This window comes from Rattus rattus, chromosome 1, assembly GCF_011064425.1.
Source record: "Rattus rattus isolate New Zealand chromosome 1, Rrattus_CSIRO_v1, whole genome shotgun sequence".
Classification (NCBI taxonomy): domain Eukaryota; kingdom Metazoa; phylum Chordata; class Mammalia; order Rodentia; family Muridae; genus Rattus; species Rattus rattus.
The window spans coordinates 181049428-181193606 of NC_046154.1; positions in this window are offsets into that span (position 1 = coordinate 181049428).

The window sequence follows — 144179 nt, forward strand, 5'->3', positions numbered from 1 at the left end:
AGGAAGGGATGTTGTGATTGTCAAGATTATGTGACAGCCATAAATGGTGTCAGCAAGAAAGGACTTCTACACACCAAATAAGTTTGACTTAATATGTCAGCCATCAGTTTTTATTCTCCAGAGATAGCTGATAATAGTACACCTGCACCTCATGTTGAAAATGAGAAAAAAAATATCAGGATGAAGGTGGCATTAAATGTGTTAAATGATTTCACTAATGGATATGAAATCTCTTCTTCTTGCCTCATTCATTATAAATCATTGATTTTAGATATTCTTCTTAGTACTCAGTTATTTAATACCCAAAAATATGAAGTCTAAAACTACTTTTATAAATTTTATAATAAAAACTCTCAGAGATCCAATAGAAAATAAATGTGTCATTCCCTGCTGTTCTGTTACGTACCCCTCCTCGATCTTGTTACTATGATACACACACACACACATACACACACGTGTTGTGTGCGTATGTGTTTGTATATGCATGTACATATGTCTATACACACAAATGCATATGTCTGATTATTACTAAGTAATGGCTGTGTTTTAAATGCTTGTGTTCTCTTTACAATTCATATATTAATCTTAACCCCCTGTGGCAGTGGTTTTTGGTGGTCAGATCTTTGAAGAAAATTTAAAAAACAAAACAACCTTTTAAGAAAATTTAAAAAGCAAAACAAAACTAGAATCAGTGATCCATAAAGGAAATAAATTGGTCCACTATGTCATGAGAAGATATAGCTAGTTATCATCATACAGACAGCAAACCTACTGTGTATTGATCTTGTACTTGTTGACTCTAGACCTGTGGGCCATGGTCCCTTTGTTGGTCATATTTATTTATATTACTATCTGTAATAGTAGCAAAATTACAGTTATGAAGCAGCAATGAAATAACTTCGTGTTCGGGGGAACACAACAGGAGGAACTCCAATAAAGGATCACAGCCTTAGGAAGGTTGAGAACTACTACTTTACACTGAGAGTTACAAATCTGTTCCTCATGAATGACCCCATGTTATGACATTCTACTTTAGCATCATGAACTGTGACAATGATTTAGTTCATTATGTCCTGTTGTGAAATGCCAAAGCATGCATCATTTCTAGAGAACAAAACTGCGCATTCACTGTCCTAAAGGATGGAAATTCCAACAGAAATAGTGATGGGTAAATCAGAGCCTTCCGAGGTCGATGAATATTTACAGGAAGATTCCAGTCCTAAAAGCTCCATTTTATAGGTTTAGCATAACTTGCAAACAGGAGCCCTGATCTCTACACTGTTACATTGTGACTGTATTCCAACGTGGAATTTAGAAGGACCAAACACATAAAATCCAGCCAAGGCTAACAGAATACAGACAGTTGCTGAGACTTATTTCCCAGGGAGACAAGCATTCTTTCACTCTAGATACTCTTGTCTTGTCTTGGCATCCTTCATGTTTTTTGGTAGATTGACTGTAGTCTACTAATGGGAACTACGTATAAAATACATTGTTTCAAAGGTTATTGACTATGTTACTTAAAGGTCATTTATGAATTAAGAAAAATAATTTATTGAATAAAATGAAGAATTTTTTCAGAACTCTTAAGTTACTGAGTTTAGATTAGTTTTTTTATTGCCTTTGGAAATATAAATATCTCACTTCTTGGTAAAATAAATTCGATTCTCTCAAGAAGCAATCATTTAACTGGTAGACTTGTACAGATAACCTTACCAAGTAGCAATGAAATACTTCCTAAATTTATTTTTAAATAATCAATACTAACTTAAATAATCAGATACTAACTAATGACAGTGCCAAAGTCTTAAAATAGAGTCAATTGGTTTAAAAATCATTGCCATTCCTGTTATGAAAATTGGGTATCAAAAGACTGGAAACATGGCTTGCAGGTTAAAAGCACTGGATGCTCTTCCAGAGAATTCTGCTTCAATTACTAGCATACACATTATAGCTCACACCTTTCTGAACCTGCATTTCTAGGGCATTCAATACCCTTACACAAACATACACTGATGCAAAACACATAAAAAGTTAAAAAATTGGAAATCCCGTCATTTTCTAGACTAAAGCCTTATTTTTATTAGTTGTGAATATTTCGCTGTATATGTACAACACTTCTTTATTGCAGTAGGGTCTCTCTTTGCTGCCCAGGCTGGCATAGAGATTGTGTAGTGTCAAAGACTGACCTCTAGTTAAATAATATTTATACAAATGTGCCCTAAGATAATATTTTATATGAAGAGATAAAAACATTTAAAGGAGATAATTTTCATGGAAATTAATAGGCATATTGATCTTAGATCATTAATAAACAAAGATGGCAAGTAAAAGATGAAATTCTATGTTGTACTTATGGTCTCCAATAAATCTTTAATTAGTTGATTAATGTCTTTCAAACTGTATGTGTGTGTGGGGGTATCTGAATACATACATTATATAATGGCATATGTGTGGAGTTATTTTTCTCCTGCCATTTTGGGATATACAGCTTTTATGCTAATGTATCAGTGAGTAAATGAATTCCTAATGATAACATTGGATACTCAGGTAATTGACCTATTAACTTTATTTCCCCTTTCTGTCCATCTTTCTGCTGTCCTGAGCTTACTACATGAACTCATAACCAGTTACTCTTTAGACTTCCTCTTGTCTCTGTTCATTCACGACCACAATTTGTGGTCACAGGACATCTTGCCACAGACACTGTGGTTCATTTTCTCTTTATTCATCTTAACTTCTACCTATTTTCCACATTCATTCTCAAACTTTTGTCTGTAAGGGCGAAGTCTCATTATTATTTTCCCATAACCCCTTCTCCAGTCAGCCCCGTTCTTGCTTCCTCCTTGGTCAGCTTATTCACGAGTTTTTAATCTGGTGTCAGGGATCTATTAATAATACTATTCCTTGCTAATAAACTTTGGAGGTGGGAAGTAGACAGATGCAATTTTCAATCTGAGCTTCTGATATTTGCTTTGAAGGCTATACTTTTACAGTAGTAAAAATATTGGCAGATGTATAAACTCAACCGAGTGTTTTGGAGTACTACCCACTGTAGGATAATTTAGAACACAAGTCCTTGGCACATTTTCAAAATTAAAAACAATATTCCACTCTAAAATATGAATTAGTTTGTACTTTTAGCTATGATCCCATAAAGAAAAGGCAATCAAATGTATACTTCTCACAATCAATGCAACAGAGGTCCTGTCTCCTACATGCTGAGAGAGATTGTGTTCTCTGATTTCTTCCCCAGAGTCCAGTAGTCTCTTGACAACATTTTTCTTCCTTTTAAACACATACAACCATAGATGCAATTCTTCGCATGATGATTCAGATGTTTCCTGTTACTTTTTCCACATATCCTCTCCATGAAATTGAAGAGGTCATCAACAAAACCTGGCTATAAAATGACGCAACTAAAAACTTACCACCACCACCACCACCACCACCACCACCACCACCATCAACAACAACAACAACAACAAAACAACAACAACAACAACAACAACAGCAACAATCCCCTTCATGGTAGATAGTAGGAATTAACATTGTTAATGGTAGTAACGATTTGGGTTCCCAAATTTCAACTAAGAAAAGTAAAAAGAAAAAAAAAATACAAAAACAAAACACTACCATCACCACCACCACCACCAACAAAAAACATGACAGTCCAAAATCCACTTACATTTAATAATTATCATTGGTATGAAGGCATGGAACACTGTCTGATAGACCAGAAATATGCACGATCTTTTTGTAGCCTCATCAAGAGCTGTCTCTATGAAATGCTCACTTGGCCTTATTTCAAATAAGTCACTCGAACTCAATTCAGATCCTGGAGGAAGATAACTTTCATAATCGGGAGATCAAGGTCATGACTACACGGTGAGTTGGAGGTCACCCTGAGATTTATGGGACCATTTCTCAAAGGCAACATGAAGTAAAGAAGAAACAACAAAGGAGAGAAGTGATAAGACTTCACAAAAAAGTATGCACAAAAAGCTCTGCAAAAACATACAGGGTGCATAAAATTAGGAAAATATTGCATTTTTACTCATAGTATATGCACCGAAAAGCTCATTTAGTACACATATATAGCACTTCTACAAACCCACAGTGAAATAATATTTAAAACACAGAAGTTAAAACTGCTTATCAAAAGTCATAATTTTTTACTTAAAAAAAAAATCAGCACACAGGTCTGAGCCTCATTCATACAAAATAATGCCAAATAAGAGATGCAATCTATGTACTGTCTTTCAGAAGGAGCTGTTTGAAAAGTTAGTGATTATTCACGGAAAGCAGCACTGCCATTTATAATTGGTGCAGATGTACAGAGACACATATTTTAGTAGCATTTGGCCATCTGTATTCAAATATGAAATGTGTGTGCTCTGCATTAGTGGTTCCCATCCATCTTGTGATCTTGGATTGGCTCATGAGAACATATTGAAACATGTAAATCAAGAATATTCATTTTAGCATTAAAACTTAAAGTAGAAAGAGAGTTGATAGTAGAGAAATAAAAAAAGTCAGTTAAGTGATTGATAAAGGCCCAATATATCAAAATGAAATGTTCAGCACTTACGTGGACAATGAGATAAAAATTTGTTAGTAACACAGAACTTTGTCTGGTATTCTTTCTCCTGTGAATAATACATATATTCATGTCCTTGTAAAAATAGGAATTGAATATATAAATTGGATTCATTTAAATTCTAATACAAATAATCATTTTATTATCATATACATCACAGGAGGAAGAACTTAATATTGTAGGAAACATGGGTATGTTAATAGATGAATATATGAAGTGAATAAAAACAGCATTTTAGAATTTCTGATTATAGAGTATAAAATGGACCACAACACACACACAGAGACCCACAGAGCTTTGTGAAAGAAGAGATGGACAAACTCTAATTTATAGTTAAGTGACATATTTTCAACTTCATGATTGTTTGAAAGTGATACACGTTTTACATTAGCACACCTCAAATTGTTGATGAAAGCAGGGAGACACCATGCAGTATCACAGCCTGATACTAGGTAGAGGGACTCTCTGTCCCAGTCACCCAAGTTCTCCAGATGGTAAGTAATTCTGTATTGTGTTGGTAGGTACAGTACACTATCAATTGTGTAAAATAAATGCTTTTATAACTGATATTTCCAAACTTTCAATGAGCTTATCAAAACATTAATGATACTGTAACTTAACAATAGATTATGTTATAATTTAGAATTTCAAATACAATAAATATAAAAAGAATTGATGATAAAAATCTAGACTGAATATATTTGATGAAGAAATGATCAAGTGATGAAACTGAATATAATGGTCTTGGTATGTTCTGTTTATAAGTAAAATAAAATTAATTGAAGACACAGCTACTGTGATCATTTTAGATACAAATTTAAAAATGATAGGACTGACATTTTTCCTCTTGTGAGAATTTTCCCATATTGAATTTTCCATGAATCACATCAACACAGCCACTGCTATAGTTCCATTTATTCTGTATAAAAGCATTTATATAATATATTATATATACATATATATTATTTTTAATGTGCATTTCATGACACATGGACACATTTGGACTCAATTTGCAAGACCCGAACACAAAATGACCCAAATTAAGTACAGTACCATGCTTGTAATCAGAATGTGTGTGTGTGTATGTGTGTGTGTGTGTGTGTGTGTGTGTGTGTGTGTATTTCTTAATTCTACTCATGTTTGTTTCTAATGGAATTGAATATCTTCTTTCCCTTCCTGACTCCCAATTCTTTTTGTTTCATAAAGGCTGAGTGTGTCTGTGTAGTAATGTTCTTCATCCAGCTGAATAAATATTTTTAACAGTAAGTGCTATTTTTGCAAATGTAAATATACTTTGTAGTTACATTTAAAAAATAATCAGAGGAACACCCTACTGCTAGTTTTCCTAGCTGCAGTTAACTTCTAACCCAGTTCTGTTTGCTTCATGACTGCCCTGAAAGAAAAGTCCCCATGCAATGTCCCCGTAAACTCCTAGTACATGAACACTGCCAAAGTGTATTAAAATGTCACAAGCAGATTCATTGTGTGAAAATAAGGAGACAAAGTAAATAATTTTTATGAGAGCCCTAAGTAAGATCCAGGAAGGTGGGGTCATGCAGAAGTTTTACAAGTCGCAGCCATTTTAATGATGTTTGTGAATGTGAGTAGCAGGAATCACTTTTTAATCTGCAGGTCTGCTCGCATTCCAGTAAGGGATACAACACCTTTTCTCATTTGAAAAATAAACTGAACACTCAGAGTGGATAAGAACTATAATTTGGCCGGACATCACATTTAGTAAATCTCTAAAAAAAAAAATGGCTTACAAAGAATTTTCACTAGAGTGCTTCCTTCACTTTAACTCTGCTTGTCACTTCTACCCATGTACCACTCAAATTAAAAATGGACTCCCTTTCATTCTCAGTCAGTTCTGTAAGTTTGAGGATACCCCAGCCTTTTAGCTCATCTGTATTTGAACTGATTTTGATGGTCAACAGTCATACTCATGACACGGAATTGCTCAAAGCCTACTACTTGAATCACCTAACAGAGATATGGTATAACTAATATAAAAATAAGATTTTTTTCCCATTTTGCGATATCATTATTTGCAAAAAACAACTCAAGTTTCCACTGGTTCTTTTCAGTATTGGCAGCTCACAGTGAAATTCTAAGACTTACCAGGCTTGAATCAGAAGGATTGCTGCAAATTTGAGGCTAGTCTATACTATATAGTTAGTTATTAACTGGACTGGAGATTATGATTCTGTCTCAAAAAGAATAAATACCACCACTCCCAAAAACAACAGCATTCTATTTGAGAACACAGCCATGACAGTTAAGACCCAAGTTGTGTGTTACTTTAGCACTTGTTTAGACTAAGGAATAAATATCTTATTTGTAAAATAAGACATGTTTAAGAAGAAAAAAAAAGAAGAGAAAAGAAAACAGAAAACAATATTGAGGGTAAGCAAGAGGAGTCATGACTCAGAGTGGCAGCATTTGAGTGCCTTAAACAGATTTTGCCTACCCTAAATATGTTTTAAACTAATTGTTTAAAAAGCTTTTCACTTTAAAGAAATGTTTATTGTAGCTGTTTATTGTAGTCTTTATATATCATAATATGAAAAAAATGTCCAAACCTTTCTAGAGACTGCCAACATTTTTTCCAGAGTTTCCCATAGGGGAGGGGAGAGAATTTTCAAGATTTAACAACATGTTCATGAGACGTATGAGGTGCTCTCCAGGTTTGTCAATATTGAAAAATACCAGTGGAAGCTCGCGTTGCTTGCTACAGGTAATGATATCCCAAGATGAGAAATAAATTCTTATTTTTATGTTAGTTATGCCACATCTCTGTTAGGTGATTCAAGTCTTAGGCTTTGAACAATTATATATCATGAATATGATGTTTGGCCATCGAAGTCAGTCCAAATACAGATGAACTAAAGGGCTGGGATTGCCCTCAAGCCCACAGAACGGACTGAGGTGAAAAGGAGTCCATTTTTAATTTGAGTGGTACTCGGGTGGAGGTGACAAGCAGAGCTGAAGTGAACCGAGCACTCTAGTGAAAATTCTATGTAAGTCAAGCTTTAGAGATTTAGTTAAAAAAGAACAAAAGGGCTCATTTAAAGGAAAGGCTATGCCACAGATGGGAGCAACTTGGCCTCTAAAACTAATCTCTTCTATAGGAAAGAGTCAAATAGAAATAATTTCCAGGAAAATTCTTGCTGGGAAAGGTGGCTTGGACTGGGTGAGTGATACAATCAGACATCTCAGCTTTTGGAATTCCCATGGAGCCTGTCCTGATACGAGTGAAACAGTTTCAACTGGATGGAAACACAAACAAAAGGATGTAATCCCTGGTGTCTAGGCAATTCTATTTATTCAAAAGCTCTTTAAATTTTATTGACATTATAAAACACCAAAGGCAAACTCACTTAGTTCATTTTTAACTTAAAAAGAAACTGGCAGGGAGGGGGGGACGTGGATAATTCCAGTACCTTCATTTCAATAAGAAGTTGTAAATCAATTTAGTACTTAAGACATAAAAGGAGCTTATTTCGTTATAGAAAATCTTTTCATTTTGTAGTTCTGTAGATGAAAGGCCTTTATAGAAACTGGGGAGAATGTGACGATCTAGCCTCTGACATAAAAATATGTACATTTAATTCTTTCATAGGGTATTAAAATGTACCAATAAAATTTGCGTGGCTTTTTGACTACCTTACAAGCAGGAGGGTTGTATGTGGGAGTAATTTAAACATTTTCCCTAAACAGCTATCATGAAACTTAAAAGTAATAAAAGACTAGGTTTCTTTCAGTAGCACAAAATATATTTAATAAGCAAGAATGAATATTGCACTAATAGATGGCAAAGGACGATTAGCAAGATGCTGGGGCAATTATTTAGTACTATACTCATTTTACTTAGATAATTTATGGGCTTAATAATTTGCAAGCAAATTCAATCATAGGGCAATGTCCTTGATAGTTAGACTTAGTAACACCGGTCATAGTTAGACTTAGTAACAGCGGTCATGCTCAGTGGATGGGAACTTTACACATAACTTCATTTGCCGTTTTTGATTCGTTTTGTTTTTTTGTTTTTTTTTTTTTATTTTCTTATTTGTTCATCTTCATGAAAGGATAAAGATCCGGCTTTTGAAAATAAGCTTCCCTTTGAAAAGGAGCCATAGATAGGTGTAAGCAGGTCAGAGCCTGTTTCCTCAACCACGGAGCTGTGGGTTGATTTGATTTTTTTCCTTTGATCTGAACAATGTACGTGGAGTAATGGACCCCAGGATCCGCGGAAGTAGAGACTGAACTGTATTGTTGAACCACATTCTGAGTCATGCGGAGGAATGTTCCGAGTATACATCGCTGAGCCGAAGTATGCACGCACAAAGTATAAACACGAAGAAGCTAATGAATGCAGATGTGGGTGGCAGTTTCATGCCAGTGGGCTAGGACAGGAGTGATAAAGTGCTTGCTTCAAAACATAGTGTTCTTTATAATGAAGAGAGTTGTACAAAACGCTACATCAATCTTTAGCTAGATAATGATTGTGTTAGAAACCACGACTGTTTTAAGACCAAGTTCTCCAGCAGGCGCAGTTTGGAGTACCTCTGTATCTCATTCAGCTTCACGAACATCTCTTACCGAGTAGTACTGTCTATTCAAACATTTCTGCATTAGTGAAAGATTGAAAGGCAAGTACTGTCCTATGTATTTTCATCTTTCAATATCTACCCAAAGCTGTTTGTATAAAATATATTATTTGACCATAAAGATCGTTTGTGTTAGTAGCACACGAATCAGCTTTCAGAGTTCATGACTTGATTGTTGAGTTATTTAAGTACATAAAGCTATGTTAAGGCAACTTGCCAGTGAGGTAATGTTTGATAAGGGTCTCCAAAATATTCCAGAGCTTCGTCATTCAGAAATATTCAAGTGCCTGATTAAGAAAAATATTTGTACTAGAACAAAGATTCAATGTGAAAGGTGTTGTAGAGAAATGGAAAAATATGGAGACAGCCTTCAGAAAATTGTTTAGTAAGAACCATGTTCCATACAACATAGGAAAACACGGTAAAGAATACGCATTGCAGTAAATGAGTTATGTGCAACACTTTTCATATTATTGCTGTCTGTCTGTGTAGAATTGGAAATGTGTCAATGGCATTAAATGATTAATAAGTGAATCCAGTTGACACAGAGTAGTTGGCAACTGCAAAAGGGGAATCTCTCACTAACCTTCTATCTACTTTATTATATATTTGTGATTAATGGGAGTGATTCACACTTAGGAAAATTCTTTGAAAACCCAAAGAAAGGAGAGTCAATGCAATAAACTGATGATATCAAATTCAATCAGCAATCTGATCAAATGCCTATTGTACGTATAGCAGGGAGTTTTTTTTTTTCTTTTTCTTCAAGCAACTTGCTCATTGACAAAAAGAAAAAAGAGCACTACTGAGATTTATTTAGGAGGTTGTTAAGTATGCAAAGGGAGTAATATCTAATAAAGTGAAACATCATCCCCCTACCTTGACTAGTCATTGCAGATACCTTTGTCCTCTTCTTAATTTAGGAAAAATATATAGAGCACCTAATTAATTTCCTAGCATAGTACCGTTAAGCCATTTACAAAAGCACAATTCATTTCAGTAAGAAAAATCTAAGCTAAAAGGAAACCTATTGGGTGGAACAAGGAACAGCAAGAATTTGATTGTGCAACAAGTGCAACACTCTAGACCAAGAAGCAACAGATGCCCCCACACTAACCAAAAAAGTCTTAGAAATCACCATGAGATCTTAATTAGGGAGAGACCAGAAGGCCTCGTACCTAGTTTTGTGTCAAAAATTCAAACTCTATGGACATATAATTATAATATGCTTAAAATAGCTCTTGCGCAGCATAGGGGATTCATATTCTAAACTTACTTCTTTGTTCATGTGCTGTCCATCCCACATGATCTCCCTCAGAACTGCACTTCCTCTCACTGTCTGTCCTATCCCTCTCAAATGAATCTTCTGAACTTCTATTATATTGTTTTCCCATGTAGCCAAACTGGATATTCTGGTATTTGCTTTCCTACCAGAAATTTGGAGACAGTAAAAGGAAGATAACAAATTTGAGGCCAGCATGTACTGTATATTTCACTCAGGACTAGTGTAATCTGTAGAGCAAGAACTTGATGATGATAAACAAGGTCTGAGAGTATGGCACAGTGGTGCTATATACTTTGAGTCCACACGAGATCCTGAGTTTGACACTTACTTCCATAAATAGAGTGAATAAGACAATACATAGGTAGTAGAAAATAGGTAGATGATGATGATAGATAAATTGGTAGATAGATAGATAGATAGATAGATAGATAGATAGATAGATAGATAGAGAATAGACTATATATCCTATCCTAGCCTATTTTCTTCAACAATGTTCCATATTTTCTTTTACTTCCCCTTTCTCTGAAGTCAAGAAACCCTTATCTCATTCAAAGGAAAATCATGTCTTGATTTCCAAATATTTAACTATGACTTTCTATTTTTGTAACATTTCAATTTTATTTCATTACATGAGTGTGTGTGTGTGTGTGTGTGTGTGTGTGTGTGTGTGTGTGTGTAACTGTATTCACTAGTAGGCACATGCTGAGGAAGATCAGGAGTTGGGAGATAGCCTGAGCTATTCCTTGCAGATGGAAGATTGGTCCATTAAGGGAAGACTGTCTTGCAAAAACAAGGACATAAAGTTGATCCCTATTGCCAATGTAAAAACAATGAAACAAAAATCTAAAACAAAGCACAGTAGTTTGTGCACTCTGGAGGTAGAGAATGGAGGAACTCAATGGTTATCTGGTCTTTCAGTCTAGTCTAATTGGAGATAATAAGGTCAAAAGACCATGTCTTGAAAGCAGTTAAGTTCCTGAGGATAACCCCCAAAGTTGTCCTCTAACCTCCACATAAGTACCTGTGGACACATTCTCAAATAAGCAAACACGCATATTAAAATTAAAATATAAAGATAATTATTTAGAAAGGAAAGTATCTGTCTCTGTATTTGAATTGCATGTGAACCTAAGTAGATATTCTCACACTCCCACCTACTCAATCAAGTAGAATTATTGGAGATTTGGTAAGAATATGTGGGATCCATTGGCCCTGTGTCAATGAAAATGTGTGAAGCTTCTCCCATTACCTTTTCTTTATCAGTTCCATTTGACACCTAAGTAAAAATCTAAGAATTCATCAGAACAACAATGACCACAAAATGAATTTGGATCTAGAAGGTTGAACAGAGATATTATGAGTTTCTACGCTTGAATTATGCAGTAATTTTGAGTTTTGTTGAAAATTGAGTTTGGTTTTTAAATCAAGACTTGTGCTCTTAGTACTCAGAAAAACATGAAAGGACAAGTCAGCTGCACTGAGCTCAGAAAAACAATTGAATTGTAAAGTCCTAAAGTCCTTTTCTAAATGGAGGAACTATAATATACTACTAACATCCAAATCAATGTATGATAAATAAAAAGTTTAGACCTTGAAAGCATAATCACACTGCTAAAACAATCTTGTACTTAATAAATTGAGGTTGGTTCCTAATAAAACTGGGAAAAAATGAAATGTTAAGATCTCATTGTCAAATTAGATGCCCTGTCTGGAAACAGTGACCAAGGTGGGGAAATGTTCAGTTGCTCTTTTAGTAAAAGGACCCTTCAGAGCTTTGCTGATCCTGAATAGTTCTATGACTTCAGCTTTCTGTACATGAAATCACCTTACATCTCTGTAAGAGCAGAAGAGAACGTAAATGTCTGAGAGTTGTTCAAATCCAGATACTCTACTCATGTAGGATATAAACGTAAATTCAAGATAAAGTTAATCTCAACGTTTTGAAAACTTAGTTTCCATATATGCTTTTTTTTTAATTAATAAAAACATCTTATTGGCTTTCTCATTAACCAGTGAAATACAACTTTTGATACATACCTATTACATGAATGATAACTTTACTATTTTTAAAATGTCTCTACAGTGTGAAGGGGGCACGGAATGAGCTCTTCAGAAGAGAGTATAAGAAGTTTTGTCACATAGCCAATGTATAAGGATTGGTTGGATAATTCACACAGATATCTGTATATCAAAAAGATAAATTTGGCACACTTGACAAACAAAATGATTTTATACTTCTGCTCTCTAGATATACTGGGTTTTTAATTTCTATTGAAAGCTTGCCTAAAGGCAGCAGGTGCTGGGTAGTTCTTATCATTTGGTTTATACATGAACATTTTTTAAAGCACTGAGACTTGCCATTTTTGACCAGACATGTGTAATTTTAATAGAGAACTTTTTGCGGAGATTAATGTTGAGTGGAATGATATTCCTGAATCTAAATTGATCAAAAATTTTAATGAATATCACCATAAACAATGATAACATAGTAAAAAAAACTTTCGTTCTCCTCAAAACAATTGTTCTATCACCAGACTTCATTAAACACAGTTTAGTGCAATAAACTTTTATGCAATGTAATAAGTTCTGTGTATATTGCAAGAACTGCTTAAGGCAGGATTTTTACATCAGAGAGAGCTCCAAATCACGTAGGGAAGAATGAAAAGCAAACCCATAATACACTGCAAGATAGAACCATGATAATCTGAATAGATGTACTTCTCATTGCTGGATGATTAATATTTATGTTTTGTGAAAATAATTACATAATAGGATTTATTATTTTCTCTTGAATATACATTCAAATCACAGGGTAAAACCCACTAGAACCATAAGTACCAAGTGTCAAGGTATCTAGAATAGTGCTTCAAGTTGGTGACATAAACAAAATAATGACTCATACCAAGATGCCATGTAATTTACTGATGGCAACAGCGATTGCAGACGACAGTAGAGTCTTCCTATTCAGATCTGTGGTTGTGTATACTGTGAATTAAAAATAACATCAAGTAATGTTATTTCAACTTCTTTCTCTAGTTAAATGAAAATTAAAATACTAAATTAACTATTCTTTTCATTTCTAAAAAGGATTCCTGAAGTTAAGAATTATATAGCTATAGCTGCAAAGAGAAAGGGGGGTGAGATTCATCTGTCCCCTGTTAGTTGAGACTGGATTACAAGATCCAACTCCACGTTAGAAACATAAACCATTATGGGAGCAAGCTTATGTGTTTGAGTTAAACTTGAAAAATCCTTGTACATAAAAGAGACATAGACATGCATATGGTCACCTGTGAAAATGTGTTATAGTTATTGTTTCCATGCTTAAAACTGAATGTCCTCAGGTATGATTCCCAACTTGAGTCTGATGGCTGGAGGATGGCATTTTCTCTTCAAGGGGATGGGATTGGAACCTGGAAAGCATTCAGAAGCTTAATTTGTTTTCTACAGTGAGATGTTTTTGGGCATTTTAAAATACTGCGAAATAATAAACACTATTTTGTCACCTAAATTTGAGTAAGTTTGGTATAGGGAGCTACATACTGAACATCTTCATGCTTTAGAGAACAAACATGAAAAACAAGATCAGAAATGGTTCATAAGAAAGCATTCTGGAAGATGATTGTTTAGAATCTGGGTTTAATTTGTAAAATGTGGACAGATTAAAAAAGTACAAATGCACATTTCATACACAGAATAAGAAGTAAGAAAGAAGGAGCAAGTTACAATGAAGATAGAAGTGGGGGTTGATAACTATGACTTGGGATATGACAGTTAATGGTGGGATTATATTTTAGGAGAGTTCATCTGTGATTGATGAAGAAAACTATTGCCTTGTTCAATAAAAAACAACGATGGTTTCAGAAAAGGAATAGTAGATATTAAAATAAAACAATGAGGTTATATGCTCTTAGGTAGAACCTATTGTCATTATTTTCTAAATAGTTGTGTTGTGAACTGTCTTCCAAATATGTAGGTAATAGCCATAGACCTTGTATACTATCAACCTTGGTCAGAGAGCTTTCCTTTGGCAGGGAAAAGCAGTAAATACAGGAACTTATAACTGATGAAAGTGCTAAAATAAGTGACTGAGTGATCAGCCTAAAATGGGGCATCTTTATCAAGACCTTGACCAAAGATCATGGATCATCACCGAAAAAGAGTTAGAAAGAAAGTAAGAGGGTTGGGGATTTAGCTCAGTGGTTAGAGCGCTTTGCCTAGGAAGCGCAAGGCCCTGATTCGGGTCCCCAGCTCAAAAAAAAAAAAAGAACTGAAAGTAAGAGTGTTACAATATTGGAAGGAGTGAGTTGGCAGATCTGAGTTCTAGACATAACTCCTGAAATCAGAGCAGGTGTAACTGTCTGTACAAGACCAGCACAGGATCGAGCCAACTAAAATGCTACATGAAGAAAGAAGGAGTTCATGAGTACATCCATCCCTGACTTCCCCAACTGAGGAGCTACTGGAAGTTGAACGCTGCAGAAGGGAGAGCCATTCTTTTGTAGTGTGGCAACTGAAAGGTTGGCTATACTACAGTGGGTGTACCTTAACCCATGCCTATGTTGGATTAGAAGACATGAAGTTTGGAGGGAAAATATTTGGAGGAGACCCAAAAAGACTTAGAAAGCATAAAAAGGGGTGGATGTGATCATGTTTTACTATATGTTCATATAAAATCCTTGAAGAATGATTTTTGATCCATTATACCAGTTATCACATAAATTATCTTATGCTTTCAATATATACGCAGACAGATCCACAGAAACTAGTTAAGCAATTTCAATACGTAGAGTGATCCAAAACATCTAAGCTGATCTTAATCTCTTTAGAAGCAACTACAGAAAATAAGCCTATCAGACATCAATAACGTGTGAGAAAAAGGGGCTGCTAGGGAACCACGTCTACATTAACATTCAGAGAATAAAAAACGAAGGCAGACATTGAGAAAGGGGTGTTGTTCCCACGAGAAAACAGTGTACAGCGAGCTCCAGTGGTTTTTCCACTGACGCGTAGAGTTAGTTATGTAAACATTCCTCAAAGCTAAATGTACCATCTTCCAAAAAATTCTTATCAGAGTTAAGGAAGAGTCTGCCAGAATCTATAAAAAGCAAAAGCTGCTTCCCTTTTCCCTGATTCATGAGAAAATGAACGATTACTGAGTAAGGAAGCTGGATGGTATCTTCATCCCCTTTGAAACTTTACACTGGGGTCTGAAGAATCAGCAGCAGAGGAACTGGGTGGTCCAGGTGCAGTTGTCCTCTCTTGGTTTAATTACAAATGCATGTTGGAGGACAAAGGAGCATTTGGAATTGAGTCACTGCAGATGATGCCAAAAAAAAAAATGTGTTTTCTGAGCTGTACTTTCAGGTCATGCAGACTGAGGAATACATAAGGGGAAAATAATGTTTCATAAAAAATAATATTTTTTCAAAGTTATAATGTTCAGGCTTTTGATACCTTCTACTCCTGATAAAGCTTTTCATTTATTCTTGTTATTTACTTTTTAAAGATGATTTTCCTGTACTAGTTTGGAATGTTTCAAATTGACTTAAAAAGTAAGTTCTTGTGCCATTTGCTCACAGTTTTGGTTCACCTCAGGCTGTGTCCTGTTCTAAAATATAAGACATTCTTTCATACCTCAAAATATCACAGAAAAACAATGACAAGAGTTGGAAATCTATAGTTTCAATTCTATATGCTGTTTTAGATGACTTTAATTAATGGGATGAAATGCATGCTATTATTAAATTCAATACATTTAAATTCTGAGATTAATTTGACAAGTATAGGGTGGTGGAAAATAAACTTGCCTGAATTTTTATACTGGAAAAAAAATAACTGGGTGGATAAAGTTGTCTTTACAATTCCTTACATGCCACCTTTGTGATGTGACAGCCAAAAAAATATCTAATGAAGCCTCAAATTGCATTAGCAAAATTATGGTGGCCAGGGAAAGAAAGAAATAATGCCCTGGCACTACTTTCTGTCCAAACCACATCTGGAGCCAGGTGTTAATTCCTGGCCTCCTTTGACTGTTAATTACCATATACCCTGAGGAATAAACACTTGCAAATAAAACTGTAGAAACTATTCATAGCATCCTAAAAGACACTAGCAATAATTGTAAAACATTATTGTGCTCAACCTAAAGGTAAAGAAGATTCATAATAGTCATCTCAATGTCTTCTCATAATAGATAGCAGAGAATTTCTCTATGCTTTTGAATTATGAATAATCACCCTTTGGGATAAACTAAAGAGACAAAGTATTAGGTTGAACCGGGGGGGTACTTTGTATAACTGAACAGTTCATCAATGGATAGTTTATGGAACAATGGCAAAGCTTGGAAGATGTGGAACATGGGGACTTAGGAAAACCTGCAGAGTAGACTTGGTTCAGCATTCACTACCTCATGAAATCTCTCTGCTGCAGATTTGAGAAGAGTGAAGGCTTGTTAGATGGCTTGAAATTAGCACCCTTCACCTCAGAATCTATTCTTCATCTTGAGAGGCATTTGACTCCTGGGAATTTTTATACATGCCGTCGTGAGAGAATTTTGTCTTTCTAAATCCAGAAGCTGAGAGTTGTGTAACAGGATACAAAGTGGATTTACAAACAGAATCTTAAAGAGATGACATATGTAGTGTTTCTTAGTGACTGTAGAAGTAGATTAGCAGTGACATGGTAAGAGCAAAGGTAGAACGAGAATTAGGAAAGAGTCTCACAGAAAGGGAAGAGGTGCTAAGGATAAATATCTCAACGCTGTTAAAGTATTATGGGATCTGTTACCGCTAAGAGAAGGAAAAGCTCAAGAATGGAGAGATTTTTGTGCTCCCAAGGATAGACAAATTAGAAGCGAGTCAAATTCAAATCCAGAGTTGCTGCATGGCCTGATTACAGTTAGACCATCTTTCCAAATGTAATCTTTGCACTATTCTTTTCATAGCTGCAAAGACTACCTGAGATCACTGGTTCTGTAAACTTAACATGCTCTACTCTATAATGTAGCAGTAGGCTAATGATTCCTAATTTAATCATAAACGCAAATTATGTTAATTCCTGGGGCACTTAAGATTCTTTTCAGGTCAGTGACCCTTTTGATATCCATTTCATTAACCCTTGAGTTTGATGTTTCTGCTGAAATAATACCATGAAAATATTCTGTAATAGCATGTCTCTGATAATCATCTCATAAGAATTTAACCATCCAGCATTTCAAAGAATAATGGCTCTGAAATTTATACTACTTCAAAATATCTATAATTGCTCTGAAAATTTTTAACAGGCTTTCATAGATACTTCAGCTCAGAGGAAGAATTTTTCCTATTAGAAAAACTCCTTTAAAAGGTTTCTATTTCAATGGTTCAATAAAGAATAAAATAAGGCTCTGTACTTTTATCTCCTTTGAGTCCTGGAATGCTGTGTGTGTGTTCCTGGTGTGGTAAGGATCTCCTTATGACTTCCATGTTATTTTACATTAAATAAAATGTGTTTCCTGTTTGGCAACTATTTAAGAGGAAAGTCTGTGTGTCATTCATTTCTGCATGCTGATAACTGTACACATTAACCTCTGGGCAGTTACACAGAGTACATAATAAAAAGCCTTGGAATATAAAAGCCTTCATTAATGATCATTTCCCATTAAATCTTACTAGTAACATGCTATTTCTCTGTAGATTTGCTCATCAATGATAAAGAGCCTATTCGTCTATTGATTTAGCAATAGTCTGAGTGTGGCAGTACTTTTATATCATCTTGGCTAAAAGTGTTGATGTAAAGTTTTAAGATACATTAGGTATTAGTTATAGAATAACTTTTGGGAAAAAATAAAAAATGTATGATCATTGAACCAAAAATGAATGTATATGTTAATAACCCCCATATATTATACACACACATGTATGTTTTTACTGAAACATGTATATACAAATGTATATAAAAATTATGCACATGTGGAAAATCAAGGCCATATATTTATATATTTAAATATTTTCATAAATTTTAAAAAGGAATGAATATTTGGCATCCTACATTTATTTATGTATACATATACCAGTTACATATAAAATATCACATTTATGCTTGCATGTATTACTGTCAAATTTCACTGTGTATATATGTGTAAGTGTTTATGCCTATACCTTACAGAGAAAGTCCCTGTCTCAGTGACATCTAATAGAAAAAATACCTACTTAATACTAAATATAGTTGCAACAGTGAATAATATTTTCTGCAATAAAATGCATGGTGAAAAACTAGAAAATTTGTAAGACAGAAATTAGGATATCAAATTTAGGACTCTCTGATATGTTACTTTGGATGAAGGAAGAGTGTCAGTCTCTCTCCTTTTGTTGTCATTCAGAAGACTCGCTTACATATGAACTTGATATACAAGAAAGAGAACAAAAACAAAGAAGGTGGTAAGAAGCTGGCCCAGAATAACAATGGTGCACTAGTATCTCTCTCAACTTGCACATAAAAAGCTACACACAACAAGGCAGAGAAAGAAGTGTACCAAGAGCATGAACTACAGAAATCAAAATAGTTATAGGCAAGAGTAAAGCCCTATTATACAGTGAAAGGGGTCACAGATTTCAGAACTACAATGACTGTATCAACTAACAGAGTCAGTTGGATGGCACCAGAAAAAAGACTTACCTGCTTATTTATCACAACAGGAAAGTACTTGATTATATTTTTCATGTTAATATGGATAAATTACAGGAAGTTGGACGGGATTTCTCTGGCTATCTAAAGTGGTTTAAGTATGCTTGGCCCATGGGAATGGTACTGTTAGAGTTGAAGCCTTGTTAGAGGGAATGTGTCACTGGGTAGGTTGGGATTTGCTCAAGTCTGACCAGTGTTATCCTGACCTTTCTCCTGGCTGCTTGCAGGAAACAGTCTCTCTTAGTCTGCCTTTTGATCAAGATGTAAAATTCTCCGCTCCTCCAGCACCAAGTCTACTTGCATGGTGCCAGCTTCTTACTATGATGATAATGGGACTAAACCTTTAAAACTGTAAGCCATCACAATGAAATGTTTCCATTTATAAGAGTTGCCTTGGTCAGAGTGTCTTTTCACAGAGATAAAACCTTAACTAAGCTAGAGTTACAATCGGTTTAAAGCCATTTGATGTAGGATTTGGGAACTAACCTTTGTTCTACAAGAGGAGAGGCTCTGAAGCACTGAATTGTTTCTGGGAACCAGCTCTATATTTGTCTCTTTATTGGATATCTTATGAATTTACATTTCAAATGCAATCCCCTTTCCCAGTTCCCCACTCTGGGATCTCCCCTCCCCTTGTTTCTATGAGGATGCTCCCCTCCAACTCACCCACTCCCACCTCACCATGCTGGCGTTCCCTTACACAGGGGAAAAGAGCACTCACAGGACCAAGGGCATCTCCTCCAATTAATGACAATGGCATCCTCTGCAACACATGCAGCTGGAGCCCTGGGTCCACCCATATGTACTCATTGGTTGGTGATTTGGTCTCTAGAAGTTCTGGAGGGTCTGGCTGCAGAATATGGTTGTTCTTCCTATGGGGTTCCAAACACCTTTAGATCCTTCAATCCTTTCTCTAACTTCTCTATTGGGGTTCCCGTGTTCATTCCAATGTTTAGTTGCAAGCATCTAAACAGTATAGGCTGAAGAGCCTCTCAGGAGACATCCATTATCAGGCTCCTGTCAGCAAGCACTTCTTGTCATAAGCAATACTGACTGGGTTCAGTGTCTGTGTATGGGATAGATCTCCAGGTGGTGCAGGCTCTGGATGGCCTTTCCTTGAGTCTCTGCTCCATTCTTTGTACCTGTATTTCCATTATACATAAGTAATTCTGAGTTAAAAATTTGAGAAGGGTGGGTGGCCTCATCCCCCAAGGGGAGCCTTGCCTAACCTGTAGATGTGTTCTCTACAGGTTTTCTCTCCCATTTGTTGGACATTTCAGCTTATCTTGTCCCTGCTGAGTCCTGGGAGCCTCCTGACTTCCTGGATTCTAGGACTTGCTGCTGGCTACTGCCAGTTCCCCATCCCACATTGCTACACACCTCTGTTCAAATTCGTGACCCTTTATATATCATCCCTGTCTCCTTCCATACTGATCCTGCCCCCCTTTCCTCCTGCCCATCCTCAATTTCTCCCAAGTCTCGGCCACCTTCTACCTCCCAAGAGAATTTTACTCCTCCTTCTAAGGATTGAAGCATCAACATTTTCATTTTCCTTCTTGAGCTTCATATGGTCAATGAAATGTATCTTGGGTGTTCCAACCTTTTGGGCTAATAACCACTTCTCAGCGAGTGCATACCAAGTGTGTTCTTTTGAGACTTGGTACCTCACTTAGGATGATAATTTCTAGTTTAAGCCATTTGCCTGTGAATTTCTTGAAGTCATTGTTTTTAATAGCTGAGTAGTACTCCATGGTATAAATGTACCACATTTTCTGTATCCATTCCTCTATTGAAGGGCATCTGGGTTCTTTCCAGCTTCAAGCTATAAATAAGGCTGCTATGAACATAGTGGAGCATTGTGTCCTTATTATATATTGCAGCATCTTTTGTGTAGCTGCCAAGGAATGATATAACTGGGTCCTCAGGTAGTGCTATGTCCAATATTCTGAGGAAGCACCAGACTGATCTCCAGAGTAGATGTACCAACTTGCAATCCCACCCAAAATGGAGGAGTGTTCCTCTTTCTCCACATCCTTGCCAGCATCTGTTGTCACCTAAGTTTTTGAACTTATCCATTCTGACTGGTGTGAGGTGAATTCTCTGGATTGTTTTGATTTGCATTTCCCTGATGACTAAGGATGTTGAACATTTCTTTGGGTGCTTCTCAGCCCTTCAATATTCCTCGGTTAGAATTCTTTGTCTTGCTCTGTACCCCATTTTTAATTGGGTTATTTGGTGCTCTGCGGTCTACCCTCTTGAGTTTTTTGTCTATATTAGATATTAGCCCTCTATCATATGTAGGATTGGTAAAGATCTTTTCCCAATCTGTTGTTTACTGTTTTCTCCTATTGACAGTGTTCTTTGCCTTAGAGAAACTTTGCAATTTTATTGAGGTCCCATTTGTAGATTTTGATCTTAGAGCATAAGCCATTGGTGTTTTGTCCAGGAAACTTTCCCTGGTGCCCATGTGATTGAAACTCTTTCCCACTTTCTCTTCTATTAGTTTCAGTGTATCTGGTTTGATGTAGAGGTCCTAGATCCACTTGGACAAGCTTTGTACAGGGCAATAAGAATGGATGAATTTGCATTCTTCTACATGCTGACCTCCAGTTAAATCATTGCCACTTGTTGAAAATTCTGTCTTTTTTCCACTCGATGGTTATAGTGCCTTTTTCAAATATAAAGTGACCATAGGTATGTGGGTTCATTTCTGGGTCTTCAATTCTATTCCACTGATCTACCTGCCTGTTTTTGTACCAATGCCATACAGGTTTTTAATCACTATTGCTCTCTAATACAGCTTGAGGTCAGGGATGGTAATTCCCCCAGAAGTTCTTTTATTGTTGACAGCAGTTTTTACTATCCTGGGTTTTCTGTTATTCCAAATGAATTTGCAAATTGCTCTTTCTAATTCTATGAAGAATTGAATTGGAATTTTGATGGTGATTGTAATGAATCTATAGATTGATTTTTGGCAAGGTGGCCATTTTTACAATATAAATCTTGCCAATCCATGAACATGGGAGGTCTTTCCATCTTCTGAGACCTTCTATTTTTTCTTGTCATATAGAATTTTCACTTGTTTAATTAGAGTCACATCAAGGTATGTTATGTTATGTTATTTGTGACTATTGTGAATGGTGTCATTTCCCTCATTTCTTTCTTGGCCTGTTCACCCTTTGAGTAGGGGAAGCCTATGTATTTGGAAATTTCAATATATGGAAATCCATCAATGTAATCCACTATATAAACAAACTAAAAGAAAAAACCCACGATCATCTCATTAGATGCTGAGAGAGCATTTGACAAAATTTCATACCCCTTCATGGTAAAAGTCTTGGAAGGATCAGGAATTCAAGCCCTATACCCTACACATAGTAAAAGCAATGTACAGCAAGCCAGTAGCCAACATGAAACTGAATGAAGAGAAATTTGAAGCAATTCCACTAGAATTAGCTACGAGATAATACTGCCCACTGTCTCCCTACCTATTCAATATAGTACTCCAAGACCTAGACAGAGCAGTAAGACAACAAGAGGAGATGAATGGGGGATACAAATCAGAAAAGAAGTCAAAATATCACTGTTTGCAGATGATAGGATAGTATACTTAAATGGCCCCAAGATTCCACCAGATAAACAACTTTAGCAAAGTGGCTGGATATAAAATCAGCATTATATTCTTGAGCCTCATTTGTGGTCATTATAATGTAAGACCTAGAGCTTCCTTGGAGTCTAGAAGTGGAAGGATGGTAAAAATTATCTTATGGTCATTTGGACTTTAATATTGCAGCTTTATGTTGGATGGTAGGTGATTTTTCTGTGATACATTTGAAGTTTCCTCTGATACTGTCTACTTCTCATACAATAAGTATAAAGGCAATAATTGTTGCATATATAGGAGCTATTTTCATTGTTCATAACTCCTGAAAGGACCTAACTACATGTTAAATAGCACATGAAATCATTTGTCACTGAGGCAGAAACTAACATCATGAGTTACTACCTGATTGTTTTACATGTGGCTGAAATGAGCAAAACAGTTTAGATTTTATCACTCACCCCCACTTTGCATTTCACTACTTCTTAGAGCTTGCAAAAAAAAAGTGTTTATTGGTCATACTCTTTCAACTTTGAGAACATATATAAATATTCAAATAACTCTCTTAAAGAGTCCCTTCACTTTGAAGGAAACAAAGGGAGAGAGAATATTTTAAAATGACAGCAAACCTCCACAAAATTTGTCATCCCTGACATCCAATATCTGGCCACATTTTCTAAGATGGTTTAAAAGAAAAAGGTGAATGATTGGCTGGGTTTACAGGAAAGATGTCTTGGCTGTTCATCACGGTGTTCTCCAGGCTGTCTCAATCAGTGCTTTCTAGGAGAACTTTCTCGAATGAAGGCAATGTGCAAAATTCACACTGTTAACTATGAAAAATAGTCATATTAGATTGTAAAATATTTTCAGAAATGGATCAATCAACAGGAATAATAATAATTGTTTTAAATTAGATTATTTTAAATTATATAGATACATAAAACCAGGGATAACTGTATTAAGTTGTGCATATCTAGAAGACCTCTTAGTTTTCCTCACATTTCCCAGCAACTGTCTTTAATCTGCAATGAAAATTTATATCTATTGTGTTATGTAGTCATTTGGAGAATAATTTATTATGGTGGCAATAGAATACACAGTGAACTGTGTATTTGAAAACAAAATTCTAATATATATATATATATATATATATAATATCAAATATAGTCATTATACAGTGCTTCCATTTAGTTAGAATAAATTAACTTTAACAATAATACATAATTGAAATACATTTAACATAAAATTATTGAATTATGCATGTACAGTGTGCTCTGCACTAGATTCAGTATAATAATAAACCAAACAAAAGCTACATCCTGCTTTCAGAGCACAGAAGCTTTTTTTAACTATCTATGACAATTTTTCTATGATGTTGTGAATTTACATAGTATTTTCGCACAATCTAGAAAAAATAAAAATATAGCCACAAAATGAGACAGGAGTTTCAAAGTGGTCATGAAGTATGACAAGCAGGAAAAATTTGAGATAATATAGAATGTAAATGTAACTATTATTTAACAGATGTAATTTTTGTCTCTGAGGCTTATTACAGAAAAAATTAACCCTTTCTAGCCTTTCTTGACTTATTGATGGATGGTTCAACTCTGCTGTTCTGGACCAAAATATTCTCCAAGATGACTGATTTGAACTTGCTTTTTTGGGTTTCTGACTGAATTGCTGTGCTTAGCCTTGAACTAAGTCTGGCAATCTGTTCTAATCTGACACCTTCTCAGTTTCTCTGTCTCTTTCTGTCTTCAACTGCAATCTGTCTCTGTAAACTGTCATCTGTCTGTCTCTCTCTCTCTCTCTCTCTCTCTCTCTCTTTCTCTCCCTGGATTTCTTAAGCCATTTTCTTTCATGCCTGCTCATGAGAATTGGACTTATCCTACTTCTTACTCATTCTGTCAAATCTTTCTTTAATTCATCACTTTTTCAGTCCTTCAGTTAGATGTCACTTTCAACTACCACTGCTTCCTTCTACAAAATAACTTTACTTTCATTGTTAGGGATTAAAGGTGTGAACTAAGGACATGTCTTTATTCCCTCCAGATCATACTGACCTAGAAGATATTTGGAGGTGATCCTTTGCTAGAGCAGCCATGTTGCTGGATTATAATCCCTCTACATCAGAGTTTGGTTTGACTCCTAATTTTTATGTACTAACTCTGGAATTACAGACAAATTACTAACCTCTCTGAAGTTTCTCTGAAAAACAATCATAGTGAAAACAACCTTAAAGGACCATATTAAACATTTACTATAAATCTTCGTTCAAAGTCCATTGCCAACCTTTTAGAGCTCTTAGCAATTTAGTAATCTCATAACTACTTTCCCTCTATATCTTTTAAAATTAGCTTATCATGCATCCTGAAAAATAAGTTAGTAGATCCATTTCATTTTAAGTCTAGTAATTTGAACAAATCATAGTAATTAAAACGAATATAAAGCATGAGCCTAGGACTTCATGCTTACAGAAATCCAGGCTTTAGTTTGAATTGTCTTTTGCTACAGCACTTTGGATGGTTTCCAATTCCTGGCTTCTTGATCATTCTTTGTCTTCCTATCATCATAGAAAGTAACTTTTCATTATTTTATTCTCTCATATATTACCTCCCAACTGCATTTCCCCTCCCTCTCCCTATCCCTTCTCTCCTCCATCCCCCACCTTACCCTTTAATGCTATTCACATTACCCTAAGCAAATCTGCAATTTGAACTGTTTAGACATTTAATGGTATGTCTAATTGAATATAATTTATAACCAAAGGCTACTTAACTAATTTCTCCCTACTGGCTCATAAATTTATAGATCAGAAATTATTCTGTTATTTCCTTTAATCTTGGACTGTTTTTTTACATACATCTAAAAATGTAGATCAACAGTATAAAATAATGTTTTGTTATAATATTTTTATATTTGAAGGTAATTTGTTATATTTTCCTAATGTTATGACCTACATAGCCTGTCTGCCCATTCCTTTTCCCAAATATTTCTTATATTCTTTACAAAAATCATTCTGATTATTTTAGTTGATATTGTTAACTCTGATAATGGAAATAAAACTCACAAGGTGAAACGAATTCATCATATTTAGTAACCAGACCAATGGAGGTCCATGAATAAACTGGCATTAAACAAGCCTAAAACAAGTATTTAAAATATCACAAATCTCTCGGTTCATCACTTTATATCCCCTACTTTTTTCATATAGTGAAACACATAAGCTCTTAGCAATCCAGGGTTTTATTTTATCAGTTGAAAAGTCTCAGAAGAAAGGGTCACGTGTTCAGCTACAAATACCAGAGTCATGCCTGATTGATCTTTGTTTATGTCTATTGTCATTTTTCTTCAAGCAGTCAGAGAATAAAATTGACTGGGATCAGCTCATCCTGAGCCACAGCAGCAGGAAAATGGGGTCATCGCTGAAGAAAAAAGAGGACATGAAGGGTACGGGCAAAGTGTACCAGAGACAATGTAGACACCATACCATGTAGACACATTCATCTTAATACAACTATTTTCAAATACTGGACAACAGGTGGTCCTTTTACCAAATGCTATTGTCTGCCAGCCATTCAATTCATCATTTGGAAATCAAGCAAAAATTTGCAAGTAAACATTTTATGATATTGCTTCCATTTATATTATACATTTTCTACATTAATAAGTGCATTGGTGCATTTTTATTGGATGTAAAAACTAAAATGTCTAAGAAAGTTCCATTAGAAATTAATTTCGGAAGTGGATATAGTGGGATATAGATGAATTGAAAGTAGAGTGAACTGTGGTGCCAGAAATACTTGAGTGAATAGAAGAGTGATGACAATCAGGAAATGTTTGGGGGAGGGGAGGGGTGGCAGTGTCAAAAGAAGGCCTCACTAAAACACTAAATCAAACTGCATATGATTTGCAATCCAACTTAATATATATGGACTTCCAGATATAAGTTAATATGTATGTCAAAGAGGCTCAAGGTGCATTAAAAACAAAACAAAATGCAAGCTGAAGACACCACACCCTTTGACTATAGGGCACAGAAATGTCACATTTGAACTGGCCAAGAAATTCTCCTTCTAGTTAGCTTTCAAAGTACTGGAAGGTGCTGTGTGAACTGCTAGGGAAGCATACACATCAGTAGACTTACCTAACACTGCACCCTGTATGCTGTAATACCAACTTTCCAGGCAAGATGTGCAAGAGTGGTAATACTGTTCTTGTTTGTTTTGTTTTGTTTTGATTTGATTTTGTTTGGAAACCAGTCAATCACAGGCAGAAATTCATACCTGGTACTGGAAATGTGGTTAAAGCCCGTGGCTCAGTAAATCATGGCATTAATTGACTTTCAAACTTCTCTGAGTCAGTTAATACATCACTCAGTGACTATTTGAGATGAAAGGAATCACAAAAGTTATTTCAACAAAAGAAAATGTAATCTAAAGCACTTATACAGAAGCATGTCATCACCATAATTTCTAGGACTTAAGGAAAATAAGTCTGAGGCACTCAAAATCTAGATTACCGAGGAGAGTGTTCAGAGGACCAAAGCTCATAGTTTCTGAACAAGGTAGGTACAGATGCCTTCATGGAAGAATGAGTCAGTGGTTCCAGGCACTTGAAAGAAGCTATATTTCCTTCAATATTCCAGATGGAAGGTAAGAGACTGTCAAAAAAAAGACCTAGAAAGAAGTTAAAACCAGTAAAGATAGACTTGATGTTGGTATAATAGGGGGAAAATTTGAACTGACTTGACTCTTGTTACAAACTGTTAAAGACATAATTTACGGACAAGCAGAGGTTAGACAATGGGAGATCATTAAGAAGAATCATAAAGGATGGAGAAAATCTGGCAGAACTTGAGTGACAAATTCTGAGGAGGTCACTCTTTGTTGAGACATACTTCCTGGGAGTTTGAGGGAGACAGAAGTTTGGATTGGGAGATGAAAATGATCAGACCAGAAGAGACGACATTGTCTGCAACAATCCAGAAGGGCACTTGCTGCAGGAGGTGGACTTGGGGGCCTGGAAGTTGAGATCCCATGGGGAAGAGGATTTGAAGTAGTTAAGAAATTCAGCAGAGGAAAGAATTTGTTGGAACATGTAAAGATTTCTGTCTCTTCTCCTTTCTCCCTAGTGCCTAATATGGAAGACAGAATATAAGAAGATTTCCATGCAACATGGAGTTTGCCGAGATCTATTCTCAGCATCATCAAGGAGAAGGGAATATGGGGGTGTCATCTCAGAAGTAAAATAAATGCCATGCAAAAGTAACTATATTTCCACCAAAATTTAATTTTCAAAATAAGCCTTCCAACACTGTAGGAGTTCACCTCACATTTATTATCACTGTATTGAATATTTTATAATATGCCTTCATTTGCTATGGGTTTTAAGAAGATAAACTATATTATTAAATAGACATGCTAAGTCTATAAACCTCAGTATTCTTACCTAAAAATAACGGTAATAATCAAGTCAGCTTTTTGAGCTATTTATTTTGATTGAAAGCTATGATATGTACAAAGAACTTTCTACCATGCCTAGAACTACAGTAAGATTGGTCTTAAGAAATGTTATGCAATAAGAAACTCGGGACTTCAGTTCTTCTGAAATACTGCAGTAGGAATTGTTACGTTTGTTATTACTGTCTAGGTAAATAGCTCTCCCTGGTGCCAGTGCTAATCTAGGTATTCTATCCCCAGTGTGGAGTTGGGAGGTTCAAGCCACTCATTCCTCACAGCTTGCATGTCAGATGGGAGCTATTATAGTATCTGCCATCAAAATGAAGAAACCAACATACACAGAGGCCGAGGCTGTTCCCTGGCTCGGTCAGGAAAGTGATAAAACCAGACTGAGTCTAAGCCATTTGGCTCCACTGTCTGGACTCCACCACTTGAGTCACAGATAAACTTTACTCATTTGTAACATAGCAACAGTAGTTATAACTACTAGGGCTTTTTTTTATAAGAATTATGTGAAAAACTACATTTTAGAAAACCAGCATTAGTAGGAACATGTAACCAGCAGAGGTCCAAATACAGTTAATATTTTTCAAGTATTAAATTTGAAATCCTCCAAACCCGCAAATATTGCTCCAGAGAATTGTTCTTATAATCGTCTATTTCACTGAAAAGTTTTCAAAGCTATTTTTTAATTTTAACTAATTGAAATAAAAGTGAATGGCAGATAAATTTCTTTACATGTACTCTTACTATTTATAATCCATATAGTACAGTAAGTAGCTAGAATTGAAGTATTTTCCAATAAAATATCAATTATTATGATGAACCTTTTTTCTTATGTTGTCTTTACATATGCAGAATCATCCAAAAAATTCATCATGTATTTGTGTCCACATATTAATATCTGAGTTTACCTATTTATCTTGAATTGCTGTTTCCAGACCTTGGTAGAAATAAAGATAATAATTATTCTCATAATATTGTTCCATTATGCTTGAAATTGCACATGTAATATTTACTCGAGCCTCACAGTTGAGACCCCTACATGTGGGGAGATTTAATGAACATCTCAGTAGTTCAGAGTTTAGTCCCATATGTGAACTACCTACTGATGGTGACCACAATTAATAATGTCTTATCTTCAGGAATTGATTTAAAACATTTATAATCTTTATAGCATTCCCTCACATATTGAGTTTTAAGTATTTAAAAAATTGAAATATTGAGAATTTGTATAATACATAAAAGGAGAATTTACAAATAAAACACATAATTATAACTTGTGCTCGGTTCATTCCCATTACTGTGATAAAATACGCTGCCCAAAAGCAACTTAGGGGTGGAAAGTATGACTTTCCTTATTTGGCTTACAGTTCTGGGTTGCCATTGTCCAGTGAATCATAAAGTCATGTAGCTGGTACCAACACAACCACACTTTTGAACAGAAGGGAACAAATATCTGCTACTGAATCCTAGTTTTCTGCCTGCTTCTCTCAACCTTTACCCTGTGTGTTGTAGATCAAGACCCCTGATAAAGAATGATGCTGACCACAGTGTCACAATGGAATGGGTCTTCCCACATCAAATAACAATGATGACAAGCCCCCATACATGATCCACAAGCCAACCTGAAGTAGGCAATCATTCTATGGAAGATCTCACATTCTGACTATAGGTTGCAGCAAGTTGATATTTACATGTAACCAGCACATGTTGTATCATTGTGACAAGGATTTAACCAACAAAGGGGCATCCATCTCACAGAGTGTCTCTGTGAATCCACTACCCAATGCAGTCACAGTAGTAATTGGGTCCTCCATCTACATCTTTGATCTCCATGGAGACATAGATGACTGGCTCATCAAAGTTGAGTTCACAGTGGTCTCCAAGGAATGCAGATGCCTGATCACAGAAGTAATTCCCAAGAGCATCCTGACATGAGGTACCAAGAAGATATGACTGGGATCCACTGTTGACATCTATTTGTCACTGCTGGCCTGGATACACAAGTGATCTATGTGAGACGGACATCAATGAATGCTGGAGCAACCCCTGCCAATTTGTTGGGTGGGGTGGTCTGTGCTAAGCCTCCTCCTTCAACTACCTTGGATCCTTAGGCTTTTGTGTGTGTGTGTGTGTTTGTCAGCTTGGATTCACAGGCAGGAAGCTAGTATAACTGACCTCTCAGAGGCTCTACCTAGAAACTGACCAAAACAGATGAACAAGCCACAGTCAAATCTTAGTCCAACCTTGGGAAGTCTTGTAGAAGTGTAAGTGTAAGGATTGAGGGACCTGGAGGGGATAAGAACTCTACAAAAAGGCCAACAGGTTCAAGTAAACTGGACTGTTGGGGGCTCCCAGAGTCTGGACCACCAACCTAAGAGCATACAAGGACTGAACCTAGGCTCCCTGAACATATGTAGCAGATATGTGGCTTGGTCTTCATGAGTGTCCCCCAACAACTGGAGCTGTTCCAGATACAGTTACCCTGTATCTGTTGCCTGCCTGTGGATCCTGTTCCCCTAACTGGGCTGCCTTATCTGGCCTCAAGGGAGGAGCTTGTACCTAGTCCTTCAGTGACTTGATGTGCCAGGGTGAGTTGGTACCTTGGGGGACTTCCCCCTTCTTAAAGGTGAAGGGGAGATGTTATCGGGAGGAGCTATGTGAGGAGGAAGAAGAGGAGGGGCTACTATTGGGATATGAAGTGAATGAATGAATGAATGAATGAATCAATCAATCAATCAGTAAATTAGTAGAAAAAACTAATTAGCACATACACATACATCCTATATGCAATTATTAATACATACCCAGGTGTTATATACTTATTTATACATAGTCATACAGTGTTCAAACATTATACTTATACTAATTGAATAAAATATAACTCTGTAAGTTATTATGTTTATACAATATAATCATATACCTCCTCATTCACATAGCTTACTCTGAAAGCATTTAACTCTTACCTTGACTTTACCAGGGGATACCTGGATATTTCCTCACATATTTTCCTGTGTGTTTCTCTTAAGAATTTCCTGGAGAGAGATTAACATTTACACCTAAAAACATTGCTGCTTTATCTAAAAATTGCATATCCACAATTCCTAACATCTGGCTATGTCAGATGTTTATATAATTTATCCGATCACTGAACTCAAACTGAAACTTTTTTCTTCTATGTCTTGAGGCTTATTGTCTAGAAGTCGAAATATATTACGAAGTCCTCTTGGTCCTTGACTTAGTAATTTACTAATTTTTAGCTCTTGGAATATGAACCATATACATGTATATGTTGTAAAATGTATTATATAAATATGTAATCTACTGTAGCTTCTGGCACAACTCAGATTCAGTTAGCATTTAGGCTTTGCATTATGACTCTATTACTGTTACCACACCACCCTCAAGCCAGGCTGCCATCTTTGAACTGGCTAACAGAAGTACAGATTGCTTCTTTTCTACATTCCTTGTACTCCTCCTTTTTAAAATTTCTATCTTTAGAATGCTACATCTTTACCTCTGTGCAGTTCTTAAATGAGCATGGGACCCAGAGGGAAAAGACGCTATGAACTTACCCCGAGTCTTCCTCTTCCCCACTGGTAGTCATACAGTCACTGAAGAGACAATAACTGTGCCTTCGTTCTATGTTAGGCTTAGTGAGTAGTGTGTAGCACCTGCAAAGATGCTTTGAAATGTTGAGCACTAAGGCCAGCCAGGAAGCAGCACTGGGCAGGTCAAATCACTCAGAAAGATGCTGTTCTCGATGTTGATTTATCTCATGGCCTATGGCATTAAGGGCTTTAAGCAGTCATATATTTTTTAAAACTATATAGTACCAAAGCACAAATAATCTTAAATTAGCATTTACCTCAAAAGTCCATATGTAATTATTGCAGTTTAATCACAACCTGTCCTACCAGTTCTTAAATGTCAACCACTTTTCAAAAAATGAGGGTCATGAACATTGTCATGCTAATTAGCCACTTCATTTGAAAGAAAATTTTTTCCTAAAATCGTTCAGAGCAAAACGTACAGTGCTAATAAAATGTCAAGAGAAGAAAAAAATCGTCATCAAAACTAGATAGCTAAATGGTTATTAAAGGATAGTAATAAAAATTTATATTAAAAACTGAGACGTATAACTCAGGTAATCAAGACCCAGGTAACCCAAGAGACAAATAGAAGTAAAAGAAAACCACTAAATTTTATTCCATTAAAATCATTTATTGTTTTCCATATGTCATCCTAAATACTAGTTTTCTACAAACTATCCTAATACAGTCTTTGCAAGAAATAACTGATTTCATGATCTCCGTTTAGGAAGACCCATTAATCAGAGATCTTTACACTTGCCAGGTTCACGGTAAGCCCCTATGAACAGTCCCGGTGGGTGGAGGGATCAAAGTTGATAAAAAAGAACAAACTGAGGACAAAGTAGATGCTGAGGCTAGCATGGAGCCTGTCTTCTTGAAGCATTATTGTGGGTGGGGGTGGGGAACGAGGAGGATAAGATACAAGCAGGCACTCGCTCATCTCAGAAGCAATAAACAGTTGGTTGTTTGGAAACCAGCTGAAAAGCCAATGAAATGTGACAAATTGCAGATACTCAAAGAGAGAGAGAGAGAATTGCCAGGCGAGAGGTCATGGGAAGTACACTAGTCCAAAGGATTGGGAAGCTGCACTGATCTAGGCTTTGGCTGGGATGAAACCGGTGAAGCTCAGAGATAGGCTAATGTCAGAACAAACACAGGAAGCCATGTAGAGAAGAGGTAAGGGTGTGGACCCTGGAGCCAGACAGCCTGGGACTAAAGCTGCCTTCCTCTAGCCACTCATTACTTGGCTGTAGGTCAATCTTCCTCCCCGTTGATCTCTCTCCATTTCTACACAGCTAAGGCAGGAGTAATGCTGAACGCGTTCACCACAGCATAGGAAACAAGACTGTAAAACACTTAAGCGCCATGTTTGGCATGTGGCAAACACCGAATGCCAGCTATTTACCATTTATTAATTTTAAAAGCCATCTGCTAGAAGAGGAGAGAACTTGAACTATTAAAGTGAAGTGAATCTGAAGGAACTGCTCTGATCTGTTATCTGTTCACAATAAATCACGTTAAGCTGTCAGTAAAAGAACACAGAGTAACCAACAGGGCTTGCTGCTACGGTTGCCCTCACAGCCAACCTGTGAGGCAGGTCCTGTTATTACCCCCAGTCACAGTAGAGAGAACATAAAGATTATACAAAGTCAGCATGGAAATCACAGGAGATACAGGCGTTTACACGAAACCACCTTGAAGCATAATAGACCTCCACAGCCTCTATAATGAAGTCCCAGGTTTTATTCATGTATTAGGACTCTGTCCCAAGCATATCAGGATAATAGTTCTGTATGTTGAAGAAGTTCTTTTTAATTAAAATACGTTTAACTGATATAGATCCATGATGGAAATGGAAAAAGCTCAGCAGAGCATGAGGGAAGGAAACAAACCTAGGCTGGTTGTGAACGGCACTGTGTGCAGAGGTGAACCATCTTCAAATGCAGTGCTAATGTATTCCCAGTTGTGAACTTGCTGAGAACTCCATGTCCACGGTGCACTGTTCCGAAGTCGTAAACATTATGCAGCAACAAAATTATCAAATGCACTTACTCTTTCCTCGGGGAAGAGTAACAGGCCCACACCTTCTGCCACATTAACCTTTCCCTTTTTGTACTGAGGTTTCTGCCTCCTGTTCGCTCTCCTGTTCCTTATTGCCTATAAACATTCAAGTCTCTGTAGCTTTTGCTGAAATGTGCAAGTTTTCCCAGGGCTGTGATCCCAGTTGATGTGTCACTTGCTTCTTCTCCCCCCTTCCTATGATATGCAAGTAACCATCTGCTGTTTTAAACTGCTTTGTCGCCAGCGCAAACTGTCAGAGGTAAGCTAGGAAGACGCAAATCTGTTACCACCCTGCAGAGGAGAAAACCTGTTTTAATTTTCCCTAAAGGTTACCTATATGGAAAGCCTATCATGTTTCCATTTGAGGAGGTTCAAACGAAAAGGGGGTAGAATTGAACATTGTTGATAACAAAACTATAGCCAACCTACTTAGTGATAAATGCTTCAAGAGAAGACTTGGTCTTCATTTGATGTGGTTTCAAATGTCACCAGATAAACAGCAGTCCTGGAATTTTATTGAGATTTTTATGTAAGTCATTTGGACCTAGCCAAGAGTTGAGAAGTAACTTAAACTTACACTTACAGCCAGGGCAGTTCTTGTTGTTTAGTGCGGAACCTTATTGGATTGTGCTCATTCCCATTGCTCTAGACCAGATTACACTTTAGATCTTTCTAAATAACCAGTGCCAGCCCTATGGCCTGATTAAATGGTTTAATCTGGATTCTTTTAGTTTTTAATTTTATTTTTCTTAGATATTTTATGTATTTATGTTTCAAATGTCATGCCATTTCCCCCTCTCCCAAACCCCTTCTCTCCTCCCCTGCTTCTAATTCCACCCATCCACTCCAACCTCAACACCCTGGGATTACCCTACATTGGGGAAATAAGCCTTCGCAGGACCAAGGGTTTTTCTTCCTATTAATGTTGGGCAAAGTCATCCTCTGCTACATATGTGGCTGGAGTCATGAACACTCCTCCATTGTTGGTGTGATTGTAAGCTGATACAACCACTCTGGAAATCAGTCTGGAAGTTCCTCAGAAAATTGGATATAGTACTACTTGTGGACCCAGCTATACCACTACAGGGCATACACCCAAAAGATGCTCCAACCTATAACAAGGACACACGGTCCACTACGTTCATAATTGCCTTATAATAGCCAGAAACTGGAAAGAACCCAGATGTCCTTCAACAGTGGAATGGATACAGAAAATGTGGTACATCTACATAATGGAGTACTACTCAGCTATCAAAAACAATGACTTCATGAAATTCTTAGGCAAATGGGTAGAACTAGAAAATATTATCCTGAACGAAGTAACTCAATCACAAAAAAACATACTTGCTATGTACTCACTGATTAGTAGATATTAATCTTGGATCTTAAAAAGCAAAACTAGCAGATGCCAAGGAGCCTACTTTCAATTAAGGTGAGTCTCCCTGACTCTTTGGCCTACTTGTGGGATCCCTTTCCTCCTACTGGGTTTCCTTGTCCAGCCTTAATGTGATGGTATGTGTGTGCCCAGTCTTATTATAGCTTGTTACTCAGGGTTTGCTTTTCCCAGGAGGCATTCTGCTCTCTGAGAGGAGGAGTGGGGTGAGTTTAGAGGAGAAGAGGGGCAGGCTGGGGTGAGGGTTGTAGAGAGAGGAGAAACTACAGTTGGAGGGTAATATATAAGAGAACAAAAACTATTTAAAAAGAAAAGAAAATGTATTTCTAGCTGTTAAAGCCACTGAACCATTCCAGCAATAGTGGAGATGCTGCAAAGATACTTACAGTCCTCCCTTTAGTCATCAGACTATTGAAACAATGGGCTTCAAGAAATTAGAATCTCTCCTGCAATTTCATGCTGGAGAAAAAAAACTAAGGCCTGGTACCAGCCAGGATAGCCCCATACAAGATGAAGTTGGTCAACACAAAATGGTCTGTGTGTGTGTGTGTGTGTGTGTTTGTATTTTTGTTATTTTGATTATGATTTTTAAGAAAGAAATCACATGCAGTTGGGTAGGTAAGGAGCTAGGCAGGATCTCTGAGGGGTTGGGAAGGGAAAAGAATATGATCCAATATATTATTTAAAATATTTAAATAAAAAACATCATAGAGATGATCCTTAAAACAGGAAAACTAAGCTTGTCATAGAATTGCCTAGACTTCATGGGATCAATTATTTAAATGCGTAAAAGTAATGTTCTGTAATATACAATATTAATGCTCAGAAGTCATTTAATATCAGACATCTGTCTTGATAATAGCTCAATTTTAAAATCTTGATACCAGGAAAAAACAATTACAGAAATTATTTGCTTTTACTAACCCCTTAGGTATAGTCATGTTTTCTTTTTTCCCTTTTTTATTGAATATTTTATGTATTTACATTTCAAATGTTATCCTTCCTCTCCTCGGCTCCCTCCCCATCCCCCTGCTTCCATGAAGATGCTTCCACTCCCATCCATCAACTCCCACCTCACTGCCCTGGCATTCCCCTACATTGGGGAAAGGAGCCTTCACAGGACCCAGGGTTTCTCCTTTTATTGATGTCAGACAATGCCATCCTCTGCTACATATGTGGCTGGATTCATGAGTGGCTCCATGTATACTCTTTGATTGGTAGTTTACTCACTGGTAGCTCTGGGGTGTCTGGCTGGTTGATATTGTTGTTCTTCCTATGGGACTGAAAACCCCTTCAACTCCATCAGTTCCTTCTCTAACTCCTCCATTGTGGTCCCCATGCTCAGTCCAATGGCTAGCTACAACCATCGTCAGCTGTATCAGTAGGACTCTGGCCGAGCCTCTCAGGAGATACCCATATCTGGCTCCTGTCAGCAAGCACTTCTTGTCATCAGCAACAGTGGCTGGGTTTGGTGTCTGCATATGGAGTGGATCCTCAGGTGGGGCAGTCTCTGGATGGCCTTTCTTCCTTCAGTCTCTGCTCCACTCTTTGTCCCTGTGTTTCCTCTCTTGAGTATTTTGTTCTCCTTCTAAGAAGGACTGAAGCATCCACATTTTGGTCTTCCTTCTTTTTGTGCTTCATGTGGTCTGTGATTTGTATCTTGTTTATGCCAAGTTTTGGGGCTAATATTCACTTATTAGTCATGCTTTCTTTTGAGGCATTTTAGAAAAGACCTTCAACCTTTGCATGCCGAGATTGTCCTGTGAAGACCTTTGAAAATCAGGGCTTTGGAACAGCTTGGCATATGTCAGGTAGAAAAATGATAGGCTGCCATGATTTAAGCATAAAATGAACTCCTTCTTTTCTGTTCATAGTTTCAGGGAGTGACTGGAGGCTGGCACATTCAGTATCATTGTCTTTGAATACTATGTATCTTTGCTCCCTGGCAGGAATAGTACAGCTCTAATGAGGGAGTTTCCACTGATAACATTCACATGCAAGTAAGAGCCAAGGTGGTTGTTTTTTTAAGTTAGTAGGAATCCTGGAGCATCAGGGCTCATGCCCACAGAAGGAAGTCTGAAAGGAAAGGTCATAGAAGCTTCAAGTGGTTTGCTGCAGAAAATAGCTACAAAGTTAAATGAAAAATCAGATGAAATAATATCCAGATTGCCTATGAAGTAGAGTGAGAATACAACAGAGACAGAGGAGAATATGCACACATTAAATATGCAAGTAGGGAGTCATAGCAGAAGAGGAAACTCCCTGTAGAATTACTTCATTTGATCAAATTAATAAGGTGTTAGGCTAGGGAAATATGAGGGTAAGCATTCGAATGCATTCCAGTTCGCTGACTTGGATATGGTTAATGGTGCTTGATTTATGACACATGTCGATTAAGGTCGAATAATCATATGACATGTGATTATTGATGATAACCTAGTTACCTGGTTCCAGTGTAAACATGTCTGCCCCTGTGCAAAGTTCAGAAGTATTTAGTTTATGCTGTATCTGATGATCTTTGAAGATCATTTTCTGAGAAATTTTTCCTACAGACAGACAGAAGCAATAACCCCAAGTGTGGATTATTATCTGGGTTACTGGCCAAAGGTCCAGCCACTGAAGCTGTATTATATCAGCATTCAGAGGAAAGACTTTTAAAGAGGTAAATTTAAAATGAGCTTTGGTGTCAACCTGGTGTCATTCAATTTCTTTCAAAAACAAATTGGGCCACATACAGATCAGACAGAAAGGACTCTCCCATGGCAATGCAGAAGGTGGCCATCTGTGCAGAAAGGATGGAAAACTCTGTGTAAACCAATCCTGTTGGTTTTCACCTTGTACTTTTAAGATAGAGGACTACGAGAACATGTGTGTTCTCATTTAAACCCATGTGTAGTGCATTATGTCAGCTTTAGCAAACTTATAAATTCACCCACCAACAGTGGTCCTTTGTACTGCTAAATTGGATTTTAGCAAAAAATAGTCTGGGAACAAAATAAAGAAGATAATTTTTAGTATTACATGCAACTAAATTATCCTGAAGGGAATTATGCTGGCTTCATCGAAGAAGCACCCATCAAATTCTCTGAATATTATGCTTTCCCTATAACAAGAAAATAAAAACCCCGGGAACTTCTATAATGTAGAAACAATATACAAAAATATACTGGGGAAAAGGATACCAAGAAGGTTCACTAGTTAAAAGCAACTTGCCACCAGACTGATTATTTGAATTAGATCCCTCCCACACCCCTTACCCTCATGTTGGGAGTAAACCAACTTCTGCAAGTTGTTCTCTGATTGTCACACAAATGCTATGGTTCATGCAAGTTCCATGTATGTATAGATAGATAAGCAAATGTAACAAAATGTACACATGACCTATTTCATATATATATGCGTATGTATATATGTATAAATATATATGTATGTGCGTGTGTGTGTAACAAACAGGCATGCACATACGCACATGCACACACACTTACTCTATTAATGTGGAAACTTACTACATCTTCTTGGAGCACCAATCTCACACCAAGGAGCACATATTAGTTAGAACTTACTGGGCACTAGACAAATCTCAAGCAATAATATTTTTGAAAGTTACAGATTTACCAAATGTGCTCATTCAATAAATAATAGGTTACTGTACAGAACACATGACAATCACAGAAATGGATACATTTTAAACATGTCTCATGCCCAAGTGTGTTGACTTCAGCTTTGATGTTCTTTTCTTCTGAATGACTGACAATGTTCCTGACTTAGCTTAAGTTCAATTTTTCCAAGCAATGGAAGATATGGCCTGCAATTGCTTAGGTAAAATTTAGGTAGAAAAAAATGCAGATATTAAAAGGCTTCACTATTTTGTGTTTGATAGTTTTGTGGACATTTTTAGATTTAGTTTGAAGCTATTAAAATTAAACTATTTTAAAAATAATTTTCCATATGTACTACATTAAGGTTTATTCAATAATGCTATAGTAAGTCTCAACCTTCATCTTTTTTAAATATTTAAATCTTTTTAAAATCCTGGCTAATAAGTCTTCATAGAGACTGAAACAGCAAGCATAGGGCTTACATGTGGCTCTGCATGTATAGTATAGCTTTCAGCATATTATTTTTATGATACTCTGCATGCATGGATGAGTGGGTATGTGGTTCCTGTGTCCTCTCATGCTACCCTTCATTCCTGAGGTTTGTCTTGTCCAATTTCATTGCGATAGTTTTTGTTTCATCTTATTATACTTTATTTTATTATGTTTCATGATTATCTATTAGAAACCTATTCTTTTCTAATAAGAGTCAGAAAGGAAGTGGGTAAGGATAGAAGGAGAAGAGATGAGGACATACTGGGAGGAAGAGAGGGGAGGAATATTGTAATCAGGATGTAATGTATGAGAAAAATCTATTTTTAATAAAAGAGATTAGTTTTTAAAATAAACCCGTTCGCTAATACAAAGGCTTGTCTCAGAACTAAATCTTGGATATATTTTCCTAGTATATGAAGGGAGACTCTGATGTAATATGAATTGTAACACGACTACTGAATAAGTAAAAATGCAAATGCAATCTCTATTTCCCCAAGGCCTAGATCATTTTATAAAACTATTGTATTAGTATTTGGTAATAATTCTATTATATAATATCAGCCAAATTTAACACTGGATTTGAAACCTAAATGAGAAAAATAATATGGAGTGAGTACAGAGTTATAACTTTGTTGTGAATGTATTAAGGTATGCCCCACTTATAAATTTAAATTATAATTCTGTGTTGTGTGTATGTGTTGCTGATTAAATCAAATATCTTTTTTAATTTAATTTTATTTTTTGTTTATTCACTTCACATCCTGCTCACTGCCTGCATCCCAGTCACTCTCTTCCATAATCCTTCCCCCACCCCCACCCATTTTCTGAACAGGTAGCTGCCCCCCTCCCAATATCCCCCACCCTGGCATTTCAAGTCTCTGTGAAGCTAGGTGGTTCTTTGACCACTAAGGTCAGACAAGGCAGCCCAGTTTGAAGATTATATCCCACATACAGGCAGCAGCTTTTGGGATAGCCCCTATTCCAGTTGTTTGGGACCCACATGAAGACCAAGCTGAATATCTGCTGCATATATGTGGGAAGGCCTAGGTCTAGCATGTGTATGTTCTTTGGTTGATGGTCCAGACTCTAAGAGCTCCAAGATCCAGGTTAGTTGACTTTGTTGTTCTTCCTAAATGAATATTCTTAACATCTCTTGGTTCAAGGTCTAATGTGAAACCCAGGGTGCCTTAGAACTCAAATATTACTGCCCCTGCCTCTTGACTGCTGGGATTACAAACATAAACCTTCAAGCTAGGCCTATGAAATTCTTTAGTGTGTGTGTGTGTGTGTGTGTGTGTGTGTGTGTGTGTGTGTGTGTGTGATGAATGAATGACTGCCATTTCTTGAACGAAATCAAGTGAAAAGTATAAATATAAGTTTGCATATTTCACATTTCAGAGAGTTTTATTCCAGCAAATCACATGCATGCCTGGAATTTAAAATTTACAATTACATTTGTACCTTGTGCGTGTGGAAATAAATATTGCAGGGAACTTTCTGTCTTTATGAGGAATGATAGATACACCTTCATTCTGTGGCAAGCTGAACATGTCCGCACACCTCGCTAGTTGCTAGTTTTGGAATACATCATTTGCTATCTCTATGATCTCCACAAATGCATGAACATTATATAAGATGAAAGTTGCAGTGTAAAAAAAAAATCAGCTGTTGCATAGCTGAACCTACAGTCAGTTATTTGAAACAAAATTAGAAACAGTTTTTTGTCTTAGGGAGTTTATGCACTACGTGGCTATTTTGCCTGGCAAGTTTATTTTAAAACAGGCAAAGATGGTTGACTTAGATTATACCATAGAAATAGAAACAGTCACTATTGCTAGCATTTTGGCAGAGACTGCAATACAGGCAGAGGGATGGGAACCCTTTAGAGAGGCAAAAAGAGAAAGTTGTGGTGAGATGTCATTAGGTCAATGACATAAGCAAACTGCAGGTTGATGATAGGTTAGGGGTTGATTTCTGCCTTTCTCTCAAAGGGTAATAAGTTGAAAACAGGGACAAAAATTCAGACTCTGGACATAGAAGTCCTTTACTGTTACCAGAAATATCTTGACATCGCATAAATCAGATTTGCCAATAGTAGACTGGCTTTCTGGGCTGGTAATGATAGAAGATGGGTTGAGTTACAGGGTATAGTGTGGATTGTGTTCAGAATTCTATTTTTATACATAGTCTGCATTATCTTTTTACATGTACATTATTTTTGACATTTGAGTAATAACTATTCACCATAAAACTATCGGCAGTTAACCAATTGGAGAATTATAAAACTGAGCAAAATGTTGCTATAAACCAGAGGGCCAGGACATCTACAATGCAGTAGTCTCTTCTTAAAAAACAAAAGGGGGCTGGATCTAGGAAGAGGTGGGAGGAAAAAGAGGGAGTAAATGTGATCAGTGTATACTGTATGAAATTCTCAAAGAAATAATGAAATTATTGTTATTAAAAATGTCAGTAGTAGTCAGAAATTTCTTAGCATTTTATATTGTTAGAGAAGACTAAAAGAAATTAAAAACTAGCATAAACTGTTTGACTAGAAAGGCAAATGATGTTTTTAAAATTTAGTTTTGTCATTATAAACTATGAAATATTAATATAAAAATCTAATTTACTTTCTTATTTAAAAATCTCATTAAATTAAAGGGCATAACTCCTAAAGGCTGAAAAATCGTAGCAACATTGGAAATGTAAGTACAATGTTCTTCCGTTTTTTTAATTATCTGCACAAGGTTGGACAAAGAAAGTACACTAATATAGTGGACTCAGGAGTTAACACCAATGGGTATGAGTTTTGCTATTTTTATACTATTTCAGTTGAATATTTCAGTTTTGTAGGAATATACATTTTATATATAGACAAATATATTTAGCATGTGTATTTGTGTGTGTGTGTGTGTGTGTGTGTGTGTGTGACTTTATGTACACCACATTTAGGTATCTCAAGAGGCCAGAAAAGAATGTCAGAACTCCTAGAACTGAACGTATATGAATTGTTTGATGTGAATACTGGGAACCAAACTCAAGACCACTGTAATAGCGGTAATCACTTTAACTAACAAGCCATCTCTCCAACACCAAGACTAAATCTTTATTTATTCATTTTAAAAACAGATTTTAAGTTATTAATTTAAGTATTACAAGCATAGTTAAATAGTGATGTAGTTAGAGCTGTAATAATCCAAAAATTTTAGAATTCTCAAGAATATATTGATTGAGGTGGACCATTTTCTTCCTCATAAGAAAAAAAGCAAGTCAATAGTTTTCCATATTTAAATCTTTTAAAATTTATGATTACTTATAAAGAGGTCTTAGCATGCCATAACTACGAGCCATGCATCTTGTGTCTTAAAACAACACAATTTTGTTTTTTATATTATGAGATTTGAAAGTCTGCAATCATAGTATACTCAGGCCTACACTGCTTCAAAAGATCCCAAGCAGGATCTTTTCCAGTCTATTCCAGCTACCTCTTACTTGCAGAAATTCTTAGACTTCCTTGGTTCATGGTAGCCTAATTCCATTTGACAATGATGTCACATGGTCTTCATCTCTAAAAACCTAAGTACCTCTCTATATTATTTCATATGTTTTAAGGACTAAGGTCTCTTGATTAAGGAGTTAGCCTACATAATCAAGATGTGCCCATTATACCTTTATTTTATGCATCAAGTCCTTGTTTATAAAATTTATAGAATGTGAACATGAAAATTAGCACATATCACCTAGGATAGCATGATCCAACACATAGCATTTCCTTTCTTTGCATCCATTAAGATTATGTAACTCAAGAAAACCTTCTTTTAGTGTAAGGCTTTCACCTGGGTTAATTTCCCATCCAATCTACAAAATCTTAATTCCAGAGAAGACCTAAGAGATACATAGCTACTCTTATGGCTTGTGTCTAGAGTGTCCAACAGAGCCTCACATATTCAGAGTTTGAGTGCCAACCTGTAATCCTTTGGGTAGTATGAGGACATTTGGAAGTGGAGCTGGCAGAACAAACTTAAATAGCCGAGGAGTGTGTTCTTCAAAGAGTATTGGAAGTCTGACCTTTTCCACTTTCTCTTTCCTTCCTGTTTCTGATTAATGTAAACACACTTTTCCAACCAAATATGATATCTCACTACCTTCTGAAAATCCTCTCTACTGTCTGAAAACCCATTCAAACATGTGAACATAGACTGAAATCTCTTAAATCATGAACCCAAATAACTATTTCCCCTGTAAGTTAATTTATTTCTATTATTGTTGTACACACACATACACACACTCACACATACACACACAAAAACAACTAACAGAGACATTTCATGTTCATATAACTTATTTTAATACTTAAAAGATGCTAGATATATATATCATTTCACTTGATCTTCACAAATATTCTTTCAATGACAAATATTCTTTTCATTTCACATGAAAAATAAGTGGTTATAAACTACATAAAAGTTAAATTTATTAGCTACAATTATTTGGTTGATTCAAGTCACTTTGATTAGCTATCACTGAGAATCAATCTTTCTACAAGAGGCATAATTTATAATGAACTCGAGTCCACAAAATAGTTTTCCTCTTGGATGACACCAATGGTATAAAGATATTCATGTAACTTCTGTGTGATTCTTTAAATCTCATCTCATCTTTTCAAGCCAAGTAAAGTCACATATTACTAGAGCTTTATTCAAGACAAAATGGTATGCCATATCTAGAGCAGTAGAAATCAAATAAACTTACACTTGAGAGTTAAGGGAAACAAATCTATCTGTGGGATATTTTCACCTAATCCACTGTGAGTGATGACACACATGGAAAGGTGATCATGGGTAGTGTAAGAACAAAAGTGAGCATGCGTGACAGCATCCTGGTCTCTGCTTCATTTATTGCTTCCAGGATCCTGCTTTCCTCCCCTTCCCTTACTTTTCCCAGTGATGGACACTTTCCCACAGATGAACCCCTTCCCTTCCCAGGTTGCTTTGGCTATGATGTTTTAGCACAGCAATATCTGTAGAGTAAAACCTTACTTCTTTTACCCAGTGAATTATGATGAATGCATAAATTAATAAATGCATGTATGAGTTAATGGTGGGGATTTTACATTTATTAAAGCATGATGTTTATTTGTGATTCCAATTTTAGTCTTCCTGAGTTCAGTTGCTTTAATTCTCATTTAGTAAAAAAGAAAACAAAAAATATAGAAGATCAAGATGAAGGAGTCCCAAACTAGTGATTTATTATTCTATTGAGTATGGTCTGTCTGAGTCAGAAGGTCTCTTTTAGTAATTAGTGTTGTATTTATTTGCACATAACATTTAGAAGCATTTTTGGCTAAAAAGCAAAGTCATTTAAATGCAGTTCAGAGTTCAGGTAAGGAAGGAGGCTGGTTAAAATTCATCATTATAACATTAGTGGTTTCGATTTTTACCTCCCTTTTAATAGTCAACCCTCTGAATGAAGCAATTGTGTGTTTATGTGTGAGTGTGTCTGGGGGGGGGAGGTGTTGGGGACAGGGGGTAAAGGAAAGAGAAAAAGAGAGGGTCTTTTAAGCTTTTCATTGATTCCAAAGAAAATAAATGCCATGAAATAAACTAGTCAGAAACTGCAGTGCGGTATGGTTGTTTCTCTGTGTAATTGGAACTCGATTCTGTATTTAATTCAATAATTACTTACTGAATGGCACCTGTGTACGCCAGTAGCCTATGACAAGATACATGCAAACAGCTCTCACGCATGAGGTCGGAGTTCAGTGACAAGGGTTTTTTAGTATGTATTTGAGGGACTTACAAAGGCAGCAATAAGTGTTCATGTGAAGCATTTTGTTCTACAAGATAGAAAAAATGAGGCTAAATTTCTGATGTCAAGAATTGTAATATCTCCTCTTGTGGGCTAACATTAGAAGAACCAAAGGGGAGGGGTCAAATCCCTTCTCTCTCCGGTCTCCTGATGGTCCTTTAGGGAAAGATTGTATGGAGTGAAATAATTTCAGCCACCCCACACAACACTCAGACTCTAGAAAGAGAAGACCTAGAGAGTCAATAAAGTAAGTCCACCGCCAAGAGTCAGTAGACTGTTCTCCACATTAACAACTATGTACCTCAAGAAGACTGGGTAGACTTTCTGTCCCGCTTAGGGTTGACTGAGGATGAACGTGTTACTATTGAACTAGAAAAATGAAGACATACATCCTAAAGATAACCCATGGCTGAGAAGAAAATTTGTATCACCACAGTCTGGTACTGAAGCTGACACTCAGCTTCGATATGGACTGCTAATAATGTTCCATTCTAAGTAACTTACTTCGGCCACTTGGAAATGTCTTTATAACATGTTGGGAGCACAGAGGTTCTTGGCCTTATCAATAAGAACTAAAACCAAGAACACTAAATGTGTGGAATTGTCTTTTCAACAATGGGAGAAGTGTATAACCTGTTTTTCCGTCTAGGTGTCTGGGAATGAAGGTGATTAAATAACTTGGTGATTTAGGGAAATATGTGGGATTGTAAGCCTTTAATCTCAGCACTTAGGAAGCAGTGGTCAGGAAGTAGAGACTGTTGGATATCTGAGGTCCAGGCCACCTGGTCTACAGAGTAAATTCCAGGACTACTACACATAGAAACCTTGTCCTGAAAAACAAACAAATAACAAACAAAAACAACAAACAAAACAAAACAAAACAAAAGAAAAACCACCTGGTGATTTATAATATCTGTAGGGTAAATCCTTCCAAGGTCTTACAGAAAGAACCAGAGGTGGATAATTTAGGTGACTTTTCATTGTCTGTATGGCCTGGGGTTCCTCCAAGCCCTGACAGCCAGAATCAGAGATACTTAATAGACTCTGTGACCTTTGTATTATCCATATAATCAGAAGTTCTCCCAGGCTCTCATATCCAGGATTGGAGGAGGCTAATAGCCCAAATGACCTCTGTGCTATCTGTATGAAAAATTCCTCTATAGGCCCTTAGTATGACAAATGTAGTCTATCTTTAAAACCTATATTTTTAAAAGAGGTTACATGTACTTTGAGTTGAGTTTCAATGTAATTATGCCTCCTTCTACACATTGGGATTGTATTACATCAGGAAACTTTTTTTCCCCCAAATTTTACCTTGCTTATATATGCTTACCATAAACTGCTCATGGTCAGACTCTAGACATTTAACCCAGCATGGCTCAGTATGTTATGCAGAAGCAAGCTTCATTTTTGCCTCATGTGGATCAGACCCTGCCAGCCCGGATGCTCACTGAAACCCCACAGCAACTCTCAGGCTTTTCTCAAGCTAGCAACAGAGAGTCAATGTCAGACACAGCAAGAACCGAGACTCATGGCTCAATCTCGACATTTTAAGAGGCATCTGGTGATTGGTTCGTTCTTACATTCTCCAGTTGTTAATGATAGGATCATCTGCCCTGTGTAGAAACTATTAAATTTGCCAATAGTTTTGTAAAGAACAACTGTCCAACCTTGCACTGGTGAAACAACGTAGATCATTCCCCTCAGACTCCTGTCATTTGATCATTAACTCACCTTGTATGTGTTACACTTTTACTGAGGCTTATGGAAGAGTTAGATACGAAAGAAAAATATAGCTAAGTAACATTAAAAAAATAATTTAAAGGATAGGTAATAATAACCACAGCTGATCCAGTGTTTTATTTTTACATGGAGTTTGGTTGGGTATTGTTTTGCTATGTCAGTTCATAAACTTTCCCAGTGCAGCTAGTGCAAACTTGTTTTCAGTACAGTAACCAAATTTCCTTGATGTCCTTCTTTTCCCTTCTTGTGTCCTTCCCTTCAGTCGCAAGAACTAAAACCTGAGAGCATAACTTGTAGATTTCCTGTGTGATGAGTATGTGCAGAATATTCAAACTATGACTCTAGGTGCTAAATTAGGCTCTTAAAATACAGTAGAGGCAATTTTCCTGAGAGTAGTTTTGTCATTTGTAAGAACTGTGTGTTTTAGAACGCAGGGGCTCAGTCTTGATGGAAGCAGAAGATAATCCCGTTCTTACAACACATCACAAAGAAGCAAATAAGCCAAATCAATCAATAAATAAAAAGCTTGAAAAACTGTCAGATCTCCATGTGAAACACATCAAACTTTCATGTAAAGTAAGCCTGAATCAGGATATAATGCTATCAAATAAGTCGCTTTCGATTCTTCTCTGGACTAAGAAATGTCATCTTCTAAGAGCAACTGAGAGCCTACTGAGCAACTCAGTGACACTAATTTCTAAGCCTATACAAAATATCTGTGTCTTTTTCTATCTTCAATTCCGTGGTATTTTTAAATACCTCTACATCTGTGCCTCCCAGAATTCAGAGAACAGAGACTTGATCCCTAGCAAAGCGGTCCTAATAGACACACAAGCATTTTGTATGTCTAGATGTCTACAACAAAAATATTCTAATACTGAGATGAAATCACTCAGCACCTTTGGTTAAGGAGAATGGGACTATTATGGGAAACTGACCAGTCTTCAAGTTCTCATGTCTTTAAATGTATATGCTTATTTTTCTTGGATCTGTATGAGAGTTTTGCCTGCATCTATATAAGTATTCGTGAACAGAAGAAGAGAGTCTTACCAACACTGGAGTCACAGACAATTATGAGCTGCATTAAAGATATTGGGAATTGAGCCATGGTCCTCATCAAGAAGAGCAAATGTTCTTATTCCTGAGACATGAATTCATCCCAGTTATTAGCACGTTAAAAGACAGAATTCAGTCAAGAGACTTTTTAAACAGTTTACTTAAGCCAAGAGAAAGCAAAGGGAGGTGGTATCAAAACCACATAGAAGTGGCTTTATTCTATTAGGTCTTTGGAAGATGAAACACTTTATTAGCATGCATACCTGAGAAAATGCGGTAGTGCCCAAGTTTCTGATATAGAGATCATTGAATTTAACAGCATCTTCAAGGGCGCTTGACCACTGGAATCGTCATGAAATACAGCTACTTGGTTATAGCTAGTTCTCCTATTACCTCACGTCTACTAACTCTTTGCCTACCTGGTATCATTTAGTTCAAAATTTAGCCACCCTAAATTGAAGACAGATCAATAAAGTTTTCTGCTTTAATGTCATCAACATGAAAGTAACGAAGCCTCTGGAAAAAAACATCCTTTACTGCCAAGCTTTCTTTATTAATGTAAAAGTGTCTAAAACAGAAGATTAAAAAGAAGTCCATCAGCATTTAATTCTTACTCGTCATAAATAGACCTTACCAATTTTCCTACTTTTAAAGTTCTAACTTAAGTTTTAAATTGTATTGAAATATGTAAGGGAATCTATTCATTTTTTCTCATATGTCTTACCTACCGGGGAATATCCCATCATATAAAAAGTATATATAAATTTAATCTTTATTCAGAAAGATAATATTAAAAATGCATATCCTGGCTTAGATTTTCATTTGATTATTTCTTGACTCTTTTATTTATTGTCAAAGGTGTATTCTCAACTCCCAGAAGAACTGAAAAGGACACAGATATTTCCTATCATGTGTTTCCTCTGAATTAGCTGTTCTTTTTTTGAGAGGCTGACATTGGAGCATTTCTCACTGTTGGTGTTGTGTTTAGTAATAACTATCTGTCAATCTCACAAAAGTACCACTTAAAGAATTCTAGCATCCTCAAGACTGAAGTTATATCTCTCAACTCTCTCACAGTTTCCACTGAGAAGCTCAGTCAAGTAGACATACAGAATGAACTTCCATTGTCCACAACATATTCATATTTATGTATGTTGCAACATATTTGAACACCATGTTCAAAGGAGCTTCTCAAATTTAAATTTGCAACATGATCTTTTATGACAGGAAGCATTCATGTGGTTGTGTGTTATAGATTGAAGCTATTTTCTAAAATAAATGTAAATATGAAGTGGAAAGCATGCAACACAATTAGAATTATTATCGTGATAAAAGAAATGATTGTATTTATACATTACATTTTAACATGTTTTGTGTTTCATAAAACGTCATCGTATCATCCTTTATATCATATCCTTTGCAAAATCCTGAAGCATTGGACAGAATGCTCGTATTTTATCAAAGCAGAACAGGCAAAGGAGGATTTAAAAGACCATCCTAGGTTCATATAAAAATGCATAATAGTTGACTTGCTAATTTATTAAAATAGTGATATTCATCTATATAGACACAAATAACATTTCCATACGTGCTATAGAGGAAGGCACACAGATAAGAAAGTATCTCGTGAGAAGACCAGGTAAAGAGGCACTTTCAGTAAACTCATCTAGTGTCTGGCTCTTCAGGCATTCTAACTAGGCCAACTGGGTTCCAGATGATGTATTTCTGCATTTCTCACTATCTGATTAACCATTATATTATTTTTAGCAGGAATTCAGCTGGGAAATTAGACGTGAAAATTATGCTGAAGTTTTCCATGACAAACTCTGTGTGTGTGTGTGTGTGTGTGTGTGTGTGTGTGTGTGTGTGTGAAACCAATGATCTCTTTCACTATATTTAATTGCAATTACCAGGTCCTATAGGTTTTGGGAATATTTTTGTTTGTTAGTTTGCTGTTTACTTTTATCAACAAGAATTCCTTGTGCTATAGAGATATAGAGATTCAAGGAGATGTGCACGTATCTCTGGGTGACTGTAAAGAGTTGTTTTGTACAAATTAGTCTTGTAATAGGAACTGATGAAAATTCAGTGCTAATCCACTGAAATAATTTCCTTATATTTTTGGTTGTGAGCCTAGCCTTTAACAGCTGAGCCATCTCTCCAGCCCTGAAATAATTTCCTTAATCCTGCGAAACATTCCAGAGCTTCTTGCTTCATCCTTTTCTCTCTTTTATTCCATAAAGTGAGGAAACTTATATATCAACTGGTTACTTAGTGTCTGCAACAGTTCTTCCTATATGGAGTATCTATTGAATAAAAATAGGAGGAAATAAAACATGAAATGTGTTTGATAGCAAAATTATGTATTATCCACTTATCTCTAGATTCTGATATAATGAAAGAGGAAATAGGAAATCTAAAAAGGTGTAATGAAAAAGAAAATATGCTAGAGTGGGTTCTCCAAGTTACATTTTGTGGATCGCTATACACAGGTATATTTCTTATGATAGAGGGAATGACTGAGGGCAGGAAGATCATGTATAAGGATAAGAGGAGACAAAAAGTCTTCTGAAATAAAAAGGAAATGGCCCGCGGGGGGGCTGACTGACACATGGAGCACGCATCAGAGATTCAGTTGGAGAACTGGAAAAGTGAAAGGTGAAGGAACATTGTGCGCTAATCATGATGCTGAGATCCTTTCTTATCTCCCTATACTGAGAAATTTAACGTAACTAAAACCACAGAGACTTGAGGATGATTTGTGAAGCAGACAACAATTTTAAAAAGATAGATGAATTATTGACTGATTGTGTCTTGATAGGAGTTATTCATCAGAGAATGCTGAATTAAGGATGTAGAAGGAAGACCTAAGCACGAAGGAAGTCCTCACCAAAATGAATGATGGGACATTGTTTACACTTGTCTCTCGTTTTTGTGGATGAACTGTAACATGCTACGCTTATTTTGTATTAAATTATATTATATGATAGTATGATTTAGGCATGGTATTATGTTTCTAGGTTTAAGACTTATTAAAGACATCATCATTATTTATTCAGTGAATCCATTCGAAGGGATATGTTCAGCTGAGAGGAGAGTGATAGAAAATGTGAGGGGTCCTGGAATAGATACGAAGCAGTTGCTCATGACCAATGCTTATGTTTGCAACATTTAAAGTATTACCACGCCGGCTCACCCTTTAGAACTGAGAAGACTTGCAGGACCCCAAAAATGTTCTTCTTCCTCATGGAGGCCTCTGGGGCCCCAAGAGTGACAAGCTTGGAAACCTGTCCCATGAATCCCTTCTCAGTCAGGTTTGTCTGGGTCATAGTCAACAGAGTTGAGTTTCACACACTTCCTTCATCTCCATTGTCTGCCTCTGGGATTGCCTGTTGATCCTGAGGAGTTTGAAGGAATCTCAAGAGTATCCTGCTACTGTTGGAGGTCTCCAGGGCCCCAAGAGTAACCAACCTGGAAATATCCCCACCAACTCATTTTCAGTTGTGTCTGCCTGAGACACAGCCTGCGTAGTCCAGTCCTCTAACTTCCATTGTCTAGCACACCACTACTCCAGCCTTCCCTAGAAGTACTGCTGTTATCAGGATCATGCAGCCACCTCCTGGGGAAACCATAGGGCTAAAGGTCAGTGCAAGAACCTACCACCAGAGCACAGATACCATGGTACAACAAACCCTGAATATCCTAATGAAACTTAAGCACAAGAAGATGATTTTAAATCCAATCTTATAAATATGATAAAGATCTTTGAAAAGGAAATGAATAAATCCCTTAAAGAAATACAGTAAATTATATCCGAGGAATTAGAGGCATTAAAAGAGGAAGCAAAGAGATATAAAGAAATGCAAAGAAGTACAGGAAAATATGATTAAATAGGTGAAGGATATGAATAAAATTGTCCAAAAACTGAAAATGGAAATAGAAGCAAGAAAGAAAACACTAAGTGAGGCAATCCTGGAGATAGAAAACAACCTAGGGAAGAGAACAGTAATACAGACATAGGCATCACCATCAGCATACAAGAAATGAAAACCAGGATTTCAGGCATAGAAAATATGATAGAAGAAATCATAGCTCAGTCTAAGAAAATTCAAAATCTAAAAGCTTCAAGACAAAAAACATGAAGGAAACTTGGGATGTTATGAAAAGACCAAACCTAAGAATAACAGGAGAAGATGTCCAGCTCAAAGGCCCATAAAACATCTTCAACAAAATCATAGAAGAAAATTTCCCTTACCTAAAGGAAAAAATGCCTAAGAAGATAAAGAAGCTTACAGAACACCAAACAGATTGGACTGGAAAAGAAAATCCTCCTAACACATAATAATCAAAACACTAAATATACAAAAATAAGAAAGAATATTAAAAGCTGCAAGGGGACAAGGCCAAGTAATATATAAAGGTAGACCTATGAGAATTATAACCAATTTCTCTGGGACAATAAAAGCTAGAAAGCCCTGGCCAGAGGGCTTACAGACTCTGACACCACAGATGTTAGCCCAGACAACTACACCCAGCAAAACTTTCAATCATTATGGTTGTAGAAACCAAGATATATTGTGACAAAATCAAGTTTAAACAATATATTTTACTAACTGATCCCTACAGAGGATACTAGAAGAAAATCTCCAGCCCAATAAGGGTAACTACACTCAGGAAAAACAAGAAATAAATAATCTTGCACCACTAAAACTAATAGAAGAGTTAACACATATACATACATACACCACCACCACCACCACCACTACTATTACTACCACAATCATCAACACAACAGGAATTAATAATTATTGATCATTGATATCTGTCAACATCAATGGGCTTAACTCCCCAGTAAAAACTCAGATGCTAACAAAATAGTTGCATAAACAGAATCCACTATTCTGCTAGATAAAAGAACCACATCTCTGCAAGAAAGATAGAGTAAAGGTTTGAAAAGGCTTATCCAAGCAAATGGACCAAAGAAATAGGCTAGTTTAGCCATTCTAATATTTAATAAAATAAGACCTTCAATAAAAAGTTATCAAAAGACACTCCATAAATATCAAAGTAAATACACAAAAAGGATATCTCAATGCTTGAACACTATGCTCCAAATGCAAGGGCACCTGTAACTGTAATTTTTTTAAAACAAAATCTCCTTTTTTTTCATTTACTTTATAGGATATTTCCTTTATTTACATTTCAAATGTTATCCCCCTTCCGGTTTCCCCCCAGAAACCCCCATCCTGTCACCCAACTTTTGCTTCCATGAGGGTGCTCCCCCATCTACCCACACACTCCCTCCTGCCTCCCTGCCCTGGCATTCCCCTACACTGGGGCATTGAGCCTTCACAGGATCAAGGACCTCTCCTCCCATTGATGCCTGACAAAACCTATCCTCAGCTACATATTCAGTTGGACACATGGGTCACTCCATGTGTACTCTTTGGTTGGTGGTTTAGTCTCTGGAAGCTTTGGGATGTCTGGTTGGTTGATGTTGTTCTTCCTATGGGGTTGCAAACCTTTTCAGCTACTTCAGTCCTTTCTCTAACTCCTCTATTGGGGACTTCATTCTCAGTCCAATGGTTGACTGTAGGCATACCCCTCTGTATTTGTCATGTTCTGGCAGAGCCTCTTAGGAGACAGCTATATCAGACTCCTGTCAGCATGCACTTCTTGGAATCTGCAAGAGTGTCTGGGTGTGGTGACTGCATGTGGGATGGATCCCCTTGTGTGGCAGCCTCTGGATGGCCTTTCCTTCAGGCTCTGCTTCACACTTTGTCTCTGTATTTTCTCCTGTGAATATTTTGTTCCCCCTTCTAAGAGGGACTGAAGCATAAGTATTGGTCTTTCTTCTTCTTGAGCTTCACGAACTTTTGAGCTAATATTCAATAATCAGTGATGGAATATCATGTGTGTTCCTTACCTTGTGTTGCTCCCCGATACCTGCACAGGGAAACCAAGATTTATTTAAAATGGCACCTCAATAGGTGAGCAATTAAATGATCTATCCTTACCTTCTATACTAACCTGGCTACCTCCAATATACTTACATATTATTATTGATCTGGCTCTTCAGACCCCCTCTTCAGGCCCTTCTTCTCTGTCTTCTCAGTCCATCTCCCTCCTTCTTTCCTATCCTCTATTATTATTTTTTTTTCCTGAGTCACTCTTCATATTTTAAATATTAGGCATATACAATAGTTTTATAATACATAATTACATAATACAATTCATGAAAGCACTAATTAGTAATTCTTTCTTTTTTCCCATCTTATTAACTTATTTCTTATTTACATTTTCGATTGTTATTTCCTTTCCCGGTTTCCTGGCAAACATCCCCCTAGCCCCTCAACCTCCACTTCTCTATGGGTGTTCCCCTCCCCATCCTCCCCCCCATTACCACCCTCCTCCCAACAATCCCATTCACTGGGCTTTCAGTCTTGATGGGACCAAGGGCTTCCCCTTCCACTGCTGCTCTTACTAGGCTATTCATTGCTACCTATGAGGTTGGAGCCCAGGGACAGTCCATGTATAGTCTTTGGGTAGTGGCTTAGTCCTGGAAACTCTGGTTGGTTGGCATTGTTGTTCATGTGGGGTCTCAAGGCCCTTCAGCTCTTTCAGCCCTTTCTCTGATTCCTTCAATGAGGGTCCTGTTCTCAGTTCAGTGGTTTAATGATGGCATTTGCCTATGTATTTGCTATATTCTGGCTATGTCTCTCAGGACAGATCTACATCCGGTTCCTGTCAGCCTGCACTTCTTTGCTTCATCCATCTTATCTAGTTTGGTGGCTGTATATGTATGAGCCACATGTGGGGCAGGCTCTGAATGGGTGTTCCTTCAGCCTCTGTTCTAAACTTTGCCTCCCTATTCCCTCTCTTTTAAAGAAGGAGTGAAGCATTCGCATTTTGGTCATCCTTCTTGAGTTTCCTGTGTTCTGTGCATCTAGGGCAATTCGAGTATTTGGGCTAATATCCACTTATCAATAAGTACATACCATGTTTGTTTTTTTGTGATTGGGTTACCTCACTCAGGATGATATTTTCAAGTTCCATCCATTTGCCTATGAATTTCATAAAGTCATTGTTTTTGATAGCTGAGTAATATTCCATTGTGTAGATATACCACATTTTCTGTATCCATTCCTCCGTTGAAGGGCATCTGGGTTCTTTCCAGCTTCTGGCCATTATAAATTAGGCTGCTATGAACATAGTGGAGCATGTGTCTTTGTTATATGTTGGGGAGTCTTTTGGGTATATGCCCAAGAGAGGTATAGCTGGGTCCTCAGGTAGTCCAATTTTCTGAGGAACCTCCAGACTGATTTCCAGAGTGGTTGTACCAGTCTGCAATCCCACCAACAATGGAGGAGTGTTCCTCTTTCTCCACATCCTCTCCAGCATCTTCTGTCAGCTGAGTTTTTGATCTTCGACATTCTGATTGTGTGAGGTGGAATCTCAGGGTTGGTTTGATTTGCATTTCCCTGATGACTAAATATGTTGAACATTTCTTTAGGAGCTTTTTGCCCATTCGATAATCCTCAGCTGAGAATGTTTGTTTAGCTCTGTACCCCATTTTTAATAGGGTGATTTGGCTCTCTGGAGTCTAACTTCTTGAGTTCTTTCTATACTTTGGATATTAGCCCTCTGTCAGATGTAGGATTGGTAAAGATCTTTTCCCAATCTGTTAGTTGATGTTTTGTCCTAATGACAATGTCTTTTGCTTTACAAAAGCTTTGCAGTTTTATGAGGTCCCATTTGTCGATTCTTGATCTTAGAGCATAAGCCATTGGTGTTTTGTTCAGGAAATTTCCCCCAGTGCCCATGTGTTTGAGACTCTTCCTCACTTTCTCTTCTATTAGTTTGAGTGTATCTGGTTTGATGTGGAGGTCCTTGATCCACTTGGACTTAAGCTTTGTACATGGTGATAAGAATGGATAGATTTGCATTCTTCTACATGCTGACCTCCAGTTGAACCAGCACCATTTGTTGAAAATGCTATCCTTTTTCCATTGGATGGTTTTTGCTCCTTTGTCAAAGATCAAGTGGTTATAGGTATGTGCGTTCATTTCTGGGTTTTCAATTCTGTTCCACTGATCTACCTGTCTGTCTGTGTACCAGTACTACACAAACAGAAAAAACATTTTCAAACATTCTATGACATCATTATGCCATTGTTGTTCTTTCTATGAGGTTGCAAGCCCCTTCAGCTCCTTCATTCCTACCCCTAACTCTTTCATTGGAGACCCTGTGTTTAGTCAAATGATTGGGTGCAAGCATCCATATCTGTATTGGTCAGGCTCTGGCAGAGCCTCTCAGGGGATAGCTGTTAATGTTTAAATCTCGACCCACTTTCCATGGTGTACACATGGTCTCTGGAGAGCATTCATGAGCTTGGAGCTACCTGTGCTGCCCCTAGGATGAATCCTTTCACTGACCCTCAAACTAGGACCTTTCCCCTGGAGTGATACTTTTCCTCCCTCTCTTTTTGAAACAGTTTAAAATGCCAGGCCGGGCCTGGATAAACTGCTTTCTGACTCAGGAGCACTGGTTCTAAATCTAGCCCAAGCCCTGGTAGGGGCAATCAATCTCTAGTCTCACCAACAGGTCTATCGGTCTTCAATGCCTGTCCCCATTTCCTGGGATATTTTGATCTAATTTACACTAACCAGAAAACAATATCTCTGTCTGGCCCCACCCCCAGGCCTCCCCCTTCTCCCCTCCTCTGCTGTAGCTCCTGGTTGGTGCCTGTGAAAAGCAGATCTGGTCCCAGATCGGGCCCCATTCCAGGGGAACTCTGTCTGGGAGGCCTGCTTTCCCACAAGCATGTGACCCCTAAGATCCTCCTACAAGATAACTCTCTCTCTTTCTGTCCCTAACAATAGCTATACTGAGCTTCTGTCAACAATAGTGTCTGGGTTTGGTCTTTGCAGATGGGATGGATCCCTAGGTGTGCCAGTCTCCGAATGGCCTTTCCTTCAGTCTCTGCTCCACTCTTTGCCCCTACATTTCCTTTAGATAGGAGCAATTCTTGTTAATATATTTGAGATAGGTGGGTGGCCCTATCTCTCAAGTGGGGACTATGCCTATCCTCTAGATACGCTCTACGGTTCCCTCTTCCCTTTAGCGGATATTTCAGCTGTTATCCCTGTTGGGTCCTGGGACCCTCTTCCTTTCCTGGCATCTGGGACTTTCTAGTGGCTAGTCCCAGTTCTCCACCCCTTACTGCTAAACAACTGTTCAATTTATTGACCCTCTACAGCTGAGAAGCACTTAAAGAAATCCTTTGTCATCTGGGAATATAAATCATAAGGACTCTGAGATTCATTTTACACCCATCAGAATGACTAAATTCAGTAGACAGCACATACTGGAGAGGAAGTAGAGCAAGAAGAAGCTTCCTCCATTGCAGGTAAGAGTACAAACTGTACAGCCACTCTGGAAATTTAATTGGCAAATTTTCAGGAAATTTGGAATAGTTCTACTTCTCGATCCAGCTATTAGATCCTGGGCATAAACCCAAAGATTCTCCACCATCCCATAAGGACACTTGCTAAACTATGTTCATATAAGGTTTATTGATAATCAAAAGAAACTGGAAACAACCTAGATATCCCTTAACTGAATTATAGATTAAGAAATTGTGGTACATTTAAATGGTGAAGTACTACTTAGGTATTAAAAACAAGGACATCATGAATTTTGCAGGTAAATGGATGAAACTGTAAAATATCATCCTGATAAAGGTAACCTAGACACAAACGGACATGCATGGTGTGTAGTCGCTTATAAAAAACCCAGGATATTGAAAACTTTCCTCAACAATAAAAGAACTTCTGGGGGAATCACTATTCCTGACCTCAAGCAGTATTACAGAGCAATAGTGGTTAAAAAAACTGTATGTTATTAGTACAGAGACGGGCAGGTAGATCAGTGGAATAGATTTTAAGACTCAGAAATGAACCCACACACCCATAGTCACTTGATCTTTGAAAAAGGAGCTAAAACATCAAGTAGAAAAAAAAGATAGCATTTTCAACAAATGGTGCTGGCTCAACTGGAGGTCAGCATGTAGAAGAATGCAAATAGATCCATTCTTATACCCCTGTACAAGCTTGAAGTCCAAGTGGATCAAGGGCCTCCACATCAAACCAGATACACTCAAACTAATAGAAGAAAAAGTAGGGAAGAACCTCAAACACATGGCCACTGGGGAAAATTCCTGAACCAAATAACAATGGCTTATGCTCTAAGATCAAGAATTGAAAAATGGGATCTCATAAAACTGCAAAGCTTCTGTAAGGCACAGGACACTGTCATTAGAACAAAATGATAACCAACAGATTGGGAAAAGATCATTACCTACATCCAATGGAGGGCTTATATCCAAAACATACAAAGAACTTAAGAAGTTTGACTCCAGAGAATCAGATAACCCTATTAAAAAACAGGGTACAGTGCTAAACAAATAATTCTCAGCTGAGGAATATCGAATGGCTGAGAAGTACCTAAAGAAATGTTCAACATCCTTAGTCATCAGGGAAATGCAAATCAAAACAACCCTGAGATTCTATCTCATACCAGTCAGAATGGCTAATATCAAAAACTCAGGTGACAGCAGATGCTGGCAAGGATGTGAAGAAAGAGGAACACTCCTCCATTGTTGGTGAAATTGTAAACTGGTACAACCACTCTGGAAATCAGTCTGGAGATTTACTGGACACAGCACTACCTGAGAACCCAGTTAAACCACTCCTGGGCTTATACTCAAATGATGCTCCAACTTACAACAAAGACACATGCTCCACTATGTTCATAGCAGCCTTATTTATAATAGCCATAAACTAGAAAGAATCCAGATGCCCTTCAACTGAGGAATGGATACAGAAAATATGGTGCATCTACATAATGGAGTACTACTCAGCTATGAAAAACAATGACTTCATGAAAAAAAAAAAAGCATGGTATGCACTCGCTGACAAGTGGATATTAGCCCAAAAGCTCAAATTCCCCAAGTTACAGTTCACAGACCACATGAAGTTCAAGAAGGACAACAAAGTGCCAAAGTGAGGATGCTTCAGTCCTTCTTAGAAGGAGGAACAAAAATATTTATAGGAGGGTTATGGAGACAAAGTTTGGAGCAGACACTAAAGGAATGACCATTCAGAGCCTGCCTTACCTGGGGATACAGCCCATATACATACAGCCACAACCTAGAGAATATCTATGAAGCCAAGTACATGGTGACAGGAGCCTGATCTCACTGTCTCCTGAGAGGCTCAGGCAAAGAATGACAAACACAGAGGTGAATGCTAACAGCAAACCATTGAACTGAGAACATGATCCCCATTGGAGGAATTACAGAAAAGATTGAAGGAGGCTTGCAACCCCATAAGAACAACAATACCAACCAACCGGAGTTCCCAGGGACTAAACCACTACCCAAAGACTACATATGGACAGACCCATGGCTCCTGTTGCATATGTAGCAGAGGATGGCCTTGTTGGACACCAACAGGAGGAGAAGCCCTTGGTCCTGCCAAGGCTCGATGCACCCCTGTGCAGGGCTAAGTTGGGGTGGGGTGGGAATAGGGTTGGTTGGGGAGGTGGAACATTCTTATAGAAGAAGGGGATGGGGATGGGGTAGGGGATTTATGGATGGGAAACTGGGAAAGGGAATAACATTTGAAATGTAAATAAAAAAATCCAATAAAAAAAAGAATTATCACTTATTTTCCTATATTGTCTTGTTACACTAGCAGAGGCATAGTATAGTGACTTGATGTTTATGACTTAGAACAAAATGCATGTATTTATTGAATGTGTGAATGAATATCCTGGATACACAGATTTTAGGAATTTACCTTGCTGAATATGCCTGTTACAGGATTAATCCTGCAGTATTTTAAAGCATCAATATAGGAAATGTAAATCTACTTACTCTAGTTACAATTCTCTGTTCCTGAGAACAAAGTACATTAGTGTCTCCATCCCATTTGTATATGACTATAAAAATTGATTTCTCTTTCTGAGGAGGTAAATTGCTGGAATGAACATCTGTTCCCAAGGAACATCAAATGCAGACCTCCTGCTGTCTGAACAAACGTGAAAAATGAAAGGCCTCTGCTAGAGGCCTAGGACCTAGACCTGGACTCCAGTTCCGTTTGAAGCAAGCTTTGAAATTTGGATATTTTAGTGTTCTGTTTTGCCCTCATTTTGTTTCGTTTTCTGTATTTTTAAAACCAGAGAAAAAACAATGTTGTAAAAGCAAACATGGATTGCAGATAGCAAATAGTTATCCACTTTCGTAAGTACTTATTGTTGTATTCAAACAATGTGGCAGGGTGCTGAACCCCACACAATACAGGACGAAGCAAACGTATTCTTGGTTAACTACTGTACGGTGTCATTGCAAAGTAAGGATTGCTTTTTTATTAACAACGAAGTCATAGCCCATTCACATTGCTTCTTATACCACTTTCTTGTTCCTGCAGAAATCAACCTTTAGTTTTAAGGTATTTTTTTGAAGATTGCTATCTTTAAATATCTGCTCATCATATCAACCTGAGGTGAAGAAACAAAGGAATCTTCAGGAATATTTATTGAAATGTGTTAGGATTGAGTGAGCTATTGATACTCAGTGAGTGTTGGCCCTAACATTATACAAAGCACAGACTGTGTATAAACAGAGAATCTAAACTAATAAAGATCTTCCACTACTAACCTGAAATGTTCTTTAACTAAGTCTGTCACAGAGTTAGGCCATTTAAAATGTGCTATTTGTCATGCTGATGAAAGACTCCAGAGATCCTGAACTTATTCCAGAAACGCCTGAGAATCCACACCCAGCCATTGTGTGAGTTCCAGGCGAGGAAGTGCTGCAGAATTGTAATGGGAGGTGCGTATCAGTTGCTGAGGGACCCTGAGTAGTGTTTATATGTTTTACAGTTCGTCCAAGCACTTTCCATCCACGTTTCACTGGAAGATTCTGCTACACAGTTATGTTTCAAGCTGAGTTCACACATAACTGAAGCAGATTCTGTGATTTGTGCCGTCTTAACTGCCACTTGAAATTTTGTATTTTATATACAAAGTTTTTATAACCAGAAGTTTTATAAAGATGTGCACCCCAAAACTTGGCCTTATCCTATTTTTCTTTTATTTCTTTTTATTTAGTTGGAAATAGTTTTTTTATATGCTATATTCTGATCATTGTTTCCCTTCCCTCATCTCCTCTCAAAACATTCCCACCTACCCACCCATCCAAATCTATGTCTTCTTTCTGTTTTTCTTTAGAAAATAAACAGATAAATAGACAAAAAAAAAAGAAAAGAAAAAAAAAGGACACACATAAGAAGGACACACACACACAACACAACACAACACACAAAGATCGAGGAAACCATAAACACACACACACACACACACACACACACACACACACACACACACACACATACACACAATGTAATATGTAAACAAAAAACAGGACGGAAGAAAAAATCCAAAGTAAAGCATCCTGGGGCAAATAACAACAAGGAAATTTCCAAAAAACCACAGAATTTATTCCGAGTTGGCTGTCTATTGCTGGGTGCCCTTAAATACGGTTTGTGTATTTAGGGAGACTCTGCTGAAGAGAACTACTTTTTCCTTTGAAAACAACCATCAGTTAGAGATAGTTCCGTCTTAAGGAAGCTCTCTCCTCTCAGTGCTGGGACCCCATTGGCTTAGCCCTGGGCAGGCCTTTGTGCATGCTGTCACGTGAGTTCACATGTAGGTGAGTGTTGTTTAGTGTGGGGAGCATTGTTTCTGTAGTGTCTTCCAGCCCCTCAGGCTCTTACACTCATGCTGCTTCCACATCTTCAAAGTGTCTGAGCCCTGAGGGTGGGGATTTGATGGAGACTCCCCATTTTGTACTGATTGTTCCAAGATCTCTTACTCACTCCATGTTGTAGAGCTGTGGTTCTCTGTATGCGTTCCCATCTGCTGCAGGAGGAAGCTTCTTGGATGATGGATGAGAAAAGCACGGATCTACCAGTATAGCATGCTGTGACTAGGAGCCATTTATTGCTACGTTCCTTTAGCAGAACGTAATATTTTGTTTTCCCCTAGTTTCATTGGAGTTAAAACGTATGAGCATTGAAGCTAACAATGGAACCAATTTAGAGTAAAACACAAAGAACATTTTTAAATATGAAATAGCACTTATAAAATCTAGAACATCTGAAAATATCCTGTTGAACCTGGAGATAGAACTATGAAGGACAGGAGAGGAAAGGAATGGGTAAAAGTGAAAAAAATTAATGTCTATCTTCTCCAGATTTGATGAAGAATACAAATCTGGATATATCAGAGGGCCAATGAAATTCAAATACGAAGTTCACAAAGTAACCACTCCTAGGCATATAATAATCAGTTTTCTTAAAGCCAAGTGATAAATTGATCTTTTTCAAAGCTAGAGAGTCAGAATACACACTAAAGAGAGTTATAAAGGCAGAAAACAAAACAAAAAGTAAAGAGTTATTAAAGCAAGATCTTTAAAGTTTGACTTAAATCTTTAGGAAATTTCTGACCTAAACTTCTACTACTAGAAAAAAGCTTTTAAATGTAAAAGTAAATTATAGTCATTTCAAAATGTATAAAACATAAAAGATGTACCACCCACAAAGCTATTTAAGAGCAGTTAACAGCAGGTTTTCAGGAGCAGGTAAGATATTAACAGGTAGAATATGAATCCAGGGCCGATGAGAATCTGGAGGATGATAAATATGTTTAGTTACTTCTTAAGAAAGCGAGGGGTGGGAGAGTTATCCTTCTCAATGTGAAGAAAGAGCACACAAGTTTCCCAGTGCCAAATGATCAGCTTTGAAAGCATCTACACGGGTAGCATTAAATGGACTGAACAGGTTTTATTTTGAAATGCACATGTGAGCGAACATCCCCATTACTCAGCTTCAAGCTTCTACAGTGCTCCTTACAATTCCTATGTCTTCCAAGCTTCCCAATCTGGTTGATGAGGAAAGAAAATATCTTCAGTCCTAAGAGAGCATCAGTAATGTTTCCTGCAATATTTCCAAATTCTTTCTTCTCTAACGGTGATGGGTAGATGAGTGTGTTGGTAGACTAGCAACTTTTTGGAGCCTACAGTTCCTTTATTGTACAGATCTCTCCTCTCTGCTGCTCTATCTTCTGAATGCTAATTACTTTAGTTTTGAGACACTCCTCTTAAGTCAGGAGGTCTCATCTCCCTAATTTTCTCCCTTCCTGCATTACCTGGGAATGTGTGGCAAGGAAATGAACTGTATAAATACCAGGACAGAAAAATGCAATATTAAAATTGATGCCTCTGATTGATAAAAGAGAAGGTGTTTGTCTTAATCCAGAAACCATTTTCTGCTAATAGTTTTATTTTAGAACTCATAATTGCTAAAATCGTCTGAAGACTCTCTGCTCATCAAATCTGATGACATTTTTACTTCCAAAATTATTCCTGATGGCGTTTATTTTAATTAGTGTCTCAAAGTCAGTTCACAAATCGTTTAATGGTCTTTCAATGTAGTTTGATTAGAGGACATAGGTAAAATTAAAGTTGACTCACTATTCCTGATGTTATTACAATTATCATCAAGAAATCCTTTTTGGGTCAGTTTTGTAATGTTTAGAATTGTAGATACTAGAATGATATATGCTATTGTTGATTAATGAGTAGGAAAGTTAAAATTTCTCGCTCTTCATTGTGGGGAATAAATTTTCTTCTGCAATAGTTTCGTCAATGGGCATTTCCTACAATGATCTGCCACATCCCCTTAATTGTCATTCGGAAAATATATATTCAAGATCTCCCAAAACTTGTTTCCATTGGCAACCATTCCTGCATATCATCTACTTTTTCAGTGTTATTAACTTTAAAACAGCCATTTACCTGAATTTGATAGCTACTTGAAAAGACTATTCTCAGTAAATATTTCCTAACCATGGTAACTGCAAAGTGCAAGCAAACATAGATATTTTTACAGTGGAGTGTTATACTCAAATAGTGTTGGCAGTAGTAAGAATAGATTGTTTCAGAGGATTTGGGGAAAATGTCTTAACTCATATACAAGATTCGTGGAAGTTTTTATATGCCGTTTATGAAGAACAAAGTAGAAAAGATACAGTTTTTTTTTTTTCTGTACCCTACAAGTAACAGGCATCATTCTGGACGGCTTTCATTTAATTCAAGCCATGGGAGGGCACTGTGTCTTCCTCTGTGTGCTTGTTTTTTTTCTATCCTCATGCACACACATTCCTTTATATATGATTTATTTATTTTTGTGACAGGGTCTCACTGTGCTATCTTGGCTGACTTGGAACTTATGTGGACTAAGCTGCCATTGAACTTTCAGACATCTACCTGACTCTGCCTTCAAAGAGCTGAGATTAAAGGCACGCATCCCCACACCGAGATAAGCCACTTTAGTGTATGTTGTACAATATAGATGCCCTCATAAAATTACCTCTGAACTGTACAGAGAAGTTAAATACCCTTTCACATTGAGGCATTATTATTCCCTAATCCCCCCCCCTTTTCTTACAAAACATATTGAGATGCATTTGTTCATTTATTCATTCAGAAAGTATTTATTTTGTGCCTACTGTATGCCAGGCAGTGAACATGCTGACAAACACCAATATTGGCCGTGTTAGCTTTATTGATATCTCTCTCAAGATGATTTTATGCTGATCAAATAATTACACAAACAGTTGGCCAGGTTCAAATGGAGAGAAAGGAACCAGTGTGATGCTAAGTAATCTTCAACATTAGGAGATAATGAACAAGAGAGTAGTCAAGGAAAAGTGAGGCTGGACCCCTAAGTGTGAGTGATAGATATGAAGATACAAGACGATGAGAAAGACATATTCAATAAACGTAACAGGTGTGTTCTGCAGCCTATAGTTAAATAAGTGTACAGCCAGCTTGAGGGAAGAGAATATAGACCAAAGGCATAGCGGGGAGACAAGCTATCTCCCAGGAAGGGTTTGGTTTCACCTTGGAAATGTTTATTGGGTTATAGGGATTATATAATAGTGAGATGATATGGAATGTGGTCCCAGATAGGAACAAACTCCTCCTAAATCAAAGAGATCGTACAACATTGAGCTACTATGAAAAGTGCAGAATGTCTAGGCTCAGGAACTTTTTTAGAAATTAATCACCTGGGCACATTGCGAGGCTGTGCATGAAGGAGGAGAAAGGCAGATGTACCAGGCATACCTCTTAGCTTTCTAAATGGTGTTCTTGATATGAACTGACACTTTTTTTTTTTTTTGGTGTAGCCTTTCCTAAGTGTCTCTTTCATTGCTTGTCTTTTTTTCCCCATCTTTATTAACTTGAGTATTTCTTATTTACATTTCGATTGTTATTCCCCTTCCCAGTTTCCAGGCCAACATCCTCCTAACCCCTCCCCATCCCCTTCCTCCCCCCATTACCGCCCTCCCCTCAACAATCATGTTCACTGGAGGTTCAGTCTTGGCAGGACCATTTTATTAGCACAGGATACAGGGACTATGCACTTTTGGGGGTAGGAGTAAGAATGTTTTATTTTTTTAAATCATTTATTTACTTTATTTATATGAGTACTTTGCCACTGTCTTCAGACACACCAGAAGAGGGCATCAGATTCCATTACAGATGGTTGTAAGCCAACATGTGGTTGCTGGGAATTGAACTCAGGACCTTCAGAAGAATAGTCAGTGCTCTTTTTATTTTTATTTTTTTTAATCTTTATTAACTTGAGTGTTTCTTATTTACATTTTGATTGTTATTCCACTTCCCGGTTTCCAGGCAAACATCCCCCTAACCCCTCCCCCTCTCCTTCTATATGGGTATTCCCCTCCCCATCCTCCCCCCATTACAGCCCTCCCCACAACAATCAGGTTCACTATGTGTTCAGTCTTGTCAGGACCAAGGGCTTCCCCTTCCACTGGTGCTCTTACTAGGATATTCATTGCTACCTATGAGATTGAAGCCCAGGGTCAGTCCAAGTATAGTCTTTGGGTAGTAGCTTAGTCCCTGGAAGGTCTGGTTGGTTGGCATTGTTGTTCATATGGGGTCTCGAGCCCCTTCAAGCTCTTCCAGTCCTTTCTCTGATTCCTTCAACTGGGGTCCCATTCTCAGTTCAGTGGTTTGCTGCTGGCATTCGCCTATGTATTTGCTGTATTTTGGGTGTGTCTCTCAGGAGAGATCTACATCCGGTTCCTGTGGGCCTGCACTTCTTTGCTTCATCCATCTTATCTAGTTTAGTGGCTGTATATGTATGGGCCCCACTGAGCCATCTCTCTAGCCCCAAGAATGGTTTTTTGATATGAGACTTACCTGCATACAGCTTTTAGCCCAAAGAAACAGACACCAACAATTGAACAAACAGCAATGAGTAACAAAAAATGATGTACGTTTCAGGAGTGACTATGGTAACCTAAAAAAAAAATAAAATAAAAATGATAATTGGACAATGAGGGCAACACACTCAAATCTACGAGGAAAATGGAGAATGAATAATGTCACTCTGCTCTTGGCCTCAACTCTTTAACTGACATGGGCCTTTCATTTAAAAAAATGCTTGTCTATTTCTCCCATTGTTTTATTTGAATACTTCACATTTTAAATAACACTCTGCAAGTGTCTTGCTGTCCTTGCTCAAAACTAATCATGGTTTTTCTGTAACTTTGAAAAATATGAAAATGTGCTTGAAAATATGCTTTACACTTCAAAAAAATCTTTAAAATTTGAGCTTTTGTTGTTAGCTTAGTCCTTTAGTTTCTTTCGAGACTCTATTCATTGTTCTGCTTTTTAAATATTTAGCTCTAGTCTCTCTGCTAGTATTCTTCCTCTTCACGCATATGTCTGTATACATGCACGTGCATGCATTACTGCATGCAGTCACACAAATACACATCTATACACACATGCACACACTCATATGCAAAATTGGACACACACACAAATACACACCTATAACCGCACACACATACATACACACACACACACCCCAAGAACATAATGACACTAATTATATCTGAGATTTTGCCTCTAGATAAGAACTTAAAACTTTTCTTTGTTCCTTGCAGAAAATCCATTTTAAAAGTTTAAGCCTTTTGTAAATAAAAAGCTTTGTGAATAAGAGAGGACAAATTGGAATTTTTGAGATATATCCTAGAACTCAGCTTTTTACCTTGAAGTTGCGTTTATATTCTCTTACAGTTTCTCTCAATCTGCGCCTGTCTCTTTTCTCACTCCCCCCTTTCCCCTCCCTTCTTCATGCATCTTTCTACCAAGTGCTCTCCAGCTCCGTGCCTTTCAGATGGACCGTCACACAGAGCCAGTTTCATCTCTGCACTTGTGTCTGTCGGTGACGCTCAAACTAAATACTTCTTCCTAAATTTTAAATAAAATTTCCTCACAGCTGCACACATTGCACTTCTCTGGATGATAAAAAAAATCATGAAGTTTTACTATAAATTTTATGTCTGCACATGAACGAGCACATAACGTTTGCTAATAATACAAACTTTTAATATTCCAGTAAAGCAAATTTAACCTGCATAATCATGAAATTATTTAAATAGATACACAGAATTGTGGCATATTTATAGATCCCCTTTCTGGAATTACACTTATTTGAATGTTTGGTTTAGTGGAAGGAAGGTTGGCGTCCCTACTGTCATGCTCATCCCTCTCTACCTTCCTTTAGCTTATTCCGTGCCTTCAGACTCACTCTGACCACTGGCTCCAAGATACAGTGGAGGGATGTACAAGACCCTGCCTCATGGCCAATACTGACCTCTCCATGACTTATACACGGCATTTGGGATATACTGAACTCTATGGGTATAGTCAGTGGAAAATCATTTTGCCATGTAGACATATACAGAATAAAGCAAGACTTCCCCTTTGGTTTAAAAAATGTCAATGAACATATATTTGGTTTGCAATATGAGAGAAATTGAAGACCCAAAACGTGAAGCCAAGGTAGATAACTAGGAGACTAATAGTTTAAAATAATATTTATAAGTATATATAATATGGGGAGATTATATAAATACAAACTTTTCTTTTTATGTGTACTAAAATTGTTTAAAACAAAAACGATAACACAGTACTTTATACACATTGCTAAGAACGCCAGGACAAAGATACTATATATTTTTATGAGAGTCCTATAATTTCCAGATGATAAAGACTAGCCCAAAACACATTGAAATGATTATTCATTACCTGTATGATTTTTGCATTCCATGTTTTAGCAGAGTGGCAATTGCTATAGGACAAAAATCAAAGCTGTCTAATTCCAGCTCTTGGCATCATTTTAACAACACTTCCTAATATGAGTTATCACATTAATATTTCATGTTTAGCTCAATTCTCCCAGAGGCCATCGTTGTTGATTAGTATGGCTTTTAAATACTGTTGGAGCTTTTTAATTTTCTTGGAGTTATAATTCGGGTGTAGCTCATCAGGCAAATTATCCTTGCCATTTTAAATCATATTTCTGATAATGTGAAAATTATCCAAACATTTCCACATATCTGACATCATCTGAAACTCCATTTTTCTTTACAGGAAAAGTTTAAAATGTTATAAACATAGTCTTCTACTGTTATTTTCACCACTAACAGTTTAACATGTACCATGATAAAAATACTTCAAAGCTTATGCATTCAAGCATCAAAGATAGGCCTTAATCATATCATCATTGACAGGAAAGTCTGTCCCAAAATTAATTATTCCAGTATTTCTTATCGCTCATTTTTGTAGATGGTAGTTGAGGAAAAACTCATAGAAATATTTTGAAGGATATTACCGCTGCTGGCAGCAAAACCTCAAACTATTTCTCTTTATCAAATAAGGATGCTATACACTATAGAAAGAAGATAAGGGTATTGTGGGAGATAGTTCAGTAGGTAAATTGCTTACTGTACAGAGTTAGATTTCAGGAACTCACATTAGACAAAAAAAAAAAGATGGAGTGGCACTCATCTGTAATCTTGAACTTCAATGGATAGATGGAAAGCAGAGGCAGGAGCATGATCAGAAGTTGATAGGCTACCTGAAAATAATAGAGTGTGTGTAAGACAAGATACAACTTCAGAAAGTTGCCCTGTGACCTCTCTATGAATGTACACAGACACACGCACGCACACACACACACACACACACACACACACACACATTGTATAAAAGTAAATAATTAAAAAGAAATAGGGAAAATAATGAGTGACCCTCACTCTTCAGCCTCCTGACTATCAAATCATGACAGCACAACTATTTTTAAAATAGAGTAACACTGAAAGAGTATATGTAAAGGTTATTAGAAGCCAAGCAAAATGATACAAATTCAAAGGTCAGTATATTTGTGAATTCAATGAGCATCAGAAGTATGTTCTTCTTAAACGGTTGGCAGTGCCTTGTTAAGGTGAAGTCCTTATATGTTATTTTTTTAAGATATGTTTTGTCCTTTGTGTACAATTAAAGCTGCACTGCTCATCATCTGAGCTCTGTCTACTGAAAATGAATTATGTGAGCATGTTCCCAGACAGGCTTTGAGTGTAAGGTGCTTATTAGAAATTTTGAAAAGTAGAGTAAATACATAATCTATGATCTAAAGCCTGACAATTTTCTGAATAAAATATATATGAAAAACTGAAGTGAACCAAGAGAGGTATTTTCCAGTACATTTGGAAATTATATTACCATGACTGGTAGTTCATAAGTCTACTTAATCAATCATGAAATCCACTGCAAGATTATTTTCTTGTTGATACATCCAAGCTGGTCTATATTTGTGCCTCTTTAATAAGATACACTTATTTTAGTCTTATTTAATGCTATAATAACTATATTTATAAAAAGTTTATACTTGTTTTTTTCTATATGTGGTAAGAATCACCATCTTATATATTAATATATACTAATAACAATATTTAAAGGGAGATTTTATTCAGTGTTTAAAGACCTACAACATTATGTAAATTATCTAAGAGCATCCTCACATTAGCATACTCCCAACATAGGTCTTTTTGTCCAAGAACCAAGTTCTTTTGTTGTTTGTCGGAGGGTTGTTTTCCTAACTATTCATCTGGGGTTTTTCAGTTCCAACTTCTCTGATCTATGGTCATCTACATCAATAACCTGAACTTTGATATTTCAGGTTTACTTTAGTTATTAAATAATCAAGCTAAAAGAAATGAAAGAAAAGAGAGAAGGAAAGAAAGAAGGAAAAAGAAAAAAGGAATGAAGGAAGAAAAGCAGACGGATCATCTTGGATTTAATGACAAGAAAGACAGCATCAGGATCTTGTTGGGTTATGTGAAAAATAGGACTAGTACTTATGACTTTTTTATCCTAGTAAGGTAAAGAATTACCATGTTAATCACATATTCTGCATTCACTCCATACAAGCAACACTGCAAAGCAAGGAGATATGTTAGTTACTTCACTTAAAGCACCTGTTGCATGTAATGCTGGAATACTAGTAAGGCCACAGAAGGACTAAGTTCTAAGGAATAGAGAAATATAAGAAGGGTACCCACTGAGAAAGAGGCTAGGAGATTTTGAGATTAATTCATCAATTTTATGTATTCATGAGGCAATGTTTACTGTTGAATTATAAATTTGATGGACAGGGATCGAGTATGTGTAACTAATGCCTCTTTTTTTTAACATTTAAAAAAGCCAATAAACACATGTCAATTTTAAAGAAAAAGTTGTAACTTCCAAATGATTTGACACACAATTAAATCCCGAAGGTGGGGTTGCTTCCCTATATGTGGGCCTGACAACCTTTGACACTCAAACACTAAAGAATTTCCCTGACTTTACCAGAAGCATCTGTCTTTTCCTAAAAAAACAAAAATTAGTTATGTGGCCAACGACAAATATTTCAGCATCCATAGGTTAGTGAGGTTCAATTGCAACACCTTGTATTGGTTTCTCTTTGAAAAGTGTTGCATAAGTCATGCTTTTTGCCCTCAGGAAGAAAGTCAAAGTAGGAATGAAAGTGACTCACATTTCATTTTGCCTTTCTTGTCGGGCAAGCTATTAGAACTACTGTGTCAGCAGGATAGGCACAGAGTAAACAGGGTTTGGTGATGTTAAAGGCTTAAAGTGGCACTCTATCTTATATAACAGATAAATGTATAATATAAAAAATATATAATATATATTACTTCTAGGTTTGCCTATAGATAATGAGGGAGGTTGAAGTGTTCAAGACTAGCTATTTAGAACAGATTATGTATAAAGAAATAGAAATTTGTCAACTATGCATTATACTTTTTGTCTGTAATACATAAAGTTACTCTTATAAGGATACAATTTGTAATATATAAGGAATAATGCTGGTCTTGGAAATTGGGAGCAGGGACTAGAATATTTTCTAAGTAAATTTATTTGTCTTTCTTTTTAAATTATTTTAATTTTTTTAACACAACCCAATCGTTATCCCCTCTTGATCTGTCCTCTGAGAGTTCCTCATTCCATTCTCTGCCCCCACCACCACCACCCGACCTCTCTGACTTTTCCAAGAGGATGCTCCTCTCACCCCATCCCACCTGGCCTCTCCACTCCCTGGGGCCTCAAGTGTCTCTTCTCTCACTGAGGCCAAACCAGGCAGTGCTCTGCTGTATATGTGTTGGGGGCCTCGGAACAGCTCTTCTATGCTGCCAGGTTGGTGGCTCAGTGTCTGAGAGAACTCGAGGATACAGGTTAGTTGAGACTGCTGGTCTTCCTAAGAGGTCACCCTCCTTCTTGACTTCTTCCAGCCTTTCCCTAATTCAACCACAGGGGTCCCAGCCTCTGTCCATTGGTTGCGTGTAAGTATCTGTGTCTGTCTCAGTAAGCTGCTTGTTGGGCCTCTCAGAGGGCAGCCACTCTAAACAAAAATGACTCTACTTATTCTAGTAAGCTGGCTAGGTTTTCAGAACCATGCCGGTTTTCCCTCCTGCTGTGTGGACCTTATGTCTAATTAGACAGCTGGCCACGTCTTCACCTTCATGCACATATTCCCATGCTCATAATCGTTGTGGGACATAGGTGTTGCGGCTTGGGTCAGGCTGTTTAATTTATTCTCTCCCTTGACAGCTCATATATTACTTTCTGGAACCATGGAAGCTGAACCACCGGAAAGAGGCTTAGAAACAGCTCAAATCATTCCCAGTTCTATGTCTTAAGTATGTTATGTTCTCAGCAATCATGGCCAAGTCCTCAATCTCTGAGAAACAACCAACGGCTACATTGATAATCTATATTGAAAGGTTTCCTATGCCTGGGAGTAGGTTTTCTGTTACTTGGTGGTTCTTGCAGGGAGCACTGTTGGCAAGACCAAGTAACTTAACTTCCTGTCTTTCATATACATATAGCTTACATTTTATATATTTAGTAAAACATATATATGCATGCTTTTGTTCAAATGCAGGTAAATATTCACAATATGGTTTTTTATACACTCACAGGTAGATGTAGCTGCCATCAAAGAAGCCTCTCTTTATGGAAAATGAAAACCATCACAGAAAAACACAACTGGGAGTATCCAGTTAAAACCCCTTGTTAGTTGTTAAACAGAATGCTCAGCCCCAAAGCCATGTGCAAAGATCAATGAGGAGTACATCTATATGCATCTAAATCACAGCTTCTGCATCTGTGGTTTAGGGAACACTAAAAGACAAGGCAGAAAAAGGATAAATGCCAGAAGACCAGGAAGTCTGCTGTGAAACGGTCTCTCCTAGAAATGCTGCATTAGCAAGACCAGAATAGTGTCAAATGGCATGTTAGCACAGGAGGGGGAGAGGCCCCCTCCTCTCCCTTTTCCAAGGCCCCACACCAAACCTACAGGTAACCAATTCCTGCTCAGAGAAGGAGAATTAGCCTCTCCCAATGATAGACCCTCTTAGTTGTTGAATTGAATGGTCAGCCCTGAAACCACATACACACAAACAATGAAAATGAACTCAGCACATTGTTTTTATATTTGTACATGCATGTGCATAACATACACACATACATAGTTGCGTATGTACTTATATGTGTGTAAAATGAAAATCAAAGAAAAAGTTCTATCTACTTGAGGGGGCATGGGTTTAAAGGAGGGTTTACGGATGAGGTTAAAAGAGGGGAAAAGAGGGAAAGGGAATAGGAAAGCAATTTTTTACGTTTTAAATGAAATAATACTTTTAAATTAGTTTTTAAAATGCATTTCTACATCAAAGAGTTTTTAATCTATTCTAAGGCAATGTGTTGCATCTCTGTACCTCAAAAGCCACAGAAATGAGAATTTTAATGTTGTTATAACTGTAGACCTATATAAACATAGTTATGTTATTTTGTAAGAAAAAAGATCTCTGTAAAAATAACTAAATTTTTAATGTGTATAGACTTTTTTTTATTAATTAAGTATTTTAAGAAATTCAACCCTGTTTTATTGCAAACTGTAACATCAGTTTTGTGGGGATGAAAATGAAAGTGTATCAGTTAAAAAGATACACATGGGTTGATGGTGCTAACATGTGTCTTTCTAATATATCTGCATCCCAACATTGTTACCAAGATAAAGTTGAAATATTTTGTTTTATTATACAAAGATCTGTATTGATATTTCCTGTTTAGACATCTAGTGGCACCTAATTTGGAAAAGTTGCATAAGAGTTCTCTTATTCCAAGACATGCAGAATTTTGACAGGGGAAGGAAGCATGGTAACTCTCTCCATTGTGTGGGCATAATCTGTTTTATAGAGAAGGATCTTGGCAGCTGTGTCCAGGTATCTGTGTAAACTGCTTCCTTCGCAAACCAGAACAAAAGAGGAGAAAATAGGTTTTTAGCTATCATGTTGCAGATAGTTGACGTGAAATATTACATAATAAATTGGTTTTGGCAAAGCAGTTTCCTCGCTAGGATTGAATATCAAAATGTGGTTTCCATTTTCCATGAGTGTGTTAGAAGTTCCATTCTGTATGACGTCTGAGATGCTACTTCAGGATGTGGACTAGGAAGGACCAGGTCACAGGGATAGTGCCCCGCAGTTAGATTTGCTAATGTTTTGTTTACTTTGCTAATGAGAACTTTATTTTAAATGAATATATGCCATGACTTCTTTACTGTGACATCATCATTATGATGGTGGTTTTTCATCAAAATTTATTGAATAATCCAATAATCCAATTTATATAATCCAGTTTGGTTGAGTCAAGAAAACAAATTGTACTTTTAAAGTAGTAATTTTTTTGGGGGGGGGATACAAGAGAGAATGGGAAAATAGCACTCGGAAAAGTTAGATGATACAACAGTTTAGAAAAAGCTCAACTTTCAAAATTTGGCAATCCTGGATCAGAACAAAACTTAAAGTCATCCTGACACATAAAAGGCTTTAGAACTTTCAGTAATCAGGCTGTGCTCTCAGGTGTAACTATATTGTTCTCTCCAGCTATTTACATCTGAACTCACTAATAGTTTTATCTCATTATCTCTAAGCTATCATTAATTTTAAGTAGATAATTTGACGTGTCTGATTATTACTTACACAGGAATAATACACAAAAACAGAGAACAGCTTTAATAATGCGAACAGCCCTAGGTATCCAAGTTTAGTTACTTTAAAATAATACTGAATTAAAGTTGGTTAATAAAACACCCACAAATTGCTGAACTGGACACAACTACGATCAGAATGCCCTAGGCTGAGTGCTCAAAACCTCGATCCCTGTAGGAGCCATGCAGAGAGACATGCTCTGTTCCCGTGAGTTTGGCTTGTGGACAAGTGTCAGAGTTCAGTTTTCAGGAAGGAGCAAGCATCTTATCCGCCTTAATGAGTATACATAGGGCTTTAGAAAACCATTGCTGTAGACATCCACTGAGCTTAGCTGACTCTGTGTTTCTCTGATGTTAAGTTTCCCTATTCTGTTGCCCATTTCTTTATTTACCGGGCTGCCTTTTACCACTTGCAAAGCTTTAAATAAGTTATGTGATGAATATGTAACAATAGAACGATGTGTTTTCATAGAGTGTGTTTACATTTCCTTTTGCACATTTCCTTCTGTGGATCCCTAGGCTTCTCAGCAAAGTATAATTCCCTTGATATAACCGGGGTTTTAGCTTGGACATTGGAAATGTGCTTCACCTCTATTTGGAAGTTTCGCATGTGCTTTCAGGTAAACTTTGAGTACATTTTTAATTTATGTGTGCTTAAAGTTTTGACAATCTCTTCTCAACAGTCTGACATTTTCCGTTCTTTCCTCCAGCAGTGGTCAGTACTATAAAGAATAGGACCTCAAGCCATGTTCCTATTTTTATGCGCATTTTGGATTGCTCAGAAATTTAACCCTGTTTAACCCATGTTATTTAAAAAAATAGACCAAATGATTTCTACAGCTATACAAAACAGGACCCTAGAACAGATATGTAATACATAATTAAGGAAAATCCATGCTGTTAATGGTAGTTTAAGTAGTCAATGGGTATCCCTGAGTATTCTGAGACACTACACAGAAACCCTACATGTTGTACATGCTCTAGATTCAAGATAAATCTCATCTTTGCATATTACCATATTACTCATATCATGGCTAATCTCTCTCTCTCTCTCTCTCTCTCTCTCTCTCTCTCTCTTCCCCTCCCTTTCTACTCCCCTCCCCTATCCCTCTCCCTCTCCCTCTCGTGTGTGTGTGTGTGTGTGTGTGTGTGTGTGTTTCTTTTCATCTCTCTCCTCCTACACACATGTATAACTGTAAATATCTACTTCAGTAATATGGAGGGAATTCAAACACAAAAGCAGGCAATGGCAGATACAGTGGTCAACAAAAGTATGTGAGCATTTATTACTCGCTATGCTGCTGCAATAATGAAATGATCAGAACTAAGTGGTAACAAGATGGATAGTAAGGAGTCCAGTTGTGCCTTTCAGACCTATTTAGGAGCGATCTATTCGAGGTGTGGTGCCATCTAGTGGCAAATTTCTCCAGGTCAAAAGTGTTAAGCCACTTCTAGGATCCTGAGTTAAGAACTATTATTTCCTTGTATCCTATAAAGCCTGGAGTGTTTCATCAGCATCTTTGAGGAATCTTTGCTGGGGAATAACACAGGAAGGACCCCTCTATGCTCACTGGCGAACTCTCCTAGTTTTTTGTCTGGAGCACACTCTATAGTGGGGTCAAGGGTTTTCCCAGGTGTTTTATTTCAGACTGAGTTTTGGTAAACTGGGCGTACTGGAATTCCAAGATGGCAGACTAAGCATTTCTTACAGGTTCTTGCCATTCCTCTTTTCCAAGTCATGGAAAGAGTTGACTTTGGGACAAGAATGACATTTTTATCACAATTACCATTGCTTTACATTGTAGCACTTCAAAGAGGAAAATCCTGGTGAGGACCATTTTGTCATAGCTGCAGCACTTGGGGAGTTTGCGAGGACTATAGAAACAGGATGTTGTGGTTGTTTCCCACTCTCATGCGCATGCTTACAAACTGAGCAGATTCCAAGGGACCTTGTCTCCGACATGACACTAAACACACCAATTAGAAGCCTGCGGAGTTGTGGTTGGCTTGGTTGTTTAAAAGGAGTTGGTGAGGAAGGAGGGGTGAGGCATCTTCTAACTGGAATCTACACTCCTTCAAAACTTCATTGAGACGTCAGATACCTCCCTTTTATGTCTACATCTCCTGCTTCTACCTTTTCTGTTCGGCCAATGGAAAAATAGTTCGTCTCTCCATTGCCTTCCTAGGTTGCTTACCCCCATTTGGAATCTGCTTCACCTTGTCACCTGACAATCACTGCTTTCTGAAGAAATCAAAAAGTATTGCAAGGTGGAGAGTCTTCTTTTCTTGTCTGTCAATTGAAGTAAGAAGAGCAGATTCCCGAAAATTCCTACATCATGACAGAGGTAGGATGGAAGCTACTGTCTGTGCCATAACCTTGTTACATTAGTTTTGCTCTTCCAGGTCTCTGGTTGACAGAGCAGTTTTACTCTCTGCTATCAGTGACACTTCTAGGCTGGTATGATAAATTGCAGGCGTGTCTGTCACTAGCAGCCCTGTGAACACTTCTGAGGCAGTGAATACATCTTACGTGCCGTTACCATAACACAAGAACTCATATTTGACGAATATTTGCTGTGAAGAAGCCTCTTACGTACTAGAGGTTTGCAACTGTGTTGGGTGCTTTTATCAACGGTGGGAAGCAGGTTTCACCATGGTGCAGCCTTTGCAGTAAAATGGAAAACCTTGCTCACCATTTAGCTTTGCGTTTAGATTAAAATCCTTGAAAGTCTTAGTAATTCCCGGCTTGGGCTTCATGTCAAACCTGGGAGACGATGAGTAGTGTGGTTCTAGGGTGGACTCGGGGCTGTAAGGTTGATGGGAGAAATTAGCAAGTGGCAAGGAGGCAGAACATATAGTTGCACATGACAGGGAAAACCGGGCACCCTGTGTCCCTTCAATGGACAGTATGACCTGAAGCCACATTAACAACCATGATTTTAAAAGTGTTATATAAGGTGGCAGCTGTGACCTTGGCCATAACAAGGATGATTCGACTTCTGAGCAGCTCTGCTCACTATGGGGAGAAGAATATGGCTGGACGTTCCATTGCCAGAACCTATCATGTAGCATGTACATAAAAATGAACTCTTTCACCTGGGGGATCCACAGGACTGTTAATGTCAGTTCGTAGATAGAATGTTAGGACATCTTTTAGAAAATGGAAGGGTCATCACAGTACAATAAAACACTTAAAGAATTTACTGGAATTCTTTAGTAAGTGTGGGAGATTGACTGTGAAAGAGTGCAGTGATGTTGGAAAGCAAATAGCCACAGTCTTCAGAAAAGAAATTACGCAGAAATCATAATTTCCACATGAACCTAAAATTAACTGCCGAAACAACTTTAAAATTGTTCTTCCTTTTAAAAGAATACAAAGATAAAATGCATTAAGAGACATTTTGAGTTATAGATGTATCATGAATTCACTTTTGGCTTCTTAAATTGAGTCCTCAAATTACAGGATATGTCAGAAGAGTATTAAAATATCATTGTCTAACTTTTAATTTAAAATTAAAATTTAGGGTTACATGAAACCAAAATTGTATTAGTTAAAAATATTCTTAACACTACTTGTAGTGGCACCTTTAAAAAAGAATCCTCTCAAATTTAAAAATTACCAAGTATTACTTGTCAAGAATGTCTGATATAACTTTTAAATAAATATGGGAAAATAAAGCTTTTACAAAAATTTTGATTGCCTATTAAATTAATTTGGAAAAAAAGGTGTGCCAGAATTTTACTCAGTGAATTGAGGTAAACAATTAATAGCTATAATTTTTATTATACTAAATAAAACTGTAAGATCAATTTATTACTTCTTACTGTTTTAAATTTATTCTATTATATATATGCCATTAATTTTATATATTCTTAAATATTGTGATAAAATGAGATTCTAAACTTATTTTCAAGGTTTTGGTAATTTTAGTACCCTTTTTCTTCTTTTTAAAATAGGCAACCTACACTAACATTTACAGTTTGGAACTGACAACACAAACAGATGCATCGAGTTAGAAACATCTGAACCCATAGTAGCTGGTTAGAATTACAGAGTATAGAGCTGAAAGGATGGACAAATGTTAAAGAATTTATTTCACAGTTTTCAAACCTTGTGGGAATTCGAGAGTTGGTGAATACTTGGCAGTCTGTGAGTACAAACACTTCCAGAACTTTCTCCATGGATTGTACATGGTTATCTTCCCCTTAGGTCCCTTTACATCATCTATGGTTTTGTTTTGCTTTGTGTGCTCTTGTTGTTGTTGTTGTTGTTGCTGTTGGGGCTGCGGGGGGCGGGGGGAGTTGGTTTGGTTTGGTTTGGGTTTGGTTTTGGTTTTGTTTCTCTCCCTTGAATGTATCTGTTGAAAAGAATATCCCTTTGTAAACCATAAATCTTATCGGATAGGGTCTTAGTTTGAACTTGATAACCTTTGTAAAACTGTCATATTCCAAAAAATATAGGTGTCAGAATGTTAAGTTAGATAACAATTCACTTAAGTTCTGAATTTAGGGGGTACACTTTTCAATCCATTACACCCCTTTGTGTAGTAAAGTATTTTCACAGTATAACCATCAGGACTAGATAAAATAAAGTAAGTACAAAGAAAACTACAGTATTTTATAACTTTTATAAGAGACATTGAAATTTCCTGTTTCACAGAGGTATTAGTTCATGTCTATTTCAGTGTTCTGACATACTAAGTTTTCAATACTAAGCTATCCGTTAAGTTTATACATTTTCAAGATTTTACAAATCATTTTCTACTGTAGATACCAAAAAAAAATCACCCAAACCTATATCCTGTAATAGAAAAATAAATAAAACCTTGAAAGGAGGTCCTAGTTAAACAATCCTGAAAAGTTGTAAGGAAACACATTTTTCAGAATATGCTTTTTCTAATACATAGTAATCTTGAGAAAATAGTTAAGGCATCAACAATGATTGGTGGCAATTGAGAGAAAATTTGAGTAAAATGCATGGCTTGATTTTGTCGATAATGATTTGTTTCGGAGAAGCAGCTTGTAGTAGAAAGCAAAGATTGGTATAGAAAACTTTACGAGAGAATAGGATCTGAATCCCAGCATGTTTCATGTAAAGGCTTTTGTTCATTTTATCTTTTACCATGAAAGTTAGCTGGGTGAAGAGGACACAATTTAATTCTGAATACTATTTAATCATCCTATTCTTGACCTAAAAATGAAGGTTGAGATAGTGCAAAGTGTCAATTTTTACAACACAAGACACAGATAGGGAAGTTCATCAGAGTGACCACTTTGTACACGTATTCCTGACACCTTACTCTTGACCTTAATATCTTAGATACTTTCAATTGGGCTTGTGGGGTCCCTTGATTTTCAGGGGTTTTCAGACTAATTCTCCAAGCTGCAAGAAAGTGTGTATCTAGGCATGAAAACAAAATGCAGAAATTAGATCATATTCTCAATACACTCAAGTGTAACACATAGATCTATGGAAGAAAATCCTCTAAATCTAAGGATTTGTGCAGAAGTTTAAAATGTTCCTACTGTCTCCAAGGACAGCTATTTGGATGCAACTTTTGTATCTGCTCTATGTATCTTGAATGGGAGACTAGTTTAGGTAGCCTTTAAAGATAAAACAACTTTCTTAGAATCCTGTGGGTGCAGTCAAGTTTAAGGACTTAGTTATTTAAGTTGGAGAACCGAACTATATCTTGCTAGGAGCAAAATATGTGATTTAAAATAACTAAGCTTCAGTTTACCTACATAAGTGCAAAAGTATTTTACTGTCAAATGAAGCAAAGTTTCTCTTAGTATTTTTAAGCTTATTTTTTTTTTTTTTGAGTATGGGTTAAGTAGCACTTAGTGCAATGTGAACTGGGAGCACTAATTAATATAAAACATAAGTACAAATCAATCAGTCAGGCAGTTTGGTGCAATGAATTCTTTTATAGGAATAAATAATTCATGTTAGGTATTACACACTAAGAAGAGCTTACATTTTAAAACTAACTGGGTTTCAGTTAGGTATCATGGCCACATTTTCTACTCGATGACCCAATAATGGATGAGTAGAGAGAATGGCGTGGTGGTGCGTGACAGTTACCTTAGGCAGAATTCCAAGATGGTCTTCATGACTCCTTCCCCTGGCATTCATAACGTAATATAATCTCTTCTCCTTAAATGCAAGCAGAAACTTTATCTTGACTTTTAACTGATAATATAGCAAAAGTAAAGGGATTATGCAGATATAATAAGATTCCTAATCCAAAAGAGGATCATCCTGGGTCCCTCTGACATAAGCAAGTAATCCTCTTAGAAAAGTATCATCCCTGCATCCCCTGAAGGGGGAGACCAAATCAGCAGATGATCTCCCGTAGCTCTCAAGAGCAACAGTTATCCATGATCTACTGCTTCTGAGGTCAGGCTCTAGGAACAATGGGCAGTAATCCGACGTAGAGGTTGAAGTGCATTCTGTCAGCAACTGTGTAACTGAGAAAATGGCTCTAGGTGCCATCTCTTGCTGACGACTTTACTAAAGCCTGTGCCAGCCAGGATGAGCTCACGCTTCAGCCGACCCCAAATCCTGATCCATGGAGACAACAAGATTACAAACATGTATTGTCATAAACCACTATTTGAAGTAATTTATTATTTAGGCACTAAAAATTAATATAGCAGTCGTGAAATTCACCGGGACCAAAAATGATGTCAGTATATAAATGTTATCACCCAGTTTTTATATAAAACTGAGCTTAAATATGTATATATTTACCTTCCTTGTTTATATTTACATAAGTATCACTATACGCTTTTATCTACTTATATGATGATTTGTTTAAGAAGCCCTTAAAGTAAAAAATTCATAGCATTCAAATAACTGTCGTTAAGTTATAGAGTCAGCATTACTTGGCCCCAGGTCAGATCTGCCCCAGAGTTTCTAAGTACGAGAACTTGTGAGTACTTGCTCATTTCAAAAGCCTGACTGTATCAGTGTGCTCTCTGTTCCCTCTTAGGTCATATGGCATGCGTTCAAGTTGAGAGGTAACCCTGTAATTCTATGCAAGTATAAGGTGAGCTGTTGATGGAAGATTTTGAAGTTTGGATGGATTAAAACTATAAAATCAAGAATGATTTTATGTAATTTATGTCAATAAGCAGCAATTTGTTGAGGCAGGGAGCCAATTATTCATGGGATAAAAAAAATCATCAAATACAGTTTTGCATTTGGTTTCATGTAAACAGTGAAATGTAAAACAAAGCTTTAGATAGGAAAAATGTATTAGTTTTATGATCTCTCCCTGCCTACTCTGAGAACTCCTCTACGTTGTGGTAATGGGGTTTTTGTTGTTGTGGTTGTTGGCATTTTTTAATGGTTTATAGTGTTTTGTAGTTAATATTTTACCACCAGCAATATTATACATATATGCTTATTTTAAATTAAAGCCAGGTAGTGCATAAGTATGGCTTGTTTTATACAGCAATGATTTTAAATTTCCAAATGTGAGTTTACTGAATGTGCCTCATTGTTACTAGGCTAGAAGAATTATTGATTTTACACTTTAGTTTTTCCTCATCTAGCTTTTGTATTTTACATTGAGGTCTCCCATTCATTTTGAGGATATGTGTGTGTGTGTGTGTGTGTGTGTGTGTGTGTGTGTGTGTGTGTGTTCTATATTCATGAAGAAAAATTCACGTATATATCATGTGGAATATTTCCTTTGTTGTGCATTCTCCTTTATTCACATAAGAGAGGTTTGGTTTGTGTAAGTGCATATATAGAAGCTGGCTTACTTCCAGTTGTAATTCTATATTTACTTATTTTCTTGCTAATTTGGCCTGTTTTGGCCAATGACTCCTGTATCATTGTCAAAGTCCCTTCTTTATTTTTCCTTCTTACTTTCTGGCAATACATAATGATGTTTTATTACCTCTGCCTTCACGGTACTCTCAGTCACTTCTCCCAGGTGTTTGTTGGGGGTTGCTCTGGTGCTGTTTTTATTTGTATGCTAAATTCTGTACCCCAAGATCTTGTTTTTCAAGACCAGCAAATTCTCACTTACACCAGCTTTTATTGTACAAACCTTACTCCCCAATTTAAAACTATTGGTTAAATAAAGCTTACAACAGCCAATTACTGGGAATAATAAAGAGAGGTAGAGTTTGATTTAACAGGCTGGGGGTCACATGTAGGAACCAAGAGAGCTTTTAGAATTTTTTTTTCTAGCAACATCGAACTATCTCAAGCAGAAAGGGATGTCTTAAGAGAGTTGTCTCGAGCAGACTACAGAGCCAAGAGCTATCTACAGAGATCAGTAGGAAGCCATCTTGAACAAAACATAGCCTGTCTTGGACCCATCATTTGACTTTGAGCCATATGTGTAAGCCATATTGTCTTGACTGAAATGTAATGGTATAGATTAGTAGCTGTGATGGCCAATCTTGGCTGTTCACCCTGATTCCACTTGCATTTGTGAGAGAATTTTCTTGCTCAGCTTAGTTGAAGCAGGAAGACCCACCCTTAATATGGCAACACAGGAAGAAAACTTTTTTTTTGCCCGCTTTCCCTCACACTCACTGGTAAATACATTGAATCCACTTGCTGTGACTGGTTTTTAATCCAGTGTTTTCACAATTCTAGTGTAGACGGAAGACCAACATCTCTCCAGGTTTGAACTGTATAGTTTTAAAGCCTCTGGGGCTAAACAATTAGTAGATTCTTGGCCTTTCTGTTGTGAGACATTTGTTGCTGCACTACTCAGACCACATCTTGTAAGCTTATTATCTATTCATTTTCTCAGTTCTGCTCCTTTAGAGAACCCTGACTAGTACAACCAACTAACGAAAAACATGACACTGAGAGTACAAGTTTTGGTGTTTACTTCTATTGTGTAAGCACACAATATGTGCATTAAAACTGTCACTAAAGTAGTACAAAATAAAAGTCAGTTAAATGGCTATTATATTATGCCAATAATGTGTTACTGCATAGCTTGTGAATATGAAATTTTATCAACGGGATATATATATATATATATATTATTGTTTTCTCAAACAAACTATAATACCAATGGATGGGTTCAAATATAAACTGAAAGTAACTTTAAGTAATGTATCAAGAAATGTAATTACAAAAAAGGAAACTTGATAACTGAGAGCTGGAGAAAGTGTTGGAAATACTGTAAGGCTCTAAGTGAGTCTTAACTACCAGAAGACCCCCCAAGTGAGACACAAGAATGGAGTTCAATACAAACGCAAGAGGCTTATTTTTCCAGCAAATCAGGGTTGACCCTCAGACTAGAAGGCGACTCCAAATGGCTATAACGAGCAGTTTTTATACTTCTTAGGGGTACAGATTACATCAGCAAGGTTAAAGTTTAAACTTATTGGCTAAGCATATTGACCTTTGAATCTATTGGCTAGCAAGCATGTGACATGCATTGGAACTCTATCTGGGACCAGAGGGTCAGGTGACTATCAGTCAATACATTCTGTGGTTTTTCAAGAATGTCCCTGCTCCTCCTGAGAACTGTGGGTGGAGAATGGAACTTGGCCTAGCCTTGACCTGAGGCAGGAAGCTGGTACTTGGCCTAGTCTTGACCTGAGGGGGTGGATGTAAGGCTGGTGAAAGCCCCTAGGGTCCTTCAATACATCTGTCAACGTTTCTCAAAAGGATATTTGTAAGGGTCATCAATCTACAAGTATGGAAGGAGAGAGGAAACAGCATCACAGCCAATATGTCATAGGAAAGTAAAATCACACTGACAGGCACAGAAACAGAGTCAGCATTAAACATGGAAGATTTAAGCAATGTGTGATCTTTTAAAAATATTGTTTACTTAATGGCTTGCTAAGAGGAAAGAATGATTAGGATAATTAACATGAATATAGCTTTTTTCTATTAATTTAAATCCTTGAAACACTCTACATACTTATCTGGCACTATAGTCTCCATCTGTCCTAATTATTTATTACGAGAATTTACTTAATATAACCATGCCTAACATCTTCCCCATGCAAAAATTGCAATAACATTTCCCCTCCACTGGTCTTCCAAGGCAGCTTTTGATAATTCTGCAAGACTGCTTATAACATTGTAAGTGTCATAGTTACAACTTCACTGCCTGGAATTTAAAACTTACTCTTACTCATTAATTCGGATTTGACTCTTTGTACATACATGCTTAATCATCTAAAGAGAACAATAAACGGGTACTATAAAAATGAAAACTGAAACATTTCATAAAAGTGCAGGTGAATCAACCACTTACGAAGAACCCCCTTTGTCAAGAAATGCGGTCAGTTTCAGGCTGTGAAACACAGCATCCTCCACTGCAAATGGTCTTAAATGATGAAGGTTAAATCGCATTCAGGTTAAGAAATCCTTAGCAATCCTAAAGGCATAATAGGATCTTCATATGCTGGGTAAAACTATGCTTAAAATTAAAAAGGATTTAATACATACTTCAAAATCAATTATCTTTTATAATCATAGAAATGCAGATTTTCATTTGAGAATTAAAACTGTGATAACAGCTTTTATTCAATCTACTGAAAATGAGGTTATCTTCATTTTCAACTACTTCAACTACTGTGTCTCTTTCATCACAAGGAAGAACTCATCTAGAATTTGCCATTTGTTATATTCTAAGTAGCTCTTAAACATGGGTTTTCTACACTAATGAATTACAATTGTCTTTCGTGTTAGCTAATTCTCTTATCACAGTAAACTTTTATTGCCTTTTACTCCAAGGAGTCTAAAAGCTCACTTTGAGTAATTTCCCTGTCTGCCTCGAAGCAGACGAATCAGTCTGTTTGATTCAAAAGCAGTTTATTCTCCCACATATCCCTTATGTTTTTGCAAAGGTGACCTCAGGCAACTGTTTCTGGGAAGAAGAACTTCAGCTAACTTCAGCTACCCTTTGTCTCCTTTGCATGGTGATTGTTTTCTAACATTTCCTCTTTGTTATTTTTTTCTTTTGCTTTCCTGACTTTATTTGCATTGGATTTTTTTTGGGGGGTGGCGTTCATACATGAGCTCTATTTTCATATCACTTGCCCTCTGTGAGGACTGGAGGGAGGCAATTCTAAGGCTGTGAAATCTTTAGTATGTTGTAGATATGAGAAGAGCAATGTCAAGGACTCCAAGGCCTCACACATATGGGAAATAGTCAAAGACTTCCCAGGCTAGGCTTAGGGAAATGGCAAGGCCTCTCCTGAGTGTTCAAATTAGAGTGTTGACAATGTGAGCAGAAGATACCCACAAGAGACGGTCCCTACCAATATTAGCTGAATTTGTCTCCTTGGCACAGAGGTATGCCGTAAAACCTGTCTGCCTTTTTATCTATATGTAGTAACCCCGCCCTTTTGTTCAGCTGTACAAAATAAGCCTCTAGCTCTGTTCTATTATGTAACAAAGATTCTGAGCTACTGAGGTACTGTGGTTTTCTCCAACAGAGAGCACAGTCCACCAAAACTAAGCTTTTCTTTTTATCTGACCTCTTGGTATTGGATACCTAGCAGGAATTTTAGTCTCTCTCTCTCTCTCTCTCTCTCTCTCTCTCTCTCTCTCTCTCTCTCTCTCTCCTCCCTCTGCCCATCCCCCTCTCACCAGCCATTATCTTGTCTGTACCTTTTCCTTGAGGCTTATTTGAGGCTTATTTGAGTGCTTTTCCATAGTCACATTGGAATGTCAACAGGTGTTTTCATTGTGCAGGTTTTGTTTAGCCAAGAGTGTTGTCAATATTCTGTGGGACGATCTCCTGTCCTGACATACATAGACAGTGATATTTCATAAGCAACATCCTGGTCCCCTGGCTTTTCTATCCCCTTTACACAATATTTATTCCCTGACATTTAGTCACAGAGATTACATTGTAGATGTATCAAATGTGGCTAGGGAAATTCCAGTCAGCTCTTCTCTCTATTGTGATCAGTCATTAATTTCTGTTATGACCTCTAATTGCTGCATAAAATGGAGAAGTTTCTTTAATGAGATATAAGAGCTACACACATCTGTAGACATAAAGGCAGGCCCATAGAATACAGTCGGAATTACACTGGTTAAGGGAATCGGCAGAAGTAGATTCACCAGTAAGGACCATGACCTCACCAGCCACAGACGATTGGCTTGGTTTTTATTACCAGGCATGAATTCCACCTAATCGAGCATCTCTTAAATCCTCTTTGAGGAATATTGATTACCTCAAAATAACTATCACTCTGCACCCTTGGGTATATCTGGCAATGCGGATTATTGCTGGGATTCACAGGCTTCACTGTTGCGGAATCCTATCAACATTTAATCAAGCTAAATTTTATGAAGAAATAAAATCGAAGGATAATTCTGCTAAATCACGTGCACAGTTCAAAATTTCAATCGGTAGAATCCTCAGGATTTCAACGTACTCTGATGTAGTCAGTAACTAATTCCATCCCTCTTCCCTATACAATGTATTCCACAAGTATTCCATGGATGTCTTAATGAGGAGATCAGATACTGATGTTACCAATTATGACAAAAGTATTCAAGTTCTTTTTTCAATGTGAGCATTGTCTTAGTCTATGATCTATTGCTCTAAAGAAATAATACCACCACAGCAATGTTGTCTTATAAAAAAAAACATTAAGTTGGGACTGGCTACAGTTTCAGTGGTTTAGTCCATTTTCATCATGGCAGGGAGCATGGGAGCATACAGTCAGACAGGTACTAGAGAAGTAGCTGAAAGTGCTAACATCTGTGTCTTAGTCAGGGTTTCTATTCCTGTGCAAACATCATGACCAAGAAGAAAGTTGGGGGGGAAAAGGTTTATTCAACTTACACATTCACATTGCTGCTCATCACCAAAGGAAGTCAGGACTGGAACTCAGGTAGGGCAGGAACTTGGAGGCAGAAACTGATGCAGAGGCCATGGAGGAATGTTTGCTTCCCCTGGCTTGATCAGCTTGCTTTCTTATAGAACCCAAGACCACCAGCCCAGGAATGGCACCACCCACAAGAAGGCCACACCACCCTTGATCATTAATTGAGAAAATGCCTTACAGCTGAGTCTCATGGAGGCATTTCCTCAAGGGAGGCTTCTTTCTCTGTGATAACTCCAGCTTGTGTCAAGTAGACACACAAAAGTAGCCAGTGTAATTTGAATTCAAAAGCGATAGAAAGAATGGGCCACTGGGCCTGGCTTGTTCTTTTGAAACCTCAAAGCCCATTCCCAAGAACATACTTCCTCCAAGAAGGCCACACCTCTTAATTCTTTCAAATACTGAAAACATTCCCTAAGTGTTCAGTGTATGGACCTGAGGGGTCCCTTCTTAATTAGAGACAACACAGGTATCATTATGATTTAGGTGTTTTTATATGAAGTGTTAATTCTCGGCAGAAAACAGTTTCATTTCCCAGAGCACATTTTGCAATTTCTGGAGCCAGGTTAGGGCCATGAAACTAGGCAATGTCTGTGGCATCTTATATAGACATTCATGGTGCTGCTTAGCCTCCGATGCTGCACTGTGTAAGCCTCCATTGCAAAGTATTATCCAGCCTAAAATGCTGATGTCGAAAGGAGAAACCAATATAGACAGAACTACATTTGGGATTCTCATAATTTGACAATCGCCTGGTTGTTTTCCTCGTTCGAGAAGTCACATGATTGAGTTTTCACTCCCGAACAGCTAGCTCTCTTACACATTAGTTTAATTTGAGATGTGCTGCTCTTCACCATTGCCTCTGTAAAATGCTCAGAACCTAAGAGCTTCAATCACCTAATGAGCTAGAGTGCTCTAAATCGTTCACATGGGGAACAGGAGAGGCACATTTTGGTGCCTAGGTCTCGTGAAAATAATGGCTATTACTGTATTATAAATGATGTGAGTAGCACGAAAGCGTTATGTAGTGTATTCTGCAAAATGTACACATCAATGTAATACTTAGCATCCAACATATCCTGTTTGAATTTTAATGGCAAAAGGCAGGAATAACTATTTTCCTCTTAAATATGTTTAAACATTCTTTGTGTCTTTAGCAAAATCTGTTTTAAGATGTTTATGCCCTAGTAGACTGCATAACATAATCCCTATAGATATTTTATGTCCACTGAGTTACATGGTGGCATTCTTGTTTTTCTTTATTATAAGTCTTGAATTATGAGTATTCAGAAAGTCAAAATAATCACTACAAGCTATATCTCAACTGAGAAATTCCATTAAGGATATTAGGATATTTGGGAAAAATATAAAAATAATGCATTGAAATGTTAAAGAGTAAAGTTTTATAAATTGTTCATTTTTACTTTAGATTTTATATTTTCAATTCACATATTCTAAGTTCTTGAACTATATACTTGAAAAACCCCTAAAATCTATATGTAACTCTAACTAGGTATATTTTTATTCTTATTGTTTCCTTGGTAAATGACCTGAATTGTGAACTCTTTTATCACAATGAATTCATGAGAGAATCCTTGAGCAATGACTCCTTTCTCTAGAGGAAAAGCTAGTCACTTAAAACAATTAGTTGATAATAAAGTATTAATCTACTAAATTACTAAACCACATTGACATTGACTAAAGCAGTAGCATCTACTGAGCTTTTCCTATTGACAATACAAGAAATATAACAACTTTATGTGTCTATGTAGAATCTATACTAAAGCAATATTAATTGATTTGGTGGAAAAGAACTCTGCATATATATCTGAAAGGAAATATTTAGATTGCAAGAGTCAATCCTTCCTACTTTTAACCATCTTGTAATGATAATCAGATAAATCAATAAGTAACTGATGAAAACTTCAAATGACAGCCTAACTAACCAGAGTTCTTCTATATAGGATATGACGTATTCTAGGCCACGACCTATGATATTAGGCTATCTCTCTTTGCCATTTATATTGACTTCTCTAGCAATATATTTTATTAGCATCTGACAACAGAGGAGTTACACTACGACCCAGTTCCATTTTTAGAGTTTTATTCAGAGAAACATTATTCACAGCTGAATTGTAATTATCATGTATTTCTAAAAATACCTTGGAAATTGGTTTATCTTTTTCATTGAGTTGAATATAGGTACAATTTTAGTGCACAGCTCCAATTGCTTTTATGGTAGAGCAATATCTCATTCTGATGAAAGACCTTTTCTAAATGTGCAATTAAGATAACCTGTTTATAGCCTCAGACTTTATGTATCAAGTGTACTTGGGGTTTGTTAGGACTCTTTACCTTGAGTTCTTAATGACTCTGATACATCACATAAGAACTCCCAAAGCCAGAAGGAAACAGACTTTTATTATGTTCTTTGTTTAAATGCTTTCCAGAATGCCTAAGTGAAGAGAGAAATACAGATGTGCTATTATGAAATTTTGGGTTAAATGTAAGTCTTTTCTCAATAGTAGTTTAAATTCCTTAAAAACTGAACACATAATTTAAATTGTTTCCTTGCAAAACTCATTTAACTTATGTCTCATTAAGGCTCTTTATTTTAAGGGGCCAATCTTAAATTATAGAAAACAAACAATGTCCCAAACTGTACTGAGTCAAATAAGCATGATTATAATAATTAACATATGCAGCTCTTTTGTTCCGGCTGAAGATTTTAATTAAAATATTGGGTGCAAATTTGTTTTATGAAACATAAAGGTAGTGTCTGCTGTAATATCTTAGTGAACACCTTGAGATATTGTAAGATAATTCTCTCTTCCAAGAATAACTGAGAAAATGGCTAAATTAATAATATTTTTGTATTTTATTTTAAAACATGATTTATTTTGAGGCTTACAGAAGCTATTCTCTTAAACAGATCTTCACGAAAATGTATTTATTATTCCTTCCTAAATATTAAAATAGAAAGTTTAATCAGGTATGAATGTAAAAATGGGAATTTTTCCAGCTTTTTGTTTGATTCACAAAACAATGAGACAAATTTGATAGCGTAATTTAGTCTTTTAGCACTGAATTTCTCTAATTTAGAAAATTCGGGGCCTGGGTCTAGGCAACTCTCTTACTTTAAATTCTGAAACTACAAAATTTTAAATGTTTACAATAATATTAAAAAAAAGAAAAAGAAAAGCATAATGTTCCTTGAAACCTTTTTTTATTTGAAATTTATTTGGATAATTTTGAATACTAATATGCTTGTTTTACAAAAAAGTATACTATATATGAATAAGAATGATTTATTACAAAAGTCATTATTATTTTGCCATATCTTACCATGGTCATAAATTAGGACAGTAAAAACAAACGAACTTCCATATGCCAGGCGAACTTCCATATGCCAGGCTATACTACTCAGGTCATACCTAAAGGACTCTATCCTACACAGAGACAGTAATACATACATGTTTTTGATACTCTACAATAGTAATGAATGACTATACCAACAGATGAAAATCATATACACATATGCAATGGAACCTTATTGAACAGTAAAGAAAATAAGAAGAACCTGAAATTTGTAAAGAATGGGTATATTAAATGGGGTAACCTATACTCATTCAAAAGTCTCATATGCTCTCATAAGCAGAGTCTAACTTTTAACTTGGATCTATGTGTGATATACAAATATGGGTATGGGAATTAGGAATTGAACCAATAAAGGGGGAAAATTCAAGGGAAGGAAAAAGAAATCTCAATGCTAAGACACGAAAGCAGAAGAGGTATTAGAGGGGCGGGTATCTGAGGAAAAAGCACAGAAGGAGAGGAAAACACCAAAACACAGTCCCTGAGAAAGGCATAATGGAAGCTATTATTGTGTGTGTTAGCATCAGTGCAAAAAAAAAAAATAACCCAAAACTATATGGGGCCACTTGCTTGAAAGTCAGCATGTGGCCAATGTCTTTATTAGCATTGATGCCCCTTCCCCATTTCATGATCTGAACCTTACGGCTATAGCTGGTCCCTAGCAAAAGATGCTCATGTTCATTTCTTCTACCTTTATCATGGCCCTGGGGTAGTCAGGTAAGGGCATTTACTTTTCTCTAAATGTTTAATCCCTGGTAAGTCAAGCATGTTCTAAAGAAAAGTCAAATTAATCTGTTGTGGCCTTGATGGGAAGAGGAAGGAAACTTTGGTGAGAAAGAAGGGGCAGGGGATTTGTGAAATTTGAAAATTGTGAATGGTGTGCCTGTGTAGAGGAAAATACTGAATGTTTAGAAGTATATTTAATTTATTACCTGCAAATGAACTCCTGTAATCCAATTTGTTAATTCTTCCTCCTTTGCCCTAGGGTGGTCAGATAAAGACCTTTGTCACTTTAATTAGGTACACAAACATAATTTCAATTGATTGAGAGGTAATTATTAGTGCTAGTCAATGAATTTTATCTTTACAAATAGTTGTCAAAATTCATTCCTAATCATTAAATTCAAGTGGAATGTTATTTGGAAGGGCCATGTAAATAACTAGATATCCAGTATAGACACAATGGATCAACAGAAGTACTCAACCGTATTTATTGGCATGTGTTTCTTTCACTTCTGTTAAAAACCATTTGGTGTAATGGGTCCCACCTATTATTCTGTAGTTTTCCAGGAAGCTGGGAATCTATGTACCTCAGGAAACAGGCATAGCGCCCTTGGGCACATACTCAGAGACACTACATCCTACTACAGAGACAGCAGCTCAACTATACTCACTGTTACTCTCTTCATAATAGCCAAACATTGGAAACAACCTAGATGTCAATCAACTGATAGCTGGATAAAAAAATGTGGTATATTTTCACACTGGAATATTATTCATAATTTTGGAAATGACATTATAAAGTTCACAGGTAAATGACTAGAACTAGAAAAAAAATCATCCTGATGGAGGTAATCTATGCCCAAAAGGACAGATAGGGTATCGTTTTTCTTAAATATGAGTGTTAGCTTCCAAGCATTTCATAGACATGCTAAATCTGTGTAAGCAAAGAGAATAGATTCATGTAAGGAACCCGAGATCAGGGAAGATCTCCCAGGGAAGGGAAGCTATAGCATACAGAAATGGAGGAGAGACAGGGGTATACTGAAATGGGAAGATTAAATGGGGAGTCAGATGCAAAGGAGTAGGAAGTCAAGGGATACAGGGAGGGACAACTAACACTGAGGGTCATTTGAGGGGGCATGGTGAAGCCTAATACTTTAGGAACATCTTAAAACATATACTTATATGAGTGAAATATAAATAGAGTCACCAAGTAATAAGAGAGACAATGTCCCAAGTAGATGTCTTTTGCTACCATTGAAAATCTCCATTGCCAGAAATTGCTCTATCTAGTTGAATTGTTGTCTAAAAAGACCCCATTAAAACTTCTAAATGACTCAGGCTATTGCCCAGACTACTGGTAGCTCTCCATAAACCGATTCTTAGGTCCAATTACTGAAAATAGCATTTGTAAATCACACTGAAGATAGAGAAGTTCAGCTGGTGCTGGTGCTGGTGCCTACCTAGAACCTTCACCTTGATTCACTAGTGTTCATCATACTGGAAAGTACTCTGCACACTACCAGAGGGGAAAGATAATCATTACCTGAGCTACAAATCCTTCAGTCTACAATGGAGATCTGCCTGTGGGACATGCTGGTGCAATAATTGCACAAATGCTTTAGGAGTAACCAAGCAGTCTCTTAGGTGTAAGGACTCTTAGGAATTGGAACCCATGCCTGATATTGTTTGTGTGTCCAAAACCATGAGTCCGGATAGGCCAGAGGCCTAGAGCAAGATGTTCTCTTCTGCTAACTATATGGAACAATAAAAACCTATTTTGCTGTATACAGATCAGCACCTTTCTCAACCATCATCAGAGAATCTTCTTCCTGCACTCGATGGAAGCTAATAAAGAGACTCCATAAAAACTAGAACTGATCACCTATGATCACAGCATACACAAGACCTGTACTGGTTCAAGCCAGATAGGGTCCAACCTCTTAGAGGGGGAAGTGAACAAGGACTCAAACTCCTAGCCAAGAAGCTGTCTGCCATTTGCACTTGTCAATATCACTTGCAAAGGATAAATTAATTTTCTCCAATGTGGTCTCACTGAATACATTTACCAGACTTCAGGGAAAGGGTAGCTGAGAATTCTAAAATGGAATCTGCAGGCAGAAGCAAGAGAGAGACAAAGGGCCTGGCTTGAGCTTCTGAAACTGTAAAGTCCACCCCCAGTGACACACTTCCTCTAGGAAGGTCATACCTATTCTAATAAGGCCACACCTCAAATAATGCCACTCCATATGAGTCTATAGCTTCCATTTTCATTAAGTCCACCACAGTGGTGTTTTTGTGGGATTTTTCTCTCACATTGCTTTGGCTACCTTTTTTTCTCATTCGACTTTTTGTGTATATTATGGTTTCCAATTTTTTAACTGAACATAAACAGAGTTTGTCTTTTGCTTGTGTGCTTAAAAGTTTCTTAAGTTCATTTTTATTAGTTTTGTTTACATGGCTTTTTAAAGAGTGAACAAGAAAGAAAGTGGAGTTGGGGAGGTGGGTGGGAGGGATTTGGGAACAGCGGAAGGAGGAGAAAAAGACAACAGAACATATGCTGTATGAAGCAAATCAATTTTTAAAAATGAGCTACACAAAAAGAAATAAAATCGTGATTACACTTATGTCATTACCTTTTTAAATTAAGCAATTGTGTAGTAGTACAGCTGACAACCACCTATATCTAAATATGAAACTAAGAAAAAATAATTACCAGACACAATATGAGTTCCTATACATTGTTGTTTTGTCATTCCTCAATGACTCCATTATCTGGCATACGCCATTCTATGTATATTTATAATTCACATCATGCACACACATGCACTTTTAGGAGATTTTTCAATTCGCTTGTTAGAATATGTTTGTTTAACCTCGGCGGCCTAGAGAAAGGCCAAATTCATGGCCTTTCTTAGTTGCTGGGCCCTGGAGTTAAATTTTAACATCTCACCTTATTTCCTGCATCATTAGCCCATGAAGACATGATCCTCATTGATTTTCATGGGAAGCTGAGGGTCAGGAGATCTCATCTCCAGTGACTGCTTCCAGATGAGGGCATATGGTCATTACCTATGGGAGATAACGCAACTCTCACCTTAGCTGATCCAAATGAGATGGAGACAGCGTCTCTCATTCTCAAGGTCTATTCACAGTGTGAGTTCCCATGCTTCTTGGAATTACCGAGAAAAAAAAATGTTGTATTGGTTATTTCTACAGCTTATGTAGTCCATTCATATATCCAGGGTAAGATATGCAATACCTTAGATTTCTTCTTACATTTTAATAAAGGCTTTCAATATTCTGATATTGCCACTTGTTTCCTAAAGGAACAATGTTCCAGACAGTTCTCAGCATCATAGCTGAGTACACACCCTTCCAAGAAAGTTCCAGAAGAGTTTACTTTTCCTTTCAGAAGTTGCATTCTCAAACACCTCTACCCCCAGGGCACTGCTCAAAGTAGAACGCATATGCCAGGATGTACCTCTGTCACAGCGGAGCAGAACCCATAGCACAGAGCAATAGAAAGAACTAAGAATTAACTTTTTCTTAAATAGTTTGCTTTTAAGCTTTATTCATGGTGATCTCTTATTCTTAATTCCCATTAACTATTCTCACACAATTCCAAAAATGGGAATATTAAAAATATATTTAGCATGAGCATATGTGTAAGTGCCACAGCATACAAATGGAGGTCAGATGGTAACTTACTAGAGCCACTTCTCTTCTGCTACCTTCACAGAGGCTCAGAAATTCAACCCAGGCTTTCATGATAAGAACTTTTGCTAACAGAGCCATCTCGCAGACCCTGTAAACATTGTGACTTCTTCACTCATGTTTGTATTATTACATTCATATATATGTGCTGATAGATACATAAATAGATGTTAGATAGACATATGGACAGATGACAAACATTATCCCCCATACAGCAAAAGATCGCTATGTGCACAGTCATGTGAGATCCTCTGGGAAATATTTCAGGATTAAAATTCGCTGCTTTTAAGTAATGAAGTCTTCCAAGATTTCAACTAATATCCAAATGCTACAGCTTCCTAAAGAGTTGTGTCAACTTACATTCTTACCAGCACTGTTTAAAGTTTCCATTTTTCAGATTCTGTTCAGAATATATAATCTGGACTTGTATATTTTGATCATTGGTTCTGAGATATAATGCATTTTTGCTTTATATCATATCTAAAATCTCGTTACTGATTTGAGCATTGTGGAGTTGAAGAAGACAATATTGTAGCTTATTAGCCTGTGCCATGCCAGCTTATATTGAAGATTCAGGAATTTAAAACATTCATTACCTGGACTTAAATTGGTTATGGAGTTTTATTTTCTGCTCTAGTGACTTTCAATAGATATTCCTGGAAGACCATCATGGGGATCATCTAGGAACTACTTACAAGTGCAAATTATGAAGTACCAGCCTTGGGCAACTATTTCTGAATCACCATTGTGGTGAGAGGTGCTCCAGTGGTGTTGGTTTTGAAGTAAAATTAAATCAGAGATCCAGCTATCTTTACCATGCAAGTATCATCTTTCTTTTTATCTCCTTTTGTATCCAGGTTCTACTCCTTATGATACCTGCCTACATTCTCAACCTATGCTGTTTTTTGGCTTGATGTAATTCCTAGGATTATCATTTGATTCACAAGTGTCCCCACCTTTCCATATGTTAAATCCTCATTGGTCAACATTGACCCTATTTTTGGGAGGCCATGTCAATATTTGGAGGAGGGAGCTAACTACTGTAAGTAAGGCATTATGGGTAGGTCTTTAAAGAATAGATCTTTTACCTAGCTCTGAACACTCCTTGCTACCTAGTGTGCTGTGATGTGAGAATGCTCTGTCGCATGTTCTCACTAGGAACTGGTATGCCATACCTTTCCTGCTGTGATACATTATAAATCTACAAAGCATGAGCCAAGATAAAGTATTTTATTTCCTTACATGTTTTTATTGACTATCTTGGATACAGACATGTATAAGTAACTACTACATTTCCCGTGTCTCATCTGTTTAAAACCTTGGTTGACCCTTGAGCTTCCCCCAAGATGTAGCAATATTGCTGAGTGTTCCAGCTACATTGAGTGAAAGTCACCAAACGAAATATATGTTTGAGCATTTTTGCCTTCAGAAATATTCTGCTGTTTACTCTCCTGGGGAAATGCCAATGTTTCATAAAGTTTCTCCATGAAGAATCTTATGTACAACTATGTACCCAGTGTCTCATTCACATCATCAATGTTTCCTGCATAGACCAAAATTCTGACAGCATTTACAATATTCAGCCACAATTACAGGGTTAAATGAGACAGAAATACCACAAATGTATATTTGCGTGTCTTTCTTCCCATGTGAATTACAATTTATTTGTTTTTGGTACTTTATAACATACTTCATAATAAATGATTTGGATTAACATGTGTTAACTAAATGACTATATTCCATTTGACATATACTGTATACCAGATTGTATAGAAGTACCAGAGATGAAGAATAGATATTAACATTTTGGTCATCTCCATGAATTCCTGGCAGTATATGCAAGGTGGGGTGAGGAGGTGCGTGTTTTGTGTGTACATGCACATTTGTCTGCCTATGTGAATGTGGAGGCCCAGTATACAAACTGGATGCTTTTCTAAATAGTTCTCCATCATAGTTTTGAGGTAGGATCTCATACTTAACCTTGAGTTCTCTGTTTAGTCTCTCGGGGCTGGCCAGCCAGCTCACAGGATTCACTTGTCTCTGCTTCTTAAAATAGGTTATAGGTACACATCTTCACCACCTTCCTTTTTATTTTTTTACATAGATGTTAGAGATAAGTATACATGTCTCTATGTTTAGATTTTAAGTACTTTACCTACAACAATATCTCTCTGCTCCCCAGAGTTTATGGAAGTTGTCCTTGAAATTTCTATCTTATGTTTATCATTTTCTACCATGCAACCACATTGGAATTTATAATCTCTTAACATTTGTGTACCATTTCTAACATATGTTGGTCATTCCATGTACTACACCCAGTTATCTCGAGTCACTTGTAAAACACCTAAAAGTAAAATCTCCACTTTCACTTAGTTTAGCAACTTCCTACAATGCCTACTTCAAAGTTAGGCCTAAGTTCTATTTAACCATTTTGTCTTGATTCCTATGACCTTTATACCTTACACCTGTATGGTATAAAGGAAAACTTAAAACTACATGAAACATTGTTTAAATAAAGTTGAAGGTTGCAATCTTAATGCTTTCCTTTTGTTTGATAAAGTTCATGCAGTTTTACATTTAGACAATGGCATTTGAAATGAAACTGATACAAACTTTTATTACCTATCATTATACAAAATAAGGACTCAAATCATTTTTATATTTCTAGGGTTGAAATAAAAAATAAGAAAAAGTAGTATTTTTTTCTCATTAGATTTTGTTTTCCACAATCTCTTCTAAAATAGTCAGAGCTTTTACAAATATCTTGTACTTAGAATCTCTATCACTACATCCTGTCATAATTAAAAATTGTAAGAATAGAGTACAGTTTTTTAACCATTGAGATGATTCTGGGCTTTACCTTGTTTAGAAAAATCCCAAGATTGATAAAGATGCACTTTCATTTGTCTAATTTAGAAATTCCCCAATACTTTGTCTGTCTTACTTCTATGCCTAATTTTGATCAATAAAATGGTCCTTAACAAATGTTTACTGAGATGCTGGTTAGCAAGACAAATGATATAATCTCATTTTTTACATAGTAATAAATATAAATAAATAGATAAATAAATAAATAAATAAATAAATAAATAAATAAATAAATAAGGTCCATTTGGGGGATGAATCGCTAACAGAAAAGAGGGTGAAAGAGATGACTTAGTGGTTAACAGTGATCATGCCTGTTCCATAGGTCAAATTTAACTCCAAGAACCCATGTCTGGCAGCTTACAACTATATGAGCTCCGTGGGAGAAGTTCTCTTCTGTATACAAATTGTTGTATACAACAGATTCCTACAATGTATTCTTACATTGTATTCTTGTATACAAATGGCATACTTACTCTTAGATACAACATACACATTTATAAATCTTTTAAAATGTTTTTAAAAATATTTACAAGCCTGGGTCACAAAGTCTTTTTCTCCATAGCAAAGAGCTGATGCCTTATAGTCTAGGTGCCCTCAATTTGTTGTAGGGTAGAGAAGTTGCAAAAAATATCTACCACATGACTAAGTCCATGTATCAGAAAAACTCAGACAATAGAAAAAGGAAAGAGAATCTCATGCTCAGAGGAACATGCTGACAGGAGCCTGGTATAGCTATCTCCTGAGAGACTCTGCCAGAGCATGACAAACACAGAGGTGGATGCTCATGATCAACCATTCAACTGAGAACAGGATCCCCATTGGAGGACTTATAGAAAGGATTGAAGGAGCTGAAAGGGTTTGCAACCTCATAAGAACAACTATACCAACCAACCAGAGCTCCCAGAGACTAAAACCACCATTCAAAGAGTACACATGGACAGACCCATGGCTCCAACTGTATATGTAGCAGAAGATGATGGCCTCATTGGGCACCAATGGGAGGAGAAGCCCTTAGGTCTGCCAAGGCTCGACTCCCCTGTGTAGGGGAATGTCAGGTCAGGAAGGCAGCAGAAAGGGGTGGGTAGATGAGTGGGGAAACATCCTTAGAGAAGAAGGAGGAGGAAGGATCTGATGGGGGGCTTATAAATGGGAAACTGGGAAAGTGGATAACATTTGAAATGTACATAAATAATAAATATCCAAAAAATGATGGGGTAACATAGTGGGGCTATAGTAGAACAGCCAATAACTCTAAAGGAAAAAGAGCACTGTGATGTATTGCAATGAATGGCTACTAAAAATTATTTTGCAGGCGAGATGGAAGAGAGAAACAACACAGCAACAAAGGAGTACATCGAGAAGAGCTAGAAGGAATTGGGGGTAGAAAATGATTAAGCTATATTGTGTAAAATTTTTAAAGAATTAACAAAATAATATTATTTGAAAAAGAGGCATAATGTGCCTATTTGGCCTTTTCACTAGGTGATGCCAACTTTTTCAAGTTTATAATCAAAATATTCACTTGTGTTAGTATCTTGAACTTGTTATTACAGTGTCAGGTTCTTGTTTCCCACATAGATGAGTAAATACAGCTTTGCGAGGTCAGGTTGTTGATACGGGAATGCAACACACAGAATGTAGCTGACCAAGTACTTACATTCTGGTTTTGTGATTCAAATAATTCTGATTTAGTATTGTACAACTACCTCTCAGGTTTAGCTTAGATGGGAGGTAGAAAACCACAAACCAGGTGAAAATGGGGAATGAAACAAATTTTATACCTTGTTTGTGGGGGAATAAATTAATTCAGCCACCGTAAAAACTGCATAGAAGTTCCTTAGAAGCATTGAAATTGAATTTCCATAACATCCAAATAAACACTATTGAAAATATACTTGAAAGAATGAAAATAATTACATAATCAAAATACCATTGTTCACAATAAACAAATAAAATTAGCTTAGTTTCTCAACCATAGAAAACTGAGTGAAAAACATGATTATATATAAGTGAACATATATTATAATACCTATATATACACATATATATATAAATATTTATGTTACATATATTAATTCATTACAAACCCATAGTATGTATGTATACACACACACATATATATGTATATATATATACATATATATATATGTATATATGTGCCTAATCTTGGTTGTCACCTTAAGTACATCTAGAAGTAGGATCCAAAAGAGAGGCAACCTATGAAAGATTTTTTTTATTTAATTTGAAGAAGGAAGATCTATTTCTAATCTGGATCTTTGAGTTAAGAAAACAACAACTTTAATTTAGACCTTGAGACAACTCCCAAAACCCCTGTCTGTGGCCCCTGCTCTGTTTGCCCTTGAGGATCAATATCAACTGATGATCTTCGGGGATAGGGAGGGTCACAATGGCTGTTCACGATGCTCGGCGTAAACAATGGTTGATGGCTCAACACTGAACAGGACATGCATATTATCATTCTACGGCTGGTGGGGATTACAGAAGAAACAGAGAGAATTACAAACTAGGAGATAGGATACAAAACGCTATCTCCAAGGCATGACACAGGCATAGCAAATGACCCAGCAGAAGCTATGTTTGACTGCAGTGTGCCCACCTACGATTTCCTTGGTTAGCAACTAACAGTGATTTAGGGAGGACCTCAAAGGACCCAATTTATCCATGTAGAATTATTAGCAAATAATGTATTCTGGAGAACAGTTATCATTTTCATTGTTTATCCACTGGTGAGTCTACAAGATGCCAATAAATAGTTCTAACCCTATAGCAACACAGACAGACATGATTAAAATCAGCGTGTTGCAAACAGAACAAAATTCCATGAAAATGAGAAAAAGATCTGAGGAAAACGTGATGGGAGTGTGAGGGAGATAAGAGAGAATAGGGAGCAAGAACAAACGTGATGTACTCGTGTGTGTATATACACTTGTGCATTCCCGTAAGTGTGTGCACGTGCGTATGTCACATGTGTGTGTGTGAAAGAGAGAGACAGAGACAGAGACAGAGAGACAGAGAGACGAAGAGAGAGACAGACAGAGACAGAGAGACACAGAGAGAAGGTTTTTCTTTTGAACTGGACAAGACTACGTTTAGTTTGCCTTTTGTATTTAGAGGTATCCACAGATGCACAATGGGAAGAAAACTAAGCAGAATTGTCATCATACAGCTTTAAAAATGTCTCTCTGAAACTGACTTACAGCAGGTAAACAGAACACAGGATCCTAAACTGTTAGGTCTGCAGCATCTAGGAGAAGCAGCAGTGGTCATTTCAACATTTGTCATGTGTGTTGGCTGTTACAGCTGCAGGCTGTTCAGCAAGTTACCAAAAAAACAAAAACAAAAAAAGTCACATCTCATTGTGCCAGTTTGGGATCTCAAATCTTCCCCATCACACAAGTAATCCATGCTGCGTTGTGAAAGCAGCTTCACGTTTCCTTCGCAATGGCGTGAAAAATGCCATTTCCCCTGCAAGTGAGGTGAATTTCAATCTGCAATGGTGAAGACTGAACTGGGGAGTGAGAAGATGATTTCAGAGCTTCGAGCTTCTTGAAGAACTTCCAGAGCGAATTCAATACAGCAGATTTCAGCAGCAGTGAAGTCAGCATGGTGTATACTTTCCAAATAACTCCGTGTGCTCTTGGGGGTGATGAAACAACCACTCAGTGTATCACAAAGCCAAGGTAGCAATAAAGAAGTGAGTTGAAACAGAGACAAGCTACAGGAGAACAGAGCTTTGCGTTTGGAGGTTTCTCTAAGAAGCTTTCAAAGTTTCTGAAGGTGGTGGTCGCTTAAGCTGTAATCCAGAACTGGGAGGCAGGAAGAAGAGGATCGGTACAAGTTCAATGCCAGCCTGCGCTACACAGTGAAACCCCATGTCAGTAAAACAAAATGGTTAACCTATTTAAAGTGTGTTAATGTGCCGCTAAGACAGAGAAGAACCCGCCTTTGTTTTAAATCACATCAAAGAAGCAAAAACCTTTTCAGAAAAGCCTCACACCTTACTCTGACTGCACGACAGAACAACCCTCCTAACCGTGACTGTCCGATCTGTTTTATGTTTGCATCTTTAAACTTAAGAGTAACAGCCGTGTAGCAAGCGTTTCCTCGTGTTCTTCCATCGCTAGTCAGAATAGACGTCTTAAGAAGGATACAGACCATTTATTGATTTGATCTCACGTTTTGTTCTCTGCATTGTCTTCTAGGTTTCACGTGCCAGACTTGGAAGGAACCTCTAGACATTAGGTCATCACCAGTTCTACTTGAGGTAGGACAGATTTCCATTACCCCAGACTGCAAGGCGCCTGACAAAGGCGTCCAGGAAGGAAGAGCTACATGTCGCCTTTGGAAACAAGCTCCAGAACCAGCATCCCTGATTCCACATCAGTATGTTCTCACACATTGATTGTTACCATCCCATTCTCTAGCAGGGTTCTGTCAATATTAATAGCATCGATCCTAAAAGCCCTAAATCCCACCAGCTAAAATTTAAGCTCCTTTGCAGCTGGCTTCCTGCTTAACAAGATCCCTTGGATAATAGCACTCTAGATGTATAAGACTTTTAATTGACCTTGGCACATATGGGGTAATAAAATACACGCCAATTGCTTAAGGCCGGTGGATCTGGTACCAGAGTTGGCTTTCCTTTAATGACGTGATTCCATCCCTTTATAATCTCCCTATCGGAGCATAAAGTTCAAGGACAGCTAACTGGGATTAGTGTACAAAACCATTCTTTCTGGAAACTGCTCGTCTTTACAGTTTTCCCGTATGCTTCTCAGCAATATAGTTAGACACTTGGGAATCAGTTGAGGGAGAGGCTTAAGGTTCCGCAGCTCTTGCTCTTGACTGGCTTGCAGCATTTACTATTTGCAGCAAGTACAATAGTAATAGGCGTCCACATGTGGTGTTCGTAAGGGGGAAGGGAACTTGCCTAAAGATGACACTACAAGAACCTTAATTCTAATAGTAAGAGCTTAGCCTGACATCTCTGTGCATATATATGTATATATACGTATATATACATGCATATATATGTACATATACATAAATATACATATATACACATATATATGTATAGATAGATAGCTAGATGGTAGAGAGAGAGAGAGCTAGATGGATGGATAGATAGATAGATAGATAGATAGATAGATAGATAGATAGATAGATAGATACCAAAGCCTTCTTTTTTAGAAATCAGCACAAGCGACAAATGGTTGCTTTCTGTTTTGTTTTGATTTTGGGAATGAATTTAAATTTTGGAAATAAGACACAGGCAGTGTATTGCAGAATGCACAGGGTAACATGAGAGGAGATTGTCATTTCTGTTACATGGCTGTGTAAACTGTGTGTACACAGTATATGCATGAGTGCAGGTTTTATGCTCACAGCAGCCTGAAGAAAGGGAATCCTCCTCTTGGCCCACTGAGGCAGAGCCCCTTGAAATAGGAGCAATGTTTTTCAAGTAAGGGTGGTATCCAGCAGGCTATAATAGTTCCTGGTTCTGGGGTTACAGGTATGTGTGAAATCTCCTGTTACACACGTACTAGAGGCAGAACTCTGGTCCCCATATTCATGTAGCAAGCAATTATTTTTGTAAACTTTGCACTTTTCTTATTTAATAACATAAAGTAGTTCCTCTATAGGGACATACTATCTTACCCTCAGAAACCTGTTTACAACTCTTTTTTTTTAATTATTTATTTTAATTAATTTATTAGTTTGTTTATTTGTTTGGTTGGTTTTTCTAGACAGGGTTTCTCTGTGTAACAGTCTTGGCTCTAGCTGTCCTAGAACATGCTTTGCGGATCACGATGGCCTTGAACCTACGGAGACCCACTTGCCTCTGCCTCCCCTCCTGAGAGCTGGGATTCACAGAATAAGAAAGCATGTTTGCTACTCACCGTACAAGGCTTGCATGTCGTGGAAAGAGTCAGTGTTTATGAACATGTGTTAGAGGAAAAAGGGAGATTTTTAGTTTTTTTTATGGCAAGTGTTTCATTCTTCCTGTATGTTTATCAAAATATTAGCTCTGGTGGGTTAATAAAAATAAAAATTTAAAAAGCCTACTGTCTTTTTACATAACCTTAATATTTAAGCAAAGTATGGGAGTGTTCCTTTCTCTTTTGTCTGAGGCACTGATACGACATGAAGGGTACTACATGGAAATTATAAACTCAGGATTGCTTTGTTGTATAACCCTGAACATGGACTTTGTACACACTGAGGGGTCTCCATCACACTTATGACTCAATTAACTTAAAAGTCTTATGCACTTAATATGTATTAAGTGAAAGATAGTAAAATCCTACACTGCAATCTTAAGATTATAGTCCAACAGAAAATGGTACAATAATTCTATGATCTAAGAGTTCAATGGGCCTGAGAATAATTTATATTTTGTAGGATAGATAACCATGTTTCATGCACTGGCAGTAGTTGGTATGTTTCATTATTTTTCCTTCTCACTCCCTGATTATTCCATACAAACACTATTGGGTCCAAAAGTAGAGTTCGTGAATATCTAGTGATAAGAAAATATATAAACACAGTAGAAAACTTATACTGTGTATTAAACAATAGTGAGGAAAACAGATCAACAAGGAATTACAAGGGAGTCAACACCACATTTTTTTTCTAGAAAAGTATCCATACATTCTAGTCAGTATAGTATCATTTTTATTAAAACAAATAATAGGAAAAAAGAATTCGAAATGGGAAGGGAAATAATTCTTATTACTAAAACTTTTATTACACTCATTAGTGAAGTGTTCCATCTGTTATATAAGTATTACATACCTGGTTGAGTAGAGGATATTTTATATATGAATATATATATATATATATATATATATGAAGAATTATATTTATTGGAGAAAAAAGGAGTTTTTAGTAATTTATGCAAAATGATTCTCTAAAAATGCATTGTTTGTTATAATATGTAATATTCATTTTCTCAAAATTATCAGTCAATATTAGGCACCATAGAGGATAAGTTCTCCTGACCAATGGTCCAGTTGTTATATCTCAGGTTCACCCAGCACTCTCAAGTTATCTGAAGGTTTGCTTCGCTAACTCAGAATGTGCAAAGAATCTAGGCAGCAAGCAGCATGCATATGGCACCAGTCAGACGCCTGCCAAGGTCACAAAGACCACTGCAAAGTTCAGTGACTTACAAGCTCATCTGCTAGAAAGAAAAGAGACATCTGAGGAATAATAACAAAATACACTAAGATGAATCGAACCAAAGAAATCAGAGTAGGATGTAAAAACCAAACAAGACAAAAAGACCCAAAGAGAAAGCACTAAACACTGCTATTGACAGAGACACACACATTCACACGCAGGAGTGTGTAAATGAAACACACAGCTTGCCCCCTAGTTATCTTGTCAGAGCACACATTTGTTCTATCTAAATTCTGTTGATAATAAGCTTTCTTTTTTTAAAAAAAATAACTTTTAAAATTAAAAAAACAAAACAAGAGGTCCACTGCGTCTGAGACACCGCACCTGAAGGGACCGACCAGATAAACAGTTCTCTGCACCCAAATCCCGTGGGAGGGAGAGCTAAACCTTCAGAGAGGCTGACACGCCTGGGAAACCAGAAGAGACTGCACGCTGCACACAGTTCTGACTCCAGAGGAAAACAAAAGCTCTCTGGAACCCGGGTGCACGGAACCTCCCAGAAAGGGCGGCGCAGATCTTCCTGGTTGCTGAGGCCGCGGAGAGCTCATAGGCAACACCCCGCGAGCAAACTTGAGCCTGGGGACCACAGGTAAGACAAACTTTTCTGCTACAAACGACTTGCCTGGTGAACTCAAGACACAGGCTCACAGGAACAGCTGAAGACCTGTAGAGAGGAAAAACTACACGCCCGAAAGCAGAACACTCTGTCCCCATAACTGGCTGAAAGAAAACAGGAAAACAGGTCTACAGCACTCCTGACACACAGGCTTATAAGACAGTCTAGCCACTGTTAGAAATAGCAGAACAAAGTAACACTAGAGATAATCTGATGGTGAGAGGCAAGCGCAGGAACCCAAGCAACAGAAACCAAGACTACATGGCATCATCGGAGCCCAATTCTCCCACCAAAGCAAACACGGAATATCCAAACACACCAGAAAAGCAAGATCTAGTTTCAAAATCATATTTGATCATGATGTTGGAGGACTTCAAGAAAGACATGAAGAACTCCCTTAGAGAAACACAGGAAAACATAAATAAACAAGTAGAAGCCTACAGAGAGAAAATCGCAAAAATTCCAAAAAGAATTCCAGGAAAACATAAATAAACAAGTAGAAGCCCATAGAGAGAGTCACAAAATCCCTGAAAGAATTCCAGGAAAACACAATCAAACAGTTGAAGGAATTAAAAATGGAAATAGAAGCAATCAAGAAAGAACACATGGAAACAACCCTGGATATAGAAAACCAAAAGAAGAGACAAGGGCTGTAGATACAAGCTTCACCAACAGAATACAAGAGATGGAAGAGAGAATCTCAGGAGCAGAAGATTCCATAGAAATCATTGACTCAACTGTCAAAGATAATGTAAAGCAGAAAAAGCTACTGGTCCAAAACATACAGGAAATCCAGGACTCAATGAGAAGATCAAACCTAAGGATAATAGGTATAGAAGAGAGTGAAGACTCCCAGCTCAAAGGACCAGTACATATCTTCAACAAAATCATAGACGAAAACTTCCCTAACCTAAAAAAAGAGATACCCATAGGCATACAAGAAGCCTACAGAACTCCAAATAGATTGGACCAGAAAAGAAACACCTCCCATCACATAATAGTCAAAACACCAAATGCACAAAATAAAGAAAGAATATTAAAAGCAGTAAGGGAAAAAGGTCAAGTAACATATAAAGGCAGACCTATCAGAATCACACCAGACTTTTCGCCAGAAACTATGAAGGCCAGAAGATCCTGGACTGATGTCATACAGACCCTAAGAGAACACAAATGCCAGCCCAGGTTACTGTATCCTGCAAAACTCTCAATCAACATAGATGGAGAAACCAAGATATTCCATGACAAAACCAAATTTACACAATATCTTTCTACAAATCCAGCACTACAAAGGATAATAAATGGTAAAGCCCAACATAAGGAGGCAAGCTATACCTAGAAGAAACAAGAAACTAATCGTCTTGGCAACAAAACAAAGAGAAGAAAAGCACACAAACATAACCTCACATCCAAATATGAATACAACCGGAAGCAATAATCACTATTCCTTAATATCTCTCAACATCAATGGCCTCAACTCCCCAATAAAAAGACATAGAATAACAAACTGGATACGCAACGAGGACCCTGCATTCTGCTGCCTACAGGAAACACACCTCAGAGACAAAGACAGACACTACCTCAGAATGAAAGGCTGGAAAACAACTTTCCAAGCAAATGGTCAGAAGAAGCAAGCTGGAGTAGCCATTCTAATATCAGATAAAATCAATTTTCAACTAAAAGTCATCAAAAAAGATAAGGAAGGACACTTCATATTCATTAAAGGAAAAATACACCAAGATGAACTCTCAATCCTAAATATCTATGCCCCAAATACAAGGGCACCTACATACGTAAAAGAAACCTTACTAAAGCTCAAAACACACATTACACCTCACACAATAATAGTAGGAGATTTCAACACCCCACTCTCATCAATGGACAGATCATGGAAACAGAAATTAAACAGAGCGTAGACAGACTAAGAGAAGTCATGAGCCAAATGGACTTAACAGATATTTATAGAACATTCTATCCTAAAGCAAAAGGTTATACCTTCTTCTCAGCTCCTCATGGTACTTTCTCCAAAATTGACCATATAATTGGTCAAAAAACGGGCCTCAACAGGTACAGAAAGATAGAAATAATCCCATGCGTGCTATCAGACCACCAAGGCCTAAAACTGGTCTTCAATAACAATAAGGGTAGAATGCCCATATATAAGTGGAAATTGAACAATGCTCTACTCAATGATAACCTGGTCAAGGAAGAAATAAAGAAAGAAATTAAAAACTTCTTAGAATTTAATGAAAATGAAGGTACAACATACCCAAACTTATGGGACACAATGAAAGCTGTGCTAAGAGGAAAACTCATAGCGCTGAGTGCCTGCAGAAAGAAACAGGAAAGAGCATATGTCAGCAGCTTGACAGCACACCAAAAAGCTCTAGAACAAAAAGAAGCAAATACACCCAGGAGGAGTAGAAGGCAGGAAATAATCAAACTCAGAGCCGAAATCAACCAAGTAGAAACAAAAAGGACCATAGAAAGAATCAACAGAACCAAAAGTTGGTTCTTTGAGAAAATCAACAAGATAGATAAACCCTTAGCCAGACTAATGAGAGGACACAGAGAGTGTATCCAAATTAACAAAATCAGAAATGAAAAGGGAGACATAACTACAGATTCAGAGGAAATTCAAAAAATCATCAGATCTTACTATAAAAGCCTATATTCAACAAAACTTGAAAATCTGCAGGAAATGGACAATTTCCTAGACAGATACCAGGTTCTGAAGTTAAATCAGGAACAGATAAACCAGTTAAACAACCCCATAACTCCTAAGGAAATAGAAGCAGTCATTAAAGGTCTCCCAACCAAAAAGAGCCCAGGTCCAGACGGGTTTTTGCAGAATTCTATCAGACCTTCATAGAAGACCTCGTACCAATATTATCCAAATTATTCCACAAAATTGAAACAGATGGAGCACTACGAATTCCTTCTATGAAGCCACAATTACTCTTATACCTAAACCACACAAAGACCCAACAAAGAAAGAGAACTTCAGACCAATTTCCCTTATGAATATCGATGCAAAAATACTCAATAAAATTCTGGCAAACCGAATCCAAGAGCACATCAAAACAATCATCCACCATGATCAAGTAGGCTTCATCCCAGGCATGCAGGGATGGTTTAATATACGGAAAACCATCAACATGATCCATTATATAAACAAACTGAAAGAACAAAACCACATGATCATTTCATTAGATGCTGAGAAAGCATTTGACAAAATTCAACACCCCTTCATGATAAAAAGTCCTGGAAAGAATAGGAATTCAAGGCCCATACCTAAACATAGTAAAAGCCATATACAGCAAACCAGTGGCTAACATTAAACTAAATGGAGAGAAACTTGAAGCAATCCCACTAAAATCAGGGACTAGACAAGGCTGCCCACTCTCCCTACTTATTCAATATAGTTCTTGAAGTTCTAGCCAGAGCAATCAGACAACAAAAAGGAGGTCAAGGGGATACAGATCGGAAAAGAAGAAGTCAAAATATCACTATTTGCAGATGATATGATAGTATATTTAAGTGATCCCAAAGTTCCACCAGAGAACTACTAAAGCTGATAAACAACTTCCAGCAAAGTTGCTGGGCATAAAATTAACTCAAATAAATCAGTAGCCTTCCTCTACACAAAAGAGAAACAAGCCGAGAAAGAAATTAGGGAAACGACACTCTTCATAATAGATCCAAATAATATAAAGTACCTCGGTGTGACTTTAACCAAGCAAGGGAAAGATCTGTACAATAAGAACTTCAAGACTCTGAAGAAAGAAATTGAAGAAGACCTCAGAAGATGGAAAGATCTCCCATGCTCATGGATTGGCAGGATTAATATAGTAAAAATGGCCATTCTGCAAAAAGCGATCTACAGATTCAATGCAATCCCCATCAAAATACCAATCCAATTCTTCAAAGAGTTAGACAGAACAATTTGCAAATTCATCTGAATAACAAAAAACCCAGGATAGCTAAAACTATCCTCAACAATAAAAAGGACTTCAGGGGAATCACTATCCCAGAACTCAAGCAGTATTACAGAGCAATAGTGATAAAAACTGCATGGTATTGGTACAGAGACAGACAGATAGACCAATGGAATAGAATTGAAAACCCAGAAATGAACCCACACACCTATGGGCACTTGATTTTTGACAAAGGAGCCAAAAACCATCCAATGGAAAAAAGATAGCATTTTCAGCAAATGGTGCTGGTTGAACTGGAGGTCAACATGTAGAAGAATGCAGATCGATCCATGCTTATCACCCCTGTACAAAGCTTAAGTCCAAGTGGATCAAGGACCTCCACATCAAACCAGACACACTCAAACTAATAGAAGAAAAACTAGGAAGCATTTGGAACACATGGGCACTGGAAAAAATTTCCTGAACAAAACACCCATGGCTTATGCTCTAAGATCAAGAATCGACAAATGGGATCTCATAAAACTGCAAAGCTTCTGTAAGGCAAAGGACACTGTGGTTAGGACAAAACGGCAACCAACAGATTGGGAAAAGATCTTTACAAATCCTACAACAGATAGAGGCCTTATATCCAAAATATACAAAGAACTCAAGAAGTTAGACCGCAGGGAGACAAATAACCCTATTAAAAAATGGGGTTCAGAGCTAAACAAAGAATTCATAGCTGAGGAATGCCGAATGGCCGAGAAACACCTAAAGAAATGTTCAACATCTCGTTAGTCATAAGGGAAATGCAAATCAAAACAACCCTGAGATTTCACCTCACACCAGTGAGAATGGCTAAGATCAAAAACTCAGGTGACAGCAAATGCTGGCGAGGATGTGGAGAAAGGGGAACACTCCTCCATTGTTGGTGGGATTGCAGACTGGTACAACCATTCTGGAAATCAGTCTGGAGGTTCCTCAGAAAATTGGACATTGAACTGCCTGAGGATCCAGCTATACCCCTCCTGGGCATATACCCAAAAGATGCCCCAACATATAAAAAAAGACAAGTGCTCCACTATGTTCATCGCAGCCTTATTTATAATAGCCAGAAACTGGAAAGAACCCAGATGCCCTTCAACAGAGGAATGGATACAGAAAATGTGGTACATCTACACAATGGAATATTACTCAGCTATCAAAAACAATGACTTTATGAAATTAGAGGCAAATGGTTGAACTGGAAAATATCATCCTGAGTGAGCTACCCAATCACAGAAAGACATACATGGTATGTACTCATTGATAAGTGGCTATTAGCCCAAATGCTTGAATTACCCTAGATGCCTAGAACAAATGAAACTCAAGATGGATGATCAAAATGTGAATGCAGATCGCTCCTGAGAGACACAGCCAGAATACAGCAAATACAGAGGCGTATGCCAGCAGGAAACCACTGAACTGAGAACAGGACCCTGTTGAAGGAATCAGAGAAAGAACTGGAAGAGCTTGAAGGAGCTCGAGACCCCCCATATGTACAGCAATGCCAACCAACCAGAGCTTCCAGGGACTAAGCCACTACCCAAAGACTATACATGGACTGACCCTGGACTCTGACCTTGTAGGTAGCAATGAATATCCTAGTAAGAGCACCAGTGGAAGGGGAAGCCCTGGGTCCTGCTAAGACTGAACCCCCAGTGAACTAGACTGTTGGGGAGAGGGCAGCAATGGGGGGAGGGTTGGGAGGGGAACACCCATAAGGAAGGGGAGGGGGCAGGGGGATGTTTACCCAGAAACCGGGAAAGGGAATAACACTCGAAATGTATATAAGAAATACTCAAGTTAATAATAATAATAATAATAATAATAATAATAATAATAATAATAATAATAAAAAACAAACAAACAACAAAGTCATGCTACCTCTTATGCCCAGTTCTACTTGGAAAGTTCTGATTTGGGCTGCAGATCTCTGAGCTGGCTGAGAGAACATTCCCTTGTGTATTATTTATTTATTATTTTATATTTGGTGGAGGAAGAACACAATTGGAGTTTGTTCTGTAGTCAACAGCAAAAATATAAGAGAACAATGCTAAATATACAAGATACATTGAGCAATGTGTGATTCCATAGGCCAAAGTAAATCACAAGGCCAAGTGCAAATTCAAATTTCTATCAATTACACTATTCATTTATGGATTAAATAATGTGTACAATACTAGGTGTTTCTTCTCTACTCAGAGCTATTGCTCATCCTGAATCTGCTTTGTTGTCCAGGTTATAAGAAATAGATTGCATTCTCGGGACTTTATCTTACTTGATGACCAACTGTAGAACAGCTATATCCAGGAGTTACTAACAAAAGACTGGCAGGCAAGGAAATTGTAGTTTAGATATTTCTTCCCCGATTTAATATCACATCTATAGCAGAAGCGTTCTTTATTGGTTTTGTCCCTCAGTAACTGACAAGGTCCTTGTTTTAGATGCTTCTGGGAATGGCCAATGGCTGTAGTCATTAATGGCCCTCAGTCTCATCTTTCTGTGTATGTGTTTTTCCATGTGACATGCCCTAACAGCAGGTTACATAATCCACTCACTAAAGTCTCGTCATTTATACCAGCTACATTGAATTCTAATTTATTCTAGGACTTGCATGCACGCGCACGCGCACACACGCACACATATATATATATATATATATATATATATATATATAGAGAGAGAGAGAGAGAGAGACAGAGACAGAGACAGAGACAGAGAGAGACAGAGAGAAAGAGAGAGAAAGAGAGAGAAAGAGAGAGACAGACAGACAGACAGACACATACACACACACCTACTTTAAATGCATCTCCCATAACAGTATCAATATTTACAGAGTCCAATTCAGCATTATATGATGATATGTGTGGTGATCTGAATGAGATATTTGATGATCATTATGGAAGTCTGAATGAGAATGATCTCCTTAGGCTCATATGTTTAAATGCTTGGTGCCCATTCACTGGAACGTTTTGGGAAGGATTTGAAGGTATAGTTTTGTTGGAGGAGGTGTGGCCTTGTTAGAAGAGGTGTGTTATAGAGGGATGGACTTCGGGGTTTGAAAAGCCCATGACAGGCCCAGTCTCTATCTGTTCCAGATTCCTACCTGCATGTAAGGATGTGAGCTCTAAGCTACTACTCAGGCCCATGCCTGTCTGCCTCTTGCCATGATTACTGCCATTGTCACCATGGAGTAGCCCTCTGAAAATGGAAGCAAGCAACCAATTAAGTACTTTAAGTTGCTTTGATTATAGTGTCTCTTCCCAGCAATAAACACTAAGGCAACCATATTCAAGATTTGTGTAATTTTTTTTTACCTCTTTCATAATTCTTAGGATATGTCATACCGTCTCCATTCTCCCTCCTTTAAAGGTATGGTCTCTAGGGATTATGGCCTGAGAGGAAAAATGAGGTGGGAACAGCTGATGGTGATGGAGACTGCAAGCGAGAAACATGCTTCTGGGGAAACAGGCTTCATTGATTCAAAAGAAAATGAGAGAAACGAAGGGAGATTTATTGTTTCTTTGTAAACACATCTTATTAAAGGTTCTGTGAGTGTAGTTAGAATATACTCTCTCTATTCCCATTTTATACCGGGGAACATTCTGGACTCTTCCCTCACCCTTTTGGTTTCTGTTTTAACGTTTCTTTTTATTAGAGTTAAATAATCTGGTGCTGGAAAGATGGCTCAGTGGTTAAGAGCACTGTTCTTCCATAAGTCCTGAGTTCAAATCCGAGCAACCACATGGTAGGTCACAATTATCTGTAATGGGATTTGATGCCCTCTTCTGGTGTGTCTGAAGACAGCTACAGTGTACTTACATGTAACAAATCTTTTAAAAAGAGAATTAAACAATCTGTTCCATTTAAAAAGATATGACAGTAAACACAGAGAAAGACGTCTGGCCTTTTGTTTAATGGTAAGCAGTAATAGAGATTCACCATCAGTTTTCCATAAATTCTTTCTTTTTTTTAATTCCTATTCCCTTTTATCCTCAACTGAACAACGTAAAAATGTGACCATCTTTACGTTCTAAATTTGTCTCTAATGGTTTTTGTTTGTTTGTTTGTTTTTTGTTTATTTTTGTATTTTAGAATTTCATGTTCTTCAAACCCTTTCCTCTTCCTGTAGCAACAAAAGTATTTGGGGCTGAAGGAGACCCTTGGTGGCAGAGTCCTTGCCCTGTGATCTTAGAACAGGATGGATCCCCAGCACTGAATGATATGGTTCTGAAAGCACCACTCTCCTTTTCCATTGTTTTTATTTACACATGAGGTCCAGATTAAGTAATAGCAGTAAAGATGAAAATTCTGTCCTGAGAATTTTCTAGAAGAGTATAAACACAGTTGAATCACTTGTTCTTGTTTGGTTGTTTTTCTGTTTTGTTTGGGTTAACTGACTGTTATCCAAGAATGTAGGTTCCTGATGTTTTTTTTTTTTTTTTTTAGTCTATACGACCCACATTCCAATACAGTTCATGTTATTATCCTGTCTGAGTCTCAGAAATTAGTAATTCTTCACACCAATGGGTTTTTTGAATGGTTTGGTGTCATCTGTAAAGGGGAATGTCACGTTGTCTTGTGCAAGTGGTCATTTAGGTTCTAGGATAAATCTGTAGTTTTATGGGTCATATCTGTGGACGAAGCTGCAGACTGTGATAGCCAGTGTGTGTGTGTGTGTGTGTGTGTGTGTGTGTGTGTGTGTGTGTGTTTTCATGTGCATGCGCAGATGCTCAGTCAATGTTATTGATTCAGTGCTCTTGTTTAGAAAAGTTTCTTTTGAAGGCGGGGTGGGGAGGTATATAATTGGGAACATTTTCTGAACTTAAACATCCTTACCGGCTTCCTGTATTGAAGGTTCCAATTTTTTTTATAAGTTCACGTTTCACCTACTTTTTTGTTTGTTTGGGGGAGCAGGGGGAAAGCAATGCTTCTTGGAAAACATAGTTTCAATACTGTATATATGACAATGAAGTCTTATATGGTTATGTAATGCCCACTATTGAATAACTATTTTAAAGTGAAAAGGAAAAGAAAATAAAATCAGTCTATTAATTAAGTGCTGATATCTCTAAAAAGTAAAGAAACACACATGCCAGGTCTGGCCTCACTGAAACTATCTACACAGTCCAGCAGTTTACTGACATATTGCTCAGTTAGACCATTTCTCGTTCCTTTTGAGAATACCTCATTAGATCACTCATGTAAGGAAAACTAGGCAGTAAGTTGTATCTTCACATTTATCGTGAATTTTCAGCTGAAAGTTATGGAATGTAGGAGTTACTGAAAGAAAAGGGCTTTGTTAAACTCTAGTGCACTTTGATAAAAATGTCAGGGGAAATGGGAAGAACTTACTGTTGAGTTTTTTTTTTTCCATAGAGATTTGTGTCATAATACCATGTCTGTCAAACCCAGGAAACCTAGTTATTTCATGAGTAATTTGGAGTTTTAACAGATATTTTTGGCATTTTTATTGCTGCAGTTCCCCTGGGGGCAATTTTATCTAATCAAGACTAATCTGTAAATTAGTTGGCCCCAGAAAGAGTGACGGGCAATAGGTACCACAAAGATAGCATTGGAACTGCTTTATCTTGAGTTAAGAGGAATATGGGGCCACAACATAGATCACTCAAAGAGAGTATTTCTACATTACAAATCCATACAGCTTATATGATGATCTTGGGGAATTCAAATATCTTAATAATGAAACCAGAACTTTCTTTCATATGAAAACACTGAGTTTATACAAGTTCACAAAAATATTCCTATACCTCATCTTGTTTAGGATACTAGAAGCTTCCAACATCATAACAATTCTCAAACTCTTAAAACCATAAACTCCTAAGCATCTCAGAGTTAGCATGTGTTTTCCACTTCAGCAGGGCATCAATTTCTTTCACTGAGCTATTATCAATTAACATCTATTTTTATCCTTAAGCTTTATTTTAGAATTGAATCAGCAGTAGATTTTTAGTCTCTAGAATATTGGACAGTGATACAAAGTTCAATTTATAGGAAACCCAAAGTACCTTCTCAGAGATACATAAAAGATATATGTAAATATCCCCAAAATGTAAATATAAAAACTATTTAAATTGGGTAAATACATCTCTAAGACATAGCTTGCAAGAGTACATAGCAGAAAATGATCAAAAATAAGACCATTTAAAGAAAGACGGAGAAACTATAATTAGTACTAAATGTTGAAGACATTCTTTGTTCTTGCAAAACCCACAAGAAGCAATAAATAATCTGAAGTCAGAAACAGCATCCCAAGGGAGGGAATGTCTACACTGAAAGGAAAGTGCTCAATTAGAAATTGAATAATTTGTAATACAAACCTGAAGTGGGAAAAAATAGATGAGAGTAGCATGCGGGGAGAGGAAAGCAAAAGAGAGAGAGGGTGGGCAAGAGACAGAGTGGGCAAGAGAGAGGGTGGGGAAAAGAGAGGGTGGGCAAGCGACAGGGTGGGCAAGAGGGAAGGAAAGGAATAAAGAGTATCTAGATCTGTACCAGAGAAGTTCATTTTGGACATGAAGCATTGTGAAATAACTATTGTTATTTTCCAATGTAGGCAACTGTTTGCCTAAAGTTTAGAAGGGTTAATTGAAAAATGAATAATTGCTTGAGTTCAGAGTATAACTCACCACGATACTATTAAATCCTCAGACGATTTTTAATTTATTCCGGCTTCACTGAGCTATATAGAAAAATTTCAAAAATAATAGGCTTATGTTTTCCTGTATTTTTAGTATGTTTCAAAAACCTTGAAGAGTATGACATTGTTCTGTAAGTATCATATACATTATGGCAATATACATACAATTTTAATGTATACCATAATTTGTGGCTATCTGGGTATCTTCGGTAAGTGTAAGGAAAAATGTAAAGTTGTTAAGAACCATTTTTGCATTGTCATCTTAAGCAACTTTACCTTTAAGTTGCCTTCAGAATTTAGGGAATAGGAATGCTAGGCCACTGAGGCAGGAGTGGATGGACCGGTGGGTAGCACCCTCATAAAGTCAGGGGCAGGAAGGCTTTGGTAGGAAGCTTGTGGAGGGAAAACTGGGAAGGGGGATAACATTTGCAATTTAAATAAATAAAATAATCAATAAAGAAAAGAAAGGGAGAAATACCAAATAACCATGGAAATTTCTACCTTTTCTAATGGCTTGCCTGCTTAACCCGTCACTAAATACAATTATTACAATGTTAGCTACAAATAAAATAAATATACAGGTAGAAGTATAATAGCCTCACAATCAGAATAAAGAACAATTAAAATAATAAAAACTTAATACATGGTACTTATTAATCATTTTATTCTAAGTGCAGAAAGCAAGATATCTATGTGTCAGGACAACTATGAAAAAGAAAGAAACTTCTTTTTTCAGGAGGCTTGAATTTCATAAGCAGGGAGATACAGTTAACTCACACGAGTGAGCAAGACAATCCTGAATTTATAAAATTTTCAAAGCTGCAGAAAGAAGACTCACAGAATCAGGGGAAATCAGTTAGAGAAGCCCCTTCTGTCTTGAGACCCAGTGACTTAAGAGTGTCTCAGATGAGTGGCCTAACCATTCCTCGGCCTGAGAAAACAAATGCTTCTTCCAGCTTTATTTCTGTAGGAGTAATTTTTACATCAGTCACTGAACATATTCAACAATTGTAAAATAATTTAAATATGAAAAACCAAGGAGCAAATGTTGAGAAGAGATTAAAATCATCTATTTCCTAATGGAAACTGGAAATGGACTATGTGGCTAGCAAGATTTCACTCGCGTATCTAGGAAATGTATATCATAATTTGTGACTATCTGGGTATCTTTGGTAAGTGTAAGGAAAAATGTAAAGTTGCTAAGAACCATTTTTGCATTGTAATTTTTAGAAACTTTACCTGAAGGTGCTATTGGATCCTAAGGAACCTGAACTTCATAGTGTAGGTAAATTCACAAATGAAAGCAGAGAGGAGGCCATGCAACTATAATTGAACGCTGATATCTGGGAGCCCTCAGGTACTGACAAGTTCATCAGCGACTGAAATCAATTTTGAAGAAATAATGTAGTCCAGATTGTTATGTTAGGATAATTAACCATCAGAAAATATGGGTGAAAGGTCATGAAATCCCATCAGGTTTAATCTATAATCATGTCATATAATTTTGACTCACTGATCAGCTATTATAGTCAAACATTCTATTAGTCAGTCTTAGCAATTTTGATAATTCCGGCAATCAATATGAGTGCCTAAATGGCACTAATATTTTCCATTTACATAAAGTTTATTATTTTCAAATACACGACAAAAATTGAGACTGTGCAAGAAATGTTTTTTAAAAACCTTGTAATCGTGGTATCTACATTTCTGCCAACAGAAACATCTTATAGCATAAAATTCCAATTAGAATAAATAGAATGCAAAATTGCTAGAATAATAACCAAAAACCATTATGAGTGTTGTTACATTATTCATGAGAGTAAGTTATAAAAGTCATGACAGAATACTTCTGCATTTACAAAATTCTGGAGGTTTCTTTAATCTGACTTTTGATTCTACCCACCTAACACTGAAAGAAAACTCTCTTATTTTCAGACTTGTAAATTTCAGACTTTGAGTCATCTCAACCTTTACGCCAAATACACAATCAAAGAAGCATCAAGTACCAAGCCATTCAAGTCACTTTGAATCACTTGGGTCATCTAAGATGATGATGCTCCAAATATTATACAATAGCGAGAAATGTCCCTTCTGTGTCCTATTCCAGCTCCTGAATTAACACTCTGAGAATGACATGTGGTTATTTGTACATCGCTGATATTTGGGGTAATCTTCCAGTAATAGAATCCGGCACTCAAAGTGGAGTATTGCCCTAATAGACCCCAAACCTTTAGTATTGGCTTAACAATTGTCAATGGAAGTCAAAATGGAATGAGGATATGTGTGTGTGTGTGTGTGTGTGTGTGTGTGTGTGTGCGCGCGCGCGCGCGCGCGCGCGCGAATACGTGTGCCTGAGCATGTGCACACACACTGAGCCATCACTATCAGTTATCACTATTAAGAGAGCAAAGAGAGAAAGGAGGACTTTATCTCTCTTTCTCTAAACACAGTGAACTCACTCTGTAATTCTTTACCCTCATGACCTAGTTGCCTCCTGAATAACCATCCTCTTAAGGTTACAGCATCACAGTAAAATACAGAATTTCAAGCTCATATTAAGTTTTGAAGGGCACATATATTCAGCTCAGGACACATTACATTCAGAGAGTGAAGAAAGGGAACGTTCCATTTTCAAGTGCATTTTAAAAGAAAGCTCACAGATACAGGAATTTCTGGGTTTAAAATCTCTCATAATGTATCAAAATGTCTTAAGGATAAAATAAAGTAAACACTATAAAGTCCTTTTGAAAATTTATAAGAGTTATGTGAAACACACAATGCCTTCTTCTAAGGATACCAAAAGGTGCATTGAACATAAAATCTCCAATAAAATATGAAGTCATAAAGGATATAGGCTCAGTGTAGCCTCCACAGAAACCTGAGGCAGAGATGAAATCATTTCCTAGAGATGAGCAAGCCTTACTTTTGTGTGACAGAATGACTTACAAATCAATATATACTGAGGTCCACTTAATCTATCAAGGAAATAGGGACCATCTGTGAGTGAACTAATCAGGAAGTACAAAATGTAAAGGACTTTGGACTCATGGATTGATACAATTATTTATCCAAAACCAAGATGAATATAAGAGTAAATTAGATGAGAAATTATTTTATCACATATGGAAAGAATCAGACCCAGAATGCGGAATGGTCCATAAGCAAGGAAATGTAAAATCCCTGACTGGATTTTCAAAGATATTGAGGCAGATAATAGAAAAAAATGTGTTCAAGAAGCAGATCTTGGAGAGCTTTATCAATACCCCCATCTACTTTTAATAATGAGAATCTAGACATCTATCTTGAGTCCTATCCCAAAGCAAAATGAAGCTTTTGTGGGTCATTGGATTCTTTGAACAGACTTTGCCTTTGCTGTGAACATAAAGAATTTGTAAACAGAAAAGAGATGGGGAAATTATAAACAAAGTGTTTAGTTGCACTGATATCTTCCCCAATAGGAGTGTTATCTCTGTAACTTTCTATTGGGTAGGAGTACGCTGCTCTCTGCGTCACCCAAGTATGAAACAAGTGGTCTTCTGACTTTCAGGGCTCTGATAAAGGCATTCAGCTCTATCCTTACCCAACCGAGTCTGTGCTGTCTCATTCAAAAAGGCTTCTTCATTTTGCATTGATTCCTCTCAGTAGCTATCCATCATTCAGCAAGGAAACAGAGTAACATTGGAAGCTGGCATGTAAGGTCTCTGGTTGGAAAGCCAAGTCAAGCTTAAGATGTGAGTGATCCTCTGTCAGGCACTAGAAAGGTGGGTAAAAAATAGCTCAAACTGGTTTCAGTCACACGCAGTTTCTCTAAATATTCCATTTTCACAGCTGAGACCTAATGTACTGACAGAGACAAATCACCTCACTTTCTCATGCTTGAATTTCTGATCCAAGAATAATAGGTTTTATTAATTTATGGCACTAACACTTGGGTGGTTCTTTTTATATCACAACTGTTATTTAGAGAGTTAGACAAGTCAGCTTTAGATTTTACTATGACTATGAAAGCAAAATGCTGAAATACTTTGTTCTTGACTTAATCTTGTGTGTGTGTGTGTGTGTGTGTGTGTGTGTGTGTGTGTGTGTGTGTGTGTGTGTTTGTGTTCTGGTCTCCCTGTGCCATCTCAATCAAATGGGGGTTAAAGAGCCATCTTGGGTTTTGGTCCTCACCTTCTACTTTATTTGAGGCAGTGTTTCTTGTTGTTCATGCAGAAGAACACTAGGGTAGCTGACTCACATGCCTCTCAGAATTCTCCTTCCTCCACCTGCCATCTTGCTGTAGAGGTTCTGGAATCCAGACCTGTGATACCACATGTGCGAATGCAAACTCAGATGCTCACCCTTTTATGGCAAGCATTTTACCTATCGAGCCATCACTTCAACACTATAATGAAAACTTGAATAAATCAAATGATATTACTTAAATATTTCCAAGACAAATAAAATAATTGCAAATAATTTAAAATATTTTATTTTTTTAAACTTTAAAAAAACAAGTATTCATATTCTTAAACAATGATGCATGTTCAAATTATTACATATACAAAAAAAAAACAAAAAAAAAACAAGATTCTGAGTGTTTCAGATCCCTAGCATGATTCTCTTTGACATTCAGGCACAACAAATTAGCATTACCAGGCAACCTCAGAATTTGGTTATTTTAAACATAATAAAAAATGTATACATGCTATTAGTATCTTATAATAGCTTTAGCATTAACTCAGTAGTGTGTATCAAGTATACATGATTTAAAATTAAGCCTTGACAAAATCCCAACCTAGAGCTTTAAGTGTACTTGTTAAGGAATAATTACAAACCAGGGTTTTATTAAAAGCTCAGGTCAATAATTTAAATCTTGTTACTACACTGGCACTTGGATCAGCTAAAGTATAAATTATCATAGTAAACAAAAGTGTTGGTGGATGTATGTCCATCAGGTGTGGCAGCAGAGTTGGCAGCCTGGAGAGAAGATGATTCAGACATTCAAGGAAGCATATCCTAGGAGAAATCAGACAGTACTGCACCCATTTCAAGAGAGGTTGACAGCCCCACAGAGTCAGCGCCTGGGTCTCTAAGAGACATAATAGATCCCAGGGACTAAACCACGAACCAAAGAGTACAAATGGAATGACCCATGGCTCCAGTCCTATATGTAGCAGAGGATGGCATTGTCTGGCATCAAGACAAGAAGCCCTTGGTCCTGTGAAGGCTCGATTTCCCCAGTGTAGGGGAATGCCCAGGGCAGAGAGGTGGGAGTGGGTGGGTGGGTGGGGGAGAACCCTCATAGAAGCAGGGGGAGGGAGGATGGGATAGGGGGATTCCCGAGGGGAAACCACGAAAGGGGATAATGTTCGAAATGTAAATAAATAAAATATCCAATAAAAGAAAAGAAAAGAGATGTAATATAATTTAGAGAGCTCCCGAGTTTGGTCCTAGCAATGGGAGTGCAGAAGGTAAGTTGACCCTCATAAGTCTATGTGGAGGCTTGGAGCCACAACCACATTGATTATCCTAAGAATGAAGCTGCTGTAGGCATGGAAGGATGAGTAATATAGGTGGTTTTTATTGCTTCATGGGGGCCAGGAACTTGATCCTTTCCACAGACCATGATACAACGAAATCAAGCCTTTAACGATTCCATAAAATATTAGGCGTTGGTACGAAACAAGTGCTCCAATGAATTCAAAAGAAACATTTAAGGTAACAGATTGCCAACCGATCTTTCTTCAAAGGCAAAAATATAAGAACGAAGCAGAATATGATAGGACATAGGAAAACGCTAGGCATAATTAAATTTCAAACACTGAAATCTGGCCTGGGAGTGATTATATCTTTGTATAGTATTTTCAGCGGAGGCTTAGAACCGAGAGGTAATTCAATAAAGTTTACAATAGTTTCAAGCTTCACACTAGAGTGATCAACTTCGCGTACGAAAGGCTAAGTAAACTACAGTTCCTTTAGATTTTATTTCAGGAAACCAGAAGGTGCATCTGTTTTACCTCGGTCTTTGGAGTATAATGAGATTGCATTGCTTTCCTTCTCTAAAGGTCACTACCAGAAGAGAACACAGTAGCCGTGTATGTCCAAACAAAGGTGGGTGGAAAAAGATCACATGGGCAGTGGGTGACGGTCGCTGCTCTCCTCTAACAGTCATATTTCACGTTTCCATCACACTTATCTTTCTCTCCTCAGAATGTTTTCTCAAGAAATATCTTGTTCCTTCTAACCTTGTTCCAAGCCCTGATTGATTGATTGATTGATTGATTGTTGATTTTATTTTATTTTTTTGTCGCTTGTTTGCCATGGTATTAGGAAGCATTGTGATTGCCTTGAATTTATAGAGTGCTAAATGAGTTGTCAACTGCCTCTATTCGATAGATAGTAAGATCAGAGAAGTTAAGCATTTTTCAGAGTACTGGTCGATAGACCCTATAATATTAATTTGCTTTGTATGTACTTGATCTACCTTATATGGTCAACACAGGATTGTATGAGGATATGATAATTTACGCACGCACCCAGTTTCTATTGCCCATGGAGCAAAAAAATTGGGGTTCCATGTTTACATGTACTACAAACTTACATTCATCTGTGATATAAAAGAGAAGTTTTTAAAAGGGAGACAAGAAAAACCTGTTATTTTTACTATGTCTCTCTGCTTGAGTTTGTCCCATTCCATAGCTACCTTCATTATTTCTATTGAAAAAAAAAAATCCCTAGAGGACAAGATCTCATCTTCTCTCTTTCACTCTCTCCTCTCTCTTCCCCCTCCTCTTCTCTCTCTTCTCTCTTTTCTCTCTTTCACTCTCTCCTATTTTCTCTCTCTCTCCTCTTTCGATCTCCCCATATTCCCCCCTCCTCAGTGTGTTTGTGTGTGTGTGTGTGTGTGTGTGTGTGTGTGTGTGTGTGTGTGTGTGTGTGAAATAAATTTAAGGATCTGAAAAACGAATTAGAACAAGTGGTTTCGAAACTCTGCCACTTGGTGCCCATAAGTTCCCCAGATATGTGGGCAAACCTGGGCCGAGATTGTTAGCCTGCACTACACTCTTATGACTGTGAAACTGTCCTCACCCTTTCTATCTCCAGAGCTCCAGAGGTCTTCTTGATTAATTATGTATTTTAAGTAGAAGGGACCCCGTGAACATGGCAGAGACCTCTGAACATAAAGGCATAATGCTACCAGCAACTCAGAAAGCTGACTACTTATCAGGTCTAGGGTTGCAATAAGAAAAGAATTGAAGGTTTCTGATGTGAACGTTTGTTTTCAACTGACAGTCTTTTTAGGAGAAGCCTAGCAGGAACCAAAGATTATCACTATGATGGAACTGGAAAACAGAGGAGGGATTCTGAGAATCCCTACCTGTTTTCATTCAAGCCTCCCCAGAGGGCAGCTCCAAAAGCCTTACTCTTTGGAAAGCGAGAGAGGTGAAGGTTAGTTCAGCCCTGGTTTTACTCTTCACTGAGAAGCTTCGTACCTGCCATCTGACAGTTTCACAGGGTTCACGTCCAAAATGAAACGATCTTCCAAAAGCTAAGCAATAAAAGCCTTTTTAAGAAATTACTTTAAAATGTAATTGTACTGCCTGTGACAGAGGATAAAAAAGCAAAAAAATATGATCCTTCCTCCTCTTTATCAATAGTGAAGTCAAATTAACCAGGAAATGATTTTATTATGCCCACTGCCAGTTGCATGCTATTTGCACAGATCAGTTGGGCGGAAAATGCACAATTAAGGTCTTTTCCAAAGTCAGTTAAAGGAAACCCTGAAACGCAATACTAAACTAGTCAGTCGTATTTTAAGATGAGTACTTCAATGATGATCTTAAACGGCCCTGGTTCTTTTTTGAGAGGTAAGTAGGTGTTAAAAATACCACATAAAATCACTTTGCATTAAAGAAATATTTTAACAGAAATAGTTTAAAAGTTCAATATATCCAGATGATAAAAAAAAAACCACAAAAGAAAAATCTATCAAGAATTATTTAACATTTTTTGTTTGAGGAACAAAAAATTTAATTTTTACCGATTAAATTTTACCAGGCAAAAGATCCCAGCAAAATATTTGAAATACTACTGTGAAAAGAAAGTAGATTTAAGAAAAATAAGTCTTTATGTTTTACCAAGTGTTTACAAAAAAGTTGAATTTCCTGATTTTTAGCAACACTCACATGTAAAAGGAAATTCAAAATTTTAAGATAAAGTATCCCCACCCAATCCACCCTCCCCTTTGCCTCTAAGAGGAGGGTGCTCACTCCCACCCACCTACTCCTGCCTCACCCCTTTAGCATTCCCCTTGCTGAGGCGACAAGCCTCCACAGGATCAAGCACCTCCCCTCCCATTCATGGCAGATAAGGTAGTCCCCTGCTGCCTGCCCCACATGTGGCCCATACATATACAGCCACCCAATTAGACAAGATGGATGAAGCAAAGAAGTGCAGGCAGACAGGAACCAGATGTAGATCTCTCCTGAGAGACACAGCCAGAATACAGCAAATACACAGGCGAATGCCAGCAGCAAACCACTGAACTGAGAACAGGACCCCCGTTGAAGGAATCAGAGAAAGAAATGGAAGAGCTTGAAGGGGCTCGAGACCCCATATGAACAACAATGCCAAGCAACCAGAGCTTCCAGGGACTAAGCCACTACCTAAAACTCTTTACATGGACTGACCCTGGACTCTGACCTCATAGGTAGCAATGAATATCCTAGTAAGAGCACCAGTGGAAGGGGAAGCCCTGGGTCCTGCTAAGACTGAACCCCCAGTGAATGTGATTGTTGGGGGGAGGGCGGTAATGGAGGGAGGATGGGGAGGGGAACACCCATAAAGAAAGGGAGGGGGAGGAGTTGGGGGATGTTGGCCCGGAAACCGGGAAAGGGAATAATATTCGAAATGTAAATAAGAAATACTCAAGTTAATAAAAAAAATTAATAAAAAAAAATATGTAGCTGGAGCCATTGACCAACTTTTTGGTTGGTGGATTGGTCCATGCGAGCTCTGAGGGGTCCGGTTAGTTGATACTGTTGTTCAACCTATAGGGTTGCAATCCCCTTCAGCTCCTTCAGTCCTTCCCCTAAGTCTTCCAATGGGGTCCCCAGGCCCAGTCCAATGGATGGCTGTGGCAATCTGCATCTGTCTTAGGTGCTGGCAGAACCTCTCAGAGAACGGCTATACCAGGCTTCTGTCTGCAAGCACTTCTTGGCATCAGCAATAGTGCTGGGATTTGGTGTCTGCAGATGGGATGGGGCATTCTCTGGATGCCCTTTCCTTCAGTCTTGCTCCATTTTTTATCCCTGTGTTTCCTTTAGACAGGAACAAGTCTGGGTTAAAGATTTTGGTGGCCCCATCTTTCCACTGGGGCCATATCTACCGGAGGTGGTCTCTTTCAGTTCTATCTTCCCTCTGTTGTCTATTTCAGCGAATATCATCCTTACTGGGATTGGAAGCCTCTGGCATCCCTGATGTCTTGGACTTTCTAATAATTCCTCCTGTTCCCGCTCTTCACTGATACATATTTCTATTCAGTCTCCTGACCCTCCGGACTTCCCTCCTATCTCTTCCCATACCTAATCCTGCCCCCTCTTTTTTATCCCTCGCCTCCCCTCTCTTAACCAAATCCCTTCCTACCTCCCACTGCCTCCTGTGATTATTTTGCTCCCCTTCTATGTGGGATTGAAGTGTCTATATTTTGACCTTTTTTCTTGTTAAGTTTCTTATGGTCTATGAGTTATATCGTGAGTATTCTGAGCCTTTGGGATAATATTCACTCATCAGTAAGTGCATACCAGGTATGTCCTTTAGGGTGTGGGTTCCCTCACTCAGGATGATAGTTTCTAGTTTCACTCATTTGACTGCAAAATCGTTATTACCCATCATCTCATATTATTCAGTAACACTTAATTTAAAATATAAAGCAGCATATTTATAAGGTTACTTATCTATTCTATGCAAAATTAGGAGTCATAATTGAGTAGACACAAAAAACTGAGGAACTCACATAGTTGGATTTTATTAATCCAATCTTATAAATTTCTAATATATTTATACATATACAAACTAAACTTTTTGGAAGCCTTGTTGGTATGAATATTTGAATTCCTAAATAGAATTTTCTACTAAATAGAAATTTACATGACTATGGAAATATTTTCTTCTGTAAATATAGAAATATATAACACAATTTTACTTTAATTAAATTTTATTTTTCTTGGATATTTTATGTGTTTACATTTCAAATGTTAACCCCGTCCTCCCTCCCCTGCTGCTAGGAGGATGCTCCCACTCCCTCCCACCCACTCCCATCTCAATGCTCTGACATTCCCCTACACTGGGGAAATGAGCCTTCACAGGACCAAGGGCTTTTCCTCCTACTGATGCTGGACAATGCCATCCTCTGCTGCATATGTGGCTGGAGTCATGGGTCCCTCCATGTGTGCTCATTGGTTAGTGGTTTAGGCCCTGGGAGCTCTGGAGGGTCTGGTTGATTGATATTGTTGTTTTTCCTATGTGATTGCAAACCCCTTCAGCTCCTTCAGTCTTTTATCTAAATCCTCCATGGGGGGTCCCCTTGTTCAATTCAATGGTTAACTGCAAGCATCCTCATCTGTATCAGAAGGGCTCTGACAAAGCCTCTCAGGAGACACATATATCTGGCTCTTGTCAGCAAGCACTTCTTGGCATCAGCAATAGTGACTGGGTTTGGTGGCTGCATATGGGATGGATCCCCAGGTGGGATTAATATAAAAAAACTCAGATGACAGTAGATTCTAGTGAGGATGTGGAGAAATAGGAACACTCCTCCACTCTTGGTGGGATTGCAAGCTGCAACAGCCACTCTGGAAGTCTGTCTGGCAGTTCCTCAGAAAATTAGACATAGGGCTACCTGAGGACCCAGCTATACTACTCCTGGGCATACACCCAAAAGATGTTCCAACACATAACAAGGACACATGCTCCATGATGTTCATAGAAGCCGTATTTATTATAGCCAGAAGCTAGAAAGAACCAAGATGTCCCTCAACAGAGAAATGGATACAGAAAATACAGTACATTTACACAACTATTACTCAGCTATTAAAAACAATGACTTCATGAATTTCTTTTTTTTTTTCTTTTTTTTTTATTAACTTGAATATTTCTTATATACATTTCGAGTGTTATTCCCTTTCCCGGTTTCCGGGCAAACATCCCCTTCCTCCCTCCCCTTCCTTATAGGTGTTCCCCTCCCCACCCCTCCCCCCATTGCCGACCTCCCCCGACAGTCTAGTTCACTGGGGTTCAGTCTTAGCAGGACCCAGGGCTTCCCCTTCCACTGGTGCTCTTACTGGGATATTCATTGCTACCTATGAGGTCAGAGTCCAGGGTCAGTCCATGTATAGTCTTTAGGTAGTGGCTTAGTCCCTGGAAGCTCTGGTTTGCTTGGCATTGTTGTTCATATGGGGTCTGAGCCCCTTCAAGCTCTTCCATTTCTTTCTCTGATTCCTTCAACGGGGGTCCTATTCTCAGTTCAGTGGTTTGCTGCTGGCATTCGCCTGTGTATTTGCTGTATTCTGGCTGTGTCTCTCAGGAGCGATCTACATCCGGCTCCTGTCGGTCTGCACTTCTTTGCTTCATCCATCTTGTCTAATTGGGTGGCTGTATATGTATGGGCCACATGTGGGGCAGGCTCTGAATAGGTGTTCCTTCAGTCTCTGTTTTAATCTTTGCCTCTCTCTTCCCTGCCAAGGGTATTCTTGTTCCCCTTTTAAAGAAGGAGTGAAGCATTCACATTTTGATCATCCGTCTTGAGTTTCATTTGTTCTAGGGATCTAGGGTAATTCAAGCATTTGGGCTAATAGCCACTTATCAATGAGTGCATACCATGTATGTCTTTCTGTGATTGGGTTAGCTCACTCAGGATGATATTTTCCAGTTCCAACCATTTGCCTACAAATTTCATAAAGTCGTTGTTTTTGATAGCTGAGTAATATTCCATTGTGTAGATGTACCACATTTTCTGTATCCATTCCTCTGTTGAAGGGCATCTGGGTTCTTTCCAGCTTCTGGCTATTATAAATAAGGCTGCGATGAACATAGTGGAGCACGTGTCTTTGTTATATGTTGGAACATCTTTTGGGTATATGCCCAAAAGAGGTATAGCTGGATCCTCAGGCAGTTCAATGTCTAATTTTCTGAGGAACCTCCAGACTGATTTCCAGAATGGTTGTACCAGTCTGCAATCCCACCAACAATGGAGGAGTGTTCCTCTTTCTCTGCATCCTCGCCAGCATCTGCTGTCACCTGAGTTTTTGATCTTAGCCATTCTCACTGGTGTGAGGTGAAATCTCAGGGTTGTTTTGATTTGCATTTCCCTGATGACTAAAGATGTTGAACATTTCTTTAGGTGTTTCTCAGCCATTCGGCATTCCTCAGCTGTGAATTCTTTGTTTAGCTCTGAACCCCATTTTTTAATAGGGTTATTTGTCTCCCTGCGGTCTAACTTTTGAGTTCTTTGTATATTTTGGATATAAGGCCTCTATCTGTTGTAGGATTGGTAAAGATCTTTTCCCAATCTGTTGGTTGCCGCTTTGTCCTAACCACAGTGTCCTTTGCCTTACAGAAGCTTTTGTAGTTTTATGAGATCCCATTTGTCGATTCTTGATCTTAGAGCATAAGCCATTGGTGTTTTGTTCAGGAAATTTTTTCCAGTGCCCATGTGTTCAGATGCTTCCCTAGTTTTTCTTCTATTAGTTTGAGTGTGTCTGGTTTGATGTGGAGGTCCTTGATCCACTTGGACTTAAGCTTTGTACAGGGTGATAAGTATGGATTGAACTTAGGCAAATGGATGGAACTAGAAAATATCATCCTGAGAGAGGTAACCCAGTCACAAAAGAACACACATGGTTTACACTCACTGATAAGTGAATATTAGCTCAAAAGCTTGAAATACCTAAGAATAAATCACAGATCATATTAAGCTCAAAGAAGAAAGAAGACCAAAATGTGGATGCTTCATTCCTTCTTAGAAGGGAGAACAAAATGCTCATGGGAGGAAATACAGGAACAAAGTATGGATCAGGGACTGAAGAAAAGGTCATCCACAATTTTACTTTTTCCCCAACCTGAGTTAAAAGGAGCATAGAAAAAGAAAGAAGGAAATGCTGATACTTCATTAAATTTGATCCTCATTATTTCATGAAAGCTTGATTATTAAATGCTAAACCATTAAATATATGCCTAAGAGTCTCTTACATACAGGTAAAACAGATTTTTTGTTTCTCTTGCATTGCTCATAGATTGTGGAACTGAAATGTAAGTACACCAGTAAATGAATAAGTAGGCTACTGTTCTGAAGGAAGAATGAGAATTATGAAGTATACTACAAATGAAAGACATACTAAAGAAGTGATTGCACTAGGAGATTGCCAGACTAACGATTCACGTGTAAAGTTCCTTAAGCTATATCATTCAGAGGCAGTATACAGTCAGTGAGTACTGGGAAAGTAAAGATTCACTGAATCAGAATGTCCAAGAGTTACTCAGTGCTGACAAATTTATAGTGTTACTTGGAAAGAAAAATGACAACAGAATGGTGGTTTGGAGATGATGCTTAGGCCATGGGTGAGGATGAGGGAGTGCTCTAGATGCTAGAAGATGCCTTTAATGGAAAGGAATAGTATTAGAAATCCAACAAGAACCTACAACCTAAAATAAGATAATGATCCTTGAGCAATTCTTTAAATCAAAGATATATTAAAGCTGTACATTTGACTTAATTGACTGAAGGGATAAGAAAATAAGTGGCTTGCCCATAGAGCTGCTGGGGCTATCCAAGAAGAATAATAGCATCTTCTAAAATTCATACCCACCAAGTACCACAGAAACCAACCCTCCCTATTATATCACAGGCACTAGCAGATATAACTAAACTAAAATGAGGTCATACTGAATTAGAATAGGCCCCTGAGTCCAATAAACTCTGTAATCATAAGGGGAAAAAAAAAGGTCTAGAGAGATAGTTCAGTGGTTAATAACACTGACTGCTCTTCCAAAGGACCTGGTTTCCACCAACCTCTTGGCTCACAATCTTCTATAACTTCAGTTCCAGGGGGTTCAATGCACTCTTCTGGCTTTTGTTGTGTATATAACATGTAGTAAAGGCACCCATAAACATAATTTTTTTAAAATAATTTAAATGGAATACAGGATACACAGGGCACAGAAATGAGGGCTAAGGAAAGCAGAAGCAATGTTTTTAATGACATTTCTAAGGTGGTCAGAATCTACCAGTAACTAGGTGGAGACATGGGCATAGTATGTTTTAGGGCACAAAGTCATATCATCTATATTTCATAACTCTGGATCCTTAGTCATTAAAAATGTTTGTTTACTTAAAGCATTCTTTGTATTAATTTATAAGTGCCAAAACTTGTACAAAAGAAACTAGGTTATCAGCCACACTCATAAAAGACGAAATAATGGAAGATAGAAAGCTCTGTATTTTAGCTAACAGACATGAACTGGCATATTTTGCCATAGAAATGGAAGGAAGTAATTTTCGATTCATAAGAACATAGGACTAATATTGTGAAATGCAATTTAACCTATAGCACCAATTGTTCAAAACAGAAAATGAAGAGTTGAGAGACAAGCTTAACATATTAAATATTAGCATATTAGCCTGAAAAGGCTAATGAAAGCCATGAGCTCTACAGAAGTGAAAAAATGTTTAAACATTTTATGAATAACTTCTGAAATGTGTCAGGATATCACAGAACTCAGAATCTGAAATCAGATAGATTTATATAACAATCTTTTCTCATTAGCAAATTATATATGTTTGGAACATTTATTTATTGTTTTGTATTTTAGCATCTCTGATTCTCACTTTGCTTTTCTACTTTATGAGGGCATTACTGTGCCAGAGTTGGGATGATGCTGTGACAGAGGCTGAACTTCTAGCATATTGTGCTCAGTGTATGAAATATATTATGATAAGAAAAGGTCAACAGTTTCATAGGTTTGTTGAAAGGTTGGACACATGTGAAAGCCACAGGCAGCACATTCTATATATTAACTGTCATTTATTATCAGAATATTATATTTTCTGGATTGATGATTAATTCCAAATTCCTATAGAAGAGGAACCTGGATTAGTGATATCTTGGTAGATCTTCTGATAGTCTACCTGAGATTTCAGCATTCCACTGGACAACATTAGTTTAATATGTTTTTTTTTAAACAAAATATAAATATGAATGAGAAAAAAAATTCTCAACCCAAGTTACAAGTATGTGTTCTAGTTTACCTGATTTCTAAGGTGTGGTCAGCTCAGATAAAATGAGCTGATAACATGAACGACTTCGTAACGTCATCTTCTTGGAACAGTGCTGTATTTTAATCACACTTTCTCATTGCACAAGGGTGTACATAAAAGTAACAATAGATTGCTCATCATGGGAAGTACCCAAAGCATAAACACTTATTCGCAATCTTCAATTTACATTGTTCCCAGAGGTTCACACAGAGCAAAGGGAGCGATGAGAAGAAGAACAATAATCCAGCTCAGAATAAACATGAAGCTTCTCAGATAGGAAAATATGACATCGTGGCATTCTGACCTACCTTCTATGTTGATAAAACACTATCTCTAATTAGCAACAATAGTCATTAGTGTTTTCTAATTCCCCTCTTCACATATGCAAGGTTATGATCTTATCTACCATCACTGTTCCCCTTAATCCATAGATTCTTAATCCCTTGTTTTACTTTGTTTTTATGCCAGGTAGGTTATTTCTCCTGTGCATGTCCTCGAGCATGTACTCTAAGTATTTTTGAAGTACTTGACAATCATATTGGTGATAAGAATTAGAAAACAATAAACCCTACATATAAAATAAATGAAGGAGAAGAAATAGTCATAGCTGCTGATGGTCTGTACATATTATTGAAAAATAGATTTTAGAAAACATCTCCTCATAGTTATGTAGTGCTCACTCTATTGTAAGAGGATCTAGCACAGTTTAGCCTTCAGTTTGAGAAAAACACCCTACTATTTTATTGGATGGTAGCCTGTGGAATATGTGGGAAGCCTGCCTTGCTGAGGTAGGAGGAAGGGTGTCTTCAGAATAAATCTAACCCAAACTTCACAGTTTGACAGAAATTTATTTTTTTACACTCAAGGATAAGCATAAAAACATCCATTGCCAATTAAATAAAGGAAATAAGGATGTAGACATGTATAAAGCAAACATTTTTATAATTATGTTTGTCTTATTCAAATGCTCTACTAAAAGAACCAGAATTCATCTACTAAGATAACAAAAGATCCCTGCTGTGTAGGACATAAGGACAGCAGTTATGACACCTGGAAATGCAGAGAGACTAAAACAAGCACCGGGGAAAATGTAGAAAAAAAATCAAATATTGTTTCATGTTCATATTCCTGTTGTGGTGTGTGAATATTCCTGTTTTAAAACTAAAAAGAATGCAAAATTATGTTAGATCATATCACAACCTTCTTTCCAATGGAGGCTGATCTACCCCACTCATAATGCCAGCTTCCCACAATTGGATTTAAGTTAGGATACACATATATATTGTTGCAACTTTAAAATCCATAAATAACAAAAGACAGCACAGTTATATCGTTCCTCTAAAATTCCACAGAGACTATACATAGTAATACATTCATCTTTCTCTAAATGGCATTTTATCAAACACTGAGGATACTTGGCATGAGTAGGTATAATGAATGATAAAATGAAGGATATGGATCTCTTAAAAAGAATAAGAAATAATTACTGTTTCTGTGACATTTGTCATGGTAGGAATATTTCATTTGTAAATACTTGATGACCTAAATCAATAAAAAAAAATCATTATTTTGAACACAAGCCCCCAGTGCTAATTGCTAGTCAAACTTTATCTAGCCTGTGTTATATACAGAGTAAATAGTATATTGAGTCTTGGAATTAGTGCTGGATATGAGCTAAGAATGTAAAATATGAGGAGGTAAATCTTTCCCATCCTGTATACCACATCATCACGGCTTGGGTCCCCAAAGCAAGACTGCAAACGAGGACTCTGGGTGAGTCAGGATAAAAGTTTCACCATGTTAGCTACACTTAAAAAATAGCAGAGTGACTATTTCATATGGAAGTATTGTCACTTAATTTTTATATTTTATTTTTTGACACAGAATTTAACTTTTTTAATGGAGGAAAATGCTAATAAGGTTAACAACGCCTTGCATTTTTAAAAGATGTTTTTACAGTTCAACTATGGAATTGATTTTATTTGCTGAAATTTAGACAACATTTTTTATTTCTTTCTTTTTTTAACTTTTTTTTAAAATTTATTTATTTTACATTTTTTAAGTGCTTTTTCCGCATGTACACCTGCATACCAGAAGAGGGCATCAGATCATATTATAAATGGTTGTGAGCCACCAAGTGGTTACTGGGAATTGAGTTCAGGACCTCTGGAAGAGTAGATAGTGTTCTTAACCTCTGATCCATCTCTCCAGCTCATTTTCCATTTCTTACAATAAATTGGCTATCTTGACTATATGACAGAACAGAGACTAGAGAAGAGGAGGTCTTAATAAACATAGTGCCATATTCGTGGGCTATGGTACCATCATCCCCATGAGCTTAAAGGAGACAGCAGAAAATAATGTGTGATGCCCAATAGGCATGAGAGATAAGAGTTGTGCATTTTGAAGGTTTGTATTCACACACAAGCATTTGATATCACTCATATTGAAGCTGCTTATCAAACTTTATTAAATTCTGGTATATATGCAGTTGGCATGGATAAAAATGTTTAACAGAGTACAAAAGGATTTGGAGAGATTATAAGAGCAAAATTTGCATTTTTGTTTCTACATTATGTAGTATTTCTAATAAAACAGAATTGTTTGCAAAGCAATGCCTTCTTATTTATTTGATTATCTAAATAGCGATGACATCAAGTTGAGGGCAGATGAAGTGATGAATCAGAGAAATATTTGACAGAATGAATCAGAGATAGGGTATGCCAAACTCTCAGGAAAAGAGACAGGAAAGAGAGGCTACTTAAAGAGAAGTGAGGGAGATTCAATTGAGTTCAGTTCAGTTCAGTTCAGTTCAGTTCACTTCAGTTCACTTCAGTTCAGTTCAGTTCACTTCAGGGCAGTCTTTCCAAGCTAAGCAATTCAGTCAGGAGCTGAGAGGAGCCAATTTGAATCAGTCAGATTGGAGAGGAGTTTGAACCCCAAAGGCTGACCAGAGTTTAGAAAGAGCTAGATAGGGTGAGCTTATTCAAAAGTCAGTCTCTGAGACTAGAAGAGGAAGATAAAGCTGTCAAGGTCAAGGTTTGCAGAAGACTAATTGTTTAAGGGCTAGAATCTTCCAGGCCTAGGCCTAGGGATAGTTAGAACATAGATAGAAATGTTCTATATTTGTAAAGCTTGGTTATGGCTCACATAGCATCAATTTCTCTGAAGAAATAAAGGTGACATTTGCATTTAAATAAAAACCTAATTGTACCTTGATAAACAGAAAGGATGAATTAGAATTTTCAGAAATAGACTAAATAATGCTTTATTAACTTTAAAACTTTTGAATGCCAATAGGCACGAGCAACAGCTGCCAAAAGACACTGGATTTTAGAAAAGCTTACCAAATTAGATCAATTTACATACTTTAAGGATGCGTAAACATTAGAGCAGAAGTCAGGGAATGTGTTACAATGGGGAAAGATTTTATCTATATTTCCATGGGCAGAGAAAGACTATGGGTTCTGTCAAAAATAATACAGATCATATTTGAATAAGAGAAGCTTCCACATAAAAGACAAAATCAAGGAAAGAAAAAATGCAGAAAGACAGCAATGCAGATGACGAAGAAACCTGACTTTGCCTTTTGCTATGAAGGATCATCACGTCACTTCATCAGAGGAAAAAGCAATACTTACAGCAAGGACTTTAAGCACATCTCAGCCCCAGGAAATTCGAATGTTTTATATCCTCCATATAACCTTTCAATTCACAAAACTATTGATCTATTTGTACTTCAGCCAAACATTCAGCCACTACCTACCTACTCTTCTACTGCAAGTTACATTTCAGTTCTGTGAACATTGTCAAGCCTGGCTTGACTGAACCATTTACAGAAGAATTTATTACTTTACTTCCATATTTGAAAACGTTCCATGATTTTCTATTTCCTATCCTTCAAAACTAAACAAAAATCTTCCAACTTGGAATCTTAGACTTAAACCCTCAAAACACTTAATTATTCTAAAACTATCTACTTCACTCTCCAGGCAAACATATAGCACTTCTGATACCTCTCTGTTTTTCACATCTTACTTAATATTGTGTTTCTGTATCATTTTCACATCCCGGAGTATCTTCAAATTCACAAGGTTACATATATTAAGATACCTTTCTTCTAAGAACAACAGATAGAGTCATAAATTCAATATTTTTCAATATTTCATAATCATAACTAATTATAGTTACTTTCATTTCTAACCAAATTACTTTACCTTACTATTATTCTAGATTATGTCATTGAGGCAAATCCTCTACCTTATTCTAACCACATAAAAATCATAAATTAAAGAAATATTCTTAATTAACTGCTTAAATCTCCTGATTTTAGATAATTATTGAATATAAATTTATGAAACTCATTTGATGTTTTTGTTAGTATTATATTTTAGTGAGTATATTTTTGTTTTCAGTTATTAATAAACTGTTTTATAACTGTTCTATAAATACTACCTGTAATGAAACACAGCTTTTTAATTCAATAGTAAGAAATATAAAACTACCATTTATTAATACATTATTTAGATTCAAATTTCAGACCATAGACTTATTATCAATATGCTGTGTTAAAAAAAGGGTAACAATGTAACACTCAATAAAATGCATGAACATCATTTCCCCTCAGAAGTAATAATTCAGTTTAGTAATGCAAACAATGAGTTAATAAACAATCAAGACCACCATTTCAGAACAAATTACATTCTATGAAGAATAGAAAATAAAATTAGAAAAACTACAGAGAATGAGATGAGTAGAAAGGTACATATGTACCTGTGTTGTTGTAGTTTATTTTGTTTTAGGGTTTGTTTTAATAAGTTTTACATATTAATTGAACTAAATTGACTCATTCCTCCTATCTATGTAATGTGCAGCTGAAAGTACTTGTAATTACATGTTTCTAAAAATTCATTACTCAAGTTTTAATAGCAGGTAGTGCAATTTCAGTACACTATTCCATTGAGACATAAAATCTAAAAAGCTGATCTCCGTGCAATTATGTGTTATGAGTTTGCAGTACACAGTGAGACATCAGACTGCAGTCCACTCATATAACCGTCTATAAATTCATATAACTCATTACATTTTATGCATCATTAGTGAAAATTTGGCAATATGCTGTATGATTTTTAATGTAGAAGAATAAAGATTATGGAAGAGTAGATGATTCAAGAGATCATTAGTGAACACCTCCAAGATGACTCAAGCTTCAGCTCTACTTCTTTAGAGAATAAATATTATTATTCTGACGCAACAGCTGCTTAGAAATGAAGAAGCAGTGCTTTTGATTCAACAGCTAATAAATTATAATCTATATTATGAAACTGACTTAAAACCTGATTATGCCTTGTTTAAAGAACCTAACTTGTGTAACAGATTCACATACACAAATGAGGGATAAAGTTTCTTTCTCCAGAATCAAGGAGAACACCTGGAATTCACAATACTGATCTCAGTTTCAATCCTGTGATGATTTCTTGTAAAGGAATTTTCAGAGTAAATATGTTGATTTGAAACTAGCGCTAAAGATGTATAAAATGTAAAAATCTATATATGTTACCCAAAAGATGCCCCAGCATATCACAGGACACATACTCCACCATGTTCAGAGTGTCCTTATTTGTAATAGCCAGAACCTGAAAACTACCCAGATGTCCCACAACAGCAGAATGGATATAGAAAATGTGGGACATTTACACAGTGGAATACTACTCAGCAGAACAAGGAAATCATAAGTTTTGCAGGCAAATGGATGGAATATTATCCTGAGTGAGCTAACCTGGACCCAAAAGGAACTGCAAATTATATACTAACTAAATAAGTGGATATTAGCCAAAAAGAATACCTAGGATATAGCCCACAGAATTTGAGAACTTTAACAAGCAGAAAGGCCAAGTGAAGATGCTTCAAACCCATATAGAAGGGGAAACAAATAATCATGGGAGGCAAAGGGAGTGAGAGACCTGGTTGGTGGCGGGATGGCAACAGGATCAGGTATGGGATGGTGGGGAAGACAGGAGAGAAGTCCAGAGAGCCAGAAGAAAGAATAGATATGCAGAATATGCAGTTTCTGGGGGTGGGAGGTGACATTACTGTCTAGAAAGTCCTAGAGACCTAGAAGGTGAGATACTCTCAGGATTCAATGGGAGTGACCTTAGATAAAATGCCCAACTGTGGGAAGAGGGAACTTGAAGAATTCATCTCCAGTAGATAAACTCCAGGGAAGGAATGGTGTTACCAACCTACAGTCAAAATTTCTGACCCAGAAGTGTTCCTGTCTAATAAAACTTCAGGGACAAAAATGGAGAAGAGACTGAGGTAGTTCAGTGACCTGCCCTACTAGGAATCCACTACATGGGGAGACACTATTACTGATGCTATGGTGTGCTTACAGACAGGAACCTAGCATGCTGGTCCTCTGAGAGCCCCAACCAGCAGCTGAGATAGATGCAGATCCTTACACCCAACCACTGGACTGAAGTCAGGGACACCTATGGTTGATTTAAGGGAAGGATGGAGAAAATGGAACTGGAGGGTGGCCCCATAGGAAAATCAGCAGTCTTAAGTAACCTGGACCCATGGGAGATTACTGAGCCACCAAATGGGCAGCAGGCATAAGCTGGTCCAAGGTCACTAATATATACATGACAAAGGACTGCCTGGTCTGGCCTTAATGGGAGAAGATGTGCCTAATCCTTGAGAGACTTGAGGTCCTAGGGAGTGGGTAGGCTGATGATGGGAAAACATTGTCTTGGAGACAGTGGGGAGGATGAATGGAAAGAGGAACTGTGGGAGACAGACCAGAAGGGATGGCAAAGGCTGGATTGTAAATTTAAAAAAGAAGAAAAGAAGTCAATATATGCATATAAATGCCCATTCTGCATAGTTTTATATTTTATGAAGGCATATCACTTCTGAGAATGAACATTGAAAAGTATTAGCATAATATTAAGAGAAGATAAATTAAGACTTTCTGTATAGTATATATATATAGTTCTTATTTGATATTACTCTAAAAGATATGTATTATATGTATATGTATACATATGTTAGATATAATGATCAAACACTACCCATTGTCTCCCTACTAAAATCCTCTAAGACTAATTGGCAGTGATATTTTTTAGCAAGTCCTAGTCATTCTGAAAACTATTATCTTCTGTTTCTAAAATTTACATGGGGTGATATATTTTCCAGTAAAATTTCATGTTAATGGTTCCTGATTTCATTCAGTCTTCCATCTTGTACATTGTTCTTCCTCTAATTTGTAAAAAAAGATCAGACCATGGGTCAGGGGGGCTAGCCACCACTTAAACCTTAAGGAATGTGGGGGAAAGATTGGAAGGGCCAGAGGGACAGGATGTCTACTATGAGAATGTGTCTCCTAATGTATGAGAGGTTATAGTCATGAAATCTCAACAACATGGCTTCCCTAAACAAGAGCAGAACAAGGATAATACCAACAGACATGCTAACATGGACAGAAGGAATCTCACAGGGTCTAACCCTAGTCTGTGCTCCTTCTTTTCCTTCCTGAGGCTGTTGGCTCCCAGTCCCAGAGGACAGAGGGGGCAGAAATGAAGAGGAGAGTTCAGATGGCTGATTATGGCAGAATGACCTGTAGTTGCCTCTGCAGTGACAGAAAGGGCTGACCAGTTATACAACACAGCACCTAATCATCATGTATGCAGTCAGAAAGCTAGAATGGAACACGTGTGTTGAGTTATACAACCTAGCAAAGAGCTATGTACAAGGTCACCTTTTAGACAAGGCCAGCCATCTGTGTTCAGGGACACTCTCCAGACAGAGGGAGAAATAAGGAAGTCCTGCTAAGAAAGTGAGTCCTTGTCCCTTATTTTGCACCTACCTCGAAAGCCATCTGGTTATGGAGGACTGTTCCTTCCATAACAATGTTCCTCAACATTAGACAATGAAATAAAGAATGCTGAGAGTGAGAAAAAATAGTCTTCCCCATAGAAAAGATATCATAATTTTTTACCCAGCACTAAGGGTTTAGCCATGAAGTCATGCACACAAAAGTAACGTAATATAAAATGAGCAGATTCAATTTATATATTTAACAATTAAAGAAAATGAGGCCAGACACTGTGAATTTAAATCAGAACAAGGTGTGGAAGTGTAGGGTACGTTGGAGGGGTTAGAGAGTGTATTAGTTAGGGTTTCTATTGCTATGAAGAGATGCCATGATCAAGGTCACTCTTTTATAGACAATATTTAATAGGGGCTAGCTTCCACTTTAACAGTTTCAGTTCATTATCACCATGGCAGGAACCATGGCAGCGTGCAGGCAGACAAGATTTTGGAGGAGGGAAGAGTTCTCCATCTTCATCTGATCGCAACCAGGGGAGGCTGTCTTCTGGGCAGCTAGGAGGAAGATCTCTTCTGCACAGGATGGAGCTTGAGTGGAAGGCTTCAAACCTGCCAACAAAAGTGACATACTTTCTCCAAAAGGTCACACCTATTCCAACAAGGCCCACCTCCTAACAGTGTCATTTCTGATGAGCCAAGCCTATTCAAACCACCACAGAGGGATAAAATAAAAAGGGAAAAATGAGGTAGTTGTATTTTCATTCCAATTTTTCTTACAGAGCAGATAAACAGCAATTTTCAAGATATGTTTCCTTTGGCAATGAGGATATTTGGATATAAAGCATATTTTAGATCTCAAAAGTTATAAATTATACACCTATAAAATGTTTTATTTATTCTTTTAGATTATTGGAGTGGTTTGTCTAGACTTTTTGTCCTTGTTTAATCATTTCTAGTAAGTCATAGATTCAAGTCACTATAATATTGGTATAGCTCAAGTTACCTAAAGATTAATTGACAGGATTGGAGAAGGGGTTTTTGATTGAAGAAAGCTATTAAGTGAATTTACACCAGGCACAGGGAATGTAACAGTGATCTGAACAAAGAAATGGAGAAACATTGCAAACCTCACATACGTTTGAAGAGTTGTGATAGCTTTGGAGTCTAACTGAATCATCTCTCTGATTTCCAACCTACACAAGCCCATCTTCTGATGGACTCCCAGTAAATTATTATTAACCAATTCATCTAATATGAAACAAACATTTATTATAATATGAAGCTGCCACTCCAGTTTGTTTTATATCCTGTTTCCTCTCCTTCCATTTGATCAATGTCCATGTATAATGCGTATCTACAGCAAGTGTGCCTTTATTTTTCTGTTTCACTAATCTTTAACTTAGAAATTCATCAATGCACAAATTTACCTTCTTCATAACCTTGAAGCTGTACTGGTTCCTCCCATTTCCTACTACAAAGAGTAAACAAAGCCTATCGTCAACACTCATGGACTAGTCTGTTTTATCACCATTTCCTGTTGATGCAGACACTCTGTTCCTTCCTTGTTCCAAGCTTCTTACATTTATTGGCATAAACTTCCTTTTCCTTCTTTTCGTTTCTTTAAATGTTTTTATTCGCCTGTCTTATTCTCTGCCTTCAACCACCTCTACTGAACTTCAAAACTCCCAAATGAACTCAACACTGCCCTGCACTGAATCCATGCTCACTGACTCAACCCCACTGCATCGAGTTCAGCTGACAGAACAGAGCTGCCTGACTCACCCTGTACTGCTCTTAAATAGCTTTTCTTTCCTGTATCTTCTCCGGAGAGTTTTGTGTGTCCTATCTCTGACTCATTCTGTCAACTCTTCCTCTGATTCGTCACTTTATCCTTCAAGACACTACTTTCAAACCTGGTCATTTCCTTCTACAAAGTAACCTTATATTCGTTGTTATGGATTAAAGGTCTGTATTAAGGGTGTGTCTGAATTCCATCCAGAGCTGCCATGTTGCTGGATTAAAATTCCTCTACAATTTCTCTGTCCTTTCTCTCAAGTGACATTCAGGTGTCTCATAAACAAGTGGTGCAGAATTGACCACAAGGTCTCCCTGTTGCAAACAGATGAACAGCTCTTCCACTAATCAAAGCCACTATGTGTCAAAATAACATCATGCCATTAAACTCCCATAACAAATCCATTATCTCTCCATAAGGTGAATAAGATAACTGAGGTTATCCATTCCCATTATGGAGTGAAGGAAGTCCCAGTCCAGAAGATAACTAGGCAGTCTCTGCTGAGAAAAATCTCCCTTTTGAAGAAACTTACAATTGTCCATTATTTTGTTTACATATACTCCCTTTTGAATAATGTATGTCTATTTTGCATATGTGTACGCATGTATGCTAAAGAATAAATTTGACTTAGCTTCTTAAATTGTGTGCCACAGCACATCCCTATATATTTTCATATGATTGTTGGAGCCATAAAAATGGCAATAATAAACAGTTTCTGATTTTGTGCCATCTCATGGAATGAGCCATGAGATGTATAAAAGTAAAAAAAAAAAAAAACCTACTTGAGTATAAGCAAAGGGAAGGAAGAATGAATCCTTTCATCTCTCTAAGCTCTTGAGGATGAGTGTTGTCATCAACTGTACCTGGAAATGCAAGCAGAATAAATATCTTCCTCTTTAAGCTTGCTTTTTGGTCAGGGTGTTTTAACACAGTAGCAGAAATGAAACTAAAACAAGTCTTGATAGCAGGGAAGTGGGTTTGTTGCTGTGATGAGCTTAACCACATTGTTCTGGTGGGAGGAATGTGGAAGCGTCTGCCAATGTGGGTTGGAGAAACAATGGAGCGCTTGTTGGGTCATTCTTGTGGAAGTTTGAAAGACAGTAATGCTGAGAAAATGCAGTTTGAATAGGCTCAGCTTGTGAGGTTTCTATCTGAATTTAGCCAGAGGCTAATCCTGTAACACTTCAACTAAGAATGTGTGTCAGGATGGGACTGAAGAATCAACTGTGACTACTAGGAGATGTGCACCACTGAACTGACAGAAGGTTGGCAGGCTGAGGTTGAAGAATCAGCTGGGATAAACAGTGATCAGTACGAGTGAGACGAATCCTTCTGTGATTCATTGGGAAAGTAGGAAGATACTTCTTCAGGCTCAGCACATAGGAAATTGTCCAAGGGAACAAAGAACACTTCAAGCTTCCTATAGGACCTTGCAATTTGTAAACATCAGCTATGTGATTCCTTGTTTTAAAGTTATAAAAGATGGAAGACTGACAGGGCCATGGATTGCCGCTGATGAGTGATGCATTGGAGAAGCTACTGGTGATGGCGCAGCTATATATGGAGGTCTCAGGATATTGGAGATGTTAGGCCACATGGAACGCATGATGAAGAGAATCACTTGTGGAGAGGAGATGGCTTATGATACCAGAGATGCTAGGTGTGTTCTGGATGGTAATACTCTGAAGAAGTGAGACTGCCTAAACCCTTATGAACTCAGCAGGTCATTGGGAGTCTCATATGTCAGAAACTAAGCTCTAAGATTTGAATTATCACTGTTAGATTTTATGTCTGTTTTGATGTGATTTTTTTTTTTGATGCCTCAGGTCTTCCTTCTGGGTACAAGAGTGTTTAAGAATTTAACTTTCTTTTTTATAGGCTCCCACAGTTAAAGAGATTTTGGACTATTAAAGACACTGAACTTTTTTGAAATTTTTAAAAACCTTGGAGAATATTTAAGGTTGGGCTCTATTTTATATTATAACACTAACCTGAGACTTTGAAGACAGGTTATGGTCTTAAAATGATGTTTGTGAGTCAACTTGACAAAGAGTGGGTTGTGAAGGTTAGTTTTAAATGTTAACTTGCTACAAACTAGAAATGCCATGGAAGAGAGTCTCAATTGAGAAAATGTCCAGATTAGTTTAGCCTACCTTAAAGTCAATTAAGAAATTATTGTATAGAGTCTATATCTATATCATTCTTTGTCTTTATCTATATCTATATATTCAGCTATACCTCTTTCTTGCTATTTTAACAAACTATCATAAATTGAGCAATCAAGAACAATGCAGGCAGATACTTCTGCAAATTCAGAGGCTCTTTTTGTCCCAATTATATTCATTTGAGATGATATCATGTCCCTTTGTTTTTTCCAGAAATAATAGCGCTCTCTCTCTCGCTCTCTCTCTCTCTCTCTCTCTCACACACACACACACACACACATTGTGTGTGTGTGTGTGTGTGTGTGTGTGTGTGTGTGTGTGTGGTGCATGCATGTGCTTATGTATTTGTAATTCATCAGTATGTGTTCCTAAAACTTTTATTGTTCCAGAAGCAGTCAGAATCTGACTGTAATGTATCATCTGAAAATATATACAATATGATTTTCAATTATTTATGGCATATGGGTTTGGGGGATCACATTTTCTAAATTGGATACTGCAAACACTAAGCATTAAACATTCTCTATTATCTTTCTTCTATGTACAAACCCTGCATAGTCTTCAAGACAGTAAACAGGATAAGGATTTACTCTCAGGATTAGTTAGATTATAT